The sequence below is a fragment of the Oxyura jamaicensis genome, chromosome 5, assembly GCF_011077185.1.
Source record: "Oxyura jamaicensis isolate SHBP4307 breed ruddy duck chromosome 5, BPBGC_Ojam_1.0, whole genome shotgun sequence".
Classification (NCBI taxonomy): domain Eukaryota; kingdom Metazoa; phylum Chordata; class Aves; order Anseriformes; family Anatidae; genus Oxyura; species Oxyura jamaicensis.
In genome coordinates, this window is record NC_048897.1 from 38,324,033 (window position 1) to 38,434,285 (window position 110,253).

At 37.9% G+C, this 110,253-nt stretch overlaps 4 protein-coding genes across 11 annotated transcripts; 1 reads left to right on the top strand and 3 right to left on the bottom strand.

The window, feature by feature from the left end:
• Positions 1 to 8,839: 8,839 nt before the first annotated feature.
• On the bottom strand, positions 8,840 to 40,344 carry TRIP11 (thyroid hormone receptor interactor 11). Of its 2 annotated transcripts, XM_035327869.1 has the most exons (22): positions 39,992 to 40,344; positions 37,494 to 37,570; positions 36,207 to 36,317; positions 34,776 to 35,048; positions 33,847 to 33,915; positions 32,974 to 33,139; positions 31,865 to 32,224; positions 31,147 to 31,187; positions 30,569 to 30,664; positions 29,904 to 30,110; positions 28,066 to 29,016; positions 25,987 to 27,558; positions 23,326 to 23,466; positions 22,926 to 23,119; positions 21,263 to 21,426; positions 20,827 to 20,930; positions 20,387 to 20,486; positions 15,496 to 15,577; positions 14,621 to 14,735; positions 13,966 to 14,088; positions 12,750 to 12,897; positions 8,840 to 10,743 (listed from the first exon to the last, which is right to left on the bottom strand). In XM_035327869.1, exons 1-22 carry the CDS (start codon positions 40,128 to 40,130, stop codon positions 10,535 to 10,537), a joined length of 5,442 nt encoding a protein of 1,813 aa, XP_035183760.1. In that variant the 5' UTR covers positions 40,131 to 40,344; the 3' UTR covers positions 8,840 to 10,534. The 2 variants fall into 2 exon arrangements, with proteins under 2 accessions (XP_035183760.1, XP_035183759.1); XM_035327868.1 differs by having other exon boundaries at positions 25,987 to 29,016.
• Positions 40,345 to 43,738: 3,394 nt separating this feature from the next.
• Positions 43,739 to 58,970, bottom strand: ATXN3 (ataxin 3). Of its 4 annotated transcripts, none has more exons than XM_035327875.1 (11): positions 58,720 to 58,970; positions 55,096 to 55,260; positions 54,530 to 54,574; positions 53,148 to 53,233; positions 52,651 to 52,717; positions 50,284 to 50,371; positions 49,900 to 50,032; positions 48,394 to 48,569; positions 47,822 to 47,945; positions 46,983 to 47,071; positions 43,739 to 46,468 (listed from the first exon to the last, which is right to left on the bottom strand). In XM_035327875.1, exons 1-11 carry the CDS (start codon positions 58,741 to 58,743, stop codon positions 46,374 to 46,376), a joined length of 1,092 nt encoding a protein of 363 aa, XP_035183766.1. In that variant the 5' UTR covers positions 58,744 to 58,970; the 3' UTR covers positions 43,739 to 46,373. The 4 variants fall into 4 exon arrangements, with proteins under 4 accessions (XP_035183766.1, XP_035183765.1, XP_035183767.1 ...); XM_035327874.1 differs by lacking the exon at positions 58,720 to 58,970 and adding an exon at positions 58,225 to 58,378; XM_035327876.1 differs by lacking the exons at positions 43,739 to 46,468; positions 58,720 to 58,970 and adding an exon at positions 58,225 to 58,387 and having other exon boundaries at positions 47,786 to 47,945.
• Positions 58,971 to 59,239: 269 nt separating this feature from the next.
• NDUFB1 (NADH:ubiquinone oxidoreductase subunit B1) lies at positions 59,240 to 62,237 on the bottom strand. Of its 2 annotated transcripts, none has more exons than XM_035327879.1 (3): positions 62,108 to 62,237; positions 61,318 to 61,459; positions 59,240 to 59,544 (listed from the first exon to the last, which is right to left on the bottom strand). In XM_035327879.1, exons 2-3 carry the CDS (start codon positions 61,455 to 61,457, stop codon positions 59,508 to 59,510), a joined length of 177 nt encoding a protein of 58 aa, XP_035183770.1. In that variant the 5' UTR covers positions 61,458 to 61,459; positions 62,108 to 62,237; the 3' UTR covers positions 59,240 to 59,507. The 2 variants fall into 2 exon arrangements, with proteins under 2 accessions (XP_035183770.1, XP_035183769.1); XM_035327878.1 differs by having other exon boundaries at positions 61,318 to 61,462.
• Positions 62,238 to 62,287: 50 nt separating this feature from the next.
• On the top strand, positions 62,288 to 79,495 carry CPSF2 (cleavage and polyadenylation specific factor 2). 3 transcript variants are annotated; one of them, XM_035327871.1, is made up of 15 exons: positions 62,288 to 62,659; positions 62,891 to 63,076; positions 64,208 to 64,367; positions 64,461 to 64,566; positions 66,089 to 66,218; positions 67,284 to 67,399; positions 67,963 to 68,150; positions 68,571 to 68,861; positions 69,971 to 70,071; positions 70,394 to 70,594; positions 71,267 to 71,419; positions 72,544 to 72,769; positions 74,632 to 74,931; positions 75,866 to 76,000; positions 76,106 to 76,198. In XM_035327871.1, the coding sequence occupies exons 2-15, from the start codon at positions 62,928 to 62,930 to the stop codon at positions 76,196 to 76,198; spliced, it is 2,349 nt and encodes a 782-aa protein (XP_035183762.1). In that variant the 5' UTR covers positions 62,288 to 62,659; positions 62,891 to 62,927. The 3 variants fall into 3 exon arrangements, with proteins under 3 accessions (XP_035183762.1, XP_035183763.1, XP_035183761.1); XM_035327872.1 differs by having other exon boundaries at positions 62,288 to 62,514; XM_035327870.1 differs by lacking the exon at positions 62,288 to 62,659 and having other exon boundaries at positions 62,928 to 63,076; positions 76,106 to 79,495.
• The last annotated feature ends 30,758 nt before the right edge of the window (positions 79,496 to 110,253 follow it).

The window sequence follows — 110,253 nt, forward strand, 5'->3', positions numbered from 1 at the left end:
CTTAAGCAATTCACTTCATTTTTATCCAGAGCAAAACATTACCCTCTGTAGCATCAAGCATGCACTGCATTTTCCATTAAGATACTTCAGGTTCAGAGCAAACCCAAACAAGTCTGTAGAAATGCCATCTCCCAAAGGGGGTGTTTGAACGTTCAAAAGTATGTGCACTATTTTGCTACGGGCACCTGCCAGAACCCTGCTGATGAAGCCAGAGTAGAAAAACATTTGACATCATAGCTCTCTTCTAGAGCTTCTCTCTTTCCAAGTAGAGGAAAACATTCCCCCTTTAAACATGCTTCACTCTTATGGATGAATATAAGCAAAAACTTCTGGTTTCTTTGTCCAAGAAAACAATCAGCAAGGATGCCTACATTTTTGGATCTTTTCCATACCTAATATTTCATGGGATATACTTACCCATTACTGTTTTAGACAAATATAGAACTGGCAGAAAGTTTCCTTATGAGGAGAAGGCTAATTTTGACTTCTTTTGTACTTAATTGTTTTCCTACCCCCAGAAGACAGTTTAACAATCTCTTTAATAATTTTGGATTTAGTTTTGGAGTGAGTGGTCTTCTAGGTGAGATGCATAGTAAAAGTGTGTTGTTTTTTTTAGGAAAAAAAAATCTACCCCATTATTAGAAACTGTCTTTCAGTTTTATTTTACAACCTTTACACTTTACTACACTTAATTCACCTATTCCCATAGCAAGGATTACACCATTTCATAATTTACCTGTTACAATGGGGTTTTATGTTAACCATACCATTTGGAAATAAATTGGCTATGGAACTGGGTGATAAAACCACTGAGTGTCACTTAATTATTTTCAGGCTCATTATTTGCTACTCTGCAGCAGTGAGGACTCCTGTACAAAAGCAATTCATACAGCTATAGGTGCCATTGCTGCGAGGAATCCTGCTGAGCAGGGATGCTCCTGATTGTTAATTCCGCTGAGCATGTGCTGTAGTGCTTACAAATATCTTGCAAAGCAAATATCTTGCAAAGGCTGCAGCTTACTGCACAGGCTGTTTCTTTCCTTTATCTGCTGTCCTGTGCTTTGACGCGTGCTGGTTGTCACCGCACAAGGAGCTCAGCAGGACTGGCGTTTCCTCCTGCAGAAGCAGCCTGGCTGTTCTGGGCAGCCCCACTCCATACTGGTGCTGCTGGGGCCCCAAACCCCAAGCAGCCATACCAAAACTTGGTGGAAATGGACTCTTCTTCCTACAGAGGTGCTTGCACGGCCAACAGACTCCACTGCTCGAGCCTGATAAAGCAATCAAGTCCCCATTTTGTCCACTGTTTCAGAGCAAAAATCAAGAAGCTGAAGTTGTGCCAGGTAAGGAAAATAGAAAGGAACAAAAACTCTGACAGGTTAAGTGTAAAAAGCACCGAAAAGCAGGCCAAGAAAGTTTGAGAAACAAATCACAAGAGGCATAAAAGCTAATAATAAATTATTTTTCAGACACACCAAGAGCAGGAAAACTGCCAAGCAGTCTGCAAAGCCAGCAGATGAATGAGGTATAAAAATAGCACTTAGAAAAGATAAAAGCACAGAAGAAAATTGAGTTATTCTTCTTAATCTGTATTTGCTAGAGAAACCTCAAGATGCTCCCATCATGGAAATAGAAAACAAAACACTAAGGGTTTAAAAAAATAGAAAGAAAAGGATGATGGTACTTGGGAAAACCTGCCTAAAACTGAAGTGCCGGCAGAAGAGCCTGGAGAACAAATCAATAAAATAAAGAGTGACAATTCGTCAGAGCTCACCTGACACAAATAAGTGTCCTGAACTAAATCTGAACATACATAGCAGCTGAATTACCCTAGGTGTAAAATCTCACAAAGTTGTCTTAATACTACAAGAACTAAAGGTACCAAGATATGATACTGCATTTAATAGGTTACCATATAGTACGTAATAAAATACAGAACAGTAAATGCACCACAACAGGCAAATTGGTATTGAATTAGAAATAAGAATAGAATCATTGAACACAAGCCCCGTGTAAGCTGAGTAGAAGCCATTGTGACCATCGTAATAGGGAGCCACAGCTCACAGATCTCCCAGAGCTTTCTGAAGGAGCTGGTGAGTAAGCAGATGAGAAACTGAAGTAATATAATTTACTAAGATTTCCGAAGGACATTCAAAAATTCCTTGTCAGATGCTGCTAAAGAAACCACGTTGCTGTGTAATTAGAAGGGAAGGCCTCACATCATCATGTCCTGAGCTGATGATGTTCAACATCTTTGAAGCTGTTAGTTCTCTGATTCCATTAGCACAAAATGATTTCAACACAATAGGCCTGACCTCTGAGCTGCTGCTCAGTAACAAAAGCATGCTGATCTCGCCAGAGTGTCTGGTTCTAGACAGATCATCCAGGGTTTCTGGTGAGCTGATAAAGCCTGGCTCTGGGCAGACATTATTCTCAACAGCTACGTATCTCCCAAAACAAGTTCTGATCCATGGTTCACTTTTATATTTACCTTGCTACTGCACGCAACAAACTGGCTCCAACCATCTCCTAACTGGTACCTATAGATAGGAAACACATTTTCCCAGCAAAAACCTGGGAATTTGAGTGTAAGTTACCTTGTCTAAGCCTAGAATTGAATCTACTGACTTTGTAACCAGCCCATGAAAAGGACCGGGGAGCAGGCACCAGGACTCCTAGAGGTGGCTGAGGCTCCCAGGGTCTTGTCACTGGGACATGGCAATTACGTCTGCTGAGATATCTTTAGAAGACAGGGGGAACAAGGGAAGGACCCAAGGCAAGGCAAGTCCTACTGCTTTTTGAAACAGAACTTCAAACCCACCTCCTCTCCTCAGTGCTCAATTTTCAGTAGCAGCCAGATGCATCAGTACAATGGACAACTGGGGGTCTAAGTGCCACACACAAAGTCAAAACTGCATCCCTGTGACAGCGTGTGTGTGAGCTTCTTCCTAGGAGTTACAGGCTTGACTCAGACACAGTTTGGCCTCTCATCAGGGTTTAGTTTATCCTTCCAGAACTGGAAGGTTGGCCCTTCAGGTTTTGATCAGTTGCAATGATTTCTGATATTCCCTTCTAATGGAAATTTTTATTTCCCTTTATTTCCCTTTTCTAATGGAAATCTTTTCTTTCATGCAACTAGATTTACTAGGCACATTTGGCCAGGGTGGTGCAGGCTTCAGGATGCCTGCGAAGCATCTGACTATTAAAAAGCACCAAATAAAGAAGTTGGAGCCGCTGCTTGAATTCAGGAGAACGTCACAGCCAGAGCCCTGGGGACTCCCTGAATCCCCAGTCAAGGTAAGCAGGCTTTGGGCAGCACACCATAGCCATTGCTCTGTCAAAGTCCTGTAAAGACAAAGGAACCCTCTCCAAGGTCTTTGCTTGCAGGTAGCACTCTTGCAGGTCCTTGACCCTGAGTACTCTGCAGACACTGTACTGTTCAGAGGCTACATTTGGGTCCAGACAGATCTGGCAAGTCTAGTTATGACTCATTTGTTTTATTTAGAATCCTGTACTCCGTTTTGTTGTTGTTGTTTTTTTTTAGTTTCATAATAAGCCTCCTTTAAGTTAACCAAAACCTATTAAACACATCTGTTCCTGCTCCTATTGTCACAAATAAGGCAATCTCCTGTTTGCCTACATTTTTATTGGCACCCACTACTTGAGCATACAGAGCAAAGTGCAGTCTAAATGTCTTCCAGTTGTATTTCCAGAAAAAGCTTCAGTTTTGATGAATATTTTTCAGTGCTGTAATATACCACTTCAAGACACTTGCTTTATTTTATTTTTACTCCTGGCACAATTTAGCATTGGATCCATGATATGGCACATAAACTGAAACATACAGGTGAATCAGAATCAGCTTGGGGATTTGCTTGTAATTCTGAATAAAACCCTTTCCTTACAAACAAGTCTGACTCAAGAGAAAGTACTTCAACACCTTGTAAGAGTATTGTTGCAGGAGACAGCCAAATATTTCTACATAAAGGACAATTTTTCACAATTTCATGAGGTTGGATCCCCTCATGACCAAGTGAGTGCTGAATCCTTCATTTCCCTTCCTATATGCAGTGCCTCAGAGACCTGCACCTGAAAGTATTCAGGACCACTCTCATGGTCATTACAAATTCTCTCAAGAAATGATGTTACATCTTTTCTACAGGTTCCCATTTGAGAAAAAACTTTCTTATCCAACCTGCCTTATCTGCTCAAAACCACTATTACCTCTTGCTGTTATGCTATTTATATGTTTATATATTTGCCACTTTATTATTTAAGCTAAAAATACTTTTATTGATAATACTGTTTGTTGTTCGGGAACCAAGATTCTGGGTACCTAAGTTGTATAAAGCAGTTTACTTTTATTTACTCATATTAATCCCGCAGCATCGGTCCCCTAGACTGTCTCTCTGGGCAGTGTACAAAAGTCAAATTCTCTATACTTTAGGGAGTATGGAGCTAAATGCATGATAACTTACAAAAGTTTAGATTTGAAGCTTTGTAACTCTTGGCTTCCTGTTCTCAGAGGGTAATGTTTAGCAGTTCTTCCCATTCTAGGAATTCACTAGCTACCAATGATCTGCTTTGCCAGGTCAAAATCATTCATCTGACTTTGCTTGCTTGGTAGAATAGCCTTCACAGAAAGCTTCCAAACAATTAAATACACACTGTTCTGAGTGTGTTATGTGCTTCTTTTCCCTGCCTGCTTAGACTGTTAAATGCTGCAATTCAATCCATCTTGCATGACCATCTTGACATTCAATGGGGGTGAAACACAGATTTTGCAAGTGAAAAAACTTAGGGTTAACCACACAGAAGTACTGCCAGGATTTCCCTTACCATGAAGATACTGGTTGATATTCAAACTGTATCCAGACAGCTCTCAGAAGATTTAGGTTTCCTTTATACTATAAAGCTACAGCCATCTCCTCCTTTCTTTGTCAACTTCGGGCAAAATCCACCCCGCTGAACCAGAACAGACTGAACCATGACTGAACCTTGGTGCAGCTACTTCCACCAGTGACCAGGAAACAGCTCTAGAAGGCATAACGTTAGTTATAAAGTTTCCTATTTATGTATTCAGCCAAATTCCATCAAGCTTCAGATGTTGAGTTTTTGTTTGTTTTAAAAAGGGAAAAGCTCTGATCTCTAGCAGCAGGGATTGTTCTTGCATCTTAGAGCGTAATGAACAGTTTTGAATTTGCCAAAATAGCATGATCAAATTTAACAGTATTAATTTACCAGATTCACTTCACTCACAAACAAGTCTTGTGAGACCATGCTACTACCTGCATTATGTTTTTCTTATCACTGACACATTTTCTAGTTCAGCTAATAAATGATAACAGAAATGCAGCAAGAGAGTAGTCTTTGATGTCTTCCCCCCATCTTTTACCTTGAACTTTTGACATGGTGCGAGTCTGCATCTCCCTATCTTCTACCTATTTCAGGTGTCACTCCATTTTCATCCCTCACCTCCACATCTGCATGCAAACATTTGAAAGACATTAATTTCTGTTTAATTGGGTGATCTGGAAGCATACACGCTCAGTTTCTGCGACCACAAGAGTTATGCCAACAGTGGTACTGTGACACTTCTAAGAATTTACAGTTACGGGAGGAAATATAAATCATGGAAATTCACATTGAAAGAAAATATTACTGTGGCAATAGGAATCGAACAGAATTAACAGAAAAGGATTTTAAAAAGGGGCACTTCCTATCTCAGTGTAACATTCCATATACCTGAGCAGCAAGGGAGCTACATCATGTTTCCTCAAAGGAAACACTTGGATATGGCTCCCAGTGAGAACAAACAAAATACATACAGTGTAAGAAAACTCAAACCAAAATGGCTACAAGTAGAGAAAAAGGGTGTTTTCAGTCTACTTGTTTAGGAGGCCTGGGAAATATTTTTGGTGATATGGTGAATATTCACAGTAACAGTTATTAGCCAACCATTACAGGCCCAGAGAGGGTAACCTTTTCAAAGGCAGTTTGGCACAGACTGCCAGAAACTCGAGTGCAAGTGATATTAATTTTAAAATCTGGTCTGTGAGAAGTTGTCTAATGGGAACCTTAACACAAGGGTGGAGAAAAGATTAATTTACTGTCAGTGCTCAAGGATGATGTACAACATCTGTTAATACTTAAAGAAATTAGATTTAACGAGCAATGCCACAAGCTCAATAAGAAGGTACAGAATAACCCCAAATTATTTAACATCAGCACTTGGTGAATGAAAAGTGACCATTTTAATGTATTAAGCAATTAACTGTTATCTTCCAGTTATTATTTCCTACAAGGAAAATAAGCCTTTAATCACTTGACACAATTTTCTTCTGCTTGACAAAGTATTTGAGAGTTTTAGCAGCGTGGCTGAGCTGCTGATTTGGAGTAAATTCATCTAAATTAGCCTTGCAATAGATCTAATACAACCAGCAAACAAAGGCACAATTCTTGGCACAATTCTTACACACTTAATGCTGATAACACCCTTTAAACATTACTTGCTACAAAATATATTTCAGTGTTAGATACACAATGCTTTCAGATACTGTAATTTATAATGTCATGCTGTTCTATAAGCTTAAGACAAATACAACAGACCAAGGTTCAGTGTTGCTACTGCTGTAACGAACAGGCTATGTACAAATTATTTTTCCTCTTTAAATAAGAAGCCAGCAGCTGTCTGTTCCTTTAGTTTTTTTATTGTAGATTGGTTTCCATATTTAAGCTTTGCAGGGCTGCAAACAAATTCAGCAGTACATAATGGCACAAACCAAAAGAACAAAAATGGTAGGCTTATCCTTATATATTGTTTCTAGGAATGTTAATTAGAAGCTTTCCATCTGAAAGACAACTACCTAGGGAAACAAAATACGAATTTAATGAAAGAGGGCAAAAAGGCAAAAAAAAGCAAATGCATGCAATTATTTTTTAATTCCTCAAGCCTTACTCTTAGCACTGCCATATCTGTGGCACACGCAGGAGGATCTGTTTTAGATATTTATCTTTTTAAACATGGATAAAAGTATACTGATGCACAGACTACTTTGGTTTGGATATATAATAAATCAAAGACTTATGTTTGAAAGAGTGCATGAAGCCATTATCCCTGCTATTTCCACAGTATACTAATGCTTCTCCATATTAAAACAAATGTTTTGTCTTTTTTTCCCCTCAAATACATGACAAAGTAAGAATTTTATTCCAGTTAAATCTGCTCCCAAAACAGGATTTTTTGGGGAGTAAGCAACATTGAATTTATAAGCATATCTGATTAAGCCAGTTGAGAAAATTACTCTTGAACTTCTACAATGCGATGTAGCAATAAACTCATCAAAACCAGCAGTAACAAGACATCATGGCTTAAAACTGTAAGGCTTTCATGAGACAGGGGATAATGAAATACTTACAAAGCAGTATCTTCCACTGTCTCTTCAGCTTTTTTCAGTCATTGCTCTATGTTTTCCTTGTAGCTTGCCTTAATAGTAACTACTAATGCGAAATGTGCAAGAACATGAATAGGAAGGAATAATAAAATGGAGTTCGGGAACCAATACAGTAGAAAAAAAGTTTTTTCTTCACTGGTCATCCATTATACGTTGTATGTCTGTGACTAAATGCAATAATTCTGGAGAATTAAAAAGGTACATCATTCTACAGTAATAATTACAACAGTCAGTTACTTCCTTCTCTTTGTGTGGAATGCCTGAATGCAGGATGACATGCGTTCATGATGAAATGATGAAACAATTTACAGTAGAACGGTACAAATCCCAACCCTTATTTTTCCCCTTATACCAAGTTTGCCATATCCATTCCTTACTAGAATTCTGTTACCTTGCCATTAAAGATATCCAACAGTCCATTAGACCAGTAACAGGAGGACCACACCCTTTTTCCTTGCAAAAACAAGATGAAAGCAACTGGTAAGGAAAAATTTCCAGCTACTGCACCTGCTCTTAAATTCTACAAAGGTTTTTTTTCCCACTGCTCTGTGTGAAAGACCTGCACAATTAACAGGATAGACTACATGAGTCACAAATTACATGTGGGGAACTGGCAAATTTATATAAAACAGTTGTTAAGCACAGAGTAAACAGAAAAAAAATCAGAGGAAAAAATATTTCCACTAATCTTTCAGTAAAAACAACTCTTGAAGGTTTATTATAATAGTCTGTGAGAAAGCTTAAGAAAAAGAATCAAGGCTACATAGTTTACACTTTTCAGTGTGAAAGCACTGGCTGGAACACAGAGCACATTTGATCTCTAACGCAGCAACAAAACCTACTGATGCACTTGTAGAATAAGCCCTAGGACAGAAACGTCCAAGCAAGGCGGATTTTATCATTAGTTCAACAGTTCTCTTAGGACTTAAGCCTCTTCTATCCCTCCGATAGAGGACTTTCTCCTCTCCAAAGTAGCCTAACAAGGAACTCTGAAGTTCTTCAATACTTTTGCTTGGTTTTAGATTGCCCTCCTCAAACTGTTATAACTTACTGTATAAATGGAGCTGATTTACAGAATCCTGAAACAAGCAGTCTCACCATGTTTTATTTACTGGCACTTATAAAGCCTTCCTAGAAGAGAAACAGGCACATAGCAAGTTCTCTGCAAGTAAATTAAAAAATTTCACTAAAGTTATTAAGATCTGCTCAGTTGTTATATTCAGGAGTTACCAGCACGAGTCCACTAGCAGTTTATAGTATGTAATCCATATGTTTTTTAAATGCGAACGTTTCGTTGTGCTTTGACTCACCAAAAGGCAATTTTATTTTGAAGCAGCTGCATATCCTCAAATAAACATGACTACAAGAACAAGACTGCATAGAAGCCATCCGATTTCAGTTTTCTTTATATTTGTTATAGACAAAGAGTTTACCCATTCCAGTCTAATAGTTTGAACGAAGATATACATTTGAAGTACCAAACTGAAATGTTCCCAGCAGACGCAATTTTAAATTCTCATTACATTCATTACATAACGCAGAATATACTTTGGTACACTACTTGTGGCTGCTATTCTATCAGAAGTCAAACTGCCAAATTTATTACTTTGTCTACAAGGGAGCAAAAACTTTTAAATAAAAATCCAATATGGTCAATCTACTTTTCCAAGTTTGCATAAGTCTTCTATGAAGCATTGACATACTGGAGAAAAGGAGCTCAAGCAGTTCTCAAGGTAAATACAGTAATTAAAACAAACTTTAGGCAACAAAAGAAATTCACTCTTTGACCTCTATATAAATAAATGCAGATTTCTTGCATTATTTTGGTTGATTCTGTACAAGTTTCAGTGATTAATTTTATTTAAATATAAGTCTTACAACAATTTAATCCAGGATCTCAATGAAGATGAGAAGGTTGACAGTTCTAATATAGAACTTGCACGACAGTTATCTTTTAACACTGACTAAACATGGAATGGAATATAAAAAGGTTTAGAAATTACATATTTTAAAATGAAAATGTTTTATCTCAGATTCACTACTTTTGCAAGATGATTTGCATCCTTTAGTATGCAACTTCATCCTTTACCTGCCAACAATGTGTACAAGTTATCACAGCAAAATTTACAGAAAAATTGACTTTGGCCTTGGTCTTACAAAGACCTATTTACACTTTTGGGATAAGTAAGCATGTAATTCCCTTCAAGTTTTATACATATCTTCAAGCTTTAAGCCTGTATTTGAATCTACAAATTCCAGCAAGATAAAGTCTGTCAAATATACATCTTAGAGCATTACATTACAGTGTCTTTATATATATGAATCTATCTTTTGCTAAATTATCCACTCTTCATCACACAGATACCACTAGAAATGAAGCACTCACTTCCACAGTTAATTCATTGGTGCTGATGGTTTTGAATACTGAAAGCAGTTGTTAGGCTAGGGGAAAAAACCTCTAATGTTTGTGCAAAAAAGATTAACATGCCTCAAATGGCCCCAAACATGATTGTAAATAAGAGATACATATCTTAATGTAACTAAATATAAGAAACTGTATAGTGTGGGGGGGAACTGCAGCTATTCAATAACCACACTCCCATATATTCACTGCCTCGCTGTGCGGAGTTTATATGATTCACTCAGCACCTCAAGTAAGATCAGTTTTGGCTAGGTGTTTTTATTTATTCATTTTCAATTGTTTCTTGAAGGTCCAGTGCCAATGGCAGATTATTTTAATGGAAAAATGGACCTCAACACCAAAAAGATGATGTTTTCTATATATGGATAACTGAAATGACTCGGTGTAACTACGGGTTAAAAATCCTTCAATTTATCTTGTGGCAGTCTAGCAACAAAATCTAACCCCCACCCAAAATGAATACCTGCTACTAAGAACGCAGCTCTGCATGCAATCCTTCAATTTCCAAAGCACTGTTAAGTTTGTAATTAAAAGAAAGAAAAACAAGAGAATTGCAAACAAGTATACGACTTTTTACAGAAGGCCTCACTGTGGTAAATTATATACAGCATAGTGTTCTCATTTTCCTTAAAGTGCTATCATCATATTGATTCAATATCATCTATTGTTTTAGGAGGTCTTTTAGTACAGCACCAGCACTGGCATCAGGGGACACTGGCAGTGGTGTAAAAGTAGGCAAGGCATCAGAGATAGGTTTCATAAGCAGATGTCCAGAACTGGTAGCAGGAGTTATGAGAGGCACTGCTGCAGACCGAGGTGCTAGAAATGGATTTGCATCTGGTCTTCTACTGATTCCTGAGACTGCAGAATCTGAAATGTGAAACACACAGAAAAGCCACCACTTCATTAGACAGTGTTAATAAGCCTACCCAGTTTCTGAGCACTTGCCATGAAACAAATTTTACAACAGCACATTAGTTTTGCTAACATGAAAATCTTATCTTCTTTCTGTGGACTGCAGATACTCTCATATACTTATTTCTCTCTATCTTCCCTCACCTTGAATCACATCTACCATTGCTTCTTTTGCTCACCATTTCCTACATCTACACTTCAGGTCACCAGTTACAGCAAGGCACCTCCTGTGCTTGTTGGCAGCTGAAATTTTGCAGCACCTCATGCTATGCAAAAGAAAACCAAGACACTTGCTCTGTGACACGGAACACAAACACCCTATGCAGAGGGGTTTCCTTCACCCAACCAAAACCAGACATGAAGTATCTGTCACATTGGCTCCAGCACTATGCAAACATGTAAGGGCCCTTGTACACGCACCACAACGCAGCATGCAGGTTGGTTCCCCACTCCATGGTGTACAGGGGAAGCTACCCCAGGGTCAGGCTGAAGCAAGAACTTGATCTATCTTTACATGGGCTAAGTCACAAGTGAGTCTTGACATATCTTTGTTATCTTATTTGTCAAAATTTCACTTTTATTATCTTTGTTCCTAAATAACTTTAATCTAACAATTAACTCGCCCCTTCTCACCTTCCCCCATCAAACTCCTATCTTCCAGATGTAACCTGTTCTCAAGATTTCTACATCAGACAGACAGCAGAAATTGAACTGAAATTCCCTTGTCATAATGAATAGTTGGATGGGTGACTTCATTCAGACTTTTTGTTTTAAGAGATCTACAATCATGTAAACATCATAACTCTCATAAATGTGTTTGTGTGTAGATACTTAAAACCACTACCATATGGTTTATTTCCAGGAACCAAAAACATGAAACACATCAACAAGCCAGAAGGTTTGGCTCATATAGGTAAAATACAAGTACTTCTATAGTTTAAAAAAGTGCTTTACCAATATTACTCTTAAACTACAACTAAGAAGAGTAAAAATAAAATTAAATTAAATTTCGGTTTATTAGAAAAGTAAACACTGCTTTCAGAGGTAAATTAGTATTTCACAGCAGATGCTAATACTTTGTAACATCCAACTCCTTTATATGAAATAAAAAATATTTTTAAAGCATATACCTATATATATATACACACACACACATATTACATATAGGTTTGGGGATACACATCATGCATCATTTTCCCCCCCCCCCCTCCAAGTACAGCTGTTAAAAGGTTCAAGCAAAAAAAGCTTTCTGCAAATCAGCAGGACTGTCTTGAATGCATGTGAAAAATTCAGTACAACCTGGTCCATTTCAACTGATTATTTCAATCCTTTGTTACTTATACAAAGTACACAGTTCCTTATAGAATCAGAACGAGAGCCAGAAACTATAAATTTCACCATGCAAAATAAAAGCATAATTGTTCTCAGCCTCATAAAAATTAAAATTAAGGACTCATGCGCAGCTTAGAAAGATTTCAAATCACCCCAGGTACTTAGCTGATTTTACTTCAGTCCTCTCTGAGTGACCAGGTTCTACATACGAGAGAGAGGCACTACAAGGCTGGTATTGCATTTTTCACTCAGTGAGACCCAAGCTGATCAACAGGGATGCTGAAAATCAGGACTGGGTTCACCAGTACACCATATGAAGTTGTCTGTTTAGCTTTAAAAGGTGCTGTTAAAGCTTTCTGTATCAAAGGGATTTGATCCTTCCAGTCTTCTGTATTAGGTTTTTAGGAAATGGGGTATGGTGTGAAGAGAGAAGGGGGGCCAGGACAGGGAAAGAAATAGAGAGAAAGAAGAGAAAGTAGAACATTGTGGGGGAAGGCACAATGGAAAAAAAAAATAAAAAATCATACTTCACAGATGAGGAATCACAGAAACATTTAAGTCCTCTCAAAAAAAATCTATGTTTAGTTATTTATATCTGTGCAGAGTTTCAATCTTTCTTTAGATCTTACCTTGTATCTGACTGTTGGATGGAACGCTGCCAGCTTTACCAGTTCCTGCTGCTCCTAAAGGTTTCATATCATGAACAGAGAGCTTGGGTGGAGGAAGGCTTGGGCAAGATTCTGTTTCAAGGAACTTCACAAACAATTCTGAAAAAGACTACAAGATGCTACAAGTTATTAGATTTTACATGCTTTTCAACAGAACTTAAGTTAAAAATAAATACATAAAAAATAAGCTGTCAGCAGGCTCCAAAGAACTCTGTACTGGTATTTAAAGTACTACTCAGTGAGGGACAATGTAAATTGTTTTCAAAATACAAAGTTTTTGTTGTCTCAGTGAATGGCATTTATATGAAATTCATACACTCTAGCAAATCATTCCTCCAACAATGCTTTCATTTGACAAAATGTCTTGAATAAATGAAGCATGGACTGGTTAAGGTGTAATTGCATCACAAGATACGATTTTGCCAAGTAGAGCTTATCCTATACATACAGAAATATTATTTTTTCTCTTTTCCATTCATAGTTAATAAGACCACAACACTGTGGTGGCCTAAATGCCTGCATTATTTTTGTGGGCAAAAGAAATCATCCCTACAGTTCAAGATAATTTACAGGAGTCAATTCTAAGCATCATTCTCTAGCTCCAGGACCAAAAAAACACAGTTAATCCAAACTGCCCCATTTTCTCAGTGCTTAATCCTTGAGTGCACTACTTAGTGGTCTGCAAAACGGAAAGTTCCATAGATTAACTGTTCACATGGGCCACAATATAAGAGCTGTCGCTTTACAGTATTTGGAAGCTTAAACATCAACTTTATATTCTATACTTAAGAGACACTAGCTGCAGCAGCTGAGAAAGCTTTTCAAGTGAAATTTAAAGGACAAATGGGAACATTGTCATCAAAATATGGTATTATGGTATATAGTCCATACTGGAAGAAGTTACTGGTCCCAGGAGCTAGCGGAACAGTAACCAGAGTTTTGTATTGGCTCAACAGCTAGGACTGTGCAATTTTCTTTAAGGCCTACATATTTATTTAGGTGGTGGTGGTAGTGGGGGAACAACATGCCAAAGCAGCTGCACAAAGCAAATAAATAATGGAAGATACAGTAGAATCAGTACATTAAGCTTAATATACTTAGGAACCAAACGTAAGTACTAACATGCAACTGCTCCAGTTCTTTACTCAAACATAGAGAATACATGATTGATTCTTACACTATTAAAAACATTCTGATGAGTTGGCCTTAAAGGTGTATTAGGGACACTCTTTGACCCAGTTCCTCCACCAAGCCAGCCAGTCACCCATCTTGTAACTCCTCTTTGTTCTTCAGATAGTAACTAGAAGGTTTAAAAAAAAAAGTTAGGAAACAAAAAATAAACCAGCAGGTAAAAAACTGCAACACTGTGCTCATTTTATGCTTATCCACTACAAATCACGTGGGAATCCCACAGAATCCTACAGATAAATAACAACTTCAATTACTATCAAAACCTTATTCTCTCCCTCCTGAAAACTGGCAGTCTAAAATCCTAGCTCTTTGTGTAAAAATATAAAAGCCACATTCTTCACAATACAAGTGATAAATACAAAACTGTCTTATTTTTCTTTAACCAACATATTACAGCTATTATGTGCAACACCACACAGTTAAATCCTTTTCTTTCTGCATTAGTGTTCCTCAGCAAGATGAAATCCGTATTAAATACAGTTATCATGAGATTCCATTAAGAACAGCGTGTTCCACATAAAAAGCACACTTCCTCACCCCCCCCCCAAAGTACCAGGACAGTCACAGTTTAGTAGCAAGCCATTCTATTTTCAGGTAAGCATGCTGCAAATGAAGGAAGCCTAGTTTTCAGGAAGCATTACCTGATCAAGTTCTTCCTTTTTTATTCCCAAGATACTTCCCATTAACCTTAGCACTTCAGGACGTTTATTTTTTGGAGTATGAAAATGTCCAACAAAGAGATTTCTCATCAGGAGCCTGCAGAACAAAGGAAGCTTGTTACACTGCCTGCTCTGAAGTAGCAGTTGATAAGGAAACACTGATGCATTTATTCCTCATACTTTTACCTAATTTACAATAACCCAAATAAACAAGCCAGTACAAAGAACTAAAAGGAAACCTCACAAATTTATCTATTCTCCAAGTTAAAACACTTTTTAGAGCAAAGAGCTGCAATTTGGACAACATTAGAAATATTGTAGGGCAGTTAATTCGAAACTGAGTTGCACATTACTGAGTTTTGATGCAAGTGACACGATGCAGGAAAATACATATTCTCAAATCTTGACTCAGAACCTTTAAACAGATACTTATGAACAGTCCCAAAACAAGACCTAAGAAGGGGGCAGGGGAACTCATTTGCCTATCCTAGGTTCTGGTCTAACACAGGGAGAGAGAACAAAAAGACCAAGAAAGAGATCAAATTGCACAGCATCCCAGTGATGCTGTTCACACCTTGGATGCATTATAACAGATGTTCATTAAGAACTCTCCATTTTCAGAGCTCATGCTACTGAAGTGTAATTCCACTTAAACACATCAATAATATAAATTTATACACATTGGTTTTAATAATCAAGATTACTATTCACAGTCACCAAGCAATTGTAAAGTGTCAAGATAATGAGAGTATGTTACAAGGTTACAAACAGAAGCTCAGTTCTGCACCACTCTTACAACAGTTACGTTATCTGCACATCGTGAGCAATAACGGAAGCGTACCATAACATAGACTTACTTGTCTACTTTTCCTTCTGTGCTGTTGATGAGATTCATTAGTTTATTTTGTACATCTTCTAACATTTCTTTTCTGATTTCTCCTATAAAATGTTAGATCAAAGCAAATAAATTTGCAGACTGCTTCAAAATGTTATTAACAATACACACTTATCAAGATATGCTAACATATATTTTTTTAGACAGTATCAACATGATTTCTTTAAAAAGTGTCAACTTAGTAAGTGATTATTACTTGAATTCATAAGCTAGAATTTCCAGAACAATACTCAAAGCATAAAGAATATAAATCAACCGCATAAGTTCTGATGAACTGCTCTGTTCCACCTAGATCACACAGAACTGGAAAGATGTTCTTGATAAAAGCGTATATTCTACAGTGGCAATCCTTAATCCTTTTTATAACCTGATTATAAAATGCAAGTTGTTATTGGGCCTTTGGATCTCAGTACTTAACCTCAAGTATATTCACTCTTGTCCAATAATTCCATAGCACAAATTTCTCTACAATTTCTCTAAAATTTCATTAACACAGATTATTTGATAGCTTAAATACAGGATACACCTGATTACCCCGATAATTCTCTGTCATTAACTCAGGCTTCCCCTGACCTCCCACTAAACTCAAAGAGTAAAGATCATAATGAAGAAAGAGATTCTCCTAAAGGTTTTACTTGCCACAAGTATTTTACAACATATTGACTCTGAGGATACAAGACCTAAAGTTTTGTCTTTATAAAATCTGGCTATGTTAGAAACTGGATAAAAATATCTGACATTCAGGTCTACACAGATTCATGCAGAAAGCACAGAGTGAAAACTGATAGGAAAAAAGTTATCTCTGAACACAGGAATAAAGAACACTAATAACAAGATGTCCACAACAAGAAAACAAATAGTTACAATGTACAAAGAATTCTTTGAAGATAAGCTTCAAAACAGTAAAAATAGATTTTTTTCACCAAACTCTGGTTCTGCAAGATACTATCTTCGAAGTTGCTTTTTCCTAATAAAAGAGCCAAACAACATAATGTGGACCCTGCAGTTGTATAAGCTGCAGTTGCACGAGTTTTCTCCCTCCTGTTGTAACACTGAATCCTTCAAATGTTTTCAAACCCCATGGAAAAGTTGCTGAGCGACTTAATCTTCCTATTTCAAAACCTCTTGGTTTCATGTTGATTAAAAGTAAGTACTTCATAAAAAAGTATACTTTTATTGCAGCTGTCCTGTAGTTTATTTCTAAAAAGCCTCAACATCTTTGTAGAAATGAGTGGATACCTTATAGCTATTTAAAAGAATTACGTTTTTCTTGAGAGGATATGGAGACAATGGAAGATGAAAGGTGACTTTGGGGATTTTTTTTAAAGTTTCAGATCACCTAGGATGTATGAAAAACATTCCACTCTAATTTCTACATGACATTCAACCTTTAATAAATGCATGCCACAACTCTGCTGACACAACATCGTTCCCAATTAACACTAATAACTCCATGAGAACCTGTATGGAGTTTTGGTATATATTCACAAAGAGCTGGGCTGTGAATTGGATACAAACTAATGTGTCCTGTTCAAATACTCCAGAAATTTAAACAAACTCTTTACTGCACAAACATGAATTCTATAAAGAGTAGAACAAACTAACAAGTGTCATACTGGGAACGATACTTAAAATTAGCCTACTTTGTAATGTGGTTAAGCAGGTCCCCAAAATTTGAATGAAAAAATTCCAATATGTTTATGGAATAACAACAGTTGCAGGAGCATACATGGAGTTTGAGTTATTTGGGTCTCCACAGAATTAAAAGGAATAAGAGTTAAACTACTAACACCGTTAACTTAACAGCATGGCACCAGCACAAAAAAAAACTCAGAGAAACAGCATCTGAAAAAAAGGTTTAAATAAATCTCATGATGTTGCTACTGCTTTACAGAGCAAGGTGTTTTTTTTTCCAATTTTATCAACAAAATTATTTTTTTAAAAAGCAATTAATAATTTTGAAGTGAAATGTTAGTTCTAAGACTTGTCTATTTTTTCCCTGAGTTTTTTTTTTTTTTTTTAACCAAAGAGGACTGTCTTTTAAGGACAGTTACGTGGCTACATTCACCCACAGAGATTACACAACTCTAAATTAAACAGTTTTTAAATGGAATATTTCCTTCTAAAATAGCATCTTACACTTGAAAAGGACTTAAACACGTACTTTCTGTGTGTGAAGAGACTAAATAACAAAAAAAACTTGAGCCAAAATTCAGCACGGGCTGCTGTAAACCAGACATTTACAGCAGTCTCCAATAATTTGTTAACCATTTATGGCAATCTAGAAAACTGCATCTGGTACATCTTATACTTTTCCATTAAAATCACTTCTCCTGCCAAAAAAATCCATAAAGAAATCCTTCAAAAGATTTGGCCAACGAAACTCTGTCTGGGAATGCATTTGGCCAATTTTCAATAAGACACTATATGTTTTCTTGTATAAATACAGAAAACGGAGTGGTCTCTTTTTCAATAAAAATTATGATTTATTCTACAACATTAAAGTGCTGTTTCCTTTATACAACAATCCTGTTTCATATTTTTTGAACAAGTAGATTGCTCGCCAATACAGCATGGTTTGATAGAATACTGAGACCCAATTTTGTCTCTCAGTTCAAACCCATTAACATGTTAACCCCCTGCTCTAATGCAGTTTAGCTTTTAAAATTAACCACTAGGGTAGAGCTACCCATTTAATGGTACCATATTTGCCTATGTCAACATTATTTTCAATCCAGGGAATTTGAAAAGTTTCACTGTGATGTCTTTAGCAAGACAGAGATATAAAGATCAGTCAATAAAAAATAGGTCTACTGATTTGGTACATGATTCATGCAGCAGCTTGAAATTTAATTCAAGTTGTAAAATTCGCATGTGAACTCAGATCATTGCTATGATGTCCGCTGGGATGCTGAACTGTACTTACACACAACAAGATTTAAGTAAACGCCCTTTCAATTGTGCAGTATATAAATGGTAACTTTTTATAGAGTTCTTGGTGAAATTTCAACGGCTTTCAAATGACTTTTTACACTCATTACAAGACCACAAACATGTCTCCTTTGAGAAAATATATATTTTGAGAAAAAATGAATACTGATAATTAGTTGAATATGGGCAGAACAGAGATGATTTTACAGACACCTTCCCACAGCAAGCCTTAATTAAAGGATTTTACCCCCATATTTCCTACAGACACGGGGGGGGGGGAAATATGAAAATAAGAGCTGTTAAGTGACCTGCGAGTGAGCAAGCCTCTGCCCTTCAAACTCCCATTTGAGAGCCCCCTGCAGGGAGCTATCAGAAGTCTTTCTCTGGCTTCAGATTCACCCCACGTATACAAGTTACAGCCGGACCCTAATAGAGGATGCTGCAGTAACAGCAAACTGCAACAACCCACAGAAAAAGAGGAAAAGAGAAAGTAGGATTCAGCTAGGGAAGTGGAGGAAGAAAATACAATAAACCAAGAAACAAGAAAGAAAACAATTTAAAAAAGAAAAAAGCCTGGTATTTCCTCAACAGTTAGTATTTTTAGTAAGTTCACCCATATCTGAACTATCATAGAACTAGACAGAGGTCTAGTTTCCTTGAACCAAGAGGTTCAAGGAAACATTCCAGACAGAAATACAGAGCAGGGCTGAGATTTAAGTACAGAAATTCAGCAAAATTATTAATTCTAAGTCCTGCTTTACCAGCTCCTTTCTCACGAAAACTAATATTGCAGTAAGAAAAAACAGCAATCTCTTATTTGTATACCTATTATATCATTTCCAATCAAGTCTCAGCTTATAGATTTTATTGATATTTGGTACTCAAATACATTGTACAGAAATTACCTTTAACTTTTTTGATTAGAATAAAGTTTAAGGCCATAAAACAGAAATATGTTGAAATGGTATCAGTTTTTACTAATAGGTTATTCTGCTTTTTTAGGCTTTCTTATAGAGCTTTAATGCTATAAGTGTTTACAAAAGAGAAGACTATGTATCTATCATAGATTTTATGTTTCAGTAATGTCATTGTTTTCTTTTTCCCTTTCATTCACAGAATCACAAAGCCACAGAATCATTTATGTTGGAAGGGACTTCTTCAGGTTATTCAGTCCAGCCCCTTTACTTAAGCAGAGTCAGGGAGAGCAGGTTGTCCTGGATTATGTGCAAGTGGGTTTTGAGTATCTTCATGGATGGACACACCTCTCTGAGCAACCTACTCTTTGTTTGACCACCCTCACTGTAAATATTCGTCCTTTTCAAAGCTGTTTCTCCTGGCAAAGTTCTTTACTGTCTGGCCAAGCTTTGTCTTCATATCCAAAGTAACAAAGTTCATCAAATGTTAGAGTACTTTATCTTAGAAAAGTATGAAAGGCATCTTTCTAAATATTTCTAAATAAGTTAGGAAGCTTATTTGAAATTAGATCTAAAAATTCAATCTGAAGATGTGTCCAAGGCCTTCCATGTAATCTCTTCAGTCAGTCTCATACCTGTGCAAGAGCTGCTCTCTCTGCATCTCAACAGCATACACTTTCTACCTCACAATAACTAACTCTATGTGAAATATGGTAGTTATTTTGGAAAATGTGACAGCATCTCATATTTCACAAACTTTTTAAAGAGACACTGAACTAAATCAAGGGCTTTGGTATCTAAAGAGAAGAAAGCTAGGTCTTCTCTTGAGAGAGATCACTAACAGAAGGTACACATCTTTTAAAAAATTGTTTTATAAATTGAGTAAATGCTCTAAAGGCAGTACAGAATTACTCTTTTCCCTCAAGGACATTTTGGTAAATTTTTAAGAACATTACGTTGTCTTCCCATCTACTTGGAATATTTTAAGCAGAGGAAAAAAAATGTTACCTTCTTTCTTAAGCTCTTCAATCTGCTCCTCTTTAACATCAAGTTGCTCAGTAAGCCTTGATGCTGCATCCAGTGCAGCGTTTGCCTCTCCTAAACTTTCCTGAAGAGAGGGCAAGAAAAGAAAGGAGAGAGAAGCATGAGAGTTCACTATTACAATTATTCCAATACAACATACATCAAACACAACAGACAGAGACTTAAATCACTTACACTGTAGAATAACTGGATTGTAAACATTCTCAGAAATAGGATAGTCAGAGGTACACTACTTTGCTGACCCTTCTTTCAGCCTCATCCTGTCCCCAACCCCTTATCCAAAGTCAAAATAATTATGTAACTTGATATACTCTGAGACAGTAACACTTAACACAGAAGTTCAAAAAAAAAAAAAAAGTCAAAATTTGCATTAAATTTGTGTTCAACTTCATTATTCAACGCACCTGCAGTGATACAACTTTTTCTTCTAAGTTCTCGGCTTTTTTTTTCCATTCTGCAGTCTGTTTTTGGTGTTTTTCTAACTCTGCTGAATACATGGCTTTTTCTTCTAATGGGTTAAAATACAAAAAGAAAAAAAAAAATCTTAATTCATAGTAAGTATCTCTCTTTAGGGTGATACAAAACTGCAAAACCTTAGCATTATCACATCTGGTTTTCACAAGGTAGACGTGGAATTCTATTTTCATACATATGATACTGACCATTGGTTTTCACAGGGCCAGAATTTTACTGCTTTTTTTCAAAAGACAAAATCTTCTAAACTTCAAGCTACCAAAATGGAAACCAGTTAACTATGTACTTTTAAAAGCACCAAAAATGGTAACTATCCCATCTGAAAAATGCGTGTTGCGATCTTTGGCATTTCTTGGTAAAACTTACCCTGTTGGAATTGCTCTAGCACCATCTGCAGGTTGGCCAGTGACAACGCATACTGTTTCACTTGGTCCTGTGAGATGGTGAGCTGTAGCACAGTTTCATCTCTCTGCTTGGAAACCAAATTTAATTGCTCTTGCAAAGATTCGACCTGCAGGCTAGCTTGATGACTTAATAAAAACAAATTATTTATTTACTAAGATAATGAAGGAAGTCATCACAGAGAAAATTAAACCACAGCAAAAATTAATCTACCTTTAATTTTCACTTAAATTTATAAAAATTAAGTAATTTCCCCAAAATTCCTCTTAAAAACAAAGAAACAAACAACCAAAACCCTAGCAACACACTTTAAATAAGACTGGAAATAAAATTTTGGCAATACAAAAATAAGAACAAAATTCGGCTTGAAGTGCATTAGCAAAAGACAAAAATAATCTTTTTGTCCACTTTCGTATAAGTATGTTTAACAACAAAAAAAACACCACAAAACAAAACACACACACACACCTTGCCTGATTCAATTACTACATGTATCAACAGATCTTTCTATCAACTATTATTTTAAAGCCAGTCTCCAAGAACTCAATATATCCATCCTGACCACCACTGAATATCTATTTAACTTCCCATTAAGCAGAAATATTATGAACCTGATTTACTCCCATTTCAGTCTTTCTTAACAGTGCATACTAGGTAGGAAATAGGCTACATTTCTTGAAAGACATTTGACAAGTTTTGGTGAAGAATTAAGAAACATTCTGCCAGTTTTTATTAAGCCTTCTCTCAGCTCTTCAACTTTCTCCACAATTTTCTACAACAGTCTGCTCAGCTCAGAAATCTCTTTGCTGACAATGTTGAACAGAGCTCATTTTGGGCACTTAAGAAGTAGGAAAGACTGAAGTTACACAGATATATTTGATTAAAATACTAGCTCATTTGGACAACAGCACTAAAATACAAAAGTAATCTTGTTCAAAGTAACCAACAAGCCCACATTAGAGTCAAGACAGGCATTGAGTAATCTTAATATTTGTTTTAAAAAATGTTTTCATTGTTTTAGCTGAAAAATGTGATTATGGTAAATAAAAAACCACCATAATTAGCTCTAGCCTCTCCAATTGTGCTATCTATGAGAGCATCTATGCACCTTGCTTTATATGTATGTTAAAGAAGGTTCACAACAGTGTACACCTCTCTATGCTATAATATATAAAGTAAGGATGGGTACTCCTCTCCAAAACAATGTACGAAGTATCACAAGCACACCTGTGCATCCAAGTGTATACAACACTTTCAAATGCACTTTCAAAGTGAATGAAGCCTTGACATTGAAGGAAATTAACTTAATCTTTTCTGCTCTGACATATTCGATTATTCAATTATATTCAATTGATGGGTTGAGGGATTTTTGTTGTTTCTTGTTCTAAGCACTCTCAAAGATCTGAGATTTCTATAGTTGCTAGACAAATAACTTCTTAGTTCACAACAGCTACCAAGGAAATTTCAAATTACCTTCCTGATTTAGAATAAAAGTAATTCTTATATTTTTCTTTTCTCAATTGCCTAGCATGTTCTGGAATGCAAATTCAATAAAAGAAAACTATCAGCATCACTCCAGAAAACTGGAGAATTCACACCGCCACTGCTGGATAGATGAAAAGATCACCTGGCATTCTCCACTGCAGTAGATGAGGACACAAGTTTTTCTTCCAAAACTGAAACTTTTCTTCTTAGCTTGGCCTCTCTGTCTTCTGCAGCTAATGCTTCCCGCGTGTAGGAGTCCTCCATTTCCAAAAGGTGATTACGTAACCTCTCCAGTTCCTGATTTAGGCGCTGCTCTTTCTCACGCAAATGCTGTATCTGTGTAGAACATACCTTAAGTTGCTTGCACGATCAGTTTTCATAAATAATGTAAGCAAACAAATCATCCTTTGAAGCATATTGTCTGCATATTAATTTCAAATGCTTTTCATAAGTTACTGCTAACAAAAATAATGCAGAAAATACTGTAAGATGCAATTTCTTAGTCTTTATTTCTTACAGTTGTAAGTTATTTGGTGGTATACCTCACTCTGCAGGGCACTGCTCTCCATTTGCTTCTGTTTGAGTGCTACCATGACTTGGTCTCTCTCTTGCTGAAAAGTAACAGCCTTTTCTTGCATTGATTTAACTTCATTTAGCAGTTGATTCAATTCCCCTGTCTTGCCCTGTCGAAGACATAGAGGATTTCAAACACAGCAGTCTTATTGAAAGGGATGTAGTCTTTGCCCAGAAGAATGGAAAGAAAATACTAATGTAACAAGAAGTGCATGACACCCATGGCCCTATAGCACAGAAAACTTCAAAATAGTTATTTTACCTGAATGTGATTTCCCTCACACATTACCAGATGAACTAAAATTTATTCCTAAAAGACACTACAGTCACATGTAGACTTCAAACTTTCAGGTTTTCTGCTATGGGTGGAATGTTTTCTCTGTGGCACCTGCTTATTAGGACATGGACGTATGAAGCACCTGCCTAGGCACCTCAACTTGCCTGAAGTTAAGATGACTAAACGCATGAAGAAATCCTTAAAAACAAGCCATAACATGACTTTAGTTCTAGAGATCAGCCTTCAAAGAATCACAGCAACACCCACCGTATTTTCAACTGTCATATTTCAATGAATGAATTTCCATTTATAAGCAATTTGCTACAATTTTACATAAAGGAGGAACACATGAAGCAATTTGTCTGTTACCTCCAATTCACACATACACAGCCTGAATAAATGGATGCATTTGCAGTTACCTGAAGCTTTCCAGCATCCTTTTTACCATTTGTATCATATTATTTTGAAAGCAGATATTTTTATTGAATATGTTGGTAAAAAGTAAACCAATCTTTGCTTTCATCATTAGTACTTATAAGCTTCAATGATTAATGGAACTGAATACAGTATTTTTTTTCAGTAGAGCTGCAAACCTGCACCCAAATCTGCTGTTTATGCTGTGTTACCAGCTGACATGCACACAAAATATATTTGAACACTATTTTTCATAGTTCTCCATGGTGAACACAAAGTCTGCAAAAGGAACTTCTCTGATTTGTGAAGAAAAAAAGTCCAGACAATTGTTCCATGCTTGTGAAACTGAAAGCCCAAGCTGTCAGTGAGTGAAGAGGTCTGCAGGCCAAAGACATGCAAGACACAGAGAAGCTAACCAGACAATGCAGGCTTCCCAGAGCAGCAGCTACTGAAGTTACAATAATAATAATAATAAAAAATAAAATAGAAAAAAGGTAAAAGGCTGTATATTTCTTATTGGCACCACTGATGAACATTAGTCCCAATGATAATTCAAAGCTTTTTTTTAAAAAAAAATAATATAACTGTATTTTGATACCATAAAGATTCTATTTTTAATTCCATAGTATTTATTCAGAATAGGAAAGGGAAACCACCACTAGGAACAAACAGAGCTAAACATTTGTCTTACACATCTAACTTTAAAAAAAATCCTAATTTTTCACATATACCCAAGTTGAGACTTACAAATGATAAACTTCTGGATATATTACACTGCAGATTTATTTGGTAGTTTGAAAGTGCTTTGAAGAGATGTGAAATTTTCTATTATAATTACAGTGGGGATAAAATGAATGTCAGGTTATATTGTAATGGTTTGCATAAACATCACTCTGATAACCGGCAATGCTCATGATTTTAGAAAATAGAAGAGGATGTTAAATGCAGCAAGGAGAAGAAAAACATGGCAGGGGGACATTCGTGAGAAAAGTCTGAATAGTGGAAACCAGGATGAAAAGAATGGGGACCTGGAGAGAAAAAGCACAGTGGAAAGAAAGATGACATATTTAGAAGCAATTACCAGAAAAGACTGCCTACTAGGATAGATTAAGTTTCAGAGACTACAAAGCAATCAAAAATATCTATATCCTGGAGTTCTGTGGTTTTCCTGTAGTTTTGATAAATGTTTTCTTTTGCACTGTACTTAACTCCTATGTTTCAAAAAGAATGGTGATTCACATATTGCTTCCTTAATGCCAGCAGTACCAGTTCATACATGCTGTTGACCTGAGTATCAACAATACTCAGCCACGTAATTCTTTGGCTCCTTTAAAAAAGATTCTTACTCCGATTACTTACACAGTAATTCATAAGCCACTGTAACTTTTCTCTGAACACACTTCAAAAAAAAAAATACTTTTCCATATATCAAATTGGGAAGAGAAAATATTAATTTAGTTTGTCCAATGTTTTTATCTTTCTTTTTTTTCACCAAAGCATCTCCAGCTGTAAAAGATGACGTGTGAACCCATTGATCTCCTAGCAATGCTATGAAGCAACCAAATTGGAATGACACTTGAAGAAAACATTGAGAAATTAGTCTTTGCCACCTCTGCAAGTTTGAGCAATGTATAGTAAAAACAATGTAGTACACTTAATGAACAACAGGCAGAAGCCAAAATATTGAGCTGTTCAGTAAATGACAATTTTTCAAATGAACAAAGAACATGGGTTATGAATACACAATTAGCAGATACAACTGTAAGCCACTTACCTGCTGATTTTTCATTTCTTAACTTTGTGGGGAAGGATTTTTGTTGTAATGCAAAGCAGTAAGGAGTCACAAACAAATTTCAGGCAAATACTTGATGCCTACATATACATGAAAACGCACTACAGAGCGACTAATTTCAAAGATAATAAATGTGAACACACATACCTGTTCTTTTTCTTTCAGCAATTTCTCAAAAGTGAGAGCTTTTTCCTTCATTGAGTGGGACTCAAACTCTTTCTCCTTCAGCATCATTGAAAATTGCATATTAGTCTCCTGAAGTGCTCGGAATTCTGTTTCTTTTTCCCTACAACTTGCAACTATTTTTTCATTTTCTTCTTTCAGTTTTCGAATATCCATTTCTAAAATTAGATTTCTTTCTTTAAGGTTAGTCACAGCTTGCTTTAAAAGTTCATTTTCGTTTTCTTTGTTACTAAGATTTTCACTCACAGAAAGTAACTGATCACTTTTAGATTTAATCAGGATGTCTTTTTCTCTAAGTGATTTCTGTAAGACATCATGTTTTTCTTTGATCTGCCTCATCTCTGAATCAGTCCCCTCTTGACCCTTTCTTTCAAGCTCTGACGCTGCAGCCACAGAATCAGATAATCGTTGATTGTTTTCCTGAAGAGTCCTAATAGTTGAATCTTTTTCTTGCAACTTTTTTTTCAGCTGTTCCAATTCCTTCTGAAGGAGCTTAGTTTCATCACTGAGCACTTCAGGACCACTGCTTTGAATGACTGGAGGCTGTGAAATGATGGAAGCCATTGCTACAGATGGTGTTACCAAATCAAGTTTACCCAGGAGAAGATCCTTGGTGTTATGAAGCTGTCCTATGGTGTGTTGAACTTGCGCTAATTCCTGACTAAAACTTTTCAGCTTTTTCTCATTCTGTTCATAACTCTGAATCAAGCCATTATAATCTACCTGCAATTTTGAATTACTATCACTTTCAACTGAAATCTGTGCTTGAAGTTTGTGTAATTCTTCTTGAAGGTGAGCTGACTCATGCTGCATGTTCTGAACCGTGGTTATTACCTGTTGCTTCCACTCTTCCATCTTCTTTACTTGCTGTTTTAGTTTGTCACGTTCTTGTAGAAGTTCCTCAAACTGGTTACTGTTAACACCTCCTGGACCGCTGTCAGTACCTGTACTGGAGGTCTGCAAGACAGTCAATAAGGTTTGGCATTTTTGACTTAGAGCATCTATTTCAATATCTTTTTCTCGAATGATACGGGATAAATTCTGAATAGTTTCTCTAAACATGTCTTGGCTGCTATTTTCAAATCTATTAGATAATTTTTGATTCTCTTCTTGCAACCTTACCAGAGCTGCTTCTTTAGCAGCCACCATATCCATGATCTTATGATACTCTGTTTTCAACTGACTGTTCTCTCTTGTCTTTTCACTTAGAACTGCTAGTACTTGTTCTCTTTCCATGACATACGCTTGCAGCTGCTGCTGAAGGCAAAGAACATCCTGCCGATAGGAAGCTGAGGAAACTCTAGCGTTGAGGGCCTGTATTTCTAAGTCCTTCTCTTGAATGATCCGAGTAAGTTTGCCGACTTCATCTTTAGACAACTGATCAATTTGTTGACTTAGAGAAACATTCTTTTCATTTAGAAGCTTAATCTCCATCTCCCTTTCTTTGATACCTTTTACTAGTCTTTCAATTTCAGCTTTAGATAAGTCATGTTTTTCATTTCCATTTTCTCCATTAAGTGTCTGAACTTTGGTTACCTGAAAAAGATCAGAGGAATCAGTCTGAATAACCTGTCTCTCTTTGTGTAACTGAGTCTTAATTTGCTCAATTGTCTTCTGTAAATTTTTAATTTCCTCATCCTTCTCTAAAGAAAGCCTTTCATGTGTGACATTCATTTGTTCACACTGAACTTTAGACTCATCTATTTGCTTTCTTTGCTCCTGCAAAGACTGTTGAAGTTGCACTGTTTTTTGATTCTGATCTTCTATTGTTTTTTTGTGAACTTCTATTTCTTCCTCAAGATTATTCTTTATCACTTTTAACTGTGTTACCTCACTTTCAAGTTCAATAATAATATCTAGAGTTTTAGGCTCAACCATAGGTGTAGATCTACTTTGTTGGTCCTTAAGACGTTCAATTTCTTCTTTCAAATGATTATTTTCTTCCTTCATGATGGCAAGACTTTTGTCTTTTTCTTCTAGATTTTGTTTTAAGACATCCTGCTTTTTTGAAGCTTTCTTATATTCCTCAAGTTCCTGCTTTACCTGTAAGGCTTGATTTTTAAATTTTTCAATAAATTCCTCTTTTTCTTTTATGAGTTCTGTCAACTGCTTTTGCCCTCCTAAGCTAGTAGTCAACATCTCTTTCGTTTCTTGATGGTCAATTTCCATCTGCTCCATGTTCCTTTTGAATTCTGCAATCTTAAAGTCTTTCTCTTGATTCAATTTAACTAGACGTTCGTGTTCAAGCTGCAACGCACTGGTATCCATACTACGTGCATTCGATAATTCCTGAATAGTTTGCTCATATTTCTGTGCTTGCTCAAAAAGCCGCTTTTCAGTCTGGTTTAATTCAGTTTCCAAATGCTTTTTTTCCATTTTCAAGGCTTCCACAACAGTGTCTTTTTCTAAGTAAATTTTATTCTTCTCAGATATGGCATCATTTAATTCCTGTTTTATTTCTTCAAAGGCTGTTACTAACTTCCCATTTTCTATTTTGAGATCAGATAGAGATTTCTCCAAGTCTTCATTTCTTTGTTTATTTTCCAAAATGTTATTCTGTAGTTTTGCAATTTCTACTTCTCTTTCTTTCAGAATCAGATCTTGACAACTGTAGTTAGATTCCTGATTACTTTTTTCTGTTAACTTGCTCGAGGATACAGAAAGCTCCTCCTCTCTTTCTTTTAGTCTCTGCTGCAATTCTTTAATTTCTTTTTTGTTATTCAAGTTACAGTCCTGGGACTTCTTTAATTGTTCCTGAAGATCTTTAATTGTATTTTGAAGCTGCTGTTTACTTATATGCAAATCATTAAGTGCATATGAACATTGGCTTAATTTTTCTTTCTGACTATCTAACTCCTTAATAGTTTCCATCTTCTCCATTTCCAGTTTTGCTGCTTTCTTTCTTTCAAAATCTATGTCTATTTGCAGCTGTTTGGTGATACTATCAGCTTGTATGCGTTGTTTTGACAGCTTCTCTTTCAGTGTAATCACATGCTGAAATGAACACAAACAAGAACGCATTAGGAAAGGAGAACCAGCAGACTTATGCATTTTGTTTTTATCAACTGAACAATAAAAAGTTGCCTGAAAACAATGTTTCCTACTTAAAAAACTAAGTTGGCAAGTAGTATCAAGTAGTCAATACTAAGTAAATTAAGAACAAATATAAAAGAAATAGATTGCCTTTCACTGAAGACAAAAATACCATCTCCCCCCAAAAGAACCCTAACTACCTAAACCAAGGAACTCAAAGAGAACTATCTATGGAAAAGAACTAAGAGCCAGAACTTTTCAGAGAAGTTGAAACTGGTATTCAGTAAACACCCATTACTTAAGAACAAGTAGGTTTTAAATGAGAAAACAAAACAAACAAACAAACAAAACATAACTGAGCATATATCTGTATAGCCAATTTTCAATTTCTTGCTTGACTGTGTTTTAACACCCTTGCTGGGATTCATTTCATAGAAAATTATTTTACCTGTTGAATTCCATAAAGCAAACTGATACTGGAAAAACATGTTTTGCCACTATGTATTTAAAGGTAAAATATATCAGGACACTCACAAAAAGGCATTATTTTATTCTGTTTACATATAATCTGTGGCCTTTTCTCCACACGCAAAGAAAAATTAAGTGGTATTTAATCAGCCTCTGGAAAGTAATACCCATTCTGGACATGCCATATTTGTTTGTCCATAACAAGTGGGTTTCTTGCACTTCAGAATTTCATATCAATATGGTAGATACAGTGAAACACTGATCCTTTTTTTTTTTTCCAGAGGTTAACTTATGTATGTGTGAAGATAAGCTTAAAAAATAAACACACAAATCTAAGTATCTATTCTCCAAATTCAGTAGGTAGTTTCCATGTTTATTACCTGAGTAGCTTCTTGATTCTGCTTGTCTAGTTCTTCCAATGCTGCTACTAACGTTTCTCTTTCAGCAATACTTTCATTTAATTCATGTTCTTTCCTTTCCAAATCTTGCCTTAACTGATTTAGATCTGAAATCTGATCCTCCGAATTCGTAGAAAGAATATTCTTATTTTCATGTTGTGCATGTAGCAGTTCCTTCTCAAGTCCCTCCTTAAGTCAAACAAAATGTATTAAGTATTAGCCTTTGTCTTGACAAAATTTGTAAACTATTTAGATTCAAAACGGTTTCTTTTTTTCCTCAACAGTAAAAAGAAAGCATGCATTTTTACATTGGGATCTCTAGGTGTACACAAGTAATATCCCAGGTACTGGAGAAGTGGTATTCACACTACATGCATGTGATAATTCCTCAAAAGTTTACTCATGCTTCTGTGCAATAGAAAAGTTATGCAATATTAAAAACAGAGAAACTGAAAATAGCTGAATGCTGAGATGTTATGCTTGACCGGTGTGTTCATCCAACTACAACAATCAATTTAGTATTAACAACATTTAAATGAAAAGTAAAACAGTACTATATGCCAAAAAGGTGTTTGAACATTTTAATATTATTTCTATACAGCATGAAATAGCTAAACAACACTGTCCAGAAAATCTAACATACATACCTTTTCTTTTTTAAGTTTAATGTTTTCTTCTTTAAGAACCTGTAGATCTTGTGTAAATGCCTGAATATCTTTCCCTGTATGAGTTAAACTGTCAGCCTACAAAAATACAAAGAGTATTTAAATAGTGGAATACTCCAGGTAAGGATCTGGAGCATTTAAAAAACACAACCTGTAATTAGTCTTTACCTAAAAAAATTTATCAGGGGAGGAACATTGATGAATAAATACCTCCATGATACGAACACACTTTTACACTAAAATATTATCCATCTAATAATTCAAAGGGAAGTTAATGTAAAATTAATACTTGAAAAGTATGATACAGCAGCCTAAGTAACAACGTAATAGGTTGAACTTTACTGGTTTTCTTCAACAGAGTATGCTGTGGAGTTTCACAAATCAAAATGTATTGCTTCTGATTTCCACATGCAATTAAGAAATTTAAAACCATTGCCTCCATTACAAGATTATAAATAAGTGTGAATACTCCAAAAACATATACTGACAAGAACATGTGTTTTCCATCCGTTACTATTGTTCTGAACCTTTTTGGTTTCTTAATTTATAAGTTACTTTACCTGATTTAAACTTGAAAGTCTTGCTATTTCCTTTTCTGCTTCTATAAGGGAAGACAAAAATAATAAAGTTTTACTACTTTCTAAACAATAACAACACAACCCAAATCCTCCTCCTACCTTGCCCCAGCAGAACTCTGCTGCTCAAAAGAGAATAGTTTCACAGCATTTTGTGACAATACTCTATTTTTTTAAGAAACGGTGCTGTAAAGTTTTTAACTGCAGCATCAATCAACAATGCAATGTAGGGCATTACTTATACAACTGAATCCACTCAGGACAACTTTCAGTATTGCCTGAGTGCCTCACTGTGGTATAAAGATTTTCTACATAAAGACATGATTCTAAAATAGATAACCTATAGTGTTTCTTTAAAGACAGTAACATCAGACTACTTTATGCAGAAAATGCATATTTTTACAATTTAAACAAAACTTCTACTTAGGTTTACTTTAAAAGAAAGAAAAATCCTATCAGCCGGCATACATGATTACACGAAACAGAAACTCCTACACAAATCATGCTAATCCTAATTATACTTTCTTTTCTGCTTGCCCTTATCTCAGTGGACAACTTTTATTTAAAGCAGCAGCTTTTAAATGTACATATTCTCCTATTCAATTCCAAATCATTGAAACAAATTCTGAGCATTAGAAGTTGAAAATATGTGAAAATATATTAAAAAGACACACAAAAAAATAAACCCACATCATCTTTGTACCTAACAGTGCTTGTTGTAGTCTGACGACATTTTCTGGTAGCATCATCTTGGACTGGAACTTCTGTTCTTTCAAGAAAGCATCTTGCTCTGTGACAGAACTTTGAAGCATACTGAAGTTAGATTTTAGACTTTCACATTCCTGGGTTATTTGGATTTTTTCTACCTTTAACAATTCTTGATCTTTCAAAAGAATTTTGTTTTCTTCTTTGGCAGAAGATAATTTCTGATTTAATCTTCTTATTTCATCCTCTAGGTCTTTTATAATTTGCAAGTCTTCTGCTTTTCCTCCTTCTAGATTCTGAGCACTCTTTTTCTGTTCGCTAGTTTTAGACTCATCCACAACATCAGTGCTTACACCATCTAAAAAGCAAAAGGGATCAGATTTGCAATACTAACCAACTAGTAACTTTTTAACAAAGTTACTTCCACTCCTCCTATAGTCTCAAAAAAAAGATATGATTGATCATCATCAACCGACAACTAACTTAAACAGAATTAACATTTGAAGCAGTATCACGCATGTGAATGATTTGATAAACTGCCCTTCAAATACTTTCGAACTCCTTGCTCTAAATGGTTTTAAAAGGTGTTGCAAGACACATAGTTCAAGATTGAATTAACATATACTTGACCAGGAAGGGTGCGTAAGATTGAAGGCATTCATTTATTAGGGCATGGAATCTGACAGTCTTCTAAGATTAATTTAAAAGAGACCCTAACTGACCTAACTTTTTGGGGAATATGAAGTACCTTCAAGACATAATGAAGGCTCCTCATGAGAACTACTGGGCTTCTACAATTTAATCATGGCACAGACACACGTGTGGTCCTTATGGCAACCTTCAAGCTTTTAATCTAGTAATCCAACTGGCACATAGTACTTCTCCAAAAAATTCAGGTATTCAACCCAACCACATTGAATTTAAGATACTAGGACATGTGCCGCCTTAAGCATAAGAGTGAAGTGGAGCTGAAATTCAGATTTCTAAATACAATCTACTTAATATTTACTATACTGTTGCTACATACATAATTGATACTTTAACAAAAATTCACTGCATATTAAATCAGAAAGTAATCTCAAAAAGTAAGCATGTGGTAACAAAGACCTTGCTGTAACTGATTCTCAAGTTCTTCAATTCGCTCTTCATATTCACTCAACTCTTCTCGATGTCGACGAGTTATCTCTATTAGCTTTTGTCTGTGTGCATCCTGCAATACTGAAAGTTCATGTTGATGGTCATCAATTTCTTGACTTAAATTCTGTTTAAGCTCCTAAAAATATCGTTAGAGAAACAGAATGGTAACATACATTACAGAAGGTTAAGAAAGAAACAATACAAAAGAAACAGAAGTTTTCCCTAGTAAAAACAAAAGATTTATTAAGGGATTTCTCACAGAAAAGGCCAAGTGTTTTTTTTTTAAACATTTAAAAAGTCATTTGTTTAAAAATATATTTATGCAAACAATATGCTCTAGACAACTACACAATAGCAAATATTAAAAAAGGATAGTATAAAGATTACAGTATAAGAAGTGGATACAGCAGGACATACCTAATAACTTTCATGGAAGACTTTAAGATTTGTTTTTTGCATCTTCAGTGAAAAAAAGCAAGGTGTTTATGAGAAGGGAGGAAAAACTACTTGGTGTATCTAAAATTCAGTCTCAAGTCATCAACAGCTTGTTAAAGCAATTTGTCCTCATAAATGCTAATGGCATTCTTTTAAGCTTAGATACTATGTACATCAAATTACATAAACACCCTCACTTTCTCAGAATTGGCCATGTTTTGAAATTTAGCACAACAACATTCCAGTCAGCAGTACAAATACATGTCCACATGCATTTTTGAACAAAGAAGATGCAAGTGCTAGTGTTATAAATATTTTTTTTAACTTTACTTGTATCATGTGCCCATACATAAAACCATCAATAATACAGCATAAGCTAGGAACAGTTTGTCAAAGTTGTCATCTTACCTTAATGATATTTTGCAGCTTGCATATTTCACTTTGTTCAGCAACATTTGTCCCTTGTACTTTGGAAGACTGAGAAAAGAAAAATCACACCTCTATGTGGTAATTATGATTAATACACATTTTTCAAGTAAGCACATCCTCTTTTGATAATCAAAGGTAGAAATCAGCAAAGGTAACATGAAGCAAATACGAAGCTTCTAACATGAAACAAATTTCAACTCTATGCCTAAAATACACCCAGAAAAGTGTATTTAAAAAAATAATAATTTTCTATTGATTTTTTTTATTAGATGCAAATGTATAATGTTTGTTGGGGAAAGTAGGGACATGACACTATTGCACCTAGTTACACAAAGCAACAGGATTGCTTAATTTTACTCCTGTATTTCCATGTAGAGGAAGTAGTATATATGAAATCAGGCTATAGTTGAGAAATGACTCATATCAACAACAGCCTGAAAGCCTTTCTTGCATCCACAGACCATAACGTACAACTGACATATCAAGCACTGAGAGAAGAGTAAGTAAACACAGCATGTGTATTCAGCTAGCACATTTGATAGTATCATGTTGTCAATAAGCAGGTGGTATCACAGCTAGGTAGAAGAAAAGTGCTTCTTGAAAGGCTCCATAAAAATGAAACCCTGAAGTAGTATTATTTTAGGTGAACATTTATGACAAGCTTTTCCTTACTTGACAAGTCATGCTTAAAAGCATCACAAAAAGGCACTGGGAAAACAATTACTGAACGTGTCGCTAGTTATGTAATGGCAAAAAAAAAGACAGATCAGCAGGTTTCAGCTCTTCCGTCAAATCGTGTTGCTTCTATAAATTTTATAGCATGAAGTTATAAAGACCCACTTCACAAACACCAAATGAAATGAAAATACTAATTTGGAGGGGAGGGGAAGACAGGGGAAATCACTCACCTGTGCAATCTGCTTCCAGTGGTCCACCTCAGATTCAAGCCTAGAAACTTGATTGGACAATCTGTTTATTTCCTGTTGAGACCAGATTAGATCTCCAAAATCCATGTCATCTCCTTCAAACCCTGAGGAATGTCTAACCACTGGAACAAAGGAAGCTGACGTAGCAGCTGGTTGCAAAGCAGCAGCTGACTGTGATGACTGAGCAGCCGTCTGTACTTTCTGCAATTGTTCCTGCAGTGCATTCTGTCTTGCCTTTAGATGGCTGATTTCCACCTGAACATATAGAGTACAATGCATTGTTTCAGTAAGAATATCAAAATATACCCTATTAGTACTCCTATGAAACATTAACCAACCAAACAACTCCATCCCAGCATAAATTACTGGTCACTTCCACTAAAAAAATAGAGGAAAATAAAAAGTAAAGGAAAAAAAACCCTTGAACAGTCTCCTAATGAAGAAACGCTGTCTTAGCTGATGTGTTACAAGGCATCTCACACAAGGTACATATTAAAAGTGTTAATACTTCTTAGTTAAGTATTTCTACACCTACTCCTATAGAAGTTTCTGCTGATTTTTTCAGTCTAGGTACCTATTTACTATATCAAGATACAAACTAATAGGTTGTACAAAAAAAATAAATCAAGATGTTTAAAGAGTTCATTCAAATATGGAAATTAAACATGGCATTATATGTTATTTACATTTATTTTATGCTAAACATCTCAATATATTGCAAATTTACTTACATTAAGCTAAAATATGCAATACTCCCATAACTACTGTTACATTTTATGAGCAGAATTCTACACATCTCAAAGTTCTGCTTCCTCTAGTTCCCCCACGTGTTCACAAATAAAGCAGAAATAAAACTCATTTTGTATAATACTCTAGGCATAGTGGCCAACATTCTTCATTTAAAAGGCTACAAAGGCTCATGTTACATAGCAGGTGATAAAATTGGTGTGGTTACGCCAAAGGGACACTTTCTCAAATTATGAAAGGTAGCTCTGTTTCCTTTAATTGCATACTTTAAGATAAATAATTACAATATCCACAGACAATATAACCTCTTCAAATGAGAGCCTGCTCCCACTGTCTTCCTAGGCAATTGACCTAGAATGCAAAGCAGTTAAAGTATCATTTCTCAGTGATTACAGAAACAAAAATTCTGATACACACATGACATTCCCAGTTTTCTCTTTCCTCACTTACCTCCTGGCAGCTCTGCTTACTTTATGTGATTCAATGAAATTCATGTCCTGGTCTCTCTTTGTCTATATTAATAAACAACCAATCCATAACAGTACATTTACAACTCTGAAACCTCAACTGAAAGGCCACAGATACTGTAACAGCAAAAAAAAAAAAAAAAAAAAAAAAAACATAATGCATATTGGACATCTTTACATACTTTACTCTGTATCATACCTCTTTCTGTTGCAGCTGATTCCGGTACTCTATAGATAACTGCTTTACTTGAAGCTCTGCTGCTTCATGCTTTTCTTCTAAATCACTACAGATTTTTTTCAGTCTCTCATTCTAGCAAAAATGAGAAATGCATGTTAGTAAATTCGGAACGGTTCTTATAGAACTAGAAAAGCAGAAGCCTGCTGAAGAGTGGAAAAAAAATCATTTAAATAGTATAGATTTCTCACATTATTTGACTCAAATCACAGTAGCTCTAGCTTCCACATGTGGTCCCAAAATCAAGTTCATACCCCAGCTTTCCATTTTTGTATGACATGGTGGTTTTTAGCAGTCTTAAGTAAATGCTAAGAAGAAAAATTCAAGGCTGAATTACACATGGAACTTAAAAATAGCCACAGAGCATAATGGGGGTTAAGATCCATACAGACCATTATTCTGACATTGGTCAACAGGATGAGGGTAGGCACGAAGTAGAGAGGGGACACCACCAGGGCAGCTGACCTAAACTGACCAAAGGGATATTCCATGCCATGTGGTGTCACAGTCAGCAATAAAAGGTGGGAAAGAGGAAGGAGAAGGGAGGGTAGTCTCGTTATGAAGATATCTGTCCTCCCGAACAACCACTACACGTATTGAAGCCCTGCTTCCTGGGACATGGCTGAACACTGCTCGTTAATGGGAGGTAGAGAATGTTGTTTTTTGTTTTGTTTTCCCTGCTCTTTGCTTCCACACAGCCTTTGCTTGTTTTTTTCTTCCCTTTCTTTTCCCTTTAATCAAATTATCCTTATCTCAACCTGCGAGCCTTTTTCTTTCCATAATACTTTCTTCTCCCCATCTTCTTCTGATGGGTGGGAATGAGAGATTGGTTGTGGTGGAGTTCAGCTGCCCAGCAGGGTAAAACCACCACAACATGAAACACTATAAACCAATTAACCCTTTACCAGCTAACATCTACCAAAACTTACAAGAATTTTGCATTTGCAAGCTTTTCACAGCCAAGGTCTACTGCTACAGTACAAGGCCCCACAATGAGTAGTAACAGTTGCAGAATACACCAGTGAGCACAAGATGAAAACTCACGCCACAAGCATATTCCTATAAATATATTTGTCTCCCTGACTGTGGTGGCAGTTAGTCAGCAAAGAAAAGAGATGCATTCTAACACCCCTGTTACCCTTGTTTCTAGATTTTCCCAAAGCTGAACAACTTTTATGCAACATTTCATCTTCACCAGAAAAAAATCATACTTATTGTTTTTAATTACAGTAATGTTCCAAAATTTCTTACTTCAGACTTCAGTGCTGCATTAATACTTTCTATTTCTCTGAGTCTAGAATTGGACACATGGAGCTCTGTTGCTGCATCTGAAAGAAAAGGGAAAATTTACATTTTTATTAACTCTTCATATGTTGAGTAGATACTACTAGCTGTGCTCTTTACTAATAAGTATTTTTTCTTTAGACTGCTTTAATGTTCACTCCTATGTAAGTATCAATAGCTGCTTTTATTGAACACATTATTTTTCAGACCAGAATCTTTCTGAACCTTATTTAGTTCTCCCTCATCTAGTCTTTAAGTTGGATCACAAAACAAATGGCGAAAGTATGGAATTAATCTTTAAAATAAGTGAATTGAAAAAGTTTTTACTTGACTGTTGTGTGTCACAGAATCAGTTTTTCATTCAGGACTTTGGTCCTGACATGATTGTTGTGCGTGATTATTTCTCAATGATTTCATGTGAAGGTTCAAAAAAAAGAATTAGCTCCATAAGGTACATACAACAGTGATTAACTAAATTTAGTCAGGAAAACAAACAAACAAAAAATAACAAAAATACCCACACTACAAAACACCAGTCCTGCCCTGCCCTGCCCCCCTCATATAAAGGTGAAAAATCCCTGTAAAACTCACTTTCATTTACAAAGGCAAAACAATCTGACCATAGCAATTTATCTAACACAATAAATACATTATTCTCCCCGGATCCTTGTCCTCTAATGATCACCTTTCTTCAAATAATCTATGTTTACTTCTTCCATGTCCCACTTTTTACAAGTAGAAATAGAACATTTAATTATTTCATTTTATTAATGAAACATAACAATTTATTGGCCATAATGCAACCTTGACTTTTTTTCATAACTTGGAATAAATAGAATTGTGCAAGTAAACACGGTATTTTACAATTTCCTATGCGATGCTTAACATTGGTGCTGCTTAAGTGCTGCAGAGGCTGCGTTACGGCCATAAAAACTGTTTAATTGAAGATGTTAGCATATGTAATCCACAAACACCTTCATTAATTTGGCTGGCAAAGCAGCGAATGTAAGAGATAACATTAAAAAATAGGATAAAAAGGAAGGAGAAGAACTACTTGAGAAGTGTTCCTTAGGCCACATGGTATATGAAAGTCTTTAGGGAGCAGAACATGTAGATGCCATTGGATTTTTGCATCCCCAGGTCAGAAAGCCTAGTACCCCGTAACAACACAAGCTACTTTAAAAGTTTTAGGAAATGGAATTTGTTCACAGCAGCATTTAGCAGTCAAGCATCTCTGGAAGCAACTACAGGAAATCAGCCCCCTCCTGCATAAACCAAAGCACAGATCTGCGTATCAGAATCACAATTCGGATTTTAAACCTGAAAACAAAGACACTAGATGACTACACTGTTTATCAATGTAAAGTTAAGTTTCCAAACTAAACCAATATGGATTTGGGAATTTAAAATAATTTAAAGCATATCCTTCAGAAAAGTGAGAAAAAGATAACTTCTCAATTAGAATAAATCTCTCTCTTCTAAGCATTTTACACATATATCAAAACACCCATTTATGTCAGACCACTGGTGTCCCACTGCTATCAAGATTTATGCAATATTTCACGATGTTTCACAGCTGTGGAGCTGCAGACAAGGTACAGTTGTTTAAATCCACGTTCTAAGGAGGGCATTCACAAGCTCTCTGTGGTTGGTATTCTTAATACTTGTTTTAGAATACTCACTTTTCCCAATAAATTGTACTTTTAGGATGGCAAATACTTGTGATTTTAACCTATTGATACTTATCGCCATTTTATACGATTGCTTTGCTATAAAACCAGAAGTTTTACTCAAATACTCCTATTTGAAAAGCATTACTAAAAACAGAAAGAAAATTATATCGTCTAGAATAAGTTTATTATGACTTTATTGAACATTGTCCTCTGATGTCTCAGCTGTTTTGTTTTGCCTGTTGTTTTGGTTTTAGTTGCTTTGTTTAATACCAGTCATTCTAGCCTCTGATCTCTATACAAGGCCCACGATCTCCTGCTTGGCTGTACGGAACAGTAGACGTTGACTGCCCTACCAAAATATAAATAACAAAACCTCACAAGCCCTGGACCTTTGCCTGTGTGACACGTCAGACTTGAGATAACACCAGTGGCAGAAAACCTCGGCAGTTTTATGGAGCCACTCTACAAGCAGCTAATAAAAACGGAGACTCCGATAAAGTAGACAAACATGACGGTGACGGCCGTGTGTTGTCATTAGTGCTGAGCGCTACACGCCATTCAGAGGCTTCAGAATAACAAACCCACGACAGGTTCGCCTCCCGTGTCATAGCCTAGGAACGCGTCTGTTTACCCTGAGGATCCCGAGGGGGAACAAAACGCCAACACAGCGAGCCCCGGCACCGGCCGGCAGCTCGGGGGGCTCCCTGCGGGCACGGCCGGGCCCGGCGGTTCCCCGAGGGGCGGCCCCAGGAGCGCTGTGCCCCCCTCCCGTGCCGCCCCATCCCCTCTTACCGCCCACTTCCTCGGCGCCCTCCAGCAGGATGTCCTTGGTGAAGCTGGAGAGCTGCCCGGTGAGCGAGGACAGGCTGCCGCCCACCTGCCCCAGCGACTGGCCCAGCCCCGAGCCCAGCCCGCCCAGCCACGACGCCATGGCCGGGCCCGCTCCGAGCCTCCTCCCTCAGCAGGACCGCGGCCCGGCAGCCGCCTCGCCGGCCGAGAAGGGAAGCGGCCGCTTGCAGCCCCCGGGGGCCGAGGCTCCCCCAGCGGGCTCGGCGGAGCGCTGCCGCCGCCGCCCCGCGCCTCAGCGGCTCCTCCCGGCCGCCACCGGCGCTGCCACCTCGACGGCCGCCATCACGGCTCCGCCCCCAGCAGCAGCGAGGCGGCGGCAGGCGGCTACAGCGCCCCCGAGCGGCCTGGCGGGGGAGCGGGGCGTGCCGGGAGCGGGGCGGGGCCCTCACGGCTGCTCGCCCGCCCTGTGAGGGACGCGGCCCCGCCGAGCGGGGTCCTCTGGCCCCCAACCCTGAGTGGTTTATAAATGGCAGGTTTTTGGTTTGATATTTACCACCTTTGTAGTTATCCATAATAAAAACTGTCTAGTAGTCACCCACTTGAGATCAATCTCCGATAAAAGTACACAGAATTAGAATACCTGAATTAGAACGCCTCCTACACGAAATTCGGGAAGGTGTTAGTGCTGTGTTACAGTATAAAATGTAAACACACAACTAAATCGGTTTTGCTACTTTAAAACATTGCTTTTAATGGAGAATTAATTTTCCCTTATTAGGAGAAATGCCAAAAGGAGAGAGCCAAACACGCCATGCAGCATTTCCTGCAGCTTGCAGTGCTCAGAAGAGCCTTTAGCACAGCTCATCCTAAAATAAAATGTCTGTGGGAAATAAACGACCCTTCTTTTCCAATAGTCTGTGGTTAATTCATTTTATAGAAAACTCTTAACATGTTTTAAATAAGATCAGGGATGTCATCCAAACTTTAAAAAAATATTTAGAGAGGATAAATATCATACCTGTCCATTAATTTTATAAAGCCAAGTAGGGAAAGAAGACAGCAAGTAGCACAGAGGTTCTTTCCCCACACTTCTTAAAATTATTACTCTTGAAATACTGGAAATTGACTATTTAGCATTGCAAACCAATTTTATCTGTCTGACTCCATCTCCTGTTGATAGTGGCACTGGGTGGAAATCAGCCGGTGTCTTCTGTGGATTGACTGGCTTACAGAAACAATACAGCATGCCCTGAGAGTAAAGCATATGCTTTTAGCAAAACAGCATTCACTTATTTTAAAATTAGAGAGCATACAATTTTAAAAAATACAGCACAACTATAACCAATGCCAACTTTCTTGCTAACAGTTGTTCTTTGCATAATTCTTGAAACATCAACAGATGAAAAAGAATCAGTGATGAGTTATTAGCAAGTTATTAGCAGGAGAAAACTAGCCAACTGCTAACGTATATATGACACCTGATCCAAAGCTCACTGATATCAAAGATGGGATTTTAATGTTGAATGCTTCTGCGCCCCATCCACGTGCAAATACTGCGGTCAAGAGAGAAACATTAGACACTGTATTTTTAAAAAGTGATATCAAATACGGCCTTACATATTTGTGTCTATTTAAAAAGAAATTTCAAAATATTAAACACCACTACCCTTTTCCATTCAGAACAATTACAAAGCATTTACGCTATTTTAAAAGGGTTTTAGTGTCATATGCTTTATATACAAAAAAAAAAAAAAAAAAAAAAAAAAAAAAAGACAAAAGTTTTCTAGGAATCTATGCCAAAAATGTGATACTGAAAGTAGAGTCTCAAGATGAAAATCTACTACATACAACTGTCAGGTGTGAGAGGAACAATTATTCCCTTAGGAAATCCTAATTCCACACTGTTTTGTATGTAAGGGGGTTTTATCTAGCGATATAATTTTATCAATATTTGCATAAAAACTATCAAAACTTTCCTCATTTCTTCCCGGTAACATCTAAATGATTACACCTCTTGTAAAACCTTTTTATAAGTTTCCCCTTCTGAATTTACAGTGGCTGTACCAGGGTAAAAAAGAAGTGCAACAACACTTTTCTAAATAATGTAAAAGCATTTTGATTTTGTGAAAGCAGGTGAAGAGACAGATGGACTTTAACATATCCTGAAGAGCTAGAACTAGAGAAGTAGAAGTACATTAAATACTGAATTGTTCCCTCAGTTCCCAAAATGCAAATAAGGCAAAAAGTGTGTATGCAGGTTAAAAAAAATAAAGTTTATTGCAAAATGCTTTGCTTTCAAGATAAAAAGTTGGATACAAGAAAACTACTTACTTGAATATAAAGAATATTTGGACTGTTTATACAGCTTAAATGTATTAATATGAAGACCATCAATATGGTTTTAACTCAAACAACTGATCATGTGCATGTGGTGAGTATATATTATCCTCTGGATTTTTATTTTTCATAAGTATGAAGATTTCCCAGAAGTTAAGCTTATTTAAAATAGCACAGTACTGGCTTGTAACATGAACAACCATTTCACAAGCCCCTAAAAAAAAAAAAAAAAAAAAAAAGAAAAAAAAAAAGAAAAAAGTTTCTACTTCGCCTTTTCTTGGCTTCTTTTTTGGAATCCTTTAAAGCCAACTTTGAAGCACGTGGTGGTAACAATAATTGTGCAATAGTAATACTTACAAATATGAGTTCTGGTGCTCCGTAACTCCATTCCCCATAACGTTTCTCACTGAGATCCCTGTTTGTACATTTCCATCAGGATGTTTGAAATAGTTACTAAATACTAGAAAATCTCAAGACTGCTCCAAATAACTGCAGCACATTCCTGTTTGTTGTTTTTGCTTGTTTTTTAAAGAGCCCTGTCAATTTTGTAATTTAAAAAAAGCAGCTTGGAAACAACACTATTTGTTTGAGATAGGGAAATAACACTGCTTGTTTGTGCAGATGTTATTTTAAGCACAACTATTATGCCCACCACCCACCATTTTATAAATTCGTAATAAATGAAATAGTCTGATATTAAAACACATTGGAGACTTCACTTTGTGTTGGTAGTACTCCAGCTGAGAAATCTATATATGCCTTGCAGTGTGAAGCCTCCGAAATACTAAAGAATGAAAAATAACAGAAGCACATGCTAGCTGAAAATTACATTTAAACTTCCTGCTTGTGTTTTGTTGAAGATGTTCAAATGGTACAGAACCCTAATGTAAACCAGTGCCATATCAGATTAGTACCGAGCCCAGAAAAAAAAAAAAGACAATTTAAATAGATCATAATACTATGCCTAACAAGAACTGGATTCAGGCATGACTGCATGACAACGCTTTTTCCTCATGCTTCCATTACAAAATCGTGAAAGCGGTTTACACAATTATACTTATTAACAGAACTAATTGTGGAAGATACCTAGCAAGTATCGCTCATTCCCCCTATACATTTGATTTCTACAGGCAGAAAACCACAAGTTATGTCAGATGGACTGTGAGGAAAACAGTAAACATCTATTGGATGAAGTATGAAGTTCCCTTAAATATCAGAATTCCAAAATTTATTAATAAATCAATTTATGCTTTTTACAGTAAGCCTTTGGCCTAAAGCTACAACATGGGGAAAAACAATATTTCAGCTTCAATAGGAATAGGTTCTAAATCAGTATCTAAAGTATCATATTTATGAGCATAGCTTGGACATGTTGAGAAGTGTTTATCATTAAAATAACGAACACCAAGAAAGTGAGATCAGATTTTTTGTTTTTATTGACAGCTTCTTGGCAGGTCCACACAACTTGAACTTTAGATCTGAGTCATAAAACATGCTCTGTCAAGAATTAGCATTAGTCTTTTCCTTTGGTGCAATTAACACACAGCTTAAATTGTTACCTCTGAACTGCATGACTAGGCAGCTATGCCTACTTTACTAAACTTGACATTCCTCTGAATGTCAGACTGGTGTTTGTACAGTGATGCCGTTTCTCCACAGAAAGGAACATGGTTAGCCCTGTAATCTGTCTCACATTTGTGCTTTTCAGGCACTGTTACTTTATGTTCCGTACATATTAGAACACTTGGGTGAAGGAACATGAAAGTTCAAATCCAAACCTCCATGCTTTAGTGATTACAAAAACATGTAGTTGACACAGGTTACAGTTAATACAATTCAAGGGGCCTAGATTATTATTTATTATGACTGCTATACCATGTAGCTACAGAAAAATTTATGATATTCTTACAACAGAGGATAAAAGGCTCAAGTTCCAAGAACTGGTATCAAGTACATCTTAACAAGCTTTGCCAGCCTACACCTACTTATTAAATGGAGAGTCTTATTTCAGAATCAGTTTATGGCACAACAAAGGAAGGAAAGGTAAAGCTGTGGATAATTTGCAAACAAGCAAAGAAATAATTCAGTGCTTCACAGACTCCTTTTCTGTTTTCAGTTTCATATCAGTTTCAATCAGAAATCTACATTCTGAAAAATATAGCATTTCAAAATGGCATTTGCATACATGTAACATTTTAAAAGCCATTGTTTGGCTGTATTACTTTAACACATTACAAAGATTGATTATGTGCGTGACAGGACTCTTTAAAAAGCAAAATTTTAAATCAACTTTAAAAAAGTACTTCTGTCTCATGTCAAAATCCACATCATCTTACACATACCAGTGGTTATGGTGACATTGCTGGAAATTTAGCATACAGAAACCAGAATTCTGGCCATTTATGTTTAATATAATATTCTAACCTATCAAGAAACCATTGCTGTAAACAAAACTTTACTGAGAGGTAAGAGCCCTTTCACGTACAGTACTACTTGATGCTGAATGTAAGTTTCCATCTAACTACCATTCGTTTTATATTACCATTAATTGTTGCTATTGTGTAATGATCTAACAGAATATTTTGATAAAGAATTTGGGGTTTATCTTCTAAAGATTATTTTTAAAATGCCTGTGCTAACTGTTAATGCATTAAGTGGAATACAGCTTAGATACTGTACCTACAACACTTCCATATAATTTATATGTAAACAGAATTTGTATTTCAAGCACCATTTAGGAAAACAAAACTTATCTGAATTGTTACACTAAGTTGAAAGTCAAGTTTGGTCACCCTATTACACACTCATCCTGGGTATCAAAGCAGATGTGTTACAGCCAATAGAATAAACTATCCCCCATCTTTTGCTCCCCAGTTTCTCAGCATCAGAAACAGCATGATAAAAAATTTTAAGGTGCATGAATAAAGGCCATTCCTGAAAAAGCTGCAACATTCTGACAGACACTCGAGAAGTATTTTGGAAAGAACACCCACACAGACATAAATATTCATTCTTAAAAGAGCTACTTGCACAGGGGTCACTTCAGACTGCAGGAACGCATGTTGGATGTGTGGCACTAGTTTGATGGCACCCAAATCTTCCCCATTTCCTTTCTTCTAGACTCAGTTAACAGCTCTTTTATACTGAAAGGCCAGAAGAAAGGGTTGAGCTCAGAGAGGAATACCTCCAGGAGAGGTAAAAGAGAAAACCTGTTTAACCCATTACGATATTTTTATGGTAAAAACAGTGGCACAAACAGAAGTAGCATAAGAAAAACTACCTAAGCAAATTAAGAAAAAAAAAGGAATGGCAATATTATCTGCCAAAAAGACAAAATGGCAAAGCAAAAACCCTACTTTAAACATGGATCTGTAATCTGGAAGTGAAAGGAAAACCACAAAGTGTTAGAAGGTCACAAGTCACTGAACATTCAGAAGTAACATTATAATCTACAATACACTGGAGATTTTCTGTTTAATTGCCAAGCATGAAGTTCATGAATTCAGGTTTCTCCTGCAGAATGGGTCATTTCAAAAGTGGACAGCAGGACCAAAAAGTTGACATCAAGTTTATGACTCATTCTGAATGACAAGTTATCTAACATAATTTGTTTTCCCATCTCAAGTGTTTTCTTAAAATTACTAATTTACAAACACAAATTTATTATCTATTTTAGTATTAGTACTGAAGGACATCAGCTGACAACATTTTTGTCCCATGTTCTCTAGATAAATCTTCAAAACAATTCAAATTTGCTTTTTAAATGCAAGTTACAACTGCTACATATCTACCTTCAGCCACAGGAGTAGTTTAAGTAACTTTAACGAGCTACTCTTGTGAACAGGTATTCTGTAGCAGGAGTGCTACCGTTTCCTAAACTAGTGCAAACTTTTTGATATTTGCAGCTTCCCTCTAAATTCTGAGCTCCAGCCCCCTTTCATTCCTGCTTCCAAAACTCTGAAATGACCCCTGCTTGTGCAACATCCACACAGTAATATTATAGTGAAGATTTAGTGTTTTGACAGTAGAGGATGGGAAAATTGTGATGTCATTTCTTCTCTTCAGTATTCAAGTGGTTTCTAACAGATTCCAGAGACATGTTCATGGCTGCTTGAAGCATGTCTTCTTCACTCATATCACCTCCTAAAGAAAACAAATGAATATAAATTTTAAGAAATGCAGAGACAGTTCTCAACTGCGGTTAAATGATTTTTGTTCTTTCTGTTCATACCTACTGTTTCCCCCCATCCTCCAGATCTTTTTTTAGAAAAAGCATTTTAATTAAAACTATAATTGAACATTTTACACTTCTGTACTTAATAGCGACAAAGCTTACATACAGATCCCACCACAGATTACAGTTTCTTGAATTATGCCCTAGCCAAACTAAGCAACAATAAGCAAAGCCAGAACTCAAAATGGTCTGATAATTCACTCTGAAACAGGATATTGACATTCTCAGCAGAATAGGCTCTTCAAAGAAAGTGATCCTTTCCTTTACCACCAAAAAAGAGTAACAGCTGTGATGCATAATCTGAACAGCTGCTGGGGTGAAAAAGCAGGCAGGCAAGGAAAATTAGGAAGCAGTGCATAACACAAAGGTGAAAAAAAACCTTATAAATATTTCAGAGTTGGAAATACATTTAAAAAACAATACCTGGGTCGGCTTCCAGAGTGCTTGAGCTTATAGCTGGCTTATCTTGTAGGTTCAGGGTCTGATCTTGCTGTGGCAGCTGTTGTTGCTGCCTGAAATAATTATAAATTTATAAGAAAATAAAGTTAATATCAGACTTGCTAGTATGAATCCTGAATCTTATATCTCATTGTAAGGAAGGCCAACAATGAGAAGTATAAGTAGTATAAACTGCTATTTGGTAGAATAACGCACCCATACTTGACATCTCTTAAATTGTTTCCCCCTGCTAGCCTTCAGACTTCCATTCTCCCAACATTATATTGTAAATTGCACTTTTCCCAGAATTCGTGCTTTATCCTCTCATGCAAAATCTAACTTCTCTTATTCATAGCATTTCTCCCTGGTCTTAATTTCCTTCATCACTAGGAAACAGAGACAAGGAAGAGCTACAACAATACCACAAGAATGTATTAAGAAGACAAAAGCAAAACATCATCTAGATGACTTCCATGTGATGCTCAGTAGAGACATCACTACCAGGAGCAAAGTCTTAGAGCAAGAATATTTTTCTTCAAGAAAATGAATATGCAAGTTATTTACAGGATTTTATGTGGAAATACTGTAATGCATTTATTCCCTTCCCAAGATTGATACTGCACTCCTAAGAGTTGCTCTATTTACAGGTTTAATTTATTTATAGGAACCATCTTGGAAGAGCAGAATTCTGGTACACTATGAAAGCCTGTTAAGAGACAGATGTTAAGCTGGACCTCAGTCAGACCCACCCACAGCCCAAAAGCACTGAACAGTAAGACATTTACTTCCCAAATGCAGTTTTAGTTTTCTATCAGCTACTTTACTTTTCAAAATATGCTTGTCTTCTCCTTCGCAGTTCTTCTGAAGAAAGGGAATCTGTCTGACTGGTGTGTGGTGACTGAGGAACATTTGTTGATAATGAGTTCAAGCACTCACTTCGACGACAACCTAAAATCAGAACAAGATATATCCTACTAATTACAGCAAAATGAAGTTTGCAAAAAGCATAGCTTAAAAAAAGCCCCCCCCCCCCCAAACAAGCAAAAAAAAAAACACGCACACCCCACCCTCCTCAAAGTGACTTGTTAGTGAAATAAGCTCCTAAGCTAACTTCACTGCCATACTCTCTTCTTAAGGCTGTTTTCCTTTCCTCCTATCACCCTTTGCCAATTTGTTCTTGCCTCCTAATGATCAATTCTAACCTGAAAGTTGCAACTTTTCAAAAAGCAGGAAGCAAGATGCTACAAGAAAGTCTGGATTATCCTTCCAGGCCTCAAAGCTAGTCTATTCAGAGAGCCTGAAGCACACTGAAAGAGTGGCTGACTGATGCTGGTTTCAGTAGCTGCTAAAGCATAAGCAACATGAATGCTAAGTGAAATTTAAATGAGCACCGCACCTTGCATGCTGAGTTGAATGGCTCTACGAAGATCAGCTTCTTCATCTTCCATATCAATTTCCTGCCTACTTAGAGCCAAGGCTCTTTGAAAATTCTCCTCATCTTCATCTAACACGCTTGTTCCATCAAAAGGGTGGTTAACTTCTATTGCTTGGTCCACATCACTTCTGGCTAGTCTGTGAAGTCAATAAATTTAAGGCATTCAGACAGTAATCGTACTTTGATATTTAAAGCAAATATTTTGTGCTGATTTAACTAGTTATTTTTAAACTTTGGCAAAAAAAAAGATCTACTGTGCTAATCTGTTATACAAATATTTTCTCAGTTCTATACAAAACAAACATGAAAAAACTGAAATCATAGCCTTTGGCTGTAAAATGAAGATACTGAAACCCTGAACCTATGTGTATATGTTGATGAGAATCTGCTTAATAGGAAAGCTTCAAAAGTAGTAGTGCTATAAAAGCCAGTAATATTTTTATTTGAACCCATTGCTAGTAAGATAACTACACCAGCAGATGATGGTGCATGTGGTCTCTTCCTTAGGAATCTTTAATGACTACACTACAGTCAAAGATCCTCTGTAGACTATCCATACTTTTCACATCACTGTCAAGTAGTTAACTGTTTTTATTCCATCAATTCACAACACCGTAGTTTACCTTTATGAAGTGGAAGAAATAATAATGAACTCGTTCCTTTGAAAACAGCCTTATGCCTTTTTTTTTTGAAATCAGTATGCAATTTATTCACAATGAAAATGGGATAAAATAATTTTAAGTAGTACATTATGTGCTCTCGAAGTTTTACATTAGCAATATGCATCACAACAGAGTAGCACACCACAACATTTACAGGTAAATTATTCCTGATGGGAATGCTGTGTTATTTATATGATGTGGAATGTAGTCATGAGAATATTGTTCTTTTCTACTAATGATACAATAGAATCTTAATTGTAGATCAATTACCATTAATGATAGCTTGTAAATGTTGGCTAACCTATTCTACTATAGTATGAAAAATCACAATCATCACAGAAACGTTTGGACTGGAAGGGACCTTAAAGATCATCTAGTTTCAACCCCCTGCCATGGGCAGGGACATCTTCCACTAGGTCAGGTTGCTCAAAGCCCCATCCAACCTGGCTTTGAAATTCCAAGGACCAGTCACATACAACTTCTATGGGTAAATTGCTCTTATCTATTCATACCACCTGCAGAAGCATTTTGGTTTTAGCCTCTTTTTACATGGAGAGTTCATTACAATCACTGCTAACTTCCAGAAGACTAGACTGTGTAACAAAGGCAAAAAATGCAAATTATGGCATTTTTTTTTGCAGACTTAAAAATGCACTGTTTGTTACTCTACTAATTTGGTTTTATAGTGTGCAATAGCAGAAAACATTGCACTTCTAATTAAATCTTGAGGGTTGTCTCCATGTAGACATTTATCATAGAAACAAATCACACTGAACGTTATTAAAATGAAATCTGTTTACCTTACCTCTGGTCTCTTGACTGTGCTGTCTCTTCTCCAATTAGTTTTGGTCTCTGCACCTGCTGCACCCGAATCATCTGCAATAGCTGATCAGCCTCACAGTCTGGCAGGTCACCTTTTACTACAAATATGGAATAACCTGAGAAAAATAAATTGTAAGTCTACAGCATTAAGGTGCACACATCAATACTCTAAAATGCACATTTCTATGGAATACAATGTGCAATTTATTAAAATGTAAGGCTCTACCTTTCATTATTAGGACTTGGATTATTTCACTATTTCAGTAACAAAACTAAGGGTAGTTAACTGAATTCATTAAGTTCTAATAAACAATGATTATTACCTACTTTTAGTTAATGAAATTTAACATCTGCAAGTTTCTATTACCTTCCTGTTGTAATTGAGCCAAGAAAAGTGCAAGATATGTATCTGATATTAGTTCTGGACCCATCAAGAGAGAGTTCAAGTTAAACCACTGTAATTAAGAAAAAAAGGTTTGAGAGAACAGATTAGCATAAAGATTACTCTGTAATCCATTTCTGTACAATGTGGTCATTTTCTATGATAGAATATCCAACTCAGTCTAGTAAAATAAAACATAAAATTAAGTCTTTTGACGCACAATACCTATACCGCTAAAAGTCTCCCTTCAAATACTCTTCAGCTAACAGGAGATCTGAAGCATGGAAATTATTGCATGTTCTCTCCCATTACTCAACACTAGTACCAGGAAACACATTAAAACAAAAATCTAAATATAACAGTAGAAGAATCATTTCAGACATAATTCTAAAATACTCCTTATTCCTAGTTTTAAAACTGTTAAGAGATTGATGAAGGAAGAGATCTTTCATGAATTAATACTCAATACATTAGTAGATACAGGAAACAAGTCGAACTCTTTATATTAACTAAACATGATGCCTTTAATAGTTGATGATACCGAAAACTATGGCTTACATCTGGATAATTTTTAAATTTAAAAACTAAGAAAAGTGAACTTAAATATAATATGCCAACAATATTACAATAGTGGACACTTGAGAAATATACACAACATATTTCCAGTTCCCTGAAGACAACTGGTTGGTAATAACACTTCAAATAGGGACAAATATACTCAATAGGTATGGTAAAATATTATATCTTTAAAATCCCATATATATTGCAATCAATTTGAAGAACTTTTTTATACCATACCCATTCTGTATTATTCAATCTGAATCAGAGAGCACAATTTCAGACAGAAGAATTCTATCTACATTCTTAAGAAAAGGCATTTGTCTACCTAAAGTTTTATATATGCAGTCATACACTTGTCAGGTCCATACTCTAAGTCCCCTCTGTTCCAGGTGATTATCTACCCATCTGTCCTCAAATCACTTGACTTCTCAGTCAAAATGCCCCTTCCCACTTAAATAAGGTAAGAGAACCACCAGTGTAGGAATGGGGAAAGAATTAAAAGGTTATATAAACATATATGACAGACAGATTACTGACAAACTGAACAGAGTATGGAATAGAAAGGTCTAATAAAAACAGAAGGTCAAAGCCCTAAGTCTATCTATTTTGTCTCTCCCTTCTCACTACACTGTAGATAACAGAACCTTGTATTGCTTTGTGTAGCTACAAGCTGCACATGCAAGCAAAATACATCCCTCCTCCAACTCAAGAACTTTTAAGTTAGAATGGTATCAAAAAAGTTCCAGCTGATGTGGTTGTATTTATACTAGGGAACACTCCCATATCTTTAAGGGACCTTTCAGCCTTTTCTATTTCAAATACACAAAAATGTTTTTAAACAATTATCAGCTATACTTTAAACCAGAACAGTAGTTTGCTTACTTACGGTAATAATTGTATTTCTTTTAAACTGGATGACAACATAGGTAGCCACCACTTGGAAAACCGAATTGGTAGAGTGACTCCTGCCCACTATTGCAAAATTTAAGAGCTCACTTCACAAACAGTTTATGACAAAAACAACAAAACCCACCACACCAAACCAATTTACGTTGTGCAGAAGCTTATGCAGTATGATCCAAAACAAGGATTGGCTACTGAAAGAAAGACTGCACTCGCATTACAAGAGACCTGCACGTGACTTGAGTTATGATGTATGTACCATGCAGTTGTTTGGCCGTCCCTTGCTTTTAATAGTTATTTCCTGCTTATAATACAACTGCTTCAGACACTTTTCAAATGCAGTGAAAAACTGTGATTCTATTTTTCCCAACCTTATCCTTTGGATACCCTTAAATACTAAGGATTATAAATATTCATTTATACAGTGGAACTTTGAGCTTTTCCTTCCATCTGTTGTTCATTTAAACACGCAAATGGCTATTGGCAACTCATTTTTACAATGTCAATAATGTAGTCCATTAAATAAGCTTACATTTTACAGGAATCCTAATCTTTATCTAAGACTTCCCCCTCTTCCATACATACATTTTTCTGCTATTCTTCATGCAGAAAAGCAAGAAAAGAACTTGAGAGGTCACAGAGACTCTACCTTAGCTGCACCTTCCTAAAGGACAGATTTACTGGGGAATAGATCCTAGGATCTTTCCCCAGCCTAACATTCATGAAAAGCTGCGTGATATTTTTGTGATATAACAAATATTTGCTAATTTTTTTTTATTACTATTATTAAAGCAAACTGCAGCAAAAGGCCAACACATGGTCTGCTTGCAACCGTTTTTTCCACCCCCACTCTGAAGTCAAATTTTAAATAAAAAAAGACAGTGTCACCTGTTTTCCTAACTTTCGAACTGTAAACCAGTGTTCCTTATAATTACAAATAAATGATTTTTCATTTCTGTAAAAAGAAAAACAAAAGGTATAGATAAAAATTAAATAATATTGGAGTGCATATTAAAGATTTTTTGCTACCACTAATTTAAACTTACATAATAAAACTTCAGTAATACAACTGCTGACGTTACAGAATACTCATACTGCTTTTGTGACTTACAATATTTATAAAGTTGTCCTTTTTATCACATCCATATTACTAAAATCTCATACCTGTGATGCCATAGATACTAAGATGTCATAAAGGCACACAGGAGAGGTGCTCATACACACCACCAAAAGAAAAATAAATCAAAGGCAGAGTATAAAAAAAATAAACATCATGATGCAACAGAGTTTGAAACAGTACTTTTAAAGACACAGAACTAAACCACTGATTGTCAGTATTTTTCCATAAAAATAGGGTGCTAAAAACAATAATAAAAGAGTCTTACATAGGATCGATCCCAAGCCTCTGATACTCTGGGCTGTTGAAGAGGATTAGTTCTAAACCCCAAACTTTCAAGGCATTGCTTATGACCTGTCAAAAAACAATACTTATTAATGAGTTAAACCATCCAAATCTAATTTGAGCAACTGCAACCATTTTAGCCACTGTCAACACTTGCATTTTTCTCAAAGTTTTGATTTCAAAACGTTGCTGGGAAAACTAGGAATCGCATTATTCAAAATGCAACTGTCATGAATTTACATGCAAATATAACACACCTACATAGAGAGTAACAAAGCTAAGATTTAACTAAGACATGTTAATAAACTTACTCCCCCAGTCAAAGCTGTAATTTCACCTCCCACAAACACTAATATCGTCATCTCTCTGCTCTCAATGTACTACTCAGTGCAATGTCATCTTTCTCCACAGTAATAATTTGAAATTTGCATCACTGGAAGGTCACAGCACCAACTCAGGCTCATTACCACAGGGTTACTGCTAGTGTTTTTAGGTTGACTACCCCAATTCATTTTAAAGATCTGCCCATCAAAAATTTCTGATTAATAAAAAGACTTTAAACTTTGTTTCTACTATATGCGAAATGTACAGAAATATTACAAAATCCTGGGCACTGGTACAGCTTATAAGCTTTTCCCGTATCTTAAGACATCAAAATTGCTATTTCCTTAATATTTTAGATTATTTCAAAGTCATTTTGAAAGGTAATCAGCAGATTTGAAAATAAGTTAACTGAACTATTTTACAAGAACTCTTTAATGCTATTTGTAATAATGCTGTAAGAAATTTTTAATCAACAATCCATCTGCCTTTCAGCCAGCCAATTATGTAGCAAGTGAGCACAGCAATAAGAGGACATAAAAGGTAGAATATACGGAAGCGTTTTTTCCAGCTTCAGTACTGCAGCAACACAATCAAGAATACAAGAAATGCTAAACTGTTAATCATTTTTCACAGAGTAGAAATATAGTCCTGCCCTACATCAGACGATAAGGAAGACAGAGGCTCGCTCTGCTCTCAAGGGATTCTGGAACACTGACAGGCACCTCTCAAAGCTATAGAGACAGCCAAGTTTGCAAAGCTTAGCTAACAGCTCGATTCCAGACACAAGCCCCGGTTCAGTGTTCAACACCTTTTTTGGTGTTCTCGTTTAAGTATTTCCGATTACTTACTTCTCCATTACACTCCTTAAAACAAAACACTTTGTTTCTACTGTGACTGGAGAGCGCTGTAAAAACTGTAATGGAGGTACTCTACCTTCTTCCAATCTGCAGATCACTGTGATAACCCTGTAACCACTGTCATGTGTGAAATCACATTTATTGAATAAAGAAAAAAAATCTGTCAGTATAGAGCAATGCTTACTTGGATTGAGAAGAATCCACTATCATCCATATTTACAGAAGGCTGCTGCTCAGCATGAGATTGGGAGGGAGAAAAGAGAAACGTGGTGTAAGAATAAAAGGTCAGAAAGAATTCAACTTCAAGAATAAATAACTGCAAATACGTAAACTAATTATTTCCTACTCTGTAAGGCTGATTACAATGCCCAAACATGCTTATTAAGACCTCAAACAATTAAATTAGAAATGCTTAGTGCTTAAAGGACAGATAGACATGGAAAGTTGTTCCATCTCTGCCACTGGTTTACAAAAACATAAGGCAAAATTCTCATCCTTGCCATGCCTGACCTTCCTACCTGTAAGATGATGATAATTTTGCCCCCCCCCCCCCCCTTTAAGAATTACTGTAAAGCTATACTAGTAACATTTAAAAGTGACAAATCTGAAATACTTGAATGGAAATATCTATAAACTTAAGAAACACTAGCAAAATAAATGAACTTTCTGTAACCACAAAAAACAGCAAGCCTGTGCTACACAATATTAGATTTCAGGTAAATGTCAAACATCAAATTACAAAAATTTTACCTGTAAAAATGTTCGATATTCTTCACTAGACACTCCTCCCTCTGCCATTCTCATTCTTTCTTCCTCATCCAACTGCTGTGCAATGGAAGATAACTCCACAGGGCTAAAATACTCTCCTTGTAGCAAATTATTCAGGCAGTGCTGAGCACACAATGAGCCTTCTTGCTAATATTGGAAAAGAAAGAAACACCAAAGCAATGACAAAAGCATGTTGATGTTTTGCTCTGAAAAAAAAAAAACATTCAATGATTTAATTCTGGCAAACTTTCCCTCCACTCCCCCCCTCCATCATATTTTCTTTAGATGTATTACAGTGCAACCTGTAGAATACAGACCTCATCCTCACCCCACACAATATGATGGGGAAAAACCCAGTACTGTATATCCTAGAAGAAAATAAATTTAAAGTGTTTTGGAAAACACTATAAAATTGCCTATGGCCTGACCAAGTCACACAACTACTTTGCAACCAGCAGGATAATGGATTCTGCCCTTTTCTAAGCTACCACCATATGAAAGAGGAAGCTTCCGCCTTCCCCTCCCCCCAAGTTCCCAGTAACAAATATTCTCAGCAACAGAGACTCTTGCTCTTTGTTAAACTTCTCATGTGCACCAGGTGCGGCTATCAGCAATCTGCTCTCCACATGTTGTGAAACTCAGACCATTAAGACTTCAAAGAGATTTAGAAGTATACATCTACAGAATGTTTCCTTTCTTTCAGGTTACTCACACAGTTCAGATGGTAACCAACTCATTTACTGCTTTGAAAGTGATAAGGTGCTGGAAGAGTAGGAAGTCTCATTTTCCATATGACATTTATGAACAGAAACTAGGTAAGAGAAGCTACTACCTACAGGTTGTAAAATCTTGCTGACAATGATGAGACAGCAAGAAAAAAAAACAATTTAGCACATTCAACACTGAAAATATTTTTGGATAAACTAAACACAAAACATCTGGCATACTGGAGATCACAAAAATGAATACACACTTTCTAGACTGTCAACCCAAATTAAAAATGAATAAATTATTAACAGTCATCATTTTGTTGCACAGATTAAAACCAAATCTTAATGACTGCATATTAGGCTCTACCATTTCATATGTGCAGATAAAGTATTGTCTTGTTAAAAGAGAGAAATTATAGTTTCCCACCGAAAGCAATCTTTCTCTAAGAAATAATTAAACTGTGAGAGCAAGAGAAGATTAACATCAGTTTTAAAATGCATCTTTACTCATTGTTTTAATCAACGCTCAGTTTTATTTATAATAAGATTGTGCATTAAAACAAAAAACCTCAAAGAGTGAAAACCAGTCCCCACCCTGCCAAACCCAGAAACTAAGAATACAAGAGGCTGCCTCGGAGGAATACTCTTTAAACAGCCATGAAAGCAACATAAAAGTCACGTGCATTAATCTCTCATGGTCACCCTTAAAGCAGGAACCTTGAAAGTTCCCTTTATTCCAGATTACAAAATCATCACTCAATCGGTCAGTGAGTTAAAGCTGGAGCAGCTGTACAGATGGGGTACAAGGGAGTTTAGAAGCTTCATCCTCTGCAGCTCCTCCAGCTCATCTTCTCCCCATAACAAGAAACTCAAGACACAGCAGCTCCCGCCCTATTTGGACCACAGCCCTGCTGCTGGCCATGTGATACAACTCAAGCAGGGGAACCTGCTCAAGAATCACAGGCTTCTTCACCAGAACTGTATGAAATCATTAGAAACAGATCAGTAACAGGATACCTTTGAAACTGAGTTTTATTGCAGGCTTAAAACATAACGTCACTGAAAGGGCGCTTCTGTACTTGTGCAGAGAAAGTTCTATCTTCAAACTAAAACAATTTCTGTAGGCACAACCTGTATGAACTGTAAGTGCAGAAGAGAAAACTGATCTTACAGTTTGTAACAGATGTTACTTTCATTACTTTTGTGCAGAGAATTCTGTATCCTTCCATAAGCTGAAAACCCCTTGTTGAAACCAACCCTGATATAAAGTGCTGTCCTGCTTTCAGTGTTTTCAACCACTTGTATATTATCAAAGAAAGGGCCAACTTTTACACCGAGGATTCATTAAATCTAGACTAATCCTACATTTTTTGCAACTGTTACATTTTTTGCCCTGTTACGAGTGCCACGTTGCTTAGGTCTTTGTTTAGTTGAAAGTGTATCAATTTCCTTTATGCCATATTTTCTCATCTTTTTTTTTAACTGAAATATCTTTGGTGTGCAAATTCAAGTGGGGTGTGTATGTGTGTACATTCAGCATTTTAACAGGACATTAAATTGTGTGCTTGATGGGAAAAAAAATATCCCCTAAGAAAAAAAGACAAAGGTTCAGGTGAGGCTTCCCTGTAACAACAGATTGTATGTATGTATTTGGTAGTCTAATTTAAAACAGGCACACAGGCACTTTACTAACTACATAACTAACTTACTAATAAGCACTTAACGTTCCACATTCACGTGAGACACAAAAACACCCAGAAAACCCACAACCAAAACCAGCAGCAGCTATGAATGACAATCAGCTCGTAACTTGGAATCTAGCGTGCTCCATCACTTCGATTTCAGCAGTTTTTAATTCCAAAACTACAAAGCAATTTTACTTGTGAGAACTTGAAATTTCAGTCACCATTTCGTCATGCAACAGGCCAGGCAAGACAAAAGGAAGGTGCGCATGTTTTCAACTCACTGTCAAGCCTCGACTGGGACTCAAGGTCACTGTAGCACAGGGTATAACAGCTGAAACCCAACACTTATCCCCTGAACAGCAGCTGTTTAACATGACAGGGTCTGGCAAATTTTGCTACCCAAACTCAGCCTGAAAGAATACTCCTCGAGTTCTACTGATTTCAGGAAAGAAATTTTACAACTTGTGAAGCTGGCTTACTTAATTAATTAAGTAAACCACCAAGTATCCATGAGAACAGCATACAGACTAGTACTACCCTTAATACAATAAAAGTGTCAGCAAATTACATGAAAAGCAACTAAGTTTTACCGTGAGGCACAAACAGCTCCTTTTTGGGAGCTCTGCTAAATCACGGTGGCTTCCAGAAGCACATCCTCCAAAACAGGAAGCTGCCTGGCACCCAGAAGCCCAGTATCCGAATTAGGATTTCCTTACCAACACTCCATTTCCTTGCTCATTACACAACCCAAACCAAGGCAGGTTCAGCCGAGAAGCAACCAATAAACCAAAATCCATTCTGCCTGTCACTGCTCGTCTACACCTGGCTGTGGAGCCTCTCTTCAAGACACAACGGCGTGCACCTGAGCACAGCCCCGGCCTGTTCCTAACGCCCCCGAGATGTGCACGGGGGCGAGGAGGCGCTGAGGCCCAGCCCTGCCCGTCTCCGGGCTCTGGCGGCAGCTCCCTTCCCTACAGGGCAGCGCGGAGGAGGAAGGGGAGAAGCCGCAGCCCCGCGCAGCCAGCGGAAGGCTGCCCTGCCGGGGGGACACCCTCACAGCCTGCCCCAGGGCTATGGGGGCCCCGGAGGCACCGCGGGGAGGTGAGGCCCGGCCGCCTCGACTCCTCAGGGAGGGCACCCCCCTCAGGGAGGGCACCCCCGGCCCGGCCGGCTGCCCCCCGCCGCTGGAGCCCCCCCAGGTGCTCACTCACCCGCTCGTGGAAGATCGCCTCCATGTTTACTGCCAACGGCCGCCGCCTCCCGTGCCCCCCGCAGCCAACCAAAGCTCGCCTCGCTGGGCGCCGCGCAGGCCCCCTGCCGGCGGGGAGGGGGGAGTGCACTGATTAACGCCTGGCTGATTAACGCCTGGCTAATTAACGCCGAGCTCCTTCCCGAGGTAGCGACGCAAAGCGAGGGACGCCCTCGGCTTCCTGCTCAACCAGGCCTGAGTTCCGCGTGGGGCCTAGGCTGGAAGCAGCGCGGCGGGGGCAGCTCCCTCGGCGCTCCGCCCAGCCAGCCTGGGCGGCCACGGGGAAGGAAAGTCCTCCACGTTCGAAAGAAAAGAAACACAACAAAAACACCTGCAAAACAAAACAAAAAAATCCCTGCCAACTGCCTTATGGGCCTTTGTTAAGTGTCCCCTTAAGTCCACCTCATAAATTAGCTATAAAATTCCACACCGTACTGATTAATAACAACGTAAATGATTTTTGCATAGTTTTTTTTTTTTTCTTTCTTTCTTTATTACATCCTCTTTTTCCAGAGCATGACTTACAGGGACAAAAGTTTCTCAACAGTTACAGACTTCCTGGATGCAAATTAGTCATATAATTAAATCATCTTCCAAAAAGTATGACTGGAAATTAAACTAGTAGTGATGGATTGCAGGTGTTCTTTTCTGTAGCTTTATATTAGTCTTAAGATGAAAACCGTAATTGTATTCTTTGAATGCTCCATATAATTAATCAAGTGAAAATATTCCTCATTTCATCAACAGTCTTTATTTCCATGTTGTTTCTTCACCAGGCTTCAACTCTCTGTGTGGAAAGAAAAACAGAAAAGAGACTACAATTAGGATGATTTTTGCAGAATAATTACTAATATATATATAAGTTATTCTAGAATACCTTGATTTTGAAATTTATCTTAAATTTTTTAGAGGTTTTTGTAATATGCAGAAATAACAGCTAAATGTCACCAGCAACTGCAAAGTGCTCATGTAACAGTAGCATGAATTATTTCATTTACTTTCTTACTCAGATCTAGGTGACACCAGAGTTAAAAAAAAAAAACATCCACCCGCAAACTGATAATATTCCTATGATGAGTCCATGCTATGCAGCATGATTTTTATTTCTGTTATTTGCTTAACCCCATGCTGTAATGGAAAATTAGAACTGATACAGATCATGCACTGCATTAATTCTGTGAGAAATTTGCCAGCAAGCTCAAACTGATTACTATATACAATCATACCCTAAAGTGAAAATACAGCAATCGCCAACATAAACATTTGTGTTAAAAAATTATTACTTTTAATAACAAATTTACACAAGCATTGAGTTAATAAGTGCTGCAATAATTTTAAATTTAAGACAGAAGCTTGCTATTATCCACTGAAAATTAAAATTCAATGACTGTTTCCCTCTGAGGCTTCAGAGACAAAATAATGGTTTCCATATTTCATGACTAAGAACTGGCCAGGAGTTAATAATTAACAAGCTTTGGACAGGCAAAGATTTTTCTACTAAAGTGAATATACCTTATTTTTCCAGATTACTTGATTTCAAATCAATAATTAGTTAACTAAAAACTAGTTAGGAGCTGAAAAAGATCATTTTCCATTTTAAATTGACATACGACATTAAGATGCAAGATACTCATTCTCCCACTGTAGAATCTTCAAGGACTTGGAGAGTAGGTAAATTCATACCTACAGAAAATACTTCCTAACTTGTTAGTTCTTTATGCACTTTGTAACTCTGCTTCCTCCAGTTAACAAAATAATGTTAAATGCATGTTACATACACACTCCCCCACTTTTCTCCTGCCCTATAAATCCCCCCGCCCAAACCCTGTTAGATATTTTCCTTGGAAGTACATTTTACAATAAAGTTTGAAGTGTTATTTTTACTATAATCCTTCAAGATTTCTTTTTATTAGTGGTATTTCAGAGTTATGTTTGTTTACAAGAACAACAGTGCTAGCCACTAACAATATTTAATCTAACAAGATTTAGTTAATGCCATGCCACGATAACTACACTGTGAATGGCAAAGCATAATGGAAGCAAATTGTTATGTTTTATTCTTTTAAGATGACTCTTTCCTAACACCGTAAGTTTATTATTCATCTCTATGTGTTTACATTTTATTTTGATCTCAAGTACATCTCATGCATCCTTCTACTAAGTTTCTTTAGATACAAATCAGTCTTAATATTCACTACTGTTTGCATTTATCTTGCTTCCACAAATTTATTCAAATCAACACTTACAATTCACTGGTGCAATTGATTATTTTAAATCAGTTATATTGGCTAAATGATCAAACAGATAGAATTACATGTACTTTCTTTTCACAATTAAGAGCACTAAGATGGATCCTAATGCACAGATATTCAGAGGGCATCAGTGACCTAAAACCCATCAGGAATGCTTGCTGAAACTTTTATCCTCCCCCCCCAATTTTGATAGTATTACTGATTATTTTTTTCATATTTAAGCGTCTAAGGACAAACAGAGAAGCACTTTAAGTCTACTTGGCAAAATAACTGAATGCATGTATTTAAAAGGCATAATTAAAGCAGACCTTCTATATAATAAGCTCTTGTTTCGGAAGGTTGACAGTTTTTCATCGTTCATTCTGTCCAAATAGCATCCAATCACAAATCCTAAGGGAACGAGGATGTGAACCCAGTGATCACGCACAACTTGGGCAAAATTCACCATGGCTGCTAGAAAGAAAAGTGTAACAGGTTAAGAGCTGCTAATGAATCTGTAAATGGAAGCTGTTGCGTACCTGGAATATTTATTTACACTTACTAGGATCCTACCATATGATAATGGATATGGGGGCCACTATTAGATACATGGGCCACCGAACACTTCCTATGGGATACATATTGTTCTCAGATACATACAGAAGTTTCTTAGAAATAATCCTAACCGACTCTTGGCCCTGGGAAATAGGATTTTATCCTAAAATGGGAGGGGAATAGCTCTTCTCAGATATTACCAGTGAAACAGTCGCATTTAACCCATCAATTTATTCATTAAAATCTAATCATACAGAAGTTCGCTGCTCTGCAGACCACTGGAAGTGCCTTCGTAACACAGAATCCTACAGATGCGTGCTTTATTACCATTAACGAGACGTGTGGGAACTGACAGGTGAAGAAAACGGGTCGTTTGTAAAAAAACATTAAGCGAATTTCGCCGGCCTCCCCAAACCACAACCTCCCAGCTTCGGTGGAGATTTTATGAGACACCGAAGAAGTTAATGACCCATTCGCGGCCCTAGGGAGGGAAGAGAGGAGAGGAGAGGGGACAAGAGGGAAAGGACGAGGACCCCCTTCCCCCCCTACCCCGCCCGCCATTACCGCTCCTCGCCGCCGCCGGGCCCCACGCAGCGGCCGTACCAAGGGCAACGGGCGGCGCGAGCAGGCCGGGAGAGCCCACCGGCAGCACGGGGAGTGGGGGGAGCCTCCTTCCTCCCCCATCATCGGCCCGGCCGTGGTGCCGCCCGTTCCCCTTCCACCTTCCCTCCTCCTTCTCCCCGCCCCTCACAAGATGGCGGCCGGCGGCGCCGGGGCTGGAGGCGGCGGTGGGGGCGCGCCCCGAGGGGCTTGAGGGCGGCCGCAGCCTCGAGGTAGCGGCGGCGGCGCGGGGGGCACCGCTGCGGGGCGTCCCCGCGGCGGGCGTGGCCCGCTGCCGGGCAGCGAAGGACTCCAGTGCTCCGATCTCCTCGTTCTCCTCCTCTTCCTCTTCTTACTCCTCTTCTTTCCCGGTGAGCCCCGGCGGCGAGGCGCGGCCCCTCAGCGGCGGGGTCTGCCTCGGTGCGGGGCTCCCCTCACACCTCGGGGGGCCGCAGCCCTGGGGGCGCGGTGCTGGTCCCTGCGCCGCTTCTAGCCATCGCTTATTTTATTTTTAAGGTATATTTCTAATAAACTTCGAAGGTCTCTTTAACAACAAAAGGCCCGTAAGGATCAAAAGTTGGTATCTGAAAGTTAGGAGTTGGCATCTAGCAGCTGTACTGAATGTTATTCACCACCATTGTGTTGTTCTCAGAACTTGAGAGAGAAATCTAAGGAAAGGGAGGGAGGTCTAAGTAGATAAACTTTTCCTTTGGATTACTTAATAAAATGTTTTCTTCCCCCATTCAGATTAGTTCTTTCTGAGATCACACACTTGGACAGAAAAATGACATCGATTATCAAGCTGACCACGCTTTCAGGGGTGCAGGAGGAGTCTGCCCTGTGCTACCTATTGCAAGTAGATGAATTCCGTTTTCTTTTGGACTGTGGCTGGGATGAAAACTTTTCTATGGACATTATTGACTCCCTAAGGAAGTAAGTAGCGCGCACACTTTAAATAGGTCATGTCTTTTTCTGAAAGTTTTCAAAACGCCAGTCAGTGGTATTTATATGGTGATGTTACATCCAAAGTTGTTCTTATTTGCTCAAAATGTGCTTTATGTGAAGGGGATGATACTGCTAAAACATCTCTAGTATTTTTTTTTCAGCCCAATGAGTATCCTCAATTAACTGTAGTTCTCAAACTGTAGAGTTTGTTTTGGTTTGGATGTTTTGTGTTTTTATATATGCTCTGCTCTGTATCAAGTTTATGGGAGGCTGGCCTTGGCTTTCAAGTAACTTAGGAAGTTTAGCGAAGTTTTAAATGAGAGAGGCCTTATTGTATGGAGGTTGAAGATAAAGTGGATCAATTCTTGCCTTGTGTTTCAAGTTTAACAAGCTGGCAGTCTAGAAAATGGCTTCTGTTAGTATCCCAGCCCTGTCAAGACATCAACTTGTCTAGTCTTTAGTACTGAACTCTTGCATGTTTACAGTGAGGAACTTTCCTGATGCTGTTGATTGCTGGTAAAAGACTGAAACATAACAATTACATGAAACATAAAACATCCTGTGTTTTTAGCTATATAATTCTTCAAAGTAAAATCTAAATTTTGTATACCACCTTTCCTGAATTATAATTTGACTTGTTTCAATTTGAAAAAAAAAAAAGTTTTGATTTGATTCTTATCAATATAAAGATTATTGACTCTTGGATCTTGCTATTTTTTTCTCATCTGAAGAAAAGTTGTAGTCTGTTTTAGGTTTTTAAATATATAAATGTGACTGTACCAAAAATACTTTTGACTTTTCAGTTAACAAACTTTCTGGTGTTGGAGTATATATTAAGGTCTTTTTAGTCAAGAATTTAATGTGAAACTTTTGAAAGTTCATACATGACCCAGGCCTTGAAGTTACATTTTCAGAACTCTCTTGCATATTTAAGTTCTAACATTACTTGAATGTTTGGAAATATCTCTGACTTTTAGTTATGGTTTTTTTAAACCTGGAAAGGTTTGAATTTTCTTATTTGGCATTCAGACTGTGCAGTTGTTTTAAAATAGTCATAGCTGGAAGTGTATAATATCTTTCGGAACTCTTTTCAGCATCTTCTGTGTCCTTCCTTTGTAGACATGTACACCAGGTTGACGCTGTTCTCCTTTCTCATCCTGACCCTCTACACCTTGGTGCTCTCCCATATGCAGTTGGAAAAATGGGGTTGAATTGTGCCATTTATGCAACTATTCCTGTATATAAAATGGGACAGATGTTTATGTATGACCTCTATCAGGTATATTTAAGTTCATACTTTAATACACAGCATCATTGGTAAGGTAGATGGCTCAAGTTTTTGAACATTGTGTGTGCTTCTTATTTGTTTCAGTCCCGCCATAATACTGAAGATTTTACACTCTTTACGTTGGATGATGTAGATGCAGCCTTTGATAAGATACAACAGCTGAAGTTTTCTCAGATTGTGAACTTGAAAGGTAAAGTTGTTCTGTAAGGAACAATTTCGATAAGCTGCTTCTAGTGACTCTGTTACTTTCACTAACAGTTAAGGTAACTTTTAAATAGGAATATCTCTATGAAAGTTAAGCATTTTGCAGGTCTGAATTCAGTAACACTGTGCCAGTCTGTATCAGCTGAGGAGGAGGCTATGCCAGAGCATATTTAGGCACTGGTTTCTCCTTTTTTTTTTTTTTTTTTTTTGTGTGTAACTTTTCCTGGAGTTTGTTCATGTCTTTAAAAAGTACTTATTCATATCTCAGAGCTCCTCAGTAACCAGTAACACAAAAGAAAGTTTTCCAGAGAACAAATGATGTGCAGTTACTAAGTTTTAGCATGTGAATGATTTAACGAGGTCTTTGCAGACTTTGAATGACACTCGGTGTAGCTTATTGCTAGGAACTGTGGCATACAGATAATCAGCATCTTTTTGCTGTTGCCGAATTCAAAGATTGGAATGAAATGGAAACACTGTTCTTGCACAGACACACACAAGCTGTTTAGCAGCTTGTCTCCATGATGCTGTATCTCCCAGCTCCTCAATGCTGCTTGCTGCAATTCTTGCCCTGTCATTTGGCATCCCACTTCCATTTTTCTTTTCCATTCTTGAAAGGCTGCTGGCCCTTTTTCAAGGTATTTGTAGCAAGGATGTATCTGTGCTACCAACTTTTACATCTGGTAAGTGTTTTAGTGAACAACTATGTCAAAACACCTTATTTTTTCATATTTAATGGAAGTGACTCGTAGTTTTGATGGATGCATCTAAGAAGATAATGCATGTTCTAATCATTGTTAAAGCTGTGCAGTCGTGCAGTTCTAGTTGGTGTTGTGGATCAAAGACAATGAGTAACAGTCATGGTTGCTGTAGTTTTACTCTGACAAAGAGCAAGGCTAGCACGAATGACAAGAAGCAGCCATGCATTAAAGTAAGAAAAGCGGCATGTAGTGCTGAAAAGATCAGGCATCCCTGTCTGTAGCACATAGACACCTTTCCTTGCAATTCATTCACTTGCCTGTTTGTTGTTCTGGCAAATTCCTGGTTTGTGTAAGAAACGTTTTTTTTTTTCTAAGTACTTGATACAGTACAGTAAGTAAATGATACAGTAAGCATTTTGTATTGCAGCAGAGAGGGGTCTGCCTTTCACCAGCTTACTTGCTTTCCTGGGATATATTTGTTATGTAACTTGCTGTTTAGGTCTGTAATTATAGCAGCTTGGCAATGCCACTGAGTACTGGTGGGAGACGGCATGAAGAAGTGCTCTTCACTTTAGTTTCTTTTTCTGGAGACAGAGTAGAAATGAATTGCTTGAAGTGTAACATCATGAAGTTACTGGTTAGATGGCAAGGAGAGAGATGCTGCTGATTTTCACACTTCATTTGATTTTTTTTTCAGGTAATAGTTTTGGAGTTATTTATTTACTTTTTATTTAGAATAGTGGATTTTAGTACATGTGATGTACCTAAAATATTGAGAGGTTTTTAAAAGATCGTTCTTTTTTGTAGGCAAAGGACATGGTCTGTCAATCACACCATTGCCAGCTGGTCACATGATAGGAGGCACAATTTGGAAGATTGTCAAAGATGGAGAGGAAGAAATTGTTTATGCAGTTGATTTCAACCACAAGAGGGAGATGTAAGTTCAATGTAGCTATCTATATTTCTTAGATATGTTAGGTGCGCATAATTTTGTGTAATGAATAGGAATGGAAGTAGCAGTGCCCTTCCAGAAATGAGACCGCTAATTTCACATGCATTCAGATTAATTGATTTGAAACAAGTGTTAGCTCAGGGTTTCTTCATTCCACTCAGATTTATTTATTTGTAAGTTTGAAGCAGGAAACATTCAGAAAACATCTGTGCAGCTTGGAAAAGCTTTTCTTGCAAGTTTAGGAAGGAAAATAATATCATAAAGCTTCTCATCGTCATGTAGAAAACAATAGTCATTACTAAAGAAAAATACGCATTTTTTTTTACCTTAAATAAAACCTGACAGGAAACTTCTCATGTCCTGTCTTCCTTCTTTAAAATGCCTATTTAAAAGAAGAAAGGCAAGAAAATAAACATTGAAATAAGATAAATTTTTCTAATTAATTTGTTTTGTATTATGCATCAAGCCAAATTTAATCACTGAAACTTAGAATCATAGAATGTCCCAAAATGGAAGAGACCTGCAAGAATGATTGAGTCCAGCTCCTGGCTCCACACAGGATCTTCCAAAAATTAAACCACATTTTGAAGAGCATTGTCCAAATGCTTCTTAAATCATGGCAGGCTGGGTGCTGTGACTCCTTCTCTGGGGAACCTGTTCCAGGCTGTAATATAGGTCTGTTTCAGGTCTAATTAAAGTTCTATGAAAGAGGCTTTGGGGAATAAGAAGAGAAGGTAGAAAAATAAACTTAATTGAAACTTCCTTTATTCTTACTAATAATCAATTGTAGATATTAAATATATTTATGCTATGTGTCAACCTTCTCATAATTACTTGTTCAATAGGACTTTGACTCTTCTTAAACATCCTCTTATTCTTGGTCTAAAGTCTTTTCTTTAAGAAGCTCTTTGATTTGTTTATATGTGATACACTAGTTTTCTATTACCGAGGAGTTTGACTTCTGTACATGAGAAAATCTGGAAGCTAGCTTCTTATTTTTTCTTGTAAAATGGAAATGCAGAAAGTGAGTTTTGGCCTTTTTTTCCACAGCCATCTGAATGGATGTTCTTTGGAAATGTTGAGCAGGCCTTCATTGCTTATTACAGATTCATTTAATGCTACTTATGTACAACCCAGGAGGAAGCAACGGGATGAGCAGCTACTGAGTATGTATTCTGTTCTGGGGTTCAAGATAGCAGTAACAGGATTTATTAGTCAGTCTAAGTTGTTTTTCTGTAAGAAGGTCACCAGCATCTAAATTAAGAATCTTTATTAAAATTTAACAAATTTTGAATTAGTCTTTCCTGATGGTACTGATCCTGTAGGTAAAACATTTTCCTAAAAACAAATAATTGTACCCTATATAAAACTATGTTTGAAAATTGGCTATTTTACCCAGTATCAATTTATTTCTTAAGGAATTTTTAATTGACCTTCCATAATGCAATTTTTTTAGCTCCATTCTACAGATTGTATTTATCTATTTTAAAAAAATAGCATCAAGGCAGTGGGATCTTCAGAGCTACCAAGAAAAGTCCAGCTCCTTTTAATTTAATTGTAAATGTGGTTTTGGTTCTGTCTTGAAGTTTAATTTATTTGAGTTCAATTTGCTTTTGATTAATGACTGTCAGTGTGATATAGGAGGGAAAAAAAAAAACCACCACCACCACCCCACAAAGACCCTAGTTGTGGTTTAAAGTGTAAGCACTTTTTTTTTATTTCTTTTTAGCTAATGTTTTGGAGACGTTACGAGGTGATGGAAATGTATTAATAGCTGTGGATACAGCAGGCAGAGTTCTGGAACTCGCTCAACTTCTTGATCAGATCTGGAGAACAAAAGATGCAGGATTAGGAGTCTACTCTCTAGCACTTCTGAATAATGTCAGCTACAATGTAGTAGAGTTCTCTAAATCACAGGTTTGATTTGATTTGTTTTCATTTTAAAATGCAATTGTGAAGAGGATAACAGGATGTATATTCAAGAGCTTTTTTCTTTTCAACAGTGTTTAAAAAAACAGACTGGGTGTGTTACCTTATTCTAGAGTTGGTATTAGTCTCTCAAATGTTTTGATCAAGTGACACAGTGTCTAGTCATGACTACTGCTGTGCTTCTTGATACTTGTTTCTACTTTCTTTTTAATCACAAGGATTGTTAGCATATTATATAGGTATTAAAAAGTACTCACTTCTGTGGTGTTTACACTCAGCATTATTTCTATACACGCTGAGAAACCTTGATGTTATCACACACATTTCACCCATTACTTAATGTCAGGTTTGTACGTTTTTACAGGGCTTGTATTCCTATTAATATTTTTTTCTTAATATATATTTTAGGTTGAATGGATGAGCGATAAGTTGATGAGGTGCTTTGAAGACAAGAGAAACAATCCTTTTCAATTCCGCCATCTCTCCCTATGCCATAGTCTTTCTGATCTGGCTCGAGTGCCTAGTCCAAAAGTTGTTCTTGCCAGTCAACCTGATTTAGAGTGTGGATTTTCAAGAGACCTTTTCATTCAGTGGTGCCAGGATTCCAAAAACTCTATAATTTTAACTTACCGCACTACACCTGGAACATTAGCACGATTCCTGATAGATAATCCTTCTGAGAAAGTTATAGATATTGAGGTAAGAATGTGTCCATTTATCTAAAAGTTTTTGTTGTGGGCCATATGGGGGAATAGAAGCAAAACTGAATTTAGTTTTCTTTTTGACCTGCTGAAAATGCTTCTAGTGGTGGAAGGAAATCTGAAATAAGTATGTTGCATATATAACACGTTAAGGATAAACTTACATAAAAATAAATCTTACATTAGAAAATGCAAATTATTTTTCAGTGGTGTGGTAGAATTAATATTCCACAGAGATGAGCATGAAATTGCTTTTAAAAATTTATCATTAAACAACACTTCTTATGTCTTTTTTTATTGTTAAAACAAAACTGCTTACAGTTTAGATGCAGATCACAATATGCTATGTATTATTCTTGCTGGAAATCACTTTGGTTTGGGATGAGGGGGGAATTGAGTCAAATGAGTGTAGTATATTGCACCAGAATTAAAAAGATAAGTGAGATTTAGGAATTAAAAGAATACAATTCGTTATTGCTCTTGTTTTCAAATTATTTTCAAGTAGTGTACCTGTGTCAGGTAAATGCTGGTAATTCACAGGAGTCCCCAGTGGTTGGTGGGCAGTGATAACTTCAATCCTGATGATGCAGCCTGCTTTTACTTTTAGGTTGGATTGGAAATGTTCAATTACAGTATTAGACTTATTAGTATATTTCTGCGTTATCCATTGTGACCTATATTCTGATTTGTTCTTTGGAAAACAAGAAAAAATTGATGTTGCTTTGTGTACTAGTATAGCATTTTGCAAGGTTCTGTTTTTGTTAGTTACACAAAGGTCAAAAAAACCACTGCTCATTATAAAGTATTTGCATTCAGTTATTGAAGCGAGATGTTTCCTGAAGATGTTTTAAGGAATTTTTATAAAGCTAATTTATTTTGATACCGTAGAGATGTTTTTGTGTTAGTCTCTGCTAATTGATAACATTGTCACGATGTTGCCATGCTAAGGTGCCACACATTTACATATTCTTGTTCTGTATGTGACAAACAAGTTGCATTTGCCCTTGATACTTAAATATAAATATTATCTTACCAGCATTGTACAGGAGAAATACTAAAATCACATCAGCTAGTCACAGTAATGTTAATTTTTATTCTATCTTTAAGTTGAGAAGACGTGTCAAGTTGGAAGGAAAAGAACTTGAAGAATACCTTGAAAAGGAGAAACTGAAGAAAGAAGCAGCTAAAAAGTTAGAACAGTCTAAAGAGTAAGTATGTGGGCTGTTGCATTCTGCTGTTATTGTTAGAGTTGATATTTGTGTGATCAGCTTGATGCGTCAGCTGTTTACAGGGATAAATGGAAATCGTGGTTTCGATAGGTTTGTCTGAGGTCATTGCGGAGTCAGTAATGGTTGTCTTTAATCTGTCGTTACGATAGACTTGTTTCATCTGCTGTATGTGAACAACTTCTCAGATGCATAAACTGTCCTTGTCCTTAGTCAGTGTCGACTGCTAATTTTCAGTCAGTGTGTTTATGTAATTCTAAAGCTGAATTAAAAAGAAAATGCTGTTCTTGGAATGTCATTTCAGGGCAGATATCGATTCCAGTGATGAGAGTGATGCCGAAGAGGATATCGATCAGCCAACTGTACATAAGACCAAACATGATTTGATGATGAAGGGTGAAGGTAGCCGGAAAGGAAGCTTCTTCAAACAAGCCAAGAAATCTTATCCAATGTTTCCAGCCCCCGAAGAAAGAATCAAATGGGATGAATATGGCGAGATTATCAAGTATGTAGAGAAAGCAGTGATAGTGCTTAGTAACATGTAACAACTATGAAGTAGTTCAAAAACAGAAATAATAAAAATAAAAACCAGCATTCTCTCCCTTGCTACACTGTTATACTCTCTCCTAAACACAGTAACATTTGAATGGCTTTTGTAAAACAGTTTGTGCTAAGTTTCACAGGAAACTTCTGATAAGGATTGAAGCTGGGAGGTACTGATTCTTGGCATGAGCTTACATCTCTTATGTTGTGTTTTCACTACAGTTTTTCTTGCTTTTATTTTTGAGAGAGAAGATTATTTTTTTTTGAACCTGACTTTTTTCTACTTTAAATGACACGTAACTTTGATAAATTTACTACAACAGGAAGGAGCATCTTTCAACCTAAGAAAATCTAGCAATACTTGTACTATTTATGTGAGGAATACATGCTAGAAACCCTCAACTTGCTAGTGTTCTGCAAGATATCAAAAGCATTTTTTTTAGATATGAAAGTGACATTTTCCAAATGAGCTCTGTTCACATGTGAAATATTGAAGGCCAGTGTAACAAAACTGTTAGCACTAACAGTTCTAAAAGAAGTCAGTAGTTATAGTGAGGATTACTTGTTTCTATACTATGTAGTGCTTTGCAGTTACTGTAAGACTATTAAAAACAAAATGCCTTTCACCCTTTAGACCTGAAGATTTTCTAGTTCCAGAACTTCAGGCAACAGAAGAAGAAAAAAGCAAATTAGAATCTGGTTTGACAAATGGAGAGGAGCCTATGGACCAGGATTTATCAGATGTTCCCACCAAATGTATTTCAGCAACAGAATCCATGGAAATTAAGTGAGTGGCTTTGTTCTGATTTTTGGTAACTTCATAGCTAGGAAGGTACTGTTCAGAAAGCCAAAGCGTTTTAACCAGCATTCAGCTGTTTTGCCTTCTTTCCAAAACGGTTTGTTCAAGCTGAAATTCCTTTTTTTTTTTTTTTTTTTCCTAACTGAGAAGGAAAAAAAAAATATTTGATCGGTTTTTTACATTGTAACAGTAGGCAATGGCTACGCTTCTCATGCAACAAGAGGGTCTCTTGTAGAAGTGCTAATAGGAAATGTAGGCCAATGTAGTATCAGCTGTTAATAGTGCCTATATTTCACATTCTGTTTTGCTTTGAATTCTGCTTGCTACCTGTGTGATTTTAAAGGGATAATGGGAAAATTCCAGTACTACATGTGTCTCCTGAGTCTGTCCTCCAAAGTCTCTGATGCTAGAGGATTCTTTGGAGCTACTTAGCGTGTGCTGGTATCATTGCTTGTAGGGAAAGACAGTGTGTTGTGGGGAGCTCATTATGAAAAATGTTGTGTACTGTATTGTTTGCAGCTGTGTATGTATCCAGTGAGTCTTGAGCTTTATGAGCCTTAGTCCATGCTATTAGAATAGTGGCATGGGTATTGTGCAGATTGGGTAAAAAAGCTAGTTTGGAATTGAGAAAGTGGGATAGGATTCTCTTTTTTTCTCCAGGTTAATCACAATTAGCTTTTTACTAGCCTTTCTGGGAGCATGGTACAGAATCTTACAGCTCTTATTCTTAAATATGCACTTTAGTTCCTATGTGAGGAGAAGTGGAAAAGGAAGAGCAAATGATACAATAGTTTGTCAGCACAGATATGCAAGTGTGTACATATATTTTGCTAGAAAAGATTGAACTTACATACTCTTAAGTCACGTTTTGATAACTATGTAAGTGAATTTGGGGAATTTATAGTGTTAAATATATGTATGTGCTGATAGTTGATAATTCTTTATTTTACTGATCCATAAAATGCCTTGTGATGACAATTTTTTCTCATGTAGAATAATTTAAATATTTTTCATTTTGTAAATCAAAATTTTTGGTTCAACTTTGACTGCTTCAAAATATTTTATTTAAACTTAAAAATCTGTTAATCTTTTTTTATATGAATTCAAACTAGAGCTAGGGTTACATACATTGACTATGAAGGACGCTCAGATGGAGACTCAATTAAAAAAATTATTAACCAAATGAAACCAAGACAACTGATCATTGTCCATGGACCACCTGAAGCCAGCCAGGACCTTGCAGAATGTTGCAGAGCTTTTGGTGGAAAAGACATTAAAGTTTACATGCCAAAACTACATGAAACTGTAGATGCTACCAGTGAAACTCATATTTATCAGGTAAGCTACAGGATTTTGTTACTTTTGTCAGTACTGAGAACTGTAATAAAGCTGTACTGGCAGGCTTTCTTATTTGGCCCTCTGTTTTTTTGGGAGAGGAGACACAAAATGCTACATATGTGTACGCTTGATTTTGACACTGGCAGCTTTTTTGTCTTATGGGTAGGCATTCTCCTTATGCTCAAATGAATGTTACTCCTAAGTGCTTAAAACAAAACTGGAATGTGAGATCTGTCCACTGTTGCCTGTAGTGCAGATGGCAAAGTTTATGTCCATGGGAACATCAGTTTGCTTTACTCTTAGTCTTAGTAGATTTGTTGCGTCTATATATAAGGTTACCACTGTATGCTACAACTGCTTGCAACACAGATTCTTTCTCTAATCTCAAGAGGAGACTTAGCAAAGAAAAAAAAAAAAGTATGAGACCCTTTGTACCCAAATAGTGCTTGGAATAAGCAAGTACATTCAGGAACAAGTTATTGTTAAAGAAATTGTTTAAAAGGTACCTCTGCCTTTGCCACCTCTTTTCTCCTCACAAAAAAAAAAAAAAAAAAGTGAGGTAATGATAAAATGTTGCACTTTCTTCAATACATTGCATTTAGTTTTCATGGTTAAACTCAAAATGAGAAAACTTGGGTAATTTGTGTGAAGCATATGAAAATCTTACATGGTCCTGATGCAAATTGTGGAGTTGTTCAGAGGAAAGCACTTCACATACAGTTTAGGTATTAAGTCTTTTATGCCTTCTGTCCTTTTAAAGTTAATATAAAAACATCAGTAGAAATGTTGAAAGAGGTGCTTTTGCTATATTACAGAGAAAAATCTGTTACCAGTGGAAGCAGAAAGCTCCAGTTACTCAAAATTAACTTGTTTGGAGATTCTTAAAACAGCAGTGATTTTTTTTTTTTTTTTTTAAACGACGATTTCACACTGACAATTGCCAGTGTGAAAGAAATGAGACTTCTGATTTTTCACAAAATCCTTATCTGTGTAAAAAATTAATAGCTCCATATCTTGTTTGTTTTATTTTATAAGGGGGTAATTCAGTCTTCAAAGATTTTTTTGTTGTTGTTGTTTTCAATTGGAAGCTGTCTGAACAGAGGAAGTACATTGGAGACATTGAATTAGAAAATAAATTAGAGTGGGATGTTGGAATCCTAATGTCTTCTGGGCTAATCATGTTGCAGATAGTTAATGAGGTGCAATTTCATTTGTACAGTTGCAGCCTTAATTTTGCTATTGTGATCCTGCACAATCTCATGTGGATAGCAGACCTTCAGAGTAGGGTTTTAATGAGTTCAAGTCCTGGAATGTGCCAGAGGAATCAGGGAAATGTTTTGGTCACTTAGTCTGATATTTACAGTAGCCTGCTATTTACAACAACCCCTCTTGCAATAAAATATTAATTATCATTTTTTAAAAGAAGGTTGAAGTTTGGAGCTGCAATTTAGTAACCTGAATTTAACTGTGTAAATTTTCCATAGACTTACTAAGGCCAACTGAAGAATCCCTTGGCCACAAAAAAAAAAAAAAATCTGATGTTTTACAAGTCAGTGATTGTTCCTGCCATAAATTTAACTTGTTCACAGTCATATAAGTTTCTTATTTTAATCAAGAAAAACAAAGACATTGTTCTCTGCTTTTTTAAAAGTTGACTGCTGATATCAAATTTGTACAAACTGTGTTTTTTAAGTACAGAATGTCTTGCCTTAGAGATACCAATTTCTTTCTCTCTCCAGAAGACTGAGTCAAACCAATGCAGAAAGATGGTGAAAGGAAAACTGCTAATTTTGGAAACTTGAAGTAAGAACTCTGTGTATTTTCTATCAAACCAACAGTACTTTTATTTTTGTGCAACCCAGGTCAGGTTAAAAGATTCTCTCGTCAGCTCCCTTCAGTTCTGTAAAGCCAAGGATGCTGAGTTGGCTTGGATAGATGGTGTCCTGGACATGCGAGTTTCAAAAGTGGATACTGGAGTTATTTTGGAAGAGGGAGAGCTGAGGGAAGATGAAGACTTAGAGATGCAAGTGGATATGCCTTCTTCGGACTCTAGTGTCATTGCACAACAAAAGGCCATGAAAAGCCTCTTTGGTGATGACGACAAGGAGATGTGTGAGGAGAGTGAGATCATTCCTACTTTAGAACCCCTGCCACCTCATGAGGTATAGAAACTTCCGTGATTTCTTTCTAGTACTTAGTGGTTGATAAATGTGATCTTATTCAAATGAAAGTCTAACTGAAACTGGTTTATCGTGTTTGGTTTTCTCTTAGTTAAGCCTACTGCTGTTCTTTGAGATTTTGAGCTTTTCAGCAAGGATGATCTGTTGCATTCACAAACACTGCCTAGCACACAGTTACCAACTATTTGTGAATGAGATCTTAATGTTCTGTATTTGTAGTTAGTACTTGTAAATCAGTTATTTAGTCACTCTTGGGTCTTGTTCTGTTTTGTTGATGCTATGGGAATTACTTCATATACTTAAGTAGAAATACATGTCTTGGAAATTCATACACCACTGCCTCTATTAGTGATCTAAGTTCATTGATTTAATCTTTTCTTTAAGTTATTCTTTACTCTGAAATGAAAGTAATTGCATGTGTGAATAGATGTTAGTTCATTTTTCAGTGAATGATTAAAATAACTCCTAATCCTCGAATTACGTGTTAAAATACTGTTGCACAGTCCTAAATGTAGTTTGCTTCAGGAGGTAGATAAATGTGGAGACAACTCTAAAGTCTTTTCATACTTCTGTGACAGTTGTCATGGGTCTGTACTGATCAACAGTGCAGCTTACTGCAGCTCTGTCCCTGGTCATAACATGTCTTGGAAGAGATCTTCAAGGGCAGTTTTGTCTGCAATATGTGAGTGAAGAAAGAAATCTTTTTTTTTTTTTTTTTTTTTTACTTGACAGGTAATTTCTATGCTTTCCTTTCCTGCAAACATCTTGTTGCAAGTAGACAGAAATAGAACCTTCACATTTATAGTCCCCCAGCCTATCCATAGGCCATGCTGTTGCCAACACAATGATGAGATCTTTGGAAAAAAAGGAAGACAACAGGTAGCAGAAGGATTAAAATTTTGTGTGTTGTTTAAAGGTTCTTGGACACCAGTCTGTGTTTATGAATGAGCCAAGACTATCTGACTTCAAGCAAGTTCTCTTGCGAGAAGGTATACAAGCTGAATTTGTAGGAGGAGTGCTTGTCTGCAACAATCTGGTAGCTGTTCGCAGGGTAGGTGTTCTGTGTCTTAAACTCTTTGGTAAATAATATTCTAAATGAAAATTAAATTTCTTGTTAGTGTAAAGATAATAAACTGAAACATGTCTTTTGTTTCAGACTGAAACAGGGCGCATCGGATTGGAAGGCTGTCTCTGTCAAGACTTCTATAGAATAAGAGACCTTTTATACAAGCAATATGCTATTGTCTAAAGGAGGTTCTGCAAAGGTGTTTTTACTTGAACTTGTAAAGATGACGAGGAGTTCTCTCAGTTTTGACTTTTTGTAGTTTTCTAATTTATACAAGGGAGAAGTAATTCATAAAGAGCAGTTAACTACCCTGAACATGTAAATAACTGCTACTGTCACTCTTTATAAACTTGTTGGTACATTCCATGTTCTTGACTTTCAAACTGTTATGACTTGCCATCTCCCACACAACACATTATAAATGAGTTTATGGCTACGAACTATTTCTCAGGAAAGGTTCACATTGACAGGACATGTTATGGTTTGATAGATTCTCTGCCAAAGAGTACAAAGTCTATCTATTCTAAAGACTATTCTAGTCTTCTATTCTAAAATACGATTAAATATGGAACTGGTTTTTGTCCTTTTTGGAAGTGGCTTGAGCCCGTTTGTTTGAATTGGAGTTTAGTTATGTTTTTAATAGCCCACTTAAAGTTGACTACCTAAACGTTCCCCCAGTGTTCATCTGGCCATGTTTTAATGTTGTTGCTGTCCACTCTTACTTGTTTGTTCCAGTACAGCATTTCATATTCTATATGAAGTATTAATCTGCAGGATCAAAAAATTGCTTTGAACAGGTACATTAAGACGACTGGAGAAAATGGCGAGGCAGCTTAAAATCTAGTGATTGTGTGCTTCAGAGTAACTTCTGTACAAACTTATTGAATTTGTAATTTCTTGTTTTGCAGAGTTATGCCAACTATAAAGTCTTTTGAATTCTAATTTTAATACTTTCAAAGACTAAAGCCTTTATCTATGCACAGCTGTTTGTTCAAAGTGCCATGAACCAAGTTCAAGAAGATCCTTTATCTGGAGATCTGAGTCCATGTGATGTATTTAATGCTTTCGTGCCATGTTCCATACTATTGCACGTTTTGACAATGGGATTTATTGTAGTTGTTGATGCTGGAAATTGTACTTACTTTTTAGGTGAAGATGAGTACAGATTTCTGTGGCTTAACTTCTCAGAAATTAATTTATGCATACAAATGGCCTCTTGAGAGTTTCTTTAATTCCATTTTCTCCCATCTGTGAACCACCAGTTTTGACAGTGGAGGGTTGCCTATTTGTTTTTACATAAAACAGCAAAGTCATATGCGCTCTCTGTGTATATGTTTAAATAAAATTTTTTGACAAAGTGGCAAAAAAATAGCCCCGTGGGCTATTAATGGTAACATAATTTACCTTGCAATTCATTTTTGACTAATAGTTTATCTGATCTACAGATGATTTATACTGTTTAAAATAGTAACTTGAAATTGAAGTCCATGCTTAACAAAACAAACCAAAAAAAAATCAACCAAGCTGCTAGAACTAGATACTAAAAATGTAAAACACTTGAAAATGTAATGCTAAGTGAGAAAGTTTTTTGTGACACGCAAAAATCTTGGCTAGTAATGACTAAACAGCTCAACACTTCTTTGGCAACAATATATAGAAAAAGGTTTATTTTCTATTACATTGACAACTAGAAGTTCTTAGAAATGCTCTGTTTTTGTAGCTGTTTTGGAGCAGTGCTGTGTAAATGATACTGGGTGCTTGCTGGTGAATACTATTGTATTACTGTTGGTGATACTAATGAACTTTTATAAAGTGCATTCCTTTTTACATAATCATATTGGCCTTAGAGCTTTTAACTTGGAGGCTTGGGGTGGGCAGAGATCACATAAGGCGCTATGGAATATCGAAATAAAATTTTAAAACCTTTAGGAAATCAAATTAAAGAAATGCTATTCTTAAGAAAGAGGCAAAGACAAGACAGCATGATCACCAAACTTTCTATCATTTTTTTTGTAACTTATTGTTTCAAATTGAGTTAAGTTTAACAAATGTTAGTGTTATCAATTACTAAATCCCCGTGTGTCCTGTTAAAGGACAATGTAGCATCATCACTAAAGAGTCTGTTCTGCTTCAAATGAGACCTAGGAAGCTGATGTGCAGGGTAACAGTAGTTCTCTGAGCTCTGGGACAGGGGAAGGTTGGATTTGTGGGCTGGTGAAAGGGAGGAAGAAGAGTACAGGACATCTGTAGTAACATCACAGGCTGCAGCTGCACTGTGTGACAGTAATTGTTATAGATGGTTCTATCCCAAAACACATTGTGCAGAATCAAGATTGCTTTAATAAGGTATGATATGTATTAGTATTTCAGTTGGGAAAGGAGAGTGTTTTGCTTGGGGAAAACACTTCAACCACTAAAACTTTCAGAGACTTCAGCAAAATAAATTTTACTGTAATGATCTGAAAAACGGCACAATATTCTGTTTCATGGCTGTTAAATGTTTTTGTAGTTTTAAAAAGGTGATGGTGATGAAGATGATAGACAGTCAAATCTGCTACCCAGTAAACAGAATTTTAGGTCTTGATCTGAAAACTGTGTAAGTATTTCAAAATGTGTTGAAACTTATTTTTTAAAACACTTTATTTTTAAAAATACTTCAAATAGTTTTAGAATTTATCCTCTGAGACTTTCTGACTGTTATGACTCAAGGAGCAAAACGTGTCAGTAATATTCACTTTAAATGCAACTTGCTGTCACGTGCTTTTTTGGTTGTAAACACGGAACAGGATAGTTAGCTAAGTCAATGTGGGCAGTATTAGTGTTAAAGAAGAGTACTTTTGAGCTCTGAAATACTTGCTTAATGTAGAATATAGAAGCAATGTTTTAAATATCTGTTAATTGACAAGTATTTTTTCTTACCTGTAGATAGAGTGTGAAAGTTTGGTAAGTATGGGAGGCATGGAAGAACTATATAGTTTCATGCTGTGCACTATAAATTATATTCTCCTTGATAGGTTATGTATTAGCACTTTGATACAAAGTAAAATAAATTACATCATTTCTGAATAGAACTTCCAATAAGCCATGGATCTGTTTTCCTTGAAAAGAAGGATCCGTAGAAGCTCAAAACGTTATGGAGAAGCTAGTTCAGTATTTGAGCTGTAAGCAGTAATAACCTGCCTGTTGTTGCGTAATCCTCTTAGGTGATGCAAGCTGGATCTGTGGTTCAGCAGCTGAATGATAATGAGCTAAGCATCTGCCAAAAAGTAGTCTGTCACTGCAGGCTGGTATTCACAAACTTTAATAATGAGCACATAGTTGATTTCAATAGTATTTTTGTTTTCTCAGATAATTACTCATTTTCAGTGCAGGTTTTCTGAAGTGCTGCATACCTCTCCAAAAGGTATTTCTGAGGGAGTTCTAAACGAATTTGGAAAGATGGTAGTTTCAGTTAAAAAACAAAACAACAACATCAACAAAACACACCTTGTGTCCAACGCAGTCCAAGGCTGACACCAGTATCCTAAAATTGGCTTTGGAGAATTACAGAAGGAAATCAAAGGGGAGGGTTTCTCATGTGGTAGTGTGGCTATGGTGCCTGTGTTGATATTTAAGATGAAGTAAAGAAAGCCTTATATTTATTGTCAAATTGCAATGGCATAACTTCCGCAGCAAAATAACTATTCCATGTCCAGCGTGGAAAGGATTTTTTTTTAGATACGACCACAATTATTTCCTTTGTGGCTAATCAGTTTTACAGAAATATTTCAGGTGTCAATTACAAAGAATGAACTTTAAAACACAGATATTAAGTGAGAGGTCTTGGAGTGTTCAGTTTCTCATGGATGATGTCTTCGTTGGTACCTTCTTAGAGTTGTCATTTAACTCAGTTGGCCTTTCTGCGAGGAGCCTGGTGTAGTTGTCTCACCAGCACTAAACCATAAAATTGTGACACCCAGCACAGTGACTTCCTTGACTGGTTTATATCTATGTAAATCAGAACAAAAACATGATCTAGTGTGAGCCAGCTTAAGTCACTGAAAATGTGTCCTGCTAAGAAAAAATGTGTAATAGCTAAGAAGCTGAAAGCTAATTTTTTATTAGGGCTTGTTTAAAGTTGTAGTCTAATGGAATGCCATTGCAGTTATTCTAATCTACAGAAGAAACTGCTGCTTCCTCTGATGTTTCTAGTTTAGTAGGAAGAGCAATCAGCTGCAGAAGTTCCTAGTAAGGTATCAGCAATAATACTTTCCTTGAAAAATATTTTACAGTAATTGCTTCAAAGTTGATCTTTTTTTTTCCTCCTTCTAAATCCAACCAGATAAGCTCCACAGCATGCTCATCTCAGTGTTGCTTGCAGTGTTCCTCAGAAATAATTCTGAAGAAGGTTGGGTAATCTCTTGGTATCTTTAGTAATACTCAAATGGTTTAGAAAAATTGCACAAAGGATTTGAAGATTTTTGAAAGAAATTGGATGTAGATAGAACTTGGTTGTCCCTGGCACTCAGTAGTTGTCACCTGTTCCATTTCCCCATCAGTTAGGATGCAGTGGTAGAAACAAGCTTTTAAGGGTCATTTTCTGATGATATTGTACAAAAAGCTATTCAAGTTTTTTTTTAAAAAAAGTCTAGCTAACTGGTCTCTTACAGATGCTTCAGGATGTGAACCTGAAAACGTTTTCATGATGTAGCTTCTCTCAAAAAAGTGGGAGGTAGGACACATGACAATGCTGCCACCTATTTTTGCAATTCTATCACATGCCTGGGGCAACGGTTGTAGCATATCCATCTTCTCCTGTTTTCAAGGAACGTGTTAATTCCGTGGGGGAGGGGGAACCCTGTGCATGATGTGATCAATACTTGATAAACTATTGGCAGGTACTATGCAAGCCATAATAACAAACTATTTCATAAAAATCAGTGGGGATTTTTTTTTTTGCCATTTTGCTGCTCCTGAAGAAGCAGTGCAGCTGGCAGAGCATATTGCCCATCACCGTGCCAGGCTTGGCACTTGAAAGTCTGCCAGATTGCTTCGTGCTGTTACGCTAGCCACGGATCGATCGGCAGTGTGCAACAGCACAAAGATAATCACCATTTCATTTTTTGCCCTGTGTAGGATCACAAGAGTTAATATTGCATTTCAAGAGAGTCCAGCCTACTTTGTGAACCTAGTAGCTACTTGCATTGCATTACCTGCTTAGGGCAGCCTCTGTGCTGCAGGAATCTATAGAGAAATTTTGGTTTTGATCTATTCTAGTAAAATTTTTGTTAGTATCAAAGTTAGGAGTCAGTCTGTATAGCCAGCTCTTCATGTTTTATGTAATTTTATTACGCTTCAGTATTTCTTTCATAATCTCCCTGATTTTACTAATGCACAATATTGCAAATGCAGTATAAAACTAGTCAACAGACTTCAAATCATTTGTGTATCTCTAAACCTCTTATGCTGATTAAAAGTGTTAAGGCTATTAGTATTTTTTATGTAACTGGGTCTAAATTTAGTTTGTTAGAGTCAAAAACCACTCTGGTATTGCAAGCCATGATCCTAATCTGCTTCCGGGGGAGCTGATGGCAACAGTTCTTCAGTTCAGCTCTTGTGTCTGTGAATCGATGACTTGAGCAGTTAACATCGTGTTTATCAAAGAAATTCATAGCGACTTTTCATAGTTCTCGTTTCTCTTCCAGAAGTGTCAAAATATTACTTTTGTTCTTGTATGAAATGGCATTTTAATTACTTCTAGTACTGTTTCCATTAGTTCTCGATGTTTTTGAAATACGCTCTGAGTTACGCTGTGCCCACAGGCTACTGCTTCGTTCCTGGGAAGAGGGGACTGCTGAAATTTCAGCTTGTGTTAAATTCTTCTGGTTCTTGTATAGAGCAGACAAAGAAAACAAAATGCTATACTGGAAAAAGTAGAAATCGTGTATAGTCCAAACCTTCCAAACCCAATAACTGTAAAATATCAGAATGGCAGTATCATCTTCTGAAACTACACTTGTTTTTTCATTCTGTGCAGCCTGTTCACACTGTTTTAACAGCTTAATTATTATTTGATTGCATTTTACATAATGCCATCATAAATTAATGACCTTATTTCCTTTAATATTGTGCGTTGCCTTTGGTCAGTCAAGATTTCTGGTACTAATTGCAAGTTCTATGTTTATGAGGAATTGCTGTAAAAAGCCAGCTTTAAAAAAAAATAAATCTGACTCTGCATTGATAATTGAGGTATTAGAATATATAGTGAAGTAAGTGGTCAGCTTTGTGTTCAAGGCAACCGTCAGAAAGATTGAATATTTGACTAGTGGTCTTGCTGCTAATTATATATAAAAGAGTGCCTTTAAGCTGGTATATGGAAATGAGTAATTTACATAATTGTTTGTAACACAAAATTCAAGCTTTTTTCTTTAATGCATGTGCGTATGATATCAGAAACAGCTAGAGGCAGCACCGTGTGTGCTGTATATACAAGAGTTAATAGTCGTACACCTAGCAGTACACAACTTGAGTGCTTCACACTTCTGGTAATTTTACTGCTACATTTGCAAGACTATTCAGCTGATTGTTTTTAAACAAAGAAATAGCTTCCAAATTACATAGTTATTTCTTTGATCTGTGAATGGATTTTTTCTTTGGCTGTCAGAACGTGTGCTCTAACAACTTCAAAATTGTTTTGAAATAAGCCTCCCAGCTACTGGGGGAATATTTTTTCCTTAAAGTTGAACAGCTTAAAGAAACTAAGGATCTCCTTGAGACTGGGGAAGTAAGGTATAGATGGAGTGAACAAAGAGCCCTAGGCAGTGTAGAAAGTAAGGAGAAATGTCCAAAGCTAATGACTTTTCCACAGAGATGATGTTCTGCTTTGCTTGAGAGGGTTATGGATATCTTGCCGACTATAATTTATAAAATTAGGCATAGGTTAAGATTTGGGAGGGGAGACTTTCACTGGCAGATTTTTCAGTGTCTGCAAGCCTGTCAGGAGACATGAATGGTGTACATGTTTTACTTCACGGTAAGATTAGGTTAGAATTATTACCAGCATCAGAAAGAGTTAGACTTAACCATAAATAAAAATGCAGGGTCTGCAGGTCCAGGTTTGATGGCTGCAAATGGTTTGTGAATGGTTTTGTACTGAGCTGGGTGGTTTGGCTTAATTTAATTTATAGTTTAGATTATGGGTAAGGGCAGGATTAGGGGCACAAGGTTGCAAATCTGATTTTTGTACAGAGTCTTATGATCAGAGAGGTTGGAATGATGTGTGATATTGGTGAATAAAAGGATAAAGAGCACTGAAGGCAAATCATGGGTGTTCTTGGCAATGTATGCATTACCAACTGATACTGGGTTGGCAACAACAATGAGAAGTTACAAGACACTGTTTTCTTGTCCATTCATGAATGTTTAATATATGCCATATATATGCCATTCACTGTCACTGGTCAAAGCATTAGTCAGTAAATTCTTGAATAAGCAACTGTGTGACCTGTTGGACTAAGATATTTACTCCTGTATCTACTGCAGATGCTTTTTTCATTAACTCTTGATAATGGCATTCTGTCACCTAATAATTCATTCGGCTGTTCAATCACATGTAGTGTGATTAAAAATTCCCCTTAATTCCAGAATTCCAGATTTCATATATAGCTGAGTTCCTAAATAATGAAAAATGCTGAAAAAATTTCCTCATATTGAGTGACTTCTCATGATTATGATCAGCCTTTTTTGAAAATCCTTGAGCTTTTCAAATTTGCTTAAAACAATACTAATTTCTTTAATGTAGACTGTTGTAAACCTTAATTTCTTGTTGCGAGTGTTCGGCTATGTTTTCTGTGTATTGTAGCTCTAACAGGGCAGATACATGGGTATTGCACTTGGGAAGCCTGCTGTATACTTATGTTTGTGCAAATGTAAAATCTCTCTTTCCTATCATCATTGCAGCACACGCCTTACTGCGCAGAGCTTTGACTTCCTTTCTGTCACTGATGAGAACTGCTAAAGTACAGTGCAGGTTATGTTTTTTGGAAAACTGTCAAGTGAGCTGCTTGTCTGTGATTCCAAGATCTCTTTTGTCATTGCCTAATTTATAGCCCTGAAGTTGGTGGCTAGCCCATGACTCAGCATGAACAGGTAAGAATTAGAGAGCAAGGCATCTTTAATGTCTAGTATGGTTGGACAAGTCTGCACCAGCAGAATGGTGTGCTTCAAGGAAGACATGAGGGAAAAGAGGGAACTGGTGAAGACAGGCAGATTCCAATTTGATTGTCTAATTATGCTTATGTAGAACGTGCAAAAGAATTATTTTCTGGATCATCAGACTTAGTCTACTTGTGATTTATGTTTATAACACTCAGTGTAATTATCTCCTCCAGCACAGAGCATTTTCTGTGTTGCATCTGTACAAGTCTTCTACTCCTTGATCTGCTACCGTGCTTGGGAGAAATTACTCTTTTACTACACAGGTATGTCATTTAGTTGAATAGGAGCCTAGTGTTCCTATGCTACCTATGGAAACTGGAGGATGTGTTTCAGAACATGAGAACCTGAGATCTTTGCTCTGTATCCACTGGGTTTCTTGCACTAGGTCTCCTGAGATCTTTGCACAATTCTCCCCCTTTAGGAGTGCCTGTTTGCTGGTGGGATACAATGGATGGGTGGTGGTCTTTAATGCTTTTGTATAGTAGAGGGACTAAGCTCGAGAGAAGAGTATATTAAAGCAGTATGCTTTATTTTATTTTTTTTTTGCCAGTTTACAAGCCCATATATTCTGACTTTGTCAGGCACCTCAGTGGATATTTGCAGGAAGCTGAGCAGCTACCCAAGACTTCTGTAAAGTTTTTTACTCAACAAATGATGCTTTGTTGTTTCTGTTTTTCTAGGCTTTTCAGCTTGTGGAAATGGCAGTTCTGAAGTCAGGTGTAAATTAGGACATATAGATTTGATAGCTTGGAGGGCTTGATGATTATTTCCCTAAACTTGTAGGGTACTGACTGCTGAATGAGAGAGAAGCTGCTGTTCTTTGGGCATGTGTGAATGAATGCCTGTATGTGACGTGGCTGTACTGGATTTGAATTCTTCACTCCAATGGGATCTCTTAGGCTATAGGATCTCTTAGGCTAATGGAAATTGTATGGCTCTGCATTGCTGCTTATTCCTTAACCTTGTCTTATAAAACTAGTAGGAATCATGGAATAAACATCCCAGTGATCTAGTCAGAAAATCTCTTGCATAGCAGTTGTGAAAGATTGTGTTTTGCCATGTTTGAACCATGAATTTTACTCCTAGAAAAACATAACTGAGGGAAAAAACTATTGCTTTCTGTCTTGCTTCTGATGAAATGACATTCAGAACTGCTAAAACCAACAGTCTTTTCAGAACATTGCATTCCTAGTGATAATGTGGAATTTTCTTTAGCTGTCTTGAATGATAAAACATCAAGGATGTTACAGATTTTTGAGGACTCTTTGTCATATCCAGTAGCTATAGAAATAATTTATTTCAGAATTCTCTTTGCTAGTTACTATTAGCCACATCATTAAAGAATATTGTAGAAGACGTAGTTGGAGATGAAAAGTAATTTATCTTGCTGCAGTCAGATGAAATTAGAGAATTTCTGTGCAAACATCTCTTCTTTCCTATGTTTAAAAAGAAATTCCAATACAAATGACTGCATGTTCAAGTCACTGCTTCAAATAAAATACTGGCAATTACTTTGTGTTTGTTGAAGACATTCACACACCTTCTGTTAACTTTTTTTTTTTTTTAATTTGTCTGTACATAATGAAAAACTGTATATGCTGGAACTTAATTTCAGCTTACTGAAGGCAGATTTGCATGTCAGCATGATGAGTATTATTTAAAGACCTTTAAGGAGACAAGTGATCTGTATAGTGAGGTTATTTTTAGAAGGTCAACTTTAAAGGCAGGTTGATTTAATATTCCTGAAGCTTTGTTAGCATGATCTGTGCAACCTTTTTAATACTTAACAGTTTTTTAAAAGTGAGATTAAGTAAATATGTGCTACAATAACACAAAAGAGTTAGCTGCTGATTGTAACAGTTCAAATGACTAGACTTGTATATCACCAGTTACCTAACGTGAAGTTTATATGGTGGAATCAGCTGAAACTGTGCAATGCCAAAACAAAATACTGAGTTTTCTTTGACTTTTATTCTGGCTATGATTTCACGCAATGCAAAGAACAAAGGTTTTCTTTTGGTATCTTTCTGTATGTCCTATTAGTTGCATTTTGAAAGGACATTTCCAATACCCACTCTATAGGTGACCTGAAATAAAAAGTAATATGGCTAATGTTACTGAACACCAGTCCTGTGTCATCAACTCATTTGTCTGTATGTAACATCTGGATGTGGTGTCTTGTCTATCGTGTCTGTTTCATCAGGTACAAGCTCCTTTTCCACCTCTGTGCTGTGGTATGTACAGCACAGTAACGCAAAGCCTGTGCTCACAGGCTTGGGTGTGTGCACTGTTCCAGCTGTGAATATCTCTGTGTTTTCATAAAGAAGCTTCTTTGGAAAAGCAGGATGTATACATTTCTGTGACCAGAATAAACTCTCTTTTCTAGAAAGTGCGTAATCTGAGGCAATGATATTTTTGTTTAAAATTGCATTCTGTGTCAGAACAAACTGTCTTCCTTTACAGTTTTCAAGTAGCGTAAAAACTTTTACTTCTGATACCCCACTTAAAGGGTGTAATTTTTCCTTTTTAACTCCATTTGTACAGATACTTGAAACTTCCTGCAGAAAATGTTGATTTGCTTTTAATACATATGTTTTGAAATGAATTGCTTAGCAGCTTGTGTAAAACAAACAAAAGAATCCACAGAAATGAATTGGACTGAAACAATATTCATAGCAATAGCAACCTGTTTTTGGTATTTATGCTAAAACAAGTGGAAATTTGCAGGAGAAAATAAAATATCCCAAATCTAGAAGAGAGAAACAAATCTGGAATAATTAGAGGATTTTCCTCACTTCTGTGTCAGAGACTGCTGAAGTGCTATTCTGCTTCAACATTACTTCAGTATATTGACTTATCCAGTGATGTAAGAGCAAAGGTAGGTTGAGGTTTACTAACAGTAGTAGTAGTAGTAGTTTAGCTGTAACAATTTTAAGCTGTGAGATGTGGAGCACCTTGTCATGTTCTGGCAGTGGCCTGGCGGTACACAGGGTTTCAGTGGCTTTGTGTGGGGTGCCCAGTGGGTGGCAGCCATCCCCTACCCCATTCTGGTGGCAGCCTCCAGCTCTGAGGAGCCAAAGGCAAGGATGCAAAGATGCAGAGAGGCACTGGAAAAGCTGGAGGAAGCGGAGAGCCATGGGTGAAGCTGGTGCCACACCACTGTGACCAGCTGTGCTGCCCTGCACCTCACAGGGCAGGCTGGGAAGGGCTGAGTGCAAACGGGCCTGGTCATAGGAGAAGAGGAAGGAAGAAATCTTTACGTGAGTATGCTCTTTAATTTGACTTTTCCCAATACTCAGTGGTCAAAAGTTAGTGTTAACTGGCAATAAATCAAAATAAGACAGGCTTCTTGAGCTAGGCCTTTGTGTCCCCTCAGCCCTGTGGAGGAAGCCCTCTCAAGGCCCACTGACCTGAGTGAGGCGCTGGCTTACAGGCTTGTGTCAGTCTAAAATGGAGTCTGCAGTTTATGTTTAGCAATGTTATGGCTCCCATCAAGCAGCATATTTGCTATAAAACCTTCAAGAGGCATATGGGGTATATGTTTTTTTCCCCAGATAAATAAATTGGATGGAACATAAAATTTCTTGCAAACAAACTGCTCTTAATTTAGCTGTGTTACTTGCGGTATGTTTAGGCAGGCATGAGCCAGCTAACATCAAGAGCAACAGAGAAACTTGTCATGTAGGAACAGATACTAGCAAAGCGTGATCTGCAACCCTATGTGGAGCAAACATCTTTACCGTGTCAGGTGTGACTTCTATTTGCTCTTGTTGAGCTGAGCACTGCAGGGCACCGTGTGCTCCGGAGGGGAGGCATGTGGAGAGGTTCTGGCAGAGGTCAGCCAGGTCCTGACTAGGACAAAGGGCTGGAAGCCCGGAGTGAACACCCAAGGTTGGTAGGCACAGGGTTTCTGATGGGAGTTGCAAGAGAAAAATCTCTTTTTCAGCTTTTGTTCAGAGCCTTGGATGTGAGGGATGTACCTGCATTTCTGTGTGACCAGATCTTTGGGCTGGTGGGACTTCTCTGTATCATGGTGTGCCTCACTGACCCATTAGAATTGCATTACTTTATTGTTAAATGTCAAAGTACGTTAGCTGTGCATCTCTTGCATCTTTTATGATACTGATGCTTTTCTTTGGTATTTCCTTTGGTATATGAGCCATTATTAAACCTGTTGGACAAAGACCTAATATTTTCCTGGGGTTGTGGATAGGGGGATGTGCGTGTTTTTGGGGGTGGAAGGCATTAATCTGGCTGCTGGAAAGCCAGAACCTGTGCAGGGGGGACCTCATCCTGCAGGGAGGCTGCATTGTGGGGTGGTGCTGGCTATGCTGGTGTACACACACCCTGGTCTGAACAAAATTCCTCCTTTATCTTTTCTGTTAGCAAAGTAGATGCATCAGCTCCAGTGTTCCCAAGAAGAAATGGGAAGAATACCAGTCAGACAGGGAGAGAAAATATGGAGAAACAATGGATTTTTAGAGTATATTTAATCATCTAGTCATGGCCATTGTAAATGGCCTGTACAAATCACCCATTTCGTGTTGCAACACAAAAATAACTGCTTATGCTGATTACAAGAAGAAGAAAAATTGTGAAAATCAGCCTGATGGTTATAGTGATGGGATACAAGCGTATTTTTATTCCATGTTGTGGTTAGCATCTGAATGGACTCTTTTCTCCCAATTTATTTGCTTGCCTTTTTTTTTGTGCTACAAGATTTTCAAATCAGGTATTCCTTCTGATGGAGCAAGTTTTCCAACCTTAGAGTGACAGTGTAGCAGATCATTTGTTGGGACCAAAGTGTGTGAATTACAGTAAGGTTAGAGTAACTGTTGTCCCCAATTCCCATTAGGGAATTAAAATTAAGTTTGGTAAGTTCAATGAGAGTGTGAGCCCTTTTCCTGGTATATTATTATGTGATGGCTCGTGTAGTATTAGTGATCTGATTGCACCTCAGTTATGCATTGATGTGTATAAAACTTTTCTTAATGAGCCTAGATTTCCTTTTAAAATGGTAGGGCATTGGAGAGAGGGGAAAAAAGTGACCAAAAAAAGTCAAACTTTTCTTGGCTCTGAAATCAGAAGCTTTAAACCTACAATGGCATACAGGGGCATTGATGTCAGAGAATTTCCTCAGCTGAAAGCAAACACTTGTCCATTCACCCCTTGGGTTAGGGGAAAAAAAAAAAAATCATAAAAAATTGAAAAACAAGGCCATACTGTGTGGAGAGTGGACTTAATTGGTTGCATTGGGAAATCATCAAGAAAAGTCCCTTCTTTTGATTTGACTCACTGCAGACTGTCTTTCTCAAGTTGTCACTTGGCTGTATGTGTGGTAGATTGAATGGCATCTGTTTCATTTTGCTGTAGAAATATGCCTGAACATATAACGTGAAGTGTTTGGTTGATCACATTTTTTTTTCTAGCGCAAGGTCTCCAGGGAATCATCCAATAAAAACTGGCAAGTGCTACTGTTAGGAATAAATGCAGAGCCCTTGAAATCAAATGAAGCTTACATGTAATTATAAAGCCCACACAGAGATGGAAAACCAAAGCCAATTAGCAAACGCTATCATTTGCTTCTCTCTGGGAATTTAGCTTACAGTCTCCACTCTTTGTTAATGCTAAACATGAATGTAGACTTGATTGTCAGTAACGCTATCCCATTTTGCCTTAAGAAATAAGATGATCCCTGCTTCCATGTGCCTATTTTCAGACAGAGGTTCCTCAGATCCTCATGTGGTGGGTTGACGCTGGCTGGCAGCTGAGCACCCGCACATCTTTGTCAAAACTCCAAGCATGGCACCCTGTGGTTTGCTATGAGGGAAGTTAACTCCATTCCAGCCAGACCCAGCACACCACATTTGGATACCATCTTTCAAAACAACCTCCTTCCTTGACAGAGGAATTAGGTGCTGCAGGGCTGATGACTGATGAAGATATTAACATCTCTGGCTATCTGCAGAAAGGTAAAATGAGGCTAGACTGGAAAAAAATAAAGTACTGGAAAAGAAAAAAACAAAAGTCAAAGAAAGAGTCAAAGTTAGCTTAACAGCTTTGTGGAAGTAACTTACAAAATGGGCCTTAATCAAATGTCATGATGACTAATAAGAGACTTTCTTATAAGTTTCTAAGGATAAATCCTAAGAGATGAGGTAGGATAGGAGCACTGAGAAGAGGGAAGGACTCCTATCTTTATTGCTTAAAAATCGAAGTTGAATAGGAGGCAAAAAGAGAAAGGAAGGTGATAGAAAGACGAAAGCTCACCTGATGAAATTTTCATAATCGTTCTGAAAGTGTGACAAAATATCTAATCAGAAAGGCATTGAAAAACTGTCTAGGGAATGGAAGATAATTTTGTTGAGAGATCTGATACTAATTTTCATCTAAAGGTGGCACTAGCCCTTTGCAGTTGGAGTTTTTGTTGAGAGATGGGAAACACAGATACCAAGAAGCCCTCAACTAATCCAACGCTTACCATTAATCCCAAACAAACCATCATTAGTATCTGGTTTTATCCTGCTAAGTCCTTGCTGGATCGTGAATTATGTAACCTGTGTTTTACTAACATGTAATGGCAGCTTATTATCAGGCCGGTTACCTCAGAAAATGGGAGTGGGAAAATGCAAATGTGCCACTTTCTGTTCTTTATTGTTTGTTTGAGGGATTTTTCAGGAAATCTTGAAGTGAGCATATATGTTCTGATTGTTCCATAAATAAACTTAAAACTCACTGAGCATATTGCCTGGCAAAAAGCAGCTGTTTGAAATATTACTTAGACCTTTTCTGTTTAGCCAGTATATAATGTTGATAAACGTAACTTGGAAAATGGACTACAAAACCACTTCTTCATAGTATGAAGGAACTTGATCTGATGTTCAGGTACAAAAATAGATACTTCAGTCTTTCCTGTTGTTCTTGTTCTTGTGCCCTCATATGTTGTTTGAGGCAGATTTAGTGGGTATTGTATGTACAAGATAAAAATTCAATGTGTAGAGTGTGACTCATTATGATCAAGATGCTGGCCTTTTCTGGCAGGGCAGGAGTATGTGTGTATGAATATAGCTTATGTATAATATTTGTTTAAATATAATATTTGTGTAAATATATAAATACATGCATTTATAAATACATAAATAAGACTCTGCTTCTACCATCAGGCTTTACCTCTGCTGTTGTTAGATCATCATAGCTACCGCAGCAGTATATAGCCATGAGAAAGACAGTGAATCATACAGAACGTTAACGAAAGTGTTTTGCTGGTGTCTTCAGGAAGTACAAGCTTAATCTGTCTACTGGGGAAGAAAATAAAAGTATGCTAACAAAATCAAATCACTGAATAATTTTGGGGAAAAAAATCATGAACTAACACATCATTATATGAATTTTCCTGTGTCTGCTTTTGTCTTTGAGCATTGAATGTTCATTTAGCTTATTTTGAAAAGCTCAGAACAAAAAGTAAAATTAGCTCTTTTCCTAATACTTCCAATGGTTGAATGCATTTGGAGACAGGAAACGTGTGATAGGAGGCCTAGAAAATTAGGCATTCAGCACTCCGGGTAATTCCAAAAACCCTGATGTTGCATTTGATTCTCAGATAAGTGAATCAAATAATTGTTTCTACAAATAACTGATTGTGATTTGACCATAATATGCAGCAAAGCTTATAATGACCATTTTGTATCCTTTAAATCACAAGATACCTTCTTATTCATCTGAGCAATCTGTTTCCTAGCTATTTAACAATATTTAAAATACTGTTTTTTTCTAAAATGTGTATTATTCCAGCATCTAGCCCCTAGTGTGCTTGGACTCTTGAACACATACCAGCTTGTTGTGCTGGTGTTAAATAGCACTGGGAGAGAAGCAGAGATGTCAGATTGTACTGAGAAGAAAGCAGTGTTAGTGACAGAGGTCTTGAGTATCAAGAATACCGCAGGGCATGCTTGACTCTGCTATTGACTTATTTAGATTTCAGCCATATCCCTTCTTACTTGTTATCAATTGGAAAACAGAAAAGCAAGAGTGATAAAAATATGGCTAGCTTAAAGGAAAGGTTAAGTGATAATTTATTCAGCTGATAAACATCCACATTGTGACACTTCTACTAATAAAGTGTGCTTGGCTTGGCAGCCGAAGGGATGATGATAGCCCATCATCTCTTGGAAACGAAATTACACTGGAGGTAAGATGCAAAACGTTAACAGTGAAGGTAATTAACAATTGAGTGCAATAGCAGTTGACAGGGCAGTTTTCCCACTGGGTAGAATTTCAAATGAACCTGAATATCTTATGAAAGCCTGTTTCAACTCAACCTCCTGTCTTGTAAATGGTGGATTTGAAACTGGAAGGGCCACATGAAATTCTGTGTGCTCAGTTCTTTCCATAAGGTAATGATGGTGTGGGTATCCGATCTCCCCTTACCAGGGGAATGTGAGCATGAACAAATCCTTGGTGTTTGTAGTGTAATTCAGGAGCCTTGGCCTGAGATATACAAATAATTTGTCGCAATTATTTCACCTACTTTATATCAAACTAAATAAATTAAGAGGGTGTGAATTGATCTTGTCTTTAAAAATATCCTGTGCTCTTTGTTTATATAAAAACTTTCTGTTTTTGCCATTTTTTCTAACTTTTCTCATGTACATGGGCTCAGGGAAAAATCATAAACAGCACTGACAGTTAAACCCTTGCACCAGAGCGATGACCAAGTTCTGATCAGTTCATTCAGAAGGATTTATGGCTTAATCTTAAAGCACCAGGACCTGGTTGATTCTGGGGCCATACTGAAAAACACCAAGGGTATTCGCAAAGTTAAATTCCCTAATAAACAAACCACAGCCAGGGAATGTGAAATCGGTTGGGGTGTTAGGTTGTTTCCAGCAGGTGGAGTTGGTGCTGGCAGCATGTTTAGATGGCAGTGAGCTTTAAGTTGCTGGCGGTATGCAGCACTCTTACATGGGTATGGATGAAAACAGTGTTGTTTTATGCCAAGTCTTACACAGGTCTCTGTGTGCCAATGTTTTGGTGTCCCAGAAATGTGGGGTTTCTTTTAGTTTTAAACAATTCAATAAGTGCCAGCAGGAAAAGTGCTGAAGTAAGAGTTTATTCCTGCTTATCCCTTCTTACTACTGTCCCAATACAATTGCAATAACGGAGAGGACATCCTATAAAATCCAGAATTCTCCTCCCGGATGGTTTTGGCCTTCTATTGAATTACAGGAGACATTTTCTTGCTGATACGGACTTCCAGGCAGGTTCAGCAAATGGAACTCACCATCTTGTAAACTCACAACTTTCTACAGATGTTATTTCCATGGGTGTCATACCTATTATGTTTTTAGGGAGTTATGCCATACTCTGTTTTTTACTTTATTTCCTAAATCATAGTTGTTCTCTGCCCTGCCTTTGACAAATTGTAGGAATGCTGCAGCTGGAGAGAATCCCAAGGTAAAACCCTCAGGGGGGATTGGAGAGCAGCGGCTGCTTCATCAGCACCAGCGATGTGCGTGGGCTGTGCTGGGCAGCAGGGAAGAGGTAAGAGCAGCAGCACAGCCCCTGCTGCCCCTATCAACAGGAGGCGCGGTGCTATTGAGAGATCTGTACTGAGCAACACGTGCACGTGAAGCAGCAGGTGGTTGTCTGAGCCAAGTTAAGAAAGATGTGCCTAGGCACATTAAATCCAGCTCAAATAATCTTCATCAGTGAGGACAGCAGATTTATGTTCCTATGAACAGGCTGTGTCTGAAATAGCGGACAAGGCTCCCAGAAGGGATTTTCACAGGCTTTGGCAGACGGCCTCCGGAGGGATTTTTACTAGGTGGGTGTTCCCAGAACAGATCGTTCACATTATTTTAAGGGAAAGTTAAGAAATGAAAGCATTTCCCCCTCTAGTCCAAAACTTGGCCAAGTGTGAGACTGTTCCCTGTTGGGTTCCTGCTCTTCTGACCTGACTGCAAGATGCCCGACAAATGCAGATGAGGCTGGAAAAAGCTCTCACCATCTAATGCTGGCTGGCTTTGTGTAAGTGTCCAGGGACAGCGTGACTTCTGTACACCAATGTGTATGTATTCCAATATATCAGTGAGGCTGAACTGGGGGAACTGGGTGATGCTGAAGGAATGCTGGGTGCCTTGTTCCCCCACCAGAAGCTGGGTGTGCTACCACAAGTGTGCACACCAAGCTATCTCAAGAGCACGTACAAGAGCACTGAGCAGTGACTTCTCCAAGCTCATTAGCACAACCTGTGCAGAAGCAAAAGAAATCCAGCCTTGGCACTATGCAAAGAAACAGCAGAAAGGAGGGCACATGTCCAAATGCCACAGCCTCCCTCCCTCTAAATGTGGGGAACTTCTTGCCAGTGACTGCTTTTCATGGCTTTGTCCCCAGCTGGACACCATTTTCTATGGTGACTACAGAGACAGAAGTTCCCAGCCAGCACCACCAAGTGTTCTCCCTGAAAGAGCCCTGCTCCGGCTGCGTCTGCACGCCTTGGGTCCAGCTGGGGCTCTGTGTCTTTGCTGTGCAAAACTGGATCTTGTCCTGGTGGGTCAATGCGATTGACCTGCCAGGTGATTTTCAGGATCAGTTCTGATAACGCCAGTCTGGTGAGGCAACGCAGACTGTGGGAAGCCAGCAGAGTTTGGGAATTGTTAATACTTTTCTAATGGGTCTGAGGGAATTTGACTTCTTCAGCCTAAACCTGGTGGCTGCTTAATCCACCCTTGTCTATACAGTAAATGCAAACAGCCCCTGGAACAAACCTTTGTCTGCTGGTACCCTGCAAGCATGGCACTGAGCAATGGATGGTGTGTGGCCCCATGTCTGTAGCTCCCAACAGTGCAGGTGATTCCCACTGCAGCATCTGAGAAAAAATGTGTCTGCTCTGAGCTGTGTGAGACTCTATTTTGTTATAGTTTCAGGAAACCTTGTTAGTTTCAGGAAAAAATAAAAAGTTTGTTTTGTTTCTGTAAGGACTCTTTCTGTGCCATCTGCTGCCTTTTATTCTTGAACCTGGCAGGTGCTGCACAGCTAATCAACGATGAGTGCATCTGCTTTACCAGTGGAGGTGAGGATCTGCCACTACTCACCGGTGGTTCTGATGCCCGCGCCTTGGAGAAACACTGACAGGACTCCCCTGCTTCATGGGGAGGGTGGCGAGAGTTTTCCATGCAGCATGGTCCATAATTTTGTCATTGTTCTCACCTCTGCTTTGAGGGTCTGGCACATACATTGATGCTTAAAAATACAGTGAGCCTCAATGCCCTGCTGAGGGAAGCAGACTTGTGTCCCTTGACACTGGGGAATGCTGGTTTACACAAGTGCAGATGTTTTAATTCTTATAGATGTGGAAAATGGGGGCCATGAGGTTACACTTTATCCATGAGGACTGTTTGGTTCCACACATCATGATCAGTGGATGTAAGGCGAGAGGGCTTCTCCTATTCTTGCACTCATGTTACCTGTGTTCGGTGTCACTGGCTGTGGTAGAACTACCCCAGGTTTATAAGTGCTTGTGGGCACACAGGGGCTTCTGTTCTGCCCACAGTCACTCAGTGAGACTTGTACCTTAATTTCACCCATTTAAAGCCTGATCAGAAACTTGGGCAGCAATGACAGGCCATTGTGCTCTACCACCCACTGCTGTGGTTTCTTACAGTAGTTTTGTGCCCTGTTTATTTCAGGACAGAGTTAACCGTTGTTTAAGTGAGATTAGTTTTAAACACGTTGCTGGTTGGAGAATGCTTCTGGATAATCAGGTAAAAACAAAACAACTGTCAGGCTTCTGAGAACTGACTGACAGTCTTTCCAAATGAAACAGATTTTTAGTGAACTGGAAATATTAGAAAGTGCCTTCACTCAAACAAAAACTATACTCAAGTTTTTGTTTAGTTTAAATTTTAACAGTTGTTTTCCTATGTAGCAATCTTTTTGCTATTTTGATTGTCTCCTAACAACTGTGTGGCCTAAGAATACTTATTGGACAGGCTAGGATTTGACAGGATGGTGCTATGTAAGATAGCATTGTCTCCTGTAATTTGCATGGTAGAAGTCTGATTCCCACTGTGTTACTTCAGTACAAGTCCATAGAAAAATGGCCTTATCTTCTCTTACCTATACTGTAAGACTTCTTAAAGGTATCCACATTAGGTGTTCATGTCAAAAATCGTAAGTCAGGGTTGTCAAATACTTGGTTTGGATTCTTTTATATCTGCATTTCAGTTTGCGAACATGCTGCCCAAGGAGGCTGTGCGGTCTCCGAATTTGGAGATTTTCAAGCCTCAGCTAGACAAAGCCACAGCTGAACGGTGCCAGTGTTAGAAATGGCCCTTCAAGTGAGAGATTAGCCCAAGTGGCCAGAGGTCCCTTCCAGCTGGTATTTCTGTTATTTGGAATCTGAATCGCGTTTATGAGCTTTTTCCACAGTCATGAAAACTTAATGCTAAATTTTACACGATGTCATGAAAAGATAAAGGATAACACCCTAATGTTGAGACTTAAAATAGCAAGCGTGGCAGTGCTAAAGAACAGTGGTGTCTGAGGTTCACTTCAAACTAACTTGAACACAGTCTCAGTGAGTTTCCAATTTGGCCTTGAGAGCTAGCCACCAAAAAAGATATTTTGGAAGCTTATTTTAGGATCATTAGACTTGACAAAGTGACCAACCTTCCTGAGTATATCAGCTACGATAACAGAGATCCATCGCAGCTGCAGAACCTTAGGATTCAGCCCTGTAAGGATTTAGCAAGAATAATTCCCTGAATAACATGGAGCTCCTATGAAATCCCTTGCTCTTTATCAAAGTACGTGGGAAAGTGAGGCTCCAGGCTATATAATGTGCTGCGGAATCACCGGCATAACAATTCTGATCAAAGCTGACACCTCCCATCTGTTTCTATATGCAGTCTGTTCGGCATAAATCATACACAGATGGTGTCGTGGTGTCAGCGTCTCACAGATCATGCAGTCATTGGGTGTTAGCTAGGGCTCAGCTGATGCCTAACTTTGCCACTTTACCCTTAATTGTTGAGCATGTTTCATCCATAGAAATAACCTTTTATCCATCTGAAGCCAACTGCTTGCTGGTTTCCATGGTGTGGGTGGCCAGAGAACAGGTTTTTCTACCAGCCAAGCTGTTCAGCTTCCAAAGCTGCCTGGCTGCAGTACCATTGTCAACAAGTTTTGCAGAGGATCAGGGGTTGGTAATGCATACCGACTCCCTCCAACCTATTTCCCATCTCTTTGCCACCCACAGAGTTAGCTTGATTCTCAGAGCAACACATGCTTTCACTCTCTCATCTTACCAATTTGTTAGCTGAGGTAGCTCGTCATCTTGCTTTACTCCACTTGATCCCACGAGGGAGGCAGGCCAGTGGCAGAACAGCCTACCTTCACCCAAAAAGCCTCCCATTAGTCACGGATTTTGAAGGATTGGATAACGATGATGTAGAGCCCAACCCATATTATTTGTGACTACTGTTGAACATCTGGCATTTTAATAGGAGCTGTTTCTGGCTCAAAATCCAATCAGTTAAATTCTTCCTGTGATTTCTCCCTGAAGTTGCAGCTGAGTATGTTCAACTACATTTGAATGACTGAAGTTCATTTTTCTCCTTTGCGGTTTCCTCTTTGGCTGTATCAGGGACCAACTTGGAAATTCAGTCTCTCTGTCACTGTGATTTAGAGCCCAGTCAGCAAAAGTGGAGCAAGCTCCAAAATTCCTTAATTCTCCTTGGGATTATTGAGAACCAGAGTCCTGTCTATCTCTGGTTTAGAAAGAGGTTGTTGCATCAAAACTTGGATGTAAGCCTGGACCTGATCTGCACAAGTGGCTGGGAATCATCTGCACCTCAGTTTAAATGAGATATTTATCAGATGACTGGGCAACAGCTTTTGGCAGTGCAGCTGCAGCTCCGTGGTACTGAGCAATGTTCACTATCGGCAGCTCTGGCCCCAGAGCCTGTGGCATGTGAAGGACTTTGCTCAATGCAGAACGACTCTTCGTTGGAAGAGACAGAGCTTCAGGAAATTAATTCCTCGCTTCAGCAGCAGCTTCAGCTCTTCCTGGGTTTCTCTAAAGCCTATGAGTAAAACACCCTGAGAGTGTCAACACCTGACTGTCTTGGAAATCAGAACAGCCAAAGTTCAGCTGCTGTCTTCTCACTTTGACATGCATGTCAGCGTGCTCAGAAGTGAGGTACCACATCAGTGATTTATTTCAAATAAAGCAACAGCAGACAAAACTCCAAAGCAATTTTCAGCCTGAGTAATCACTGCAAATTTGCTCCAAATGTTGAACAGATGGAATCTGTATATGACTTCTCTGAGTATAAACACAAGCACCCTGTCATATTTCAATTGCTGATGTAACAACACAATGTTTCTCTTTCTAAAGGGAAAGTACATGAATTTGGGGGTCTGATTATTTGTTTTCTCAGTGCAGTGAAAGATCTGGTGTATTCACTTGCAAATAACACATGACAATTGCCAATTGGTTTCACTCCATCCAAATATTTGCTCAGCAAAGTGGTAATATGAATTCTCTGCAAAAGGTGTATCCTTGATATCAGAACCAATTTATGCTTAATTTGGCTCTGCTGTTGCCATATTTGGTTACTTCTGATATCCAGAAGGGCAAGAAAACGTGCTGTAGAAGTGGAAGTGGTATGTGTGTCTGTTCCTTGGTTCTCACCTCCTTGGCTGAGTAGGAAGGAGGCACGGTGGTCCTGAAACAGGGCTCTCCTCCTGTTTCCTCACTTGCTCTATGACCTTAGGAGAGTCACTTGCCAATTTGTGCCTGTATACGTAAACTGGGAATAGGTGATTATCTTCTTTCTGCAAAGTATTTTGAGATCTATGGATGCAAAGTACACAAATTAATAGTTACTGTTATGGCTTAAGATGGGGATTTCAAATGAGGAGAGCAAGGTTCTGTTCTTCCTCTGCCACCTGTGTTCATGACCTTGAATAAACATTGTTGTAGCAAAGGAGAAGTTAGGGGTGAGAACTTCCTTGTTCTTGAGGGAATGGCTCGGGGCCCTGCAGGCTTCCTGCAGGTTGTCTGGGACTGGTTGGCCTTATCCACCAAGAAGGACCTGGGCTCTCCTCCCTGCTGCCTCCAGTAGGTGACTAGGACCTCAGTTGCGTTATGAATGTTTGGAAATTCCATCACTATTTCCTCCCTTGTGGCCTGGCTTTGACCTCTACATGTTTCCGTGTTACTCTGAAGGAGCTGAGACATTCCCCGTACCTTCTTCCCATGCACTGGTATGGGTTTCCTAGGGCTGTTTTCACCCCTCTAAGTGCCTGGCATCACTATTCCTTTCCTCTCTGTCCGCTCTAGACCTGGGTGATGGGAGCCATCCCAAGCTGCTCTGCCTCGCTGTGTCTCCTGTGCACCAGGACTTTTCCTTCAGAAAACTTGCACTGCTGCAGTCCCTTGAGATTTTCCTGGCACCTTTTTCCCAATTCACGATGTCCAAAATCCATCCTGAGTGGAAGAGGGACCAAGCATCCAGACAGTTGCTGAAGCTGATTGCAGCATCTGCTAGAGCCTCATTAGTACCTTAGCTTTCAGATGTAGTTGAAGGGTAGATTTGCTAGCTTCATTTGCTTCCAGCAAAAGCTGCTTTAGGCTTATGCATGTAGCCAAGAACCTGAAGGAGGATTTAACATGGCAGGCCTATGTGTTAATGTTTTACATAATGTTTAATAAGAAAACCAGCTGTCATTTGCTTTCAGTCTGACTGGATCCTCAGCAGTTTCTAGTACTTATGGCAAACTTATTTGCTGCTGGAGTTGCCAAAGGTGTCAAAACCTCATGCACAGCATAATGTTTGGGAATGTGTGATCTTCTGAAAAGTGTGCAGGAATTTCCAGCTTCCACTCTTTCTTTTTAGATCCTGGTAATATGAACTACATAAATACACAGACCTGCACATTTTCACACCTCAAACTTCCTTCTACTTGTCTGTGTTAGCCTCCTCCTCTCCTCTTTAATAGGCATTTTAAAAGAGCTTTAAGGCAACTCTTTGGCAGATTCTTATCAGCAGCCTCCACTCTTGATCCAGTTTTTTTTTTTTTTTTTTTTAATTTTAAACTCTTCCATCTTGTTCCCTCCACTAGAAAATGAGAGGAGAGAAGGGAAAGGAGGAATAGAGCAGTGTTCACAGCACAGGTCTCACAGGGGACTTTTCTTGTGCTTGTGGAAATCAGCTGCTGGAATCTCTCTGCTTTGCCATCACTGTCACCAAGTCCAGAAGCTGGTCTACGAACTTGCTGACTCTGCTCCTGTGAGCTCTGGGTGATCTGATATTTATCACAGGGGCTCGCAGTCTCGCCTTTGAAATCTATCATTCTGAAGAGCTGTCAAAATGGTTATCAGCAATAGTGGTAACTGAGAAGTGTGTAGTCTTGGGGCTACAACAGTAATTGCAAGACTCTGCTTTGCCAAGTCTGTCCTGAGTGTGCATCCCCTCTGACATGTGAGCAATTGCTTTCAAACACACAGATTGTCAGATTTTTGTTGCTCTGATTATTTTTTTCTGTGCTGTTTTGCAGTGATGGGTGGTGTGTCACGGCTCGCAAGTCACAGGATGGCCTCTTGATTCTCACATGATAAAGTAAAGGAAATCGGTTGTAGTGCCCCAAATCCCTGCTGGTCTTTGCTTGCTAGGTACTTTTTTCAGTTGTGTTTTGAGTGGCGGTATGGAGCTTTGTAGGCCATGTTGCAGCTGTGCCTCAACATCTTTAACTGGAACCTCAAAACCCTGAATACTCTGATCTTTGCTGGTTATTTCCATTTGACATGTTGCTGCTGTGAGTTGGGAACTGCCGAGTTTCTTCCCACTGTCACTATTGACTGGACCTGATAACACTGCAACTTGAAACAGCACCTTCCCAATACTAAGCTAAGTAATTCTGCTAGCTGTGCAAAATTAAGTGTATAAGAATTAAGTGAAAGCACTTTCAAAGACAGTTAAATTCTAGGTGGCAGAAAAGGATGCTTTTGTTTTTCTCTCCACTCTTTGTTCTCTTGTGGCTTTCTCCATCAAAAATGCAGATTTTGGAAAGTGAGGGTGATAAAATCTTGTGGAAAAACTGATCAGTGATATGTTCTGGGATAACCTTTACTCTTACACCTTGTGTAATGAGCTCTGTGGGGAAGGTTGTACTAGATGTTACTGTTTTAGAACTTCATCCTTCCTCAATATCTCTGCCCAGGGAGGACTCTCCTGTATCATGAATCTAATTCATACTGCTTGCAACAGGAGCAGGCTGCTACCCTGCATGTCTTTCAGCAGCAGCTCTGCTCCTGAGGGACAGGGCATGCCTTGTAGAATTGATCTTGCTTAAGTTTTCAAGACCCAGGTCACGAGCAACCATTTTTCCTCCTCACTGGTGCCACAGAGAAAGCCATCGCTTTTTCTCTCCCAGTTTGGTATCGGATGGAAGAGGCTTTACTAATAAGAGAGCAAAGGAGGGCATGCCCCTGGAGACCTGACCTCAGTCAGGATGTGATATTGTAGATGATGCTGAAAGAGAGCCTGACCACTTGAAAGATCATGAGATCTGTGTGATGTTTCATAAGCTATCTGCTCGTTCATCCGCGTGAAACGTAGGTAAAAAGGTCACGTTGCATTTGATTGTATCACTCGTCTGTACTCTCAGTATAGTTTTCCAAACCATGTAAGTTGCTCTGATTAAGTTTTGTCACTTGAGTAATATTTAGCACCATTGGTGGTTTTACCTTTCTGCATATTTTAAACTTTGAAAAGTTTATTTTGAAATCCTTCCTATTTCATGGAGATTTCACTGTTTGAATCCTTGGTTTAAAAAAAAAAAAAAAAAAAAAAAAAAGATTTTCCTTGTACTTACACTTTTGAGAGACGAAGCTATGCCGGTATGCCTTCACAGATCCTGAAAATGCTAATTACAGAAATGGAAGTTGCATGTATGCACCAGGAACCTGGGGAGCTGTGGTGGTTTTAGCTGCAAATAGATACACAACCTAGGAAAGTTTAGCATGGTGACTCTTGATAACAAAGGCATGTAGGAAACTTTGACCATAGTGAGTGCTTTTCTTTCTTTTCTCATTGTTATTGCTATTTTCAATATTATTTTTTGTCACTTCTTCTCAGATGAAACACCCACTTAATCTCTTACTGGTCTCTACTCTCCACAGGTTTATGTGACAATCTTAGTTGCAGAAAGAGGGGCTGTAGTGGGGAGAACAGGACCAGAAGGCTGCTGGGTAAGTGTATGCCAACTTAGACATGGTGAGAATCTCTCTCTCTTCATGAAAAATGCTAATTAGAAATAAAATTTATAAAAATCGTTTTTTTTGTTTTGTTTTGTTTTGTTTTTTCAGTCTCAGCAACTGAACTTCTGGAAACTGTCAATTTTTTCACTTTAGCCAAGTTTATCTAAATTTTGTCTTTCCAAGGGAAAAAAAATAAAAAATCAAAAGAGCTGAGATTTACCCAGAGAAGTATTTGGCTGAAACACACTACCAGTCCAAAAAGTTTAGAAGGAAAAGTTCTGGTCAGCTTCAGCCCTTGTACTCAGCACAGCAGCTGGTCTGAGCCCTAATATCAGACTGGATGCAGACTGCAGCAAGGAGCCTTCTTCCAACATTTCTGAAGGCTGCTGGTCTTTCACACAGTATTTTTGTCTTGGTAATTTCTGGTGTTCGGCAGCTTTGCACATTACTGAAGCACCTCTCCTGTGCTGTACATCACTAGCACCATGAGTGCTGTATCTACAAAGGTAAGGAAACAATCTGCCTCAGAGGATGAAAACCCAAGGCTCAGACATCAGCTGAGGCTGAGTATTACTTAATGGAGGACTCTAACATGCATTAATGTGGCCCACCACAGCTTTTCTGACTCTGAGTGTTGAAGTTCTGGCAAGTATGAAAGCAGCCTCAGTGCTGCTCTGACTTGACATGGCTCATGATTACTCTCAGAAGCACGTTTACGCTGGTTAGATCTTCCCCAGGGGCTCTTCCGCAAGCATTTTTTCCCCACAGGGCTTGTAACCTGGGCATTAATGGCGTTAAGAGTTTATTTCACTTCTCAATGTTACCTGGAGATTTTTCCATGCAGAGACAATGTGTACCTGCTTCTTGGCAGAGGTTTATGGCTTCCTTGTGTTGATGGAGCTGTGCACAGATACTACTTTTAAAGTTAGTATCCAGTCTAGAGGATCTAGTAAGAGAGCCAGGAGGCTAGCTTCTCTCCTTAGTGAGGAATTTATATTAATGTTTGTGTTTTCATCAAATATATGACTTAGAGTGAAAGGCCACATTTAACTCATGGTCTCTAGAAACACAATCCAGTCTTTGTTGAGTTGTGAGGTCACTGGTGATGAAGGTTTTGCATCGCTGATTTCAGACAAGGACAATTTCTGCTGCTGATCTTTGAATAGGTGAGCAGATCCTTCGCCAGGCACCCTAAACCACATTTCTGATTATTCAGGAACAAATTTAGTAGCTTGATATTTTTCCTAGCAAATGATGAATTATTTATGATAATTAAAGCAACTGTTTTACTCCCCCCATCATCTTGTTGTAAACCATTTCACTAATCCATCACATCTGCTGGGAGCATTAAAAAGTGAAAAAGGAAAATCTAAAAATCGATTGCACCCAAACCTCTGTTCTACCTCGCTGATTGTTCTCTCAGCCATTAGCTGCTCAGTGCCCCAGTTCAGCAGAGAGGGCCTCTGAAAAGATTTCTGTTGTTTTCCAGAAATCTTTCAGTAAGAACAACATCAAAAAGATGACAGGGAACATCCACATATATTATGCACTGTTAATAGCAGTACCCTCTGTTGGCCTTTTTAAAAGCGACACCAGGTGAAGAAATCTGTGACGACCTGCAACAGAGCAACCTACTTAGCTCTGCTTTGAGGTAGGCCTGTTCTTAAGTAAAGGCCTGCTCAAAACTTTTTACAAACTCTATTCAGCAACTTCTTTTTTATATCACAAAGAAAGTGCTGGGTTTTGCAAATGCCCTGCTTGCCTGCAATTGCTTTTCAGATTATGGAAAATGGGGCTGTGTGAGAAACTCATTTGTTGTTCTCTGATTGCTTTTCACATTTTGCCTGGACAAAACGTGTTTCCTTTGTAGGACCATATGTGCCAGCACATTCATGTCTGGCATGCTCCTGGCTCTGCATCATTCAGCAAAGACCCTTCTCAGAAAAACAATGTGAAAAGATCATTTTAGATACAAAATCAACCCTTCAGTTCCACATAAGTCCTTTTCCACTGGAGGTAACTAACCTAATAGAGGTTTTAGGTGGATCTTACAAAGGTGTGCCTCATTCCTTCTGTCACCAGCAGAAGCCAGGAGTGGCAGAGCTTCTACCTTGTTTGACTCAGTTACATGTCTGAAGTGTGACGGGTTGAATTCAGGTTACTGCCTCATGCCGTTTGTGCAGCTATACTGGAGATAAAAACAGCATCACAGAGCACAGGACCCACTTCATAAGTTGGAGGCTGTTCTTGTTATTCACAGTAGGGTTTGCAGCCTTATTTCCTGTCATCTCTTCAAGTTCCCTCTGAAAGCAGAACTAATGTCTTCCAGGCAAGCTTTTGCCTGGTGCTTATTGCCCTCTTCATGCTCTGTGGACTCTGGTGAACTGATTGCCCCATCTCCAGCTGATGAAGATTTCCTATTACCCTAATTTTGCCGATGGAAAATTAAGGGAGAGAGAAATTAAGGGCAAAAATACCCGTGAGCTTTGGGCTCTTTGGATAATAAGACTATCTACACTTTTAGGGTTAGTCCATCTCTTGCTGATACACATACAGTCTGTTTCAGGGAAAGTGTTTGAGTATGAGGAGCTGTGTCCAAATAGCTAAATAAAACAGCATTCGGTAGTGAGCTTAAGCACTGGATAGTAATTATCCATATCACTTAATTCCTCCCTGCCATGGTTGGGCTATGCCAGCTGGCAGCCTGTGTGACTAAGGGAAGATGATTCCCCCGAGACCATCCATAGCAGGCAGGGTGGAAGATGCTGCACAGCATCTGGCTCCCTCCTCAGCCCTGTGATGTGCTCCAGCTAGCCTTGCTTCCTCAAACTTTCCTGTATGCTCTTACACCATGCTGCATGGCACACATTTCACACACATTTGCTCTAAAATTATCACTCTGCTGACAGGGTGTATTTAAATCCCATGGTTCCAGACATTTTGTATTAAACACCATTCCCTCTCCCAATAATGTAAGGCCACAAAACATCGACTTGGCCCCAGAGGAGATGCAAGGCCAAGTCTGCAGTGTGGATGTGATCCACTCTGGGTCTCCTGGCCTCGGTATTGGCCCTGCTGCTGTTGAGCACTATGGATGTAGGCAGAGAGGCTGGGGGCTTGGAGCCAGGTACCTTTGCTGGGAAGGGGCAGGTCAGACCTGGAGCTGAGGGAGCTCCTGGTGTCTAGGACAAATAGGGAAAAGCCACCTGGAGAACAGAGGCACTGGCAAAAGGCTCTTCTTTGGACCAAGAGAAAAGCAGTCTTGAGATTTAGGCAAGCAGATGGTGCAGCCAAGAGGTGATGTCCCGAAGGGAAAGCTGGAGCAGCCATTGCCTGTTGGGATGAGATCTGCACTGCTGACCCATGTCTCCAATCTGCAGTCTAGCAAGTGTTGCATGATTCATACACTCTATTTTAGGTGTCTAAAAGATCTTTAGATCTTAGTGAAGCAAAGTACATGCTACACAAAGTAGGTAGACAGCTACACTTGAATAAACGGCTTTCCTCTTTGTGCCAAGGCTTCTGGGAAACGTTGTCAGCCTGAGCCTGTTTTCACTTTTTCTTTTCTTTTCTTTTCTTTTTTTTTTTTTTTAATTGTATTTGGTACCATAATTAAATGCAGCAGAAGTTATTTCTGATGATTATTTTTGATAATTTTCCTTCATGCAGAACTGTAAGGCTTCTTCCTCACAGAAACAGAAGATGGGAAGTACTTACTGCTCTGTAAATTCAGTGGTTTGTGCTCCTTACAACTGCAGTTACTCACTAGCGACAAGTTGCTACTGTTTTCTGTTGTTATTTTTGGAACCTAAACATAAATGGTGCAATAGATGTAGAAGGGAAAAAATAGCCTACTGCTTCAGATTTGCAATGTTTTGAAACCAGTTCCTGAAGCCAGTAGCTCATGCGCTGGGCCCTGGCAATACCAGTAGGAACTGGGTGAGTGTGCCTGCCTGCCTGCCTTGTGGAGAGCTAGCAGCAAATCTCAACATCTGTAGATCACAACCTGTACCAACCCCAGTGGATCCATTTCATGTGACTCACCAGGAGGCATAAATCTGACATTTTCAGTAGTAAGCCGTTAGCCTTAGGCTCTAATAGTTGAAAATGGAGACTCTTATCAACCAGTGAATGCAAATTTGGGCTCTGTCAGCAGATCACCGACTGCTAATTCTTTATTCCTGGCTTTACCCCTACAGTATTGGGCAGCACTGAAGATCCTTCTGTAACTGATTTAACCTATGTGACTCTATTTCTTTGTCTGCAAAATGGCTCTGTGGGTGATCACAATTGCAGAAAAGTTTGACAGATGGGAAGAACCAGATTACAGCTGGGGGAATGTGCGTGCACCCACATAGTGAGCAACTCTTTTCTTGTTCTTGTTTTGTAATGGCCCGTTTGTCCTTTCTTTTGCATTCGTGTTGGGTTCCTCCAAAGGAAACTAAATGGGAAGGGCCATAAGAGACAGCCTTGTACTCATGTGTTGAGTATCATCTGTCAGCTGACTCTAAAAGGGTTTCCACTCAGCCCAGTGGTCGGGTCAGCAAATCACTCATCAGATGTGCCTTGCTCTCTTCATTGATGCAGCAGTTCATTCCCTCTGAATGTGGTCCGTAATGTCAAAGCAAAAGCCATTGCCGTTATTTTGCTTGTTTCATGAAAGCTGAATGAGAATAACATTTGTGACTTTCATTCAGACTCTGAATTCTGCTAGGTTCACTCAACTGTTTCATCAGCACTGCTCAAATATTTTAGCAACTTTCTACTGAACCTCAAGACTATAATGAAACCTGAAACTGAGTAATTTATTTGCAAGCCTTTCAGACAATTCAGAAAATTATCTCCTCTTCAGAAATGTATCCTCCAGGAGCATGGAAAGTAATAGCTTTCCATCTCACTTGCAAAGAAGAATTAAATTTCATTTTTAGTTAGAATTTTGCACATTTACATCCTTCCTCTTAAGGGAACTTGATTTGCTAATAGCTACAAAGCTTTTCAAGCACCAGAAAAAAAGGCAGAAAAGACTGTAACCAGCAGACCTTTCCATAGGACATCAGGGTTATCCACATAACACAGACACTGCCCAAACTTTGCACCTCACCTGCAAGAACCCCCTACCCTGCTGGGCTAGCAAACAGCAGTGTCTGGCATTTTATATTGTATTTATACAAACATCCACTAACAACTAAGCACTGCATCTACAGAGCAATGGAGGGCCAAGACCCTGAGAGGAGCGAGGCAGATTTTGGTGCCCAGCCTCAGCCTGGTGGAGTGGGGTGCATCTCTCTTTCCCCTCCTTGCTAAGTTCCTTCTTAATCTTGGAGGTTTCTGTTACTAAGGTGTTCTGCAGAAGCCTTCAAAAATGATTTTTGCTAGGACTAAGCAGGAAAACTGCTGTGTTTAAGTGACAGGCTATACTGGGATGGAGTTAATTTTCTTCATGGCAGCCCATACAGATTGCTCAGAGGATTGCTCTGGTGGGGGAAGAGGTGCTCCTGGTGCCAGAGCAGATCTCCATGGCTGCCTGTGGAGAACCCGTGCCAGATCTGTCAGGGGAAAAGTGCCAGAAGGAAGGAGCAGCAGAGAAATCCCCTGGCACTGCTCCAGGTGGGGACAAGAGACTGGAGTGCAGCAGAGAAGTTGAGACTGGGAGAGTGAGCAGAAAAGGTCTGGCTTAATGTCTGCCTCCTTGTTTCTCACTACCTGAATCAGTAATTAAATATCTATTTTAATTGCCAACGTATGAAGTTAATTTTTCCCAAGTCAAGCTTGTTTTGCCCATTACAGTAAGTGGTAGGTGATTCCCCTGCCTTTATCTCATACCATGAGCTTTATTGTTCTTGTGTTTTTGTTTCTGCTTTTCTCTCTCTATTTTCTCCCCCTACCCACTGGGGGATGGGGAGAGAGTGAGAGGGCAGCTGGGTGGGAGTTTGACTGTTGGCCAAGGCTAACCCACCAGCAGCAGCATCCTTGGAGCACATGCAAAATACAACTACAGAACAGTTTTCTGCCAAAATTTCTCCTCTTGTGGCTGGAGTGTTTGCCCGTAGCATACACTCAGTGCCCTCCTCTGCTTAAAGAGAGTCAAATTCTTACCTCTCTGCTCTATTGGCTGTCTGCTGCTTTGGCTTTCTGCCTTGCCTTGGAGCAGGGATCAGGATTTGGGGCATCCCCTCATCCACCTGTGCAATGAGTCTGCTCAGCAAGCTAAGGAGTTATACTCCCTTTTTCTCTCTTGGGCTATTGAGGTGAGTCTTTGGTTTGAGGGCTAATAAGGCAGGGAAATTATTTGGCAAAAAAATGATATTGTTTTCTAGGGACTAGAATTTCCTAAAGCGTCCTTGGCATGTAGCAAAGCTATAGACCTCAAAGAGATCATGCAGGCTTGCATTACTGAGTTCAAGTCCTCCCTCCAAATCAGCCAAAAAAGGTGATATGAAATTATCTAGGCATTTAGATGGATCTGTTTCTTTATGGCTTTAAACAGCAAATCTCAGAAATGGGCTTGCAGCTGATATTTTTGACCAAACATAACTACATATTCTTCTTCTTAACCTTCCTTGTTGGCTAGGTTCAGACAGCTCTTTGCTTGATTTGCCCATTTCCAGCGAAGTCAGCTCCACTTTCTACTGCTCAGTGGCATGACCTGGGGAGCCCCCAACACCCTACCCATGACTGTGAGGTCTGTCTGGTGCTGACTAATTGACTAATCTGTTCCCCTTTGGATTTAGCCCTTGGGTCAAAGTATCAAATTTGACTTCCTTGTGATTGACCCTAGGCTTAAAAGCAGGTCTGTAGAAAGAGGAAATGTGCATGTGTTGTATCCTTTAACTTTGCATGTTACACTGGGACAGGTTGGAGACTGCAGCCTCTGAGTTAGAATCATAGAATCATAGAATCATAGAATATCATAGAATATCCTGAGTTGGAAGGGACCCTTAAGGATCATCAAGTCCAACTCTTGACACCGCACAGGTCTACCCAAAAGTTCAGACCATGTGACTCAGTGCACAGTCCAATCTCTTCTTAAATTCAGACAGGCTCGGTGCAGTGACAACTTCCCTGGGGAGCCTGTTCCAGTGTGCAACCACCCTCTCTGTGAAGAACCCCCTCCTGATGTTAACAGTTAACAGATCCGAGACAAAATTTTGCAGAGACATAACTGCATCATCAGAGTTCCCTCAGGGTCTTCTTTCTGCACTAATCTAAACACAATTTTTACAAAAGTCAGAAGCTTGTGCTCCTCTTAATCCTAAAAAGACACTGCTATTCATGATGCATTTCAATACTCTGGTCACTATCTGAACAATTGTCTTCTCATGGAGAAACGCAGATCTTACTTGTATGACCAGCAGCCCTGGAAAATAAAGCAGACAAGGTCTACTAATAAACTACTTTTACAATAGCTATACTAGGAAATACCTCTACTTAATTAGCTTGATGGATTATAACATTTACTCAAAATCACCCATAGAGGTGCACTTGGGTTCAGGAAAAGGGTCTGTGTGTGTGGAAGATTTAAACTGAATCAGTTCCTTCTGTGGAGAAAACAGATGTAGTTGTTTTATTCTCTGGGCAAACAAACCTGTCTGTAGCCTTATGAGGATATAAATCACTGTGAAGACTTTCTGGGAAGCTCAGCAGTGTAGATTGATATGGTATCAGCTTCATGTCTATTTGATCAGCTGTGAAGCCAAGCCTGGTGAGGATGTGGTCTTGTGCAACCTGAGACTGTCTGTTTTTTTTTTTTTTTTTTTTTTTTTTTTTTTTTTTTTTT

Coding starts and splice junctions, on each gene's coding strand:
- TRIP11 (XM_035327868.1), bottom strand. CDS start 40,130: ATGGCGTCGTGGCTGGGCGGGCTGGGCTCGGGGCTGGGCCAGTCGCTG. Junction 36,318..37,493: donor ATGCAGCACTGAAGTCTGAA/GTAAGAAATTTT, acceptor CATTTTTGCTAG/AATGAGAGACTGAAAAAAAT. Junction 14,736..15,495: donor ACAGAAGGAAAAGTAGACAA/GTAAGTCTATGT, acceptor TTTGTTCTGCAG/GCTCCTGATGAGAAATCTCT.
- ATXN3 (XM_035327874.1), bottom strand. CDS start 58,305: ATGGATTTTGGTTTATTGGTTGCTTCTCGGCTGAACCTGCCTTGGTTT. Junction 54,575..55,095: donor AATATCGAACATTTTTACAG/GTAAAATTTTTG, acceptor CATGCTGAGCAG/CAGCCTTCTGTAAATATGGA. Junction 50,372..52,650: donor TTCGAAAGTTAGGAAAACAG/GTGACACTGTCT, acceptor TCTTAATTACAG/TGGTTTAACTTGAACTCTCT.
- NDUFB1 (XM_035327879.1), bottom strand. CDS start 61,457: ATGGTGAATTTTGCCCAAGTTGTGCGTGATCACTGGGTTCACATCCTC. Junction 59,545..61,317: donor AAGAGCTTATTATATAGAAG/GTCTGCTTTAAT, acceptor CTTTCCACACAG/AGAGTTGAAGCCTGGTGAAG.
- CPSF2 (XM_035327871.1), top strand. CDS start 62,928: ATGACATCGATTATCAAGCTGACCACGCTTTCAGGGGTGCAGGAGGAG. Junction 66,219..67,283: donor TTCAACCACAAGAGGGAGAT/GTAAGTTCAATG, acceptor TTTTTTCCACAG/CCATCTGAATGGATGTTCTT. Junction 72,770..74,631: donor GTGAAACTCATATTTATCAG/GTAAGCTACAGG, acceptor TGTGCAACCCAG/GTCAGGTTAAAAGATTCTCT.